Source organism: Corvus moneduloides, chromosome 3, assembly GCF_009650955.1.
Source record: "Corvus moneduloides isolate bCorMon1 chromosome 3, bCorMon1.pri, whole genome shotgun sequence".
NCBI lineage: Eukaryota > Metazoa > Chordata > Aves > Passeriformes > Corvidae > Corvus > Corvus moneduloides.
In genome coordinates, this window is record NC_045478.1 from 55,353,861 (window position 1) to 55,498,039 (window position 144,179).

A 144,179-nucleotide genomic window follows, 5' to 3' on the forward strand; every position below is an offset into this window, starting at 1 on the left:
TATGGTCACTCCACACAGTAACAGCAGGGTAAAGACCTATGTGCTGGGAAAAAATGTAATTTTTACTTAAGCTGATAAGTACACATGACAGCATACACTCTGTCATTCCTCTGGATGTATTCCCATGCTCCTGCAATAGGAGGGAGTAGAACTTGGCATCCACAGGTGCTCGGATAAGCCATGAACTCCGTCATTTCAGGCACCTGCCACTTCACTGTGTCGCTGATACACCAGGTACGCCTTTGCTCATGTGGCGAGCCTCTTCCGCCGGTGCCTTGCGGCTCCTTGCTTCCCCTCAGCGGGGGACAGCCGTGACAGCCTGCGGAGTAATGCGGGGCAGACGGCGAAGAGCAGCTGTGCAGCTGAGGAAGCCTCGGCGCTGAGGGGCTGGCCCGGGGCAGGGCCCGCGCACCGGGAGAGCGGGCACAGGGCTCGGCCGTGGGGCGGCCCGCGCTGAGCGGCGCCGCCCGGACCTGGCCGCAAGGGGGCGCGGCGCGGCGGCGGCGGCGCGGGGGCGGGGGCAGGAGCGGCGGGGGGCGGTGGCGCGGCCCGGCCCCGGCTGTCAGCGCCGCCCGAGCCGGGCTGCGAGCGGGCTCCGCGCCGCACGGACGGCTGAGCCCCGCGCTGCCATGGAGCCGCAGGCACGCGGTGAGTCTCGGCGGGAACAGAGCCCTCCGGAGCGGCGCGGGGGTCCCGTCCCTGCCGCCGGGGGCTGCGCTCACCCCTCGGGGAGGGCCGAGCCGGCGCGGGGACAGCGGGAATTGGGGCGGGGGGTGCCCGGGGCGGGGAGAGCCCGAGGGGAGCCGTGGCCCGGGGCACGGGCCGGTGAGAGGAGCGCGGTGAGCGGTGCCCGTGAGCGGCTCCCCGTGGGCGCTGCCCGGCGCCCGCCGCCTGTGGCGGCCCCGGCTCAGCTCGGGGAGAGCGGCATGACCCGACCCGGCCCGGCCCGCGGGGTATCCTCGCCCTGCCCCCTGTCCTCCATCCCGAGCCGGGATCCCGTTGGCTTTCCTTATGGCTGTGATGTTGGCGGCCGCTTTCTCCTCCTGCTGGCTTTAGACATTTCGCGGTCAGGTAGCTGGCTGACAACTCTGTGTTAAGTTAGTCCCATAGGGGTTTGTTGGTTGTTTGAGGTATTTTTGTGTGTCCTGCCCCGCTGGCCGTCCCCCACCCCGGCCGGGCTCCAGCCGCTGCCTCCCGGGGACAAGCGGGACGGTGCGAGCCGGAGCCGGCATCGCGACCCCCGTCCTGGAGGTTGCCGGAGTGTGGGAGCTGCCTCCAGCAGCAGGGACCCTGGCACTCGGCTTCCAGCAGAGCTCTGGATCCATCGAGAGCCGCTTAAAATTGGATCCGCTAAAATATTTCTGCAGCTTTGCAAACGCGGCATTCATTCACTTAAAGTGAGCATTTTCTATTGCACCAGTTATGGCTTACTTAGTTGTTCATACCTCTCTCTGGATAAAATTAATTGGCCTCCAAAGAACAGAAGAAACTTTTCACGCGAGTTATAAATGATGTTTGGGTCAACTGAAGAGATTTAGCATAGACAGGTCTTACTCACTTTTATAATCTTGCTCTTGTTTTCTAAAGAACCTCATGGCTTCGTCACACAGGACTAAGCACGTGGTACAAACATTTCTGCAAAATCAGAATGTTTACAAAGCATTTTATGTCATCCATAAAACAGGGAGATGAAATAAGCAAGAGACATATGCTCATAGAAACTAACTGAATAAACAGGCTTCCAGGATAGTTAAAATCTGCCTTAAACAAATACACTTAAAAAAGGCAATGCTGCCTGCAAATACGTTTGTATGTAAAGGAATACAGTGGGAAATTTGAGTTCATGATGCTTGTGAATGAGAGCCTTTCTGGCAGGTGTTGTGTATGTGCTGTCGCAATGGATGCATGGCTGAAGCTGCCTGGCAAAATAATTTTTAAAAAAAAAAATTTAAATAATTAAAAAAAAAATTAAAAAACCACAAGAACTGATCTGTGGCTCAGTTCTCAGGGTATTTTTAAAGTTAGTATTAAGACTACAGCATCAGGCTGTTATTTAAACTCTGCTTTTTGGAATACATCTGTATAGGTACTATGATGGGAGCTCCTGTTCTTTAAACAGGAACTTTGCATGATACAGAATTTTGATAATTTCCTGCTTTGTAGAACTGATGGAAAACAGTATTGGATTCTGATTAGCTGGATAGTGGTATATGTACATGTGAATCTTGTACCTTCTCTGACTAGTAAGGTGAGTAAATACATTCTCAGTATGTGTTAAAAATTTAGGTCAATAAATGTGTTTTGCTAATGTGTATTTGGATCAGGAACTCTGTTACTTCCCCAGGTCTTGAATAAATTCTTCTTCTGGATGAGTATCTATTGGCTAGTGAGAGCATGTAAAATTTTACCTGTACTCAATTCTTTAGTTGCTTTTTTCTTCAGTTTTTCACCTGTGTGTTTTATTTCTACAGTCTCTCAGAACAGTGTCCCATTACTAAAAATAATAAAAAAAAAGTATTGCTTTGATAAATTAGCAGTACAATCCAGGATTTTTGTGGAAGGTATTTGCATGCCAGCACACCTTTGTTTTTACCCTCCCTTTCCTTCTAGACTTCATTTAGTGCATGCTACTGCAGTTATGGAGCCTTGCTGGCAAAAAGAATTCAACCTGTACGTGTCTAATGCTGTCAAATTCAATTAAGCACATCCAAGCACTGGCCAGAAATCTGAAGTTTTCAATCCCACTTACACGTTTTGCAGAGCACAGTTACAGCAGAGTTTACTAACAAAACAGTAACAATTTTCTTGAAAGACTACTCTACTTCCAATATCTCCTTAAGCAGCAGGAGAAATGTATATACATTTGAATGAATTTATTAATTGCTTCTAAAAAACTTTCAGATGCCCACAGAGAAAGGAATCCTGAATGGTATGTTCCAGTGTGCTCTGCTGGGATATTGTATTCCAGCTGAAAAGACGGAGTAAAAGCTATGCATTTAAAAGTGCTGTTGAATTTCTCATGTTGAACACTTTAAAAGATTTTCTTCAAAAAGACTTTTCTACATAATTGTGTTTGTGCCATTTTATATTGTCCTTAAGGCATGCTATGCCTGAGTAGTACAATTTCATGTTCAAGAAATACATGCAAGTATAAAGCACAGATTTCTTCAGAGCAGGAAAATAATTTTATTTTTTACACAGCAGCATGAGTCAACTCTATAAATCTTAATGCAACTGTGGGCAAAAGAAAAATATTATGTGTAAATGTATCAAGGTACTGGGTAGAGGTCACAGCTAAACACCACGAGTTTCTGGGTGGTTCGAGACACAATATAATATCTGACCATGCCCCAAAGACTGTGAAAATTAAATGCTCTGATATTTACTTTAAAGAAGTAGAGAGAGTTCATGGACTGAAAAGGAATTACCATTATACTTAAACATATTGAATATATCTGGCAGCATTCATGTGAATGAACTAGATGAGAGAGTCAAGCAGACAGAGGGTAATAGTAATTAATGTTAAAATTATTTTCTAAAGAAATAACCATATGTTCCATGTAAACAAATCCATATGTGTAATAAAAGTAATAAATTTTACTTTACATAAATTTTATCTTTAAGCCTGTGAGTGCTTTTCTCTTTGATTACTTTTTGCTCTTAATGGAAGAGCTGATCCAGGAACACACCAGCTATACTTGTACTAGGTGCTGAAAATTTCATAAGAGCATATTTGTTTTCCTTCCTATGGCTGTCAGTCATTTCTCAAGTGAAAAGTTTGGAAATCTGAAGAACAGTGTCTCTCTTTGAAAGAGAGGAAGATCAGAACTGTGCATTTGCCTCTCATCATACTCATTCTACTCCAGTTCCAGATTAAGTGACTATCCTGTGTAGTCCTGCTTTTCAGTTTAAAACTGTGAATGTCCTGTAATAATGACAGATGGATGTCTTACTCTGTCTCTCATCTGAGAATGCCATGTGACTTTTTAACACTGGAACTTTGCTCAAAATGCATTTCTCTCCTTTTGCAGTAATTCTTCATTTCTTCATGCATCCAGATATAATTGTACCTTCTTTCCCTCTCACATCCTCTCTTGATTCTTACTCTGATAAAAAGCTTTGATGTGCAGCTTTCTGCTCCCTTTTACCTACACAGGTAGCTCAACCAGCTGCTTGCACTCCTGGCCTCCAAAAGGGTTTTTGAGGCATTTCCCTGTCCTAGAAATTCTTCTTAGAGCTGTTGCTGATGTTCTGCATCCTCAGCCAGTTGTTCATTGTAGCCATAATAGCTTGTGGTAGCTACACTCACCCCGGTCAGGTATTGTGGTGAGAGCTGTGGTTAGTTCAGATGTTGGATGACTCCTTCTCGAGGCCTGTGTCTCACAGGCTTGCAGAACCTCACTTCCTCCTTCTGCTGCGTGCAGCTGGCACGCTCCTTCTGGGATCCTCAAGCCAGCTGCATCTGCCCTGTGATGTTACAGAGCAGAGAGGCAGCACCTTGGCATGTGCCATTAGACTGGAGCTTGCGATCAGAGGAATATCGCTGGAAGTCAGAACATTAGCCCAGTGCCCTCTCCCTGCCACGGTGGCACCTTCTATCTCCGAGTCAGGTGGTCTGAGGTCTCCATGGTGAGAGGCAGTGGTGAGGAAGACTTATGTTACCTGTGATATGGTGTACAAGACTTGCCAAAATGGCATTGGCAGCTCGGTCAGCATTCTCTGTCCTTGCTAGCTAGCTACCCATGTGGTTACTAATCCAGACAGGAATCTGGATAGAATCAATCTTGCAGTGGGAAGGTGGGGATGGAGAACACATGGTGATGTTACCTCACTGCAGCAGCAGTGCTGTGGCCATCACACCAAAGCAGTGTCTTGCTGGAGAGGGCAGCATCTTCCTTACCTTTGTGTTTGAGGCTGGTGCTTTACCAAGGAGCACTGACTGTTTTGTTCTATGTTCACCTTTTCCCTAAAGACAGAGTAAAGCTGCTGGTTTGGAGCTGATAAAGTGTAATTGTTTTATGAGAAGCGCCCGTCCACGTGTGCTTTATGAGGCATCAGGATTCACTCCAGTTATCCAGGGGTTTGTGCTGTTTCTGTACCACCTTCCAGAGCTCACCATTGCCCTGCTATGGAAAGCAGGAGAGAGGACTTTGCAAAGGGTCAGGAGGATATTGCAGTAATTGAACCAGCCAGTGATAACCTGCTTATTTCACTGCACGATGGAAGTTTCAGCTGCTGTGTTAATAAGAGCACATGAAGAGGAGGTCAAGTGAAAAAGGCAGGGTTGTAATTTATAATAGGATTCTTAAATATTTAACAAGTGCACAAAGCTCGAAATAATAGCTCTTTCATGCTTTTTATACTACAAGGAGAGAAAATGCATGCGTGGAATGAGTTATTTGGTATATCAGATTTAAGCAAGTAAATGTCTGAAATCAAAAGTAGTGCTTCTCTTTCACGCTTTTGAACCTGTACTGTTTTCAGCTTCATGACTCTTGTCACAGGTTGAAATTCAGTTTGCTGAGGCTGAGAAAATTTGAGTGGTGTCATGCTACACCTGAGAACTGAAAATAGCATACTGTGGGACTTGGAAATGAGATACAAAAGAGAGACCTCCTCTAAAATCTAGGGCCAGTCTTGCAAGGCTTTTTAACATCGACAGTTTTGCAGCCATGAGGATATAAAATGCAGAACATGCTAAAACGAAGACATCTAACCGCAAATCATGTTTTTAAATTCTTGCTCTATTTTTTTCTCCTGTATCTTCTTATTTTGACAGGGCTGGTGGTATGAGTCCTACAAAGCACTGAGTCTGTTCTCTGTTTCAAAAGTGCCCTAGTGGAAAGATGAGTTTGCTGATGCTGTCCTGATGTGCCCTCACGGACTAGTACAGTACAGAAATGTGTGGAACTTTGAGGTGCTTTGCTTAGGCCATGTGCTGCTTGAAGGATGTGACACAACCTTGGCCAAAGATTGCAGGAGGTTTGAAGGAATGTTGCCATATTTAGAAGTTTATGTATCAATTAGTAGCTTGTTTCAGTGCAATCCTGGAATTTGTATTTAGAAAGAATGTACTCAGCCTTTGATTCAGAAAGTGTTTTCAGGGTAAAATTAATTCTTTCTTTCTAATTAGAAAATACCTCTTGAGGTAATAGATAAATATGAGATCTCGGCAGGCTAGTTTTATCTGATTTTATTTGTATGTCGTAGAAATGCACAGTTGCAATGGCAAATTTTATATATTTAGCATGCTGCAGTCATATCAGTGCTGTCTAAACTGGGCCTTTTGGCTGCTCCATGCTTTTAACCCATCTTGTGTGAGAAATGGTGAGAGAGGACTGACAAATACGGATTTTAGTATCAGATGTCACAGTGACCTTCTTCGAAACCCAGAGCATATTGGTGGATTTGTTTGATTCTTTATGACAGAGGTAATTACTTGGCCATCTTTGAGGTCCGTGGATTAAAATCATACCTAACTAGGCTATCATCATTCCACTTCTACATCGATGATGTGGTTCAGTGTTGCAGGTGAGTAACTGTAAAAGACATATTTAGTGTGCTTGTTTTGTACTTTAACAGTGAATCTCCCTTTTCTTTCTCTTGTGCTGTCTCTCATTGCCTTTTTCACTTCATACAAAGAAACAGAACAGCATCAATGAGGATCTCGTTGCAAATGTTCTTATCAGAAAGTGTACAACAAGTGCAAGAATGCCACAATTATGAAGTGGTACTTCCTGAAGTGCCATCCTACCATGATGATAAAGGTCTTACAGTGTCTCCAATTTTCCCTCTCCCGCTTGGGTAAATTTTACCTTTTCTGTGCTGGTAGGATTTAAAATCTCTAGATAATAAAAAGGGCTTCTAAAATGGCTGCTCTTGCTAATTAATGACTTCTGTGTAAGATTTCTTGAACTTTTTGATTCTTTGTTACTTATTCCAGCAAAATGTTATTGTGTTTATATTAATGTCATGGGTTAACAGCATGATAAAGTGAAGGATCCACTACTGGATCCCCAAGCAGACAAGAAAGACTCCACTGCAAATAGCTTTAGAAAGTACTAGGAATTTCTTGTATTCTCTTCAAATTATCTGTCATGTTTTCTTATGTAAGCTGGTTGTTCAAAGATATCTCATGCTTGTAGCTAAAATTCCAGGCTTTTACAGCAGCCAAATAATAATACAACAGTAAAATTTATAAAGATACGTTTACAGAGAAAAGGAAAAGTCAAGGTTATGTGTGCGTATCTGATGGCCAGATAAAATAGCTTCTCCCATTTAGTCTGCTGTCCAACTAATGGGCTTTCAGATACTTAGGAGCTGTGTAGTCAGGGATCCAGTTCTTGGATAATTATTTTACATCTTTGCATTTCTAGTCACTGAAGGAGAATCCAGGGAGCTCAGAGAAGCAGGCTGGGGATATAAAGAACTGAAGGAAGTCTAATGCCTTGTGTCATTTCCAGAAATGGAAGGCAATGCTATGTCTTGAGCAGTCAGTTCCTTCTGAAGCAAGGAGGGCTGTCAGGAAGAATGCTTACTTCTGGGTTTTTTTGTTAGTCTTCTGGGGTCTGGTTTATGTAAAGTTGTCCTGCTATCCCCACTGATATACTCTAGCCTGCAATTATCCTTGCCGTCCACCAAGAACATAACAAAAGTGCACAGGAGCTCTAGTGGTGCTGTAGGCAGAGAGAGACCTAAAGCTACACTCGGAAAACATTTTTGATATTCATACAAGTGTGAAGTGCCTACAGATATGGTGTTGATTTTCCCAGTGAAACGTGTTTGCACAAAATGTTTACGTAGCAGGCAGCACAGTTTATTTTCATGTGCTTTCCTGCTGAAAGGGCTACTTTTGTTTGTTGATCAATGAAGTTGTTAGGACCAGATCCTCTCCAATCTATTTCTTTCTCTATTTTGAACTATTCTTTCTGTTTTTTCTTTGCATTTATACAGTCTGATTTCTCTCTGGGTTTTGCATTAACTTGTGAAACACCCTTCCTCTTTAGCCATCCAAATACATAAGCTGTCTCTCTTTAGTACCTGTGCCACGCTTTCAAATTTTATTTAGTAATTGCCCAATAATTAAAGTTACTAACATATAAATTGTAAGTAAAGCATGGAAAGCATATTTAAACCTACATATGGTATGAATTTAAAAGGTTGCATGATTTATATTCTGTAAATATTTATAAATGGTAGCTGAAGGGAGGTAATGCTTTCTATGTTTGCTTCTTCAGTAAGGAGTTAGATTTTTCTGTGTTTACCTGTTTGTTCAATTGTCTTTTCACTAGTTTCCTCACCAGGAAATTGCCTTGCCACCTGGGTGGGACTAAGGTGATGCAGGTTTGTGGTTACAAAAAGCTTGCTCATAACCCTGTACAAGTTTTTAAATACTTCTGCATGGTTTCCTTGGAATAACTGTTTTCATTGTGCTTTTGGTGGATTTAGTAGTAACTTGTCAAGCTGATGTTATCTTAGGCATTTTAGGTGCTTATCTAATTCCTCTTTCTATATTTCTCACTGAATTAAAATATTCTTAAATGCACAGAGTAGATTTCAGGTCACACTAAGACAGATTTTTAGAGGATGATGTGGAGCAAATGTGTCTAGTTAGAAGATCTTCTGAAGACCTTAGATGCTTTATATTCTTTCTCTGGTGCATGTTGGGCTGGTGCATGCTAAATTTTCATTAAAAAGTGATCAGAGAGAGTAGTATTTAAACACATCCAGATTTTTCTTAGAGACTAGTAAAATGTATGTACATTACAGAGCTAGAGGGGCAATTATGCCAGGAACAGAAGATTATCTTGTGCTCAAAGTATTTTAGGTAGATAACAGCTATTAACTTATTATTGTGGGAGGAAGGAATCAAAGTCATAATCAGAGAGAATGATGTTTGCCATGTAATTATCTAACCAGTGCTGTGCACTATTATGTGCATATGACGAACCAGTTACGCCATGTGCTCTTGCAAAAGAAAATCCTTCAGTCATGTAGTGGGACAGGTGGTTCAGAAGCTTTGATAGCAGAGAAAAGATGACGGTGAAGAAGGAGCAATTACTTGAATAGCCTGACTGACTTAAAAAAAAAAAAAGCTGCTGAATTATGTCATTCATACATTCTTATAAAGTGAATCACAGTGCAGACTTGAAGACTTAAGTAAGGTCTTTGCACAGCTAAATAACAGATATTATCAGGAAACTGGAAGTCAAATACTACAGATGGAGGAAAAATGCGTTCTCTTGGTTTTAAATTGCTTCAAAAACCAGAGAAGCACAGGTAATCAGCAATATAGATGAAGCCTGCAGTAAGCACAAGGAATAAAGAAGAGTATGTAATGATAATAGCTTGTACCCATTTGGGAGAGGCTCAAAGATGGGAACCAGATTTAGACCTAGAGCCAGAATTAGAAGGTTTCTCAGTTGTGCCCAGTTCTGCACAGAAATATGAAGCATGGGCATGTCCTGAAAAGGGAGCTGCAGTATTTTGGTCATAGTTATGTGCTGCATGTGAGATGGGGGATGGGTAAGAAGGATGGGGAGGGTAAAAAGAGAGAGGGATTTTAACGATTAAGTTGAGTAGGGATGAAGATGTGAATGGAAGTTATTAGCAGAGATGCAAGCATTCAAATTCTGGTTTATTTCAGAAAAGTACATTGTGTTATGTCCATCTTGCAACAAGTTCCTCAATAAAATATTCTAACTTAAGGTAGTGGAAGAGTGAAGAGAAGACAAAGACTGTCTCGTGCTCATTTTCTAGACCTTCTTAAGGTACTGAGTTAAAATAGGCATTATTTCACACTGGGTGATCTGTAAAGTTTCTAGGTTGGAGCTTTGAATTATATTCTTGCCACTTGAATGTGGTCTAATGCAACCTCAGGGGCATAGCAACTCATGCCATGTGCTTAGCTAATCCCCTTCCTTCTCTTATGCATTGGCCTGCCACTGCCTGTGCCCACAACAGCTGTCATGGAAGCTCACCCTCTTTGGTTCAGGGCTTATCTTCCCAGCTGATCTTCAAGGGGAAAAAAGCCCACACTCTGCCTGTTTTTGTGCCATTTTGTGCTGGTATTTGAGGGTGAATCAGGGACCTCAAAGATTGAGACTGTATGGTGTAGCTGGAAGTGCCAGTCTCTGTCTCCTGGTCCAATAAATAGCCTCTCTTCCTGAAGCATGGTCTTTGTGTCACTAGGATGGCTGCATGGGGCGTGCCACCTGTTTCTACAGGAAATACACAGATAGCCAGGGCCCTAAACCCCAGGTGCCCCCACTCAGAGCCCCACTAAACAAACACATTTCTTTGTAATGGCATTTTACACAACACTGAGTGGGCAAAGCCATGAAGTTAATGATGCCAAAAATTCTGAAGGCCTTAACATGGAGCTTAACATTAGGAGCAGAATAGTAAGTGCTTCATTTCACAGCTCAGGATGCTGGCAAAAAAGCTTGTTGGAAAAACAAATGAAACTTGGAGCTAGACAGGCCCAGATAGATGGTGCTGTTCTAACTGAGAAGCATTTTGTGTGGCCTGTGTGCAGAGAATTACTGTCATACTAATTCCAAATTCCAGGTTCGTCAGAGCAACCCACAGCAGCAATACTTCCTGGCTGTAAGGCAGTGCATTCGCAGGAAGTGAAGTGGCACTCACGCGAGCTGTTTGTCAATATATTTGAAGTATATATTAAAGGAAATACCTATTCTTCAAAATATATTTGCAGTATAGATATATTTCCTTTAAAAAATAGTATTTTTTTTCATCTTGAATATCAGGCCAGTGCAACAGAATACATGGCCATTGTCTCTATTAAAATGCATTGTTTTCAAACAATATTCATATAAATGAGCTTTATTTTTATTGGTTTTAAATAGGAATACCATTGTGTTGCAGGTAGATGCATCCAGGAGTAGGTCATGTTTATTTAGGGAAGACTAGTGAAGTTTCCAGTGTCATATGACACACAATTCCTGCCCCCCGCCAGAAGGCAAAAGTGCACTGGTGCAAAGTAGCTAGTCTAAATTATGAAAGGATTAAAGGGGTGAAGCAGGTGGTGGTTAAAAAATGGGGGGCTGGGAAGGAGGAAGACACAACACGTAAGACATGTCTGCTCTGAGAAGTGTGTTGATTCACTGCCTCATCTTGGCGGCCATGAGCTTTTACATCATGTAACATAAAAAATTAAGAAAAACTCTGGGCAAAGGATCTGTACCTTTCTCCCAGCTTAGGGAGTGATGTCAGCTCTGGGGCCTCCAACTTAAGAAAGACAGGGAGGGACACACAGATAATGAGAGATCTGGATCCTCTCCTATGAAAACAGTTTGAGAGATTTGTTGTTCAGCTTGGAGAAGAAAAGGCTTTGAAGAGACCTTACAGCACCCTCCAGTACCTGAAGGGGTCTACAAGAGAACTGGAGAGGGACTTGTCACAAGGGCATGTGACACTGCTGGGGCTGCCCGAGGCAGCACAGCGTCCAGCTGCAGACGTCCTTGGCTTCTGCTGCTGCAGGCAGGAGTCAGCTGCAGCAAGGAGGGAAAGCTGCCAGCTGCAGCTTGCAGGGAAAGCTGGCTCCTTCGAAAGGAGCGAGCCCCAAACAAAGGTGGTGTAAAAGCGTCGGCAGAGGCAAAGGATGAGAGACGGGTCCCTGTGTAGGTTCCAACTGGTTTACTGCCGGTGGAGGATCCAGGGACAAAGACAAAGGAGTAAAAGAGAACAGACTATTTTATATGGAGGTGGAACAAAGGGGAAACAACCAATGGGGATCGACTGAGGAGGAGGAGATAACAGAGGAATATCCAATAGGGATAACTTAAGGAAGGGAATTATATGAGTAGACCAATGGGGCGTCGAGAAGGGAGAACTTTCCAGAACTAATGCATAAGTAACTAGGGGAAAAACATAAATATGAGTTATACATAAAACTGGGTGGAGAATTCCTGAACCAATAAACTTAAAACATGTAAACTAAGAACTACTAGGAACGTGAGAACTCGCCATAACCGGGGTGGGAATCAGACCTCTGTGTTCTGGAGGCCTCTGCACTGGTTGTCTGAATGCTCTGCTGCAGTGGCCACTGCCACATGCACTGCAACAGGCATGTAGTGGCAGGACAAGGGGAAATGGCTTTAAACTGACAAAGAGTAGGTTTAGATCAAATACTGGGAAGAAACCATTTACAGTGAGGGTGCTGAGACAAAGGAACATGTTGCCCAGAGAAGTTGTGGATGCCCCATCCTTGGAAGTGCTCAAGGCCAGCTTGGATGAGGCTTTGAGCAACCTGGTCTAATGGAAGGTGTCCCTGCCCATGGCAGGGTGGTTGGAACTAGGTGATCTTTTAAGTCCTTTGCAAGTCAAACTATTCTGTGATTTATTGTTGCTAATTTATAATTATGCTGCCTACAAAGCTTAGTCACAGATTATGGATATTTTGTGCCAAACAGTATTCAAAAAGGCAGTCCTGCTCCTTTAAAACTGTGATCTTTACTCTCCCAGTATGAGAGACTGATCATAGAGGAGAAAGATAATTTGTCCCTTTTCTCCCAGCATTCCCGAATGTGTACTTCAGTATATGTAACAATGTAGAGACATTTATTCTGTATTAAAGCAATGGGAGTAATGAATTTGAACCTGAAGAGAATAAAGAATCTATCATGTACCCATTTATAATTGTTTCCTGTGTGTTTTCCCTAGTACATTTACAGGACCAAAGGTGACACATTTGCCTTACATGGTGAAATAGCTGAATGGCAGTGTGGGGAAAGCAAGCAACCTGCTGGCTGCAGCAGGCTTTTGCTCATTTTTAAATTACACTTTTAAAGATCTTGTTAGTTATGTGTTTTGTAATCTGAAGGACACATGAAGAATTTATTTTATAATTAAAAATATATAATTTTATTACTTCTTACAGTGCAGCTACATTGTTGGAAGTTAATTGAGGAGGCTTGTGAGTTTAATTATACTGCAGTTAGATTGCTATCTAATTATATTCTTTTGCACCTGGCTTTAGAAAAGTACAATAAACTGATTCATTCTTAGGAGAGAAAGGTTATTAAATCCTGCCATTAAGTTTCAGTGATTTTGATTCAGTGAAGCAGATGCGTGATCTTAATTATACAATTCACGGGATTGCCGTCACTTCTACCAGCTGAGGATGGGACCCCAGGTGCCTCTCTATTGAGAGATGAGAAAAATGTACTTTCATGTATTTTTATTATGAAAGGGTGGGTTTAAGAAATGTGACTGACAACTTCCGCCTCTGACTGCCAGCATTTCCATGTCATAGCTCTTATCTTACCCTACACTGCTTTTTCTCTAGTTTGATTATATATGCATTCTTCCTTCATTTGTTCTATGCTGTGTGTTACAGTTTCTGGAGTACCTTGTTTGTAGAGAACAAGCCCCTTTTGTGATGTAGTGTCATCTGCTTTCTCATTCCCTATTTTTCCATTGTGACTTCATCTTTTTCCTTTTTTCCCCTGTTCTTCCTAAAGAAAGAGAAAGAGATGACAACTCCTCGACTTGAGGCTTTTTTTCTTACCACTAACCTCACAGAAAGCTGTGCAGCATGATCAATAGAAGGCACAGAAAGTGGTACAGTGCTGTCATTACTTTCAGTTTGACATAATAGAAGGAACCTTCTACTGTGTTTAAGCTGTTACATTTCACAGCAATTGCTTTGTTTTTCCATAGCTACAGCTTGAAAATGTTACCCTTGTCTTATCCAGGCATTCAGGATTATTATTCTATGCAAAGAGAGCTTGCTATTGGGTAAAATGTGTAAGATCATCCCTGCATTCCTGGACATTTCAGATAATTATTTTGCTTGGAAGATCAGTTCCCAGGTTGAAATCTTAGGTTGAAGTAAGTAATATGTATTTTGGGGTTTTTTTACTGTTATTGCTATTCTCACTTTTATCCATTGTGTTTCCATCTTTGGGATGGTTATCAAACTCTTTATCAATGTGTATGGCTTCTTGGTGCAGCGGTCAAGTTGGGTCTCTTTTCTGCCAGTTTTTTGTGTGTAGATTGTCTCTTTTCACTGGTATAGATTGGCAGTTGTGTCAGGGTTTCTGGGGGAAAAATAAGGTAGAGATATCCTCAAGGTATGATTAATTTCTTCTTACTATACTAAAACAGAGAAAAGAATCACAGTACGACTGGCTGTTTATCCAGGAGCTTCAAATGAAAGCATTCCTTTGTTTGGAAACCTGCCAATCTATCTCATAACTATGGATAGATTTTTTTAGCACTTGGTTTGCAAGGGTTAAGAGATGGAAGGGAAAGCCTTAATAAAGTCAGTAATAAGCTGCTCCAGGATGACCAGTAGGGACACCTACTCCGAGATTTTAGACTACATCCTAGAGCTCTTGAACACTCAAAAGCTGTATTCCCTCCCTTTCCTTGACACTACCCCCAACCCAAAGCTCAGTAGAGAGAGGGAATGAAGACACTTGCCCATCCATCTCTCTCTTCCAAGGAGCATACTCAGAGCAAGAAGACTGAGCCCACATGGTTGCAGAAAGTAGAACCTACATTTTTCTGTAGTGCTTACATTTTTGATCTACATCATCTGTGCATCTTGAATTTTTCCTTCTCTGAACCAAGGTGAAACCAGCCTGTGAGTTTGTTTTTCAATCATAACTTCAAAATCAACCTTATATTCTGAGTCCTGTAGGAGAATGTCAGGCTGTAAAGTGATTGTTAGGCTCAAGCCTAAGCAAGTTCAAGACAAGTTTAGACTTGTCCACAGTTAGAACCAGACACAGAAGGGAAGATCTTCCTTCAGTAGTTTGTTTTCTAGGTGGATTAAATGGTAACATTTTCCTATTTTGATCTTCCCATAATAACTTTGTAGTGGAAAAAATGGTATGGAAATCCTTGCAACTTCTGATAGCTTTTTCTGATCAATTTAGTTACTTAGTACATGCTCCTAGTCTCCCTTCTCCCCCCCTAATCTCTGTATCTGGCATTAAGACTACATTATAAAGAAGATCAAAGACACTAATGCAGTGTCTGGACAGTTCCTTTGTTCTACTTACCATGTCATCCCTTTGAAGATTTAATTGCAATTTAAATTTGTAAACAAGTGTTTTCCAGATTTAAATAAGGAACTCTAATGACAAGGCAAAGGAAGTTGTAACAAGTCATTTTGCATACTAGAAGGGTTATGTAATTTGTTTTCTCACTATTTGATGTGAATGCTAGATAATAAGGTAGATATGGTATTTTTAATTGGTTGGAAAACAAAAAAGCAGAGCTGTAAAAGCACTTCAATTCTTAAATGTTTTGTTAAACAAAGGATCATCTATATATTTCCCTGAATGAATATTAGAAAATATACACAAACAGAAATTTGATGTTCTTGAATTTTGCTGTCATTAGGGTTAATATAGTGTGAGCTTTTCATTCATGTTGTTTGTCTTCTGGGGGTTTTGGAGTTGCTTTCCTTTTTTAAACAGTCAATATACAAAAATAGTCTGATACATACTACTCTAGAAGATGGGTCTGAGATAAATACAGAGCAAATACATTAAAAAGCACTAATTGAAACATCTTTGTGTAGTTAATTTTTAGATACTTGAATAAGTCTAAAAATCTGTCATGGATTTTATCATTGTATTATTTGGTTATTTTAAAATTGCAGAATAGTTACAGAACCTCTAGATTCTAAGTGGCTTGTTTAATTTGTCATCCCTACAATTCTACTGGCAAACATATGCACAGGTATTGATCAATGCTGAAACAGTTGCATTAAATCAGATTTAACAGCAGACTGTAGAATTAGGGTCACCAGTATTAGCCACAACTACCATGAACTTTGTGAGGAAACTCAAAAATGCCCATTTCAGCACACTGGAACTCCTTTTATGGTTGTTGTATTATCTTGTTGTATGAATCTTTCAGAACACAATAAATGTGTTCTCCCAGCTATCCACCTCCTACTTCTTTCTATATAAATCTCCTAATACAAAGAGTTTTCTGCCTATTTGTTTCAACTTGGATCCTTCTGTATGACTTGCAGTTCCTAATTACTGATAATCCCATATTTTTAATGTTTCATTCATATTTTATCTAATTATATGTGACAGTAAGTACTAAAACTTTCTTTAAAGCAGAAGCCAAACTGCTTTTTGCACTGATTCAAACCTAATATATTATTTCCCACACTTTATGGGGGCAGGTTTTTTTTTGTTATTTTGAAGTAACATATGTCTAGAGAATTACTAGTTTGCCTGTTTGTGGAGGATAAATGAGTTACACATGAGTATATTATTAGTGTAATTTCCTGTAGCAACAGGAGGTTGTATGAGACCACAGGACCTGCAGTCTTGTCTTCAGCAATCCCACACCACAAGAAGAGGGGCTGTCTGGAAGAGATAATGAGGGAGGTGGGCTGGGTGTTGCATCTGTCTCTGGGCAGTCCTGTGACAGCCTATCCCAGAGCTAACTGTTGATTGATTGCTTAAGCTCTGGATTGAGGGTCATTGCAAATGGAAGAAGTGGTGAGATGGGGATAGGTAATGTGGACTCCTTAGCTGACCATGGAGGAGGAAGGAGGGGAAGTTCAAGGAACAGGTTCTAAGACAGCTTCTGCTCCATTGATGCCTCTTGTGTGGTTTTTTTGTGGGTTTTTTTTTAGTGTAATAGAATTTCTGGGCAGGCAAGCAGCTGAAATTAAATTCAGGAGAAACAGAATTAACTTAATCTGTGTAAGGCACAGCAGGAGAAGAAAACAGATGTTAATAAGTGGTAGTGTCCAGGCTCTATCCTCATGCCTTACCTGTTAGTGGCCTGCTTAAATGGAACTTGGAAAGCCTGTGCTTTAGATGAATATGTGGAGGTCCTGTACTGCTGTTCCTGCATCCATGAAAAAAGAGACTGCTTTCAAGACTGTGCAGACTAAGTTTAGCTTGAGTCCCATAGCAACGCAATTAATCCTCAAACAAATACCAAATAACAATTGTGTTTAGAGATGTAGGGGTGTTAATAAAGGTGATTTGGGAGTGTTCCTACTGAATAAATATGCTTTTCTTTTGTTGTGAATTCAGCAATCTAGGTTTTCCTGGCAAGCTGCTTTTTGGGTAATAGCTAAGATATCAACTACTTCTATATGCTTTCATGTTTTTAAAAGGTTTTGTGCTTGAGGGTGGTGATCTATTTCTGCATATGGTGCCAGGCAGGGCTTCAGCACCTGTGTTGCTGCTTTTTGTCTTCCTACTCAGGGAAGATTGTAATTAACAAGGCTGAGTTCACTCCATTGTATTCTGCAGTGAAGTTGATGGGATGAATCAAATCAGTTCTGTTCTGTTAAATAGAAGGAATTCCAGGTACACTGGGGGACTCTAGGTGAAGGAAATGGCAGAAGGCTGGAGGGAATTTAGTTTTCTGCATGAAAATGTAAAGTACTTAATTTCAACAGACTTGTTCCTTGTAACCTCTGTTCTTTAATGCTGAAACTTAACTAAGTTGTATTTTAATCTCTGTATAATAGAGTATACAGGCCTCTGTGGAGCTAGGAAAGAAATTGTTCCTTTCCATATTAAGCAGTGTACGGGTGTCAGGAGTCAGCAGAGATGGCTGATTACCCTGCTAGGCAACTGAAATAAAGGGAAAAGTGCTCTCCCAGGTGTAACCTGGAGGAGATTTTTCTTCCACAACAGAAGGAGATCTAGAATTTTAAAACGAGTTCCAAAGTAACAATAATGTTTTCTGTTACCTCATGGTTTGCATTGTCTTGAGAGGCTTTTAGTGGCCAGAGCCCCAGCAATCTTCTCTTCACTGAATTACTGGGATAGGAAATATTTTGTTTCATCAGTACCTATTATGCCAGGCAGGCCCAGGTTTTGCAAACATTTATGTATGCACTTATCTTGCCTATTACACATACTCACCCTCGTTTTGGGCATGCAGAAGAAGAAAGTAACTGGAGGTCCAGTGTATTTGTCCCCTCTTCACAGGTTTAGATTGAGCAATCAAGGAATGCTTCTCACTAACATTCAGAAAATTTGAACAATAGGTGTGGCATTTGCTTCTGCAAACTGTGTGCGTCTGTAAGGTTTCAAATTGCTGCAATTGGAGGTACTTTTAGAGAAAACTTGGCTCAGTAATATACTTCCTTTATTATTCAGTGTACTATTGCTACTCTTCATATCAGTAATCCACATTAGTTAGCTTTCTTATTTAGAAGAAAAAGCTTTTTTTCTTCTGTATTGTTAGAAGGAAGAAAATGCCTTATCAGGGATTAGTAGGGTCCAAGGTGATTGATTTCTGGGAATGAGTGGTGCTTACACATATTAAACTGCTTCTGTGCAGACATTATCCTCTGATACTTCCAATGGCTTTTCAGAAGCAAAGAGGAGCAGAATGCAAATGATTGTAGAAGGAAAAGGTTGTTTTTTCTTGATTTTTTTCTTTTCCTAGTGGGTGAATATTACATCATTCTTAGATTTTAGGGGAGGCCAGTACCATAACTGAAATAATTAATAATGGTTGTCTTGACCTTTTAACTTTTTAAGGCCTGTTGGAAACTCAGTCACTGCATGAAGCAGATGAAGATGTGGTCACTGATGTTGATTTCAGCAATATGATTTCTGAAGAAGAAAAAGAAGAGTTAAAGATTGAGCTAGCCAAGGTAATGAATTTGAATTTCTGTGAGTGTTACTGTTTCTACTTCGGTAAACTGGAAGCTATTAATTGTAGAATGAAGTATACATCATAAAGGTATGCCCTTCCTTTTTTGGTAAAACTATTCTAGGCTACAATCATGTAAAGAAATTCATTTTCTTGTATCTATATTTCAAAGGTTAAATATCTTCTACTTGATGGTTGTACAGTGAAAGTCAAATGTATCTTCCCATCTTAGTCAAGACATGTCTTTATTTATAAATGTTCCTTGAAAAAGAGTGAAAGGTGTTCTCATTAGATCTGTGGTATTGTTGTTACAGTGGTTGTGCCACCTGATAGAAAAGATTCTTTTTGTGGTGGTCAGAGGAAAAGGTAGTGATGATGGTTACAGAGGAGACTGATGACAACAAGCACAGTAATTTTATCCCATTTTTGTTTCCTTTGATATGTTTTGAGAAGGTAATATTTTTTCAGGAGTTTGGAACTCAGGGCACTGTGAAGAGGCTTAAAAATAATAAGGAGATGGGAGGACAAAGGTGTGAACCATGTGATCTCTTTATTAGAAAGATTAAAGAGATTGTCTAGATTTGGTCTACAATCTAGACAATCGTTTTAATTACTGGTGCTGAATACCGCAGAAAAAGAAGTGAAATTCTGAAATGGAAAATGAGAGAATGGGGAAAACTGTGGGTTTACTTATTTTTAATATGAGTCAAATAGCAAATCACAGCTGTATGAAGTTGAAGAGTTGGTTTTGCCTTAATTGGAATACTTAAATTGATATTAAGTTGTAGTACAATGTAGTCTTAAGAAGTAACATTTTTAATGACTCTCAAGTTACTTACCTGCAGTGTGATTTACGATTTTCAAGTGAAACAGAAGACTGTTTCTTCACTTTAGTATTTTATCAGTCCTTGTGTTTCTGAGTTACTGGTTAATTTTTACTTCTTTGTTGATCCTGTCACATCTGTAAACAATCAGGAGGAAGCTGAAAAGTTTACATGTTTGGTTTATCACATCAGTTAGGAGTTGGCATATTCATCACTGGCTTTTCATCAGGACTGGGCACACACTGAAACACAGAAGGTTCCCCCTGAACATAAGGAAGCATGTTCTTAATGTGTGTGTGACTGAGCACTGTACTCCAAGACAGTTTGGAGTCTCCATCCTTAGGTAGGGCTTGAACCAGATGTCCTTCAGTGGTCCCCCTTCCAGCCTCAGGCATTCTGTGATTCTCTTCTCTGGTGAAGGGGACTTGACAGGCAGATAGAGACAAGGAAGGAAAAAAGCCAGAACTTCCTGTAATCATCTGAGAATGATATGCCTCTCTCAGCAGAATCAATCTCAGATGTTTCTGGGTGTCCTTTCTGCTTACTGATTGCCACAGCAGAAAGAGTTCTCAGTCGCTCATGCTGTGGACATGCTTTAATTAATGTACTAACATTCAAGTGAGAGATTGCCTGTCAAATATTATGATTTTGACTGACGTAGGAATTATTTTCTGACTTCCTCACAGCAGTTTACTGGCATACAGCTGATGCCTAAAAACAAAATAAAACTGATAATTATACTAAGAAAGGTTTGGAAAACTTGAATTTAGAGTGAAAAAAGTCTAAACTTAAATGAGGCTTATCTTAGAAAAGTCTGCAAAAAATGTGTGACCTTGCCTCCTTCAGAAAGAAAAATTTGATAATGTGGTAACTGGGTAATGTTTCCTTTTGAAAAGCTGTTAGTCTTTACTTACAAGCCCTTTCTGCTCCACCAATGATAGTTTTGTTTTCTTCCATGTCCTTATGTGCTACGTAATACCTGTTTGAGCCTGTAGGAACAAGCATCTCTTTTATTGTGAGAGGTAAAAATCATCCTTAATTCTGCTATCAGTAGTTGATATAATGGGGATCTCTTTGTGAGCACCTGTTATGCATTTATTTAAGCAGAAAATGTATGTTCCATCTCTGTGTGGTGTGTCTAATGTATATATTCTTTGTTTTCTTCCACCTTCCCACTCTGACATTAGGAGAGGAACAAGCACTGCTGTTTTTCTGGCAGAATTTTTTTGTATCCTCTATTCCTATTCTCCTGCTAGTAATCTCTTTTTACTGGAAGCTTCTCAGAGCATGAACTTAACTCTGTTCTTGTAGCCTAGCTAACACAGCAGGGCTCTGACTGCAATCAAGCCTTAGGATTTGTACAATGCAACTAAAATGAGTAACTCTTACAGAAACTTCTGACAGTCATTTGAATTTACAGAGGTCAGTCTGACTTTTCAGAATAATAGGAGAAAATTGTAACCCAAAAGCTTTACATAAAGCCAGAAGATTGTTAGCAGAACAGATTCCCTTTTCCTCTGCCCTGCCACCTCCCTCACTGTGAGGAGCATTTTACAGTGACTCTTGAGTCATCTTGGGGGCTGAGATTTTGAGCTACCTTGCTCACTGCTCTCAGTTGTCCTTCCATTACACTCATGAAAGTAGTCATTTACTCCTTGGTGTCTTCCCCCTCCCACACCTTCACAGAAGCAGCTATCTGGTTTGATCTAGCTGATGCACAGGTTCAGCAGTGTGTGTTACTGTTCATTGCCAGTTTGAGGAAAGATGTTAATACCTTTTGCTGCAAATTTACGGGAGCAGGGAACTTTGTCCCTGTATGATGTATCTGTATTCTTCTGACTCTGTTGCACTTTGAAAGAAGGGAAGCATGAGAACTAGAAGCTTGTATTTCTGCTGACTTAAGCTCTAGCTTTATAATGGAGTCCACATTTATAAAAGTGGACTTTTAAAAAATGCCTAAGCAGGTGATGCCTGACTTCCATGAGAGTTAGCTATGTTACATGCTTAAATGCTTTTCAAGACTGTAAGTCCCCAGTCTTTTCTACCTGCTTCAGAGTCTTCAGTCAGCGATATTTGAGTACTTGAGGGCGGCTTTGTATCTGTCATTATTTCAAAATGATGGAAGTTGAGGAGGATTTTGTCAATTCAAAACTGATTGCTATGTTATAAATAATAAATTACTTTTCTTTAGTCAAAAACGTTGCTCATACTTATGCCATTGAGCACATGGCTAATGCTTGCTTAGGCCTTCACAGCTTTAGATGTCTATTCAGTGGAACAGATGGAAAGTAATTTTATTAGAAGCCCTGAAATGGTTATGTGTCCAACTACCTAGTGATCAGCCTACTGCTGGCCCATAAGTGTCCTGGCATCAGTTTAAGTTAACTTCTTTAGCAGTGTTGAACAGGCAGTTGTGCACTAAGGGGTTTGCTGTTGGTGGGAAACAACTAAAAGGAGCTCTGAACTACTGCCTGAGGAATGCTGACTTTTGTGTTTTCTTTCTATAAGCATTTAACCAGTTATCCTCTCGGAAGACAGACTCTTGACAGCTGCCTCTTGACAGTATTCCATTTGCAGGTTAGGAATATAATGGAGCATAAAGGACATGGGGAGGAGTAAAGCCATTTGGATTGTTGTGTATTTTACTGGTGAAGTGTTGGCATCACAGGCATTGGTGAATACTGATACCTGCTTCACTCAGGTCATGGCTTTCCTTTGTCTTCGTAGTCTTGCTGCTTAATTCCTGAGTTGCTTGAATATTTAAATAGCAGGTAGTAAGAAAAGAAACTGATAGCTGGGGGATTCAAAGATGAAACTTTTTCAAGAACAATGAGCTTGCAGCCAGTTTTACAGTGAATCAGAATGCATGAATGTGTAAAATAAAAATAATGCTGATACTGATGTCCTAAATATAGCCTTAGAGGTCAGCATTGCTTCTGCTGGTTCTTGCATCATTCCCTGCAGCCTATGGAGTTAAATCACAGGGAGACTGGGGTTCCAGGGAACTTAACATATGGTAATCAGATAAGTTGCCATATGTTATCCTACTAACATATGGAGGAAGGAATACAGTTGGTAAGGGAATTTGTAAACCTGAAGTGAAAGGCAGCTGCTCTGGTGTCACTTGCCCTTGTTAGCTTCAGTATCTCTATGTGCTGCTTGTGTAGATTGGCTTGGGAGGCTTCCAGGTGAAGAATGCAAACCCCTGCTCACTTGCAGGAGTGCTGCCCAAGGAGCAGGATTCTGAGCCAATGGCAGGACAATTCTCCAGTCCCTCTTCTCACAGACTTCTTACAGTCCTGTCTTCTGGTTCTTGCCTTGGTAAAACACTGTCTTTGTTTAAATGTTTCAAAGAAATGTCTTCTGCAGGGAGAATTGCATTCCTCTGTTTGGGTTGGATGGCATCTTTACAGCTTGAAATCACAGAATTTTGTTAAATACTAGGATGTCTGGAAAGACTAATCTGCTCTGTCTTCTGACTGCTTTTATGCTTTTGGTGCTGATTGCTCATGTTAATAGTCCATCTATAAATTTTTATGTTACAATTTTGAAATATGTAGGGCCTAAAATACATAAATAAAACTCATATGACAAGGATATAATATTTGACTCTCAAGTCATATATTATCATGCAATTTTTCTAATTTTTTTTAACCTGCTCCTAGGAGTTTGCATCTGTTTTTTTCAGGACCAGAAGACTAAAAATCTGCAAATGTGACATTAAAAGCCTGTGCATTCAAAGACAGATATTTGCTTGAATTTTCCAGTCTTCTCTTGTCCTGTCCATTCCCATTTTACTATTGAATGAAAAGTTGGTGTTTGAGACTCCTAATGCCCTAAGGCAGATTTGGGTGAAGTTGCTTCCTTACTGGATAATTCTCTCTCTTATCAAATGCATGTGTGTGATGGTGCACATAGGTGACACAGTTTGAGGCGTTAATTTAATGTAGTGTCAGCTCTGTTCTGGGCATGCCTTTGTGATCTCCACAAGCACTTGACTCTGTTTCTCTAGTTACCTACGAAAAGCACAAGTTCGTGAGATTCATTTAGCCTTTTAACATCGTATGTGGTTATCATTCTGTGGGAACAGGCTAATACTTTTCTCCTTTCTCCTTGTTTCCCTCAGCTAGAGGATGAAATTTCAACTTTGCGGCAAGTGCTAGCAGCCAAAGAGAAGCACCTGGTTGAAATTAAACAAAAACTTGGCGTAAGTCTGATGAATGAACTGAAGCAGAACTTTAGCAAAAGCTGGCATGATATGCAGACAACTTCTGCGTGAGTACTGATCTTTATACTTACACATATGAACATATCATGTTTTTCTAAAACTTTTTGGGCTGAATTAATAGCAACATTGGTAGAAAGAACCACCCACCTTTCATCAAGTGCTGTCTGAAAAGTCATTTGCTTTTTATTTCCCTCTTCATTTGACAACTGAATTTGACACTTAAGGAGAAGTAAAAGTGATCTTCTCCACAACTGAGCTGAGCTGGGAGTTGACAGCAAGGAATGCAGGGGGGCAGTGGCATCAGCCATGAAGGAGAAGTCCCGCAATACGTGAACAAAGAGAGCAGACCAGGTCCAATGACAGCAAAGAGGGTCAAGCCAAGAGTTCAGATCTGCAGGTGCGTCTCTACTGATGAGCCAGGTTCTAGGTCAAGCCAGGGAGTCAAATCTGTGAGTTCAAGATCTATGAGGTACCTGGCCAGACACAGGCATACCAGTAATATGACTTGGTCTTAAATTCAGTCTAGGCTTTAGTATAGCTCCCAAGTGAAGGGAAAAGGTGCTTAACAAGGGTTGTCCCAACTCTTGCACAACACTTTCATCGCAGTCTTACCCAAGGTTTCACAGCTGTGCAGTGCCAGAACTCGCCCTGAATGGCCAAACTCGGGGGAGTCGGGGGAAAAGCGTTAGCAGTTCCTCTCAGTGCATTCAAGGTGCTGACAGAGACTTGGTAAAGTATGTTAAAATGTATATTTTTACATGAAAAGAACTATTATTTGTATTTTCATGAGAAGTCAAATAAGGAATAAACCCCTTAATAAAAAATACAATTTGTAAGTCTCCTGTCTCTCACTGTTGGACAGTTTCTCATCTAGGTCCTGTTTCTCATGAGATGTCATTAGCAGGGGTATCAGTGTTGCCTTGGTGAGGATGTCTGGTATCTGCTAGGAGAGAATAGTTTAGAGACACTGAGCTTTAGAAGAGAGGAGGGGTACAAGACATCTGAACTAGAATTACTGGGAGAGACTAGCAAAATTTTGAAACAAAAACTTTCATTTTTACTTGAAATTTGGTAGCAAGTTCCCAGATAGGTCTTACTTTTTCCTTCACATATTTTCCACAAAGATAGAGAGACTTAGGAGACTTTTTCAGTGTGGTAGTTGCTACTTTTTATTTAAGATGAGTTTCAGAAACTACAGTTCATTAGGTGATAAGTGTCCAGAAATAGTTACATGGAACTGAGAAGCAGGAGTCCCATTTGTGCGCCTAAAAATCTTCATGTTTATGGTCCAACTGCTGTATAATTCTGCTAGACACTCATGCCAGAACACCAGTGCTGGTACAAGTCATGGTAATCCAGCATTCTTAAGAATGGTTGTGTTGAGTAATAGAGATGATTCATTGTTGCTGTACCAAAATAGCAGTGGGATAGCATTATTCACCAAGATTCTCTGATTTAGGAAGGATGAAAAGCCTGTTTTAAAATAAAAAGTTCAAAATATTTACGTGCCTGTACTTTAGGTTTCTAAATCCACAATTACTCATTTTAAATTTTAAAATGACCTGGTTTTAAGAGGACAAATTTTGTTTCACTTAGCTGCTGTGCTTTCCTGTAAGTTAAAATGACTTTTCTTTAACAGGGAATTTTTCAAAGCCACAGAGCACCAAAGTTTTTGTCCACTTATTGTTATTCTTTTTAAGCTCTCCATTTAGGGATGCATTCTTGTGGTTAGAATGGACTTAAAGGAAGAGGGGTTGACTTTTCTCAGAAACAGTCCTGTGAAGTGTGTTTGACCACTAGTTAAGAGTCATGACCTAACTTACAGGATGCATGCCACCTCTACTGACTAAATTTAAACTTGGGATTTTGACAATTTTAAAGCATTTACATTTTAAATGGTTGGCCACGAGTTCCTTATTAATTTCCTGTACTGTTCAGTGCACTGATGTTTAGTATAATCTATGTGTTGGGGAATACAAAGGATTCTGCTATAGAGGACATCAGCAACTAGAGAGCAAATGATTGCCTTGAGTTTGGTTTGGTTTCTTGGTGGTAGGGCATTCAACTGGAATGACTTCCCCCACACACCTTTTTAATGATTGGGTTTTCAGTGAACAGAGGTGGGTGGATATTCAACTTCTAGCAATGCAGGTTTTTTATATTTTAAAAATAGATAATTCATTCTTATTTAGATGCTAGAAGCAGGGTCATGTTGGTGAAGTTTGAGGTTATTTATTTTAGCTTAAGAAATCATTACAAGTGTCTTTACATGGATATTTTTAAAGACCGTAATTGAGCTTTTCTAATTAACGTTTTGCTACAAAGGAAAGGTTTTACATAACCTGAAGGAATTGTATTTAGTTGAAGCTTCTTGGTGGTGCTTCTGTAAAGTTCCCACAGGTCTCCTTACCTTCCATACTTCAGATTTTCACCGTATAGTGGATTAAGGTAGAAGATAGTATTTATGAAGATTGACCTGGTTTTATACAGAATCACAGAATATTTGAGGTGTTGACAGCAAACAATATCAGGAGACTCTCTAGTCCAACTGCCTCTTTCAGGCAGGACCAGCTAAAGCAGAGTGCTCAGGACTGTGGTTAGTCAGGTTTTGAATATCTTCAAGTATGGAGATTCTACAGCCTCTCTGGGCAACCTGTTCCATGTTCAGTTGCCCTTGCTGTGAAAAACATTTTTATTTTTCTTAAATATTAAAATATTAATATATTTTAATATTTCTTGCATTTAATTTGTGCTGGTTGCCTCTTGCACCTTCACTAGATACCACTGAAAAGGGCTTGCCTCTATCTTCTTTCCCCCTTTCATTAGGTTGTTTATACACATTGATGAGATCCTTCCATGAGCCTTCTCCAAGGTGACCAGTCCCAGCTTTCCCAGCCTCCTCATATGAGAGGTGCTCCAGTCCTTTACCATCTTTATGGACCTTTGCTGGACTTGTTCCACTTTGTCCATGTCTGCCTTGTACTGAGAAGCCCAGAGCAGGACCCAGCACTCCAGGTGTGGCCATAACCAGGGCTGACAGGGGAAGTGTCACTTCACTCACCCTGTAATCACTTTTCCTAATGCACCCCAAGATACTGTTAGCCACCTTTGCTGCCAAGGCAGACTCATGTCCAATCTGTTCTCTACCAGGATTCCAGGTCTTTTTCTACAAGACTGCTTTCCAGCTGGTTGATCCCCAGCCTCTGCTGGGTTATTAATCCCAAGTTGCAGGACTCTGCATTGCTCTTTGCTGAGCTTACTGAGACTCCTGTTGCTTCATTTTTTTTCAGACGAAGTCCCAAGTAATTGTATTCTTCAATGCAATTATAGAATTGCATTTCATTATATATGGAGAAGGTTACAAGGATTACTTTATTCTTTCACTAGTCCCTCATATTAAGCACTAAAGACATAGATTCACAAGAGATCTTGCCCTTTGCTGAGCATATATATTGTAACCATGCTCAGCTTTGTCCCTCAGCTTTTCATTTGGTGCTCTTCTGTAGTTCTTTGGAAAAAAAACATAAGACATCATAGTCCTGTCCTCTTGGGATCTATTTCAGTACTACTGAGATTCTAAGGGGTAGTCGTACCTGTAAAATTACACACCAATAAATTCACTCCAGCCTAATAGTTCCTACAAACTCCTTTGTTATCCTTTCTTGAAACGTTATCAACTCTTATAAGACATGAACCTCCTCTGTTTTAAATGGTTAACCTTTCAACCCATGGATGGAATAATAACTATGGTGAGAGCTTCGGAGATGAAAATGCTTGGTTTGCTACTAAACCTTTCCAGAAGAGAAATACTCCAGACATTCAAACCACTGTAAGCAGCAGTACATGGCAAATAAATTACTAGAATAACTAAAAAATTAAAGGAAACTCTTTATATCTTCAAGGGCTGTAGTAATGAAATGATGTGAAATCAAAGCCCATATGTTTAGTGATTCCAGCTGGGGGCCTGGGAAGCCTTTGATGTGATGGAAAGTGGATCCACGCAAGACTGACATTTAGGATAGGAATCTGACAGAGTTGTTTTCAAAATGGCTTTTCATCTTTTGCCCTCAGACAAAAATTTTTACTTGCAGAAAGAGAAAAGCTCATGAATTAGAGGGCCAAATCAAGAGAACTGTATGTGCTGGCTCCAAACAGCATGTTTCCTAGACAGGGCCCTGGGCTGTTTTTTAGGTTGTAGCTGTCTTTTCAAGCCTTTTTAGGAAGGTTTCAGTGTTGCTCTGTTCTTGCATGTGATATTTAATTAAGATTTGGGACAAGAACATTCAACATGGACTTGGTCTTTTCCTCCAGAGATAGAATAAAGATCTATTCATTGACTATTGTGGAACTATGTGAGCAAGCTTAGTTCTGATAGGAAACCTGAGGACAATTGCATAGGTTTCAACAGCTATTGGGAACTTAATGTTTTATAGTTCAAATTTCTGCCAGGTGATAAGAAAATAGAAAGTAACGGTTGCGCTGCATGTGTTTTAGGCTTACAATCTGTGGTACAGGCAGTCTTTGTTCATACAACTTTAAATATATAGTAATGTGTTCCAAAGTTTCAGAAGTTTTTTCAGTAAGTCGGATATAATTCGTGGACAGCCACAGTCCTACTGTGACTTCTAGGAATTAAGTAAACTGTGTTCCCACACACATACTTCTTATGAGTGGTAGTAAAAGAAATGTGGGTGTTTCTGTTCATTGCTATGTGTAATCACCTTTTGACATTTTCTTCTCTAAATTTGCAAGTAAATGTAACAGTTGTGTAAGTGAAGAAATTGTGTTGGCTTTAGCAAGTACATTACCTGTGTGTGAGTCTGTGCTATATGGAAGTAAAAGGAGCCTCTCCCTTCCACTGACTTTGCTTTCTTGGGGTCAGATCAGGCAATCTTCATGCTGTCTTCAAAAATAATTACTTTGCTGATTTTCTGCATGTGTCTCTGGCCTTGAATTTGGAAGGGTGGAGTAGTAAGGAGAAAGGGCTTAAAGAAGTTAACTTAATCTGTTCTCTTTGTTCCTTGTCCAAAAGGTGTATGTCCATTTGTTTCCACCAGAACCTTCAGCTAATGGAAACTCCACAGTAAGCTCAGGTGATCTGTTCCAGTGTTCATTTCTCAGGAAAAAACCCACTGTAATTATCATGGGGCACCAGAAAATATATACATGTGTATTATAGTTATCTGTATGTGTGTGTATGGAATTGTAAGGATGGGAAGGGAGACCCGAATGTCAGTTAGAATCTCTGAAATGACAAGGATTAAAAATAACCAGGAAAGCGTCAGTGTAAAAATGGGAAGGGAAAAGGGAAAGGGAAAGGAAAAGGTAAAAGAAAGGGAGAAATGGAAGGAAAAAGAAAAAAAAAGCATGAAAAGGAAAGAGGAGGAAAACTACATGAAAAGGAAGAAAAGGAGAAAGGGAGGGGAAGAAAGGAAAAGAGAGGCTGGGATATGTTTAATCTGCATAATTTTGTTAACCTAGTGTACAGTACAGAGCCCACAGACAGTGTTACTGATACAGTCTAAGGTATGATGAACTGTCAGGTTTTGGCCTGTAATGTTTTAAGATCCTCTGTGCTTCAGCAAACATGTTTTGACTTTTCTACTTGGAGAGTAACTGTAGCACACTTTCCTCCCCACCCCCCCCCCCCATGCTGCATTGCACAAATAATGTGTTTCAAACAACTGTATCCCAGATTTTTTCCAAGTGCTTGAAGATTACAGGGCAGGATATCCCAGAACATCTGGCACCTTTGTCTGGCACCTTTCCTGACCTGTGACTCTCTCCAGCCTATTGAACAGTCACCTTCCATGTGCTGCCCACAGATTTCTGGCTGCAGCCTGCAGAGGTTCAGTTCCCTCAGTTCTCTCTGTGGGAGAGGAACTACCTGGGGCATACTTCCTTAGATTTAGGCATATGTACCCATCCAAATGCCAGCAGTTTCTGTTAATTCTTAGCACCCCTGGCAATGGGAAGGATGACAAAAAAAAAAAAAAAGGTCTGTTGTTTGGTTTTGAAGTTGGAATGAATTTCAGGAGAGTACTAGAAAAACCCACCGAAACAAACTACAAAAAAACATACAACAGCTTAGAGTTCATTTGTGGCAAAAATGACAACTAAGAATGCTCTTAGAGAATGTTTTATGTACATTTTCTCTGTCATTCATATATGCATTTATTTCATTTGAGTATTAGCATAATTTAGTTAATGCTGAGCCCTGTTTCTCCCAGAAAGTCAACAGAAAAATAGTTTTCTAGCTGAGAGTTTCTCAGGGATACAGATGCTTTAGATCGATTGGAGAAAAGTCATTCTTAAGCTGACTAATGGTTTGAAAACTGAAAAGAAGAAAGCTCCATAGGGCATGGCTTGTGCTACCAGGCTCAGCTCTACTGTATGGTTTTGTTGTTAATTGTTTGCATTCTGTTACATCTTCTGTGAGCCTTATCACAGGCAAGGGTTTCTCAAATGGATTCGTTTTCCCAGCAAGCATTGATGGAGAGGCACAATGCTGAATGAAGATGTACTAATTATAATGCAAATGTACTAATTTTACAGAAGCTGAATTAAAACTCCTTATAATTCACTGCAGTAGATCAAACGTGCAGCTTGACATGCAAAATATAAATATTGTATGTGTAGCCTACTTCTGTCAGCAGGCCATGTATTGCACCTGTGAAGGAAGGTTACATTTAACTCTGCCATGTGAAGTGCAATTCTGTACTGAGATGAGATGGGTATGATTGTCCTGTCTTGTCCTGCAGATGATGTTGGCCATTTAAATGTCTAGTTCTCTCTAAAAGGCTGCTGCTTGGCTGTTCTCTCTATGAAGCACTCTTTCCTTCACGTGTTGTGTTTTATGAAACAGTATATCCTTGTATTTCCTTTCACTGTCTGTAAAAATCACCTAGTGAGATCTGGTTGTCACAGGATAGCATAACCTAAATGTAGTATATGAAACTGTCAAGTGAAAATGCAGTCAAAATATGCTGCAAATCTACTTTGTCTAAATAGTATGTTATAGCGCTGGAGACATGAGTTATCTTTAAAGCTGCCTTTAATTGTGTTGGGCATGTTATCAGAATATAACTGCAATATCAGCATGTTTTGTGATAACCTCTGATAATCAGTTTTATAAATAATTGCTTCTGTTAAAGAAATACCCTATTTTGAAAACAGAATTATAATCAGAAGCTGATGGATGAAATTCTTAGGTTAATGTCATATATAAAGATAATGTTCAAGTGTTCACAGGTGAGTGTTATTTACAAGTTTACAATTGAGACAGTGGTTGATATAACTTATTTGTTTAATCCCTGTTGACTATGGAATACATTATAAATATTTACTGTTAAGTGCTAAGTGAAAGCACCGAATATGATCCTTGTTAACCATTACCAGCAATTCTTCTGTGCTACAGAGTATTTTCAGATGCCACAAAATCAGAGCAGGCATTCCTACTCTAACTGAATAAATCAAGTAGCCTGTTTCTACTTTTGCTAATGCTATTGGGTACCTGGTGTAATGTTGATGGTGCCTTTGTATGAATGTAATGATGTATTTGTGTAAAAATGCACACCATGGCTTGGATGGAAGGTACTGTTTCTTGAATCCCTGTATCCTAAATTATCTGAGTTTGTTTTTGCTGGAGCATTTCCACCTATAAATTTTGGGGTCACTGGTCTAATCTGAGCTGCTGGCTGACTGACTGCTGAGGTGCTGTCACCTGTCTCAATGAGTTGGTGGTCAGCACTCACCTAAGGATTGCTAGCAGTGGCTGCTCAAAGGATGAGAGTGCACAGGTGTTGTAGATGACTTAGCATGCAGAGCACTTGGTGATGTAAGGAGGACTTAAACCATACATAGAGCACTTTTTCCAGTTAATGTGTCTGTAGTTCTTACCTGGAATATCCAACTTTATTTCTGCTGGTAAAGGTTTCTGAAAATGAGGTAGGCTGTTCAGTGAATAAAAACAAAAGTACAAACTGCTCTGAGTTACATGAGATGATGCAAACTGCTTGGTCAGATGATTAATGCGAAATACAGCTGAGCAGATTCCCAGGTGACAGAGAGAATGTGTTGAAGAGATCATTATTACCAGAGTGCTTGGCAAGATATCAAATGGATGCTGAAAATATGACATAACTACAAGGATAAAAATATCTGAGCCAAAATACTGTGCATCATATATCAAAATACCAACACAGAGCATATCTAACTACAGTGAGGCAATGTGCTCTGTGGACAGATTATTTATGAAGAAGGCATAGTGATACATATAATGGTGGAGAGGTGGGAATGGGCAGGGGGTTGATTTTTAAGCTATCAGTGAGCTCAGATGTTATTGATTAATAACATCATAGTAATATTGATGAAATTAATGTTCTTGTCTCTGCTGACAGGTATTGTATGTTGTGCTCAATTTTCACCTTTGTTATTTTGTTATTCCTTAAAGCTTGTCTTCAGCATTGCTGAAGGGAGGAGGGGTCATGTCATAGGTCATTTTTGCTGAAGTTGGTGCTGAAAAAAGACTGGTTGTGTAACAGTTTTAGCTGGATTTACACTCTTATGTAATGCCAAAAGTATTAGGAACACAAATGCAGTCACCATGTCTTTCTTGCTAGTGGACATACTGGAGGATGTTGCGTTTATGTGATTTACAGAGAAAACATAATATTGTTGGAATGTCAAAATCAGTGTCATATCAGCCAGTTTCCAGAAGATGTGTTCTAACCAATGTAATGTTCAGAAATATGTAGGGGACTCTAATGTTTCTCAGTGAAATTTAGGTCTGTCTGCTGTATGGGACATTTAGGACTGTTCTCTTAATCATTTTACATGGTGTGAAGAACATGATAAGACATGGAGACATTTTGTCATAAAGTTAAATATGTGAATAAAATTAACTCCAAGGTGTCATTTCAAAAAATCAGTTCAATCTGAAAAGTATTTTACTATGTACATTCAACCTGTACATAAATGGGTTGTGCTACAAAGGACCTTTTAGACTTGGAAGTCAAGTCTTGGCCTTCATTTTGTCATCAGCAAAATTCCACTTGTGCTGAATGGTTTAGGAAGCTTCTCTGTTAGCAGACACTTTAAGACTTGTATGCCACAGGCAACAGAATATTTGGTTTTCTTCTTTTTCATAGGCAACTCTGACCAAAAAACTACGTGCTCATCGTTTGACTGTAGCATCCTTATTTTAGGGTCTCATCCCATTCTAGTTTATGAGAGTACATCTACTCTCAGCAAGTGAATGACAGAGCTATTAAACTAGTAAAGCTAGAGGACGAGGCCTCAGTGAAATGGATATTGCATTTTTCTATGTCCAAGGACAGACTGGCTAAGGAGAAAGGAGATCTGGTAAAAACCAATCTTCTCCATCTTCTCTGTGTTGTACTACAATAAATAAAACAGGCATGACCTTCATCCTTTCTAAGTATAATTTGTGTTCCTTCTGCCAGCATTGCAATGTTTTAGTCCTTGTTGTCATTCAACATTGTGCATGTGCTTGGTTCAGCTTATCTAACTGGAGACTCCTAGAGATTTGGTACCCTAGTCTTCAGTTACTCCCTGTGGATTGCCTTGTTAGTCAGTGAAAACAGAGACAAGCACCTTCACAGAAGGAGCCCATTCACTGGTAGTTTAAGAACTTGTTTGGTCAGTAGGATGCTGGGGTTTAGGAACATAAAATCAAAATATATTGTCTGAAAGAACAGAGCGTTATGTGGCATCTGCTGTCAAACCAGTGGTTTGTAAAACACAATCCGGAACAGAGGACTTTCAGCAATAGGTACTGCTGGGGCTAAAAGGATGTGACATAAAATGTGATGTGCCATACTGCAAATGTTAATCTTATTTCCCCTCCTTCCTCCACAAAGTTATTGCTTTCATATACATACTAATAAGGAGAAAATACTCTGTTGTAAGGACTTAGGCAGTGGGATTCTCTTTTATCGGTCACCAGTGTATTTTGGTACATGCTTGCAATCCTACAGTTCTTGTTCTAAGGAGAATGAGAATCAGTGGAATTTTATTTCTGAATTTTTCATGATCATTTCTTCAGTTCTTGTCTGCCAACGCACACCACAGGATACAAGACTGATTATAGTGTGCTCTCCTTTTGTTACTAGGTCAGTACTTCTAATTCTGAGCTTGTCTGCGTCACTGGGAGTATCAGATAAGTTACTCAGAAGGAAGCCTCTGACATGTTCAGAATTAGTTTAGTCAGCAGAAAATCATCTGTGCAGAAAAGCTTATTGATTACTCTGAGAGTGCAAGTTTACTGAAGGGTCTGTATGGGTCAGAATGTGTATTCTGTCTGGATCAGTAAATTAAGATTATTCTGTTTGCATCTGCATGCTATAAGTGAAATTAGTGACATCTTTTAAAATAATTCAGTCCTACTGAGAATATGCATTCACTATCTAGGTTTCTTCATCTTTCTTTCTCTGTCCTTCCCCAAGCCTTCTTTCTTTAAAGAAATTTTAAAAAGTGAGGAAAAAAAGGAAAATTGTGGCATATGGAGACAGATTTGATAATTTTTTTCTATTTTCAATATCACAGAATCATTTTGTATCTGTTAAATTTACCTAATATATATGTGCTTGAAAGAGCAGAGGTGTATTTGGTGTGATTCTTTTCGTGCTTCAGACAGCAGATTTTGCCACAAGGTCAGTGTCTGCTGGAAGAATACATACTTGATGTAAATATGATTTTCTGTAAACAGAAGTTGTATCAAACAGGTATTCAACAAATCACTGCATTCTTCTTTTAACCAGTGTGAATGGACCCATCTGGGGGATGTTATCTGCAAGGAGGAAAGAGAGGATGGCTTAGTGAAGGATTGCTCTCTGGAGAGCCCTGCACTTTGTAAGCTGTGCAGAAATGGGCATCCTCACCTTTTGTTTTGAGCTATGTTTCTTAACATTTCAGTGTTTGGGACTTTGAGGGAAATTAATTGCAGGGATTCTAGTCTCTCTTTTTTAATACTTAACACTATTTCTGGTCTGTTTTTTGTTTCCAGTTACAAGAAAACACACGAGACCCTGAGCCATGCGGGGCAAAAAGCAACAGCAGCTATCAGCAATGTAGGAACAGCTATCAGCAAGAAGTTTGGAGATATGAGGTATTGGCATCTGCTGCTTCTCTGGTCTTGTTTAGAGGACAAAATGTATAAATCATTTGTCAGCTCTTCTTTTCCTTCTATATTAGTGTTTTAAAGGTTCAAGTAGTTCGTAGTGAGAGTATTTACTAACATTCATATTTTAACTGAAAAGAAGGCATAATGATGACCAAAGATATAATTTATATGAGTTCTGTTTTTTTTTTAAAAAAGTACAGTCAGAAATCCTTTCGGAATAACTTTGCAAACTCAAAGAAACGTACAAGTAAAATGGAACAAAAAATTGCTGTTAGATCATTATTAACCCAATTTTATTCATATGTGGATGCTGGAGAAAAATACCATCTGAAGAAAAGAAGCCTATCTAGGACCTGCTTGTGACAAGACAGAAAATATTTCAGGCTATTTTTAATCCCTTTTTTCAAGATGTACTGCAAAGTTTTGTTCTGCAGTTGTATAAAAATAGATATGATGGAAGTAACAGGAGTTGGGGTCAGTAGAGCTGTCACTTAAAGGAAACTTCAGTGTCAGGCTTTATATGTTGATGTATCTTTTAAAGTGTTGGTCTTACAGTTCCTCAGTATGAGAACAGAAATTGTATACTGTAAACCAGCATTCCAGTTTTCATTAGGTAGTAGGATTACAGAACTTCTTGAGTGTTTGAAGGAGTTGATTTTTTGTGATGAAATAAATGGACATGGGTAACTCTACAATATACTGTTTGACCTGTGGAGTTACAGTCTCATTTATTAATACTGCATATTATCCCATTGGTATGTATTCCCTTTTTTGTTTTTTTGTAATGTATGAGGTAACCATATCCTAAGAGCTGTGTGTGCTGCAAATGGCTGAAGCTTAATTCATGGCAGCTAAAACTTTTTTCCACTTTTTATTTTTATTCTGGATCTGAAATCTTTCGAATCCCCCCTTAATACCTACTTTTTACATACAGCTTAATAAATCCTCTATAGAAGTACTAATGTTTCTCTAGGTGAAACTAAAGAAGGAAAATCTTCACTACTGTGTCATCTGCTTTACAGTGTCTTTTTCCACACTGCAGTTCAAAATGGAAATTTAGTGAGTGACTTGCAACCAGGCTATAAACATAACTAAGAATTTTTGACTTTATACAGTTAAACATTCTTGAGTAGTATATGCCTATCAAAGGATAGAAGAATAAGCAGGCATGCAATTATATTTTCCTAGTATATTTTTTTTTAGCATTCAGAAATCTGAGAGCTGAGAACTTTCTAAAACAGAAATTTGAGCCTTCATTTAGATGTTTCTTGAGGGTTTTTCTTCATGAATTTATCTTTTTCAGAATTGATTTTAACTTATATGAGCTTTTGAAATTCATAACACCTCATGTCTCCCCAGATGAATAGGAATTTATGTGGTAAAGTCTGTTGTTCATTCATTCATTCCCTATTTGGAGTCTCCCTGGTCTTTCCTTTGGTGCCTTCTGGCTCTTCCATTATGAGAAACAGTGAGTGAGTTCTTCTGACCTTCATTTCACTCATTATTTCTTGTGGTTTTATTGTATTTCACTTCCGTTCCCTCTTTACAGGCTCCAGCTGGATGAGTCACTTTCACAAGTCTTTTTGCTACCTTTGTTAATTCTTTCTGCCTTCCCTGCATTTATAGTTGTATTCTGTATTTTTGAGGAATGTATAAGATGTGTGTGATGCATGTGGCACCACATATTCCGTTTCATTTTATGTTCTTTCCTAACACTTCCTCTTGTGAAAAAGATGAGCCCACAGCTCAGCAAACAGGTCCTGTTGCTGTTTCCACCTTTTAGATCCCACAGCAGCGACAAAGAGTTTCTGTGTGAATACCTTGAGCACTGGCTCTGGATCATAGAGGGAAGGATGACTTAGCAGTTCAGGATTTCTCAGGTCCTATTACTTGTGCTTTGCACATGGTGTGAGATTAACTGCAAAGGCAGAAATGTCTTCACTGATCTAGAGTGCGGCTCGTGGAGCCGCACCCAGCTGAAATGCGCGCTGAAGCAATAGAGCATGTTTATCATTTAATATTTCTCTTAATTAATCTCTTACCAAATGCCTTTGTCTTACCTGTCAGTATCAGCCCTCATGCCATGGCAGTCATGCTTCTGACATGGCAGATGGGCGATATTTATCCCATTGGCCCTTTAGCCAAGGGCTCAGAGCAGAGGCTGAGTCCATAAGCATTTTGATTAATCAAAAATCTGGTTTCTAGTAGCTTTCTTTGATTGATATTATTACCTTGAATCTGGTTGGGAATTTTTCAGGAAAATATGAACTACCAGTGCTGCCTTTTTTGTGGATACTTGCTGTTTTCATTTAAGTTCTCAGTTAGGAGAGTTTTCTTGATGCTTAATGATGAAGCACCAAGCGGTCTAGCCAGCCTCCCATAGTTATAGAGAGCGTGGTGTGACTTGGGCCTTCTGCATCTGCTGCACATCCTAAATCTGCAGTGATGGTCAATATGCTTCCCTGAGCAATAAAGCTGGCCTAAGTTCTTGGCTCAGCTTGGGCAGGTGCAGTTCTGTGTGGGGTCACATTACAAACCTTATCACTTAAATAACCAGGTTTTTAAAATCTTCCCCCTCCCTTTCCAATCCCAGTTGTGTTTGGGGAAGTAAACTGTAAAGAGGCAAGAATTTTCTGTGTCATTGTTGGCTTGGCTTTTTTGCTAATCCAAATAATTTTATTTCAGTGATCTAGTGTATGGATTATCACCACCCCCTCCCATAATGCCCTTTTAAACAAACATTAGACTCTAGCTTAATTCTCTTGGTTAGGCATTAAGGTTTATAGTCACCAATGACATCCAGATGCAAATCCCTGTTCTGCTTTCATTCAGAGCAGAAACTTGAAGCTGATTTCTAAAATCCAGATGTCATCATAATTCCCAGTATGTTCAGCAGCCTTACTGCCTGCCTGTGGTGATGGTGATTTTGAAAGGGTTCGTTGTCAGACTGACTAAATACTGAAGGCTGCCTTCTTCATGAAACAAAATTCTGTTTTCTACTTTGCCTGTTATGTCCACTGTACAGAGCACTATGTGCAACACATTTTTCTGTTCTGAAGTTGCTGGGTCTTAATTTTCATCTTGTTTTATCTCTAAAAATATTACTAAAATATCATATAACAACAATAGGCCAGATAGACTCCCCCAAATGTGCTATTTTGCTGTGTTAGCATTCAAGAAGATAAAATCTATAAGAAAGAAAAATGACAAAATTCTGCATGTTTGAAAGAACAGAGGTGCCACCCTTTGGGGACCAAGTGCTTTTCGTGCAGCTGCTATGCTTCTCTTTCATCCCCACCCCATCCTCCCAGTGTCACAACTCTCTAATTCATTTTGTGCATGAATAATCAATAGCATTTTACATTTTCTGCATTTTGTATTAATTAATAGTGCCTGTAAGGTCTCTTTACAGTAATAATGCATCCTGTTTAATATCGTGTTTCTAGAAATACCAGAAATGCATATAAAACCAGTGTACAGATACTTCTGCTTTAGAACACAAACCAGACACTAGCAGTATAGCTAAGATAATAGATTCTTCATTAATAGGTCTTGTGATTAATTATATGCCAGCAAGATTTTTTTTTGCTCCTACATCTCCAGCTCATATTGTCTCCTTTAATATTTCTCTGGTATGGAAGGTGAAGGGCAAGGGGATAGCCCCAGGTCACTCACAGGGCAGTGATCAGAGGCTCAGATCTCTCAGTATAAGATATTGCACTGACATTTTAACCTGGCTCTTGCTAAGAAGAGCACAGAAGGGATAAAGTTGAGGATCTTTATCCCTTTTTCCTTTGCTTTCTGCTAAAGTTTGGATCTTTTCATGCTCATGCTATAGTGCTGGACTATTCTTTAGCTGCCTATATGGATCTGTTTCATCCCTGCTTCTGCAGCTGTCTATATGGATCTATGTTTCATCCCTGCTGATGACCTTTTCAGAAACAAGTTGTGATACCAAGTGAGAGACTTTCTGGGTTTTGGGTTGCTTAAAAATAAAAAAAAAGAGGAAAGAAAGAAAAAGTAAACTACTTACACTACACTCTATATACACGCTACCACATACATTGCTGCTACTGAAGTAAAGGTATATAAAGATTAAGCTAACAAAGGCATGCATGCAAATTAGGATGTCAGCAGTTACATTTTGTATAGCTCCTTCATTCAGCTGTCTGGTACGTTTTCTTTAATTACATGATCACACAGACCCCTTTCAAATTCAGTGCTTGGGATGAGCCAGCTCTCAAGATGAATGAAGGTAATATAATGCCTCATTCCTGCCAGGGATTGGAAGGCACACGTGGAAAGACACAAAAGACGGCAGCAAGAGAGAGCCTGGGGGCATGAGTGTGGCAGTTGAATGTGCCCCTCAGAGATCAGCACAGAAGGTATAGAGGAGGCACCAGAGGGGTGGAGAAAGGCAAAGTTCATCTGTCCCCAGAGGGGCAAGAGAAGTTCTGGGAACTACAAAGCAGATACTGGAGGAATGCATTAACCTGTTATTTTCTAAGCTTCTAGAAGATGGCATGATGGCAAAAACATAAAAGGGTTTGTCAAGAACAATTATCTTGAACTGACAGCACCTGTCATAGAGGATAGATGGGAGGTAGATGTGATAGAGCTTGACTTTGATAAGGCTGTCTGTACTCTTTCTGCAGAACTGGAGAAATACAGCTTAGGTGTTATATTTTAGCAGGAAGAGAGCATAGGGAACTGAAAATTATATCCAAAGAATAGGTCTCAGTAGCTGACCATAATGCAGGATTTTGCAGGCGTCTGTCCTGAGTCTGTTACTCATCAGCATTTTCATTGCTGGGTTAGATGAAGGTGTCAGGATGGTATCACTTTGAATTCCCATATGACTACAGTGGCAGGGTATGTAATCACTTTAGGCACCAAGATTAGAATTCCACATTATTTTGAATTATAAAATTCAGTGTAGGAAAGTGTAATACGCTTTACTGACAAATGAAAAAAAATTCAAAAGCAGAGATGGGGGTCACTGGCCAGGCAGCTTTGCAGAGAAGGGCTAGCAAGTCTAGCCTGGTGGCTTATGGGTGCAGCTGAACAAGGGTTATATCTGAAGGCTATGAAATCTCTCTTATTTAAAGTTTCTAGAAGCAGGTTGAGCCAAAATCTTTTGGGGGATGGTTCAGGTATGATTAATCTGCTTTACCACTTTGGGAGTTGATTTTTGGTGTGCCTTTATTGTTGTGTGTTTTGGTTTTTTGTCATTGTTTTTTGTGGTGATGATGGAGTTTTTGCACAGCCTTTTAGGATTTCTGTGATCTAGGGATGTTCTGGGCACTCAGAACTGTTGTTGGATCTGAATTCCTTCAGATGCTGTAGGTGTCATGCCTGAAACTACCCTTCTCAAACCCTTCTGTCTTTTGATACCCCTATCAAGAACATAGCAATACTACCTTGCTTCAGAACGTAATTTCATAACCATTTCTTTTGCTGATGGATGAGGCAGTTGTTGCCTCTTACTTCCACAGACATTCACCCCTTCATTTGTGCTGGTTTTTAGAGGTCTGCAGTAAGAGATTTCTTTATCATATGTCTGTGCAAGTATCTGTATTGGCATGGAGAAGGGGATGGCTGTTACTGGGAGCCAGCAGGCAGTAAAAGGAGGGCAACAGTATCCCTTAAACGGGTCTAAGCAGAAATGTGTTGTGAAGATAAACCCATGAATGTTTGAGAAGCACCTATATACACGATGATGTCTGTAACCCTGTAAATAAACCTGAAGAAATCAATGCTTTTCTTTGGAGCAAAGTTTGAACACTGCACAGTAAATAATGCATCATCCCACACATTGAGAAAGGATGTGAAAAATAAGTATTTGAAGAGATGTTCATTAAGTGTGCACCATCTATCTGGCTCGCTGCATGAGGCAGGTGTTCCCTTGAAGTGGTCTGTAATTAAAGACTACATCAGTAACACAGATGAAGGAGAGGCTTGTCTGCCTCGTCATTTCTCGACTTTGGAACATTAATGACATCCTTTGAATATTGTATATTAGTGTGTCTCTCCCAGTTCTGCCTTAATTAAGTTTCTTGTGAGCTCCAACACAGTGTCAAAGTGTTTCAAGTATTGTTTTCAACAAGGAACAGGTATTTTAGAAAATGTCATTTTAGGAATTAAAAACTCCTTATTTTTTCCATACCTTTCTTTACTGAGAGATGATTAAGGAATTCAGAGGGGAAAACAGGACATTTGCTCTTATGTACATGCACAATTCCAGTTCACCTATACTTTTTTTTAATGATACCAAGGGAGGCTATGAGGGAAGGAAACCAGTTAGCATTGTTTAAATCTGATCTAATGAAGAGAACACAAAATTTAGTAGACAGAATTTCTGTGCTTCTATGCGTACAGTATAGGTAACTGCATAGAGAAGGACTGCGTGAAAATTTTTGCTTTGGAGGGATATGAATTCATCCACATTCTACTGTGAATTCCAGCATCAAGATTTAAATGCAAATTGTTTTATTTTTCTCCTTGGGTAGTTTGACATGCTACAGATATATATGTCTAATTTTATTGCTTTTGCCTAATACTTTTAATTCTTGCTTTTCTTTCCTTGTGCATCCACCACAGATCGCATTCAATTGGGTAAGGCACATTACTCTCCTTGAATACTGCCTCTGTGTTTGACAGGATTTGTTTTATGGGCTGTAAAGCAGTAACCTCTTCCCTTTCAGCATCATTATATAGAATAAAAGCATATGGTACTTGAACTGTTATGCCTCATTTTTACAGCATGGTGAGTGTAGAAAGAGAAGGATTGGACTAAGTGTTTGCCTTGAGTAGATTAGTCTCAAATTCAAATAATGAATGCATTCAAAAGACATTGGTCTTGGGAAAACCTACTGATATGTAATCCCATTCTCTCAACCATGGTTTTTGTCAGAGGGTTGAACATGAGCAACAAAGAGTAAAAATTCTATTCAGCTGAGTTTTGTAAAGATTATATGAAGTATTTAATTACCTCGTCTTCAATTGAGCAAAAGTATCTTGGTCATGATTTTTTAAAAGCCTTGAGTCCTGGGGAAATTTCCAAGTTCTGAAGATGATAAAAGAGTTCTTTATACTTAGAGTTTGAGTTTATTAATTCTGTAAAGCAGTTGAATATATGATGAATTAGAAAACAATTTTATATGTACTCAAAGATTCCATAAGCGGTCTGGCTTTACATCAGTTCACCCTGAAGAGAGGCTGAACAGCCCTGAATGCCCTGCCAGTCCCTCTGGCCTTGTATCTTCAGTGCATGGAAAAGTTCAAGAGCATTTTTTCCATTCAGCTAAGTTATGCTAACAAGGACTCTTACTTCATTGAGTAAACTTCAAAGTACAGCACAGGTTGACCTTCTTAACTCACTCTGACATGAAACTAAAATGTAATATTTACCCACCTCTGTCATGAAGGATCTCTTCTCTGCAGTGATCACCATCACAGACATGTATGTCTTTTTTTTGGGCTTGTACTAACAGAAGATATTTGCACTGTTTCTATAACTTGCATTCTTACCTCTTTAGAGAAATTAAAATATGAACTCAAAAAATGTGCACTTAATATTTGGATTGTCTGTCATGTGCCACCTCTCAGCTGTGTGAATTTAATCTTCTGACTTAAACCTCTATATTTGGAATGTTTTGCTATTAGAAGAGGAGCAGTCTATGCTGAAATACTTCCAAACTCTATGTTTGCCTATTTGTTGTGTGCTACAAGACTAAAATGGCAAGGATGCTTGCTTAATTTAACAAGCATTGTTAAAGATTTGCTGCACTTGTGAAATGTTTGGGCTAATCTTTCATAAGTCTTAAAAATTATGTGAAAACTCGAACATGAAATATTTGCATTGTCTGCTGTCAGTTCTTGTCTATCTGATCTTAGCAGAAGCCTTAAAATATACACAACAGGAAACAGTTTGTATTAGAATTCATGTTCCACCTGCTTGCCAAATAGCTCTTCTATCCCTTCCCCACCCCATTTCTGAATCTTTAATCTGGGGAAAAAAAATCCGTATATAGACTCAGTGCTGCTCTGATTTTGTATAGTTTAAAACAAACACACGTGCTGTTTGTATGAGAGCTTTATTTTTTTAATGCTATAATCATGCTTTGCTTGCAGCCAAGTGTTGGTGGCCCTTATAGTAAAGCTCTCCCTGTTCTCAGTCAGACCAGGCTGCAGCTGTCAGTCAACACTGAAAGTAGCAGTGCAGGGATTTTTGGAAAAAGACGCACTCTTGCAGCACACACTTTACTTAAAGCGCTCAGATCTAAACGTGCTTATGGAAAGTTCTTAAACTTCAAATGAAGGTTCTTATTTGGATCAGGTTTGATGCTTCCCAGGAGCGGGGAACAGGTAATGCTCTGAAAGCAGAGTTGGTGGCTCAGGTGGGAAAATTTGGCTCATGTAAGTCAAGCAGTCAGAGTGGGTGGCATCGGTAGGGCTAAAGGTGTGCAGCGTGATTTGGGGATCTTTGAGTAATGCAGAGGCGCCATCCTCTGCTTGCAACCTTCCAGTACTTCTGCTGCTGGGAAGTCTGAGGAGGGAAGTGTTACAAGGAGAGCTGAACGAGAGCTGTGGAAAATAGCTCCCTACGTTTGAGAAAGTTGAGGAGTGAAGGAGGAGGTGAAATGTCCTGGAGAGGTGTGCATAAGTGAGTGCTGCCTTTCTGGTTAAAGAAACCTCTTGTTTACGTAGCCAGTTGTGCAGGAGCTGTTTGAGATTGGGAGTCAGCTGAACCAGCTCTGCTGATGTGCACAAACCTGAAATATCCCTCCTGCTTAACACAGAGCTCATCTTGTGTCGCTGTGGGACAGAGAGGTGGCTCTCTGTGCCCCTCTCACGTGTCTCTGTCGATAACAGGGGGCTGTACCATTTAAATAGATTTTGTCAGGAGCTGTTTTGCATCACTCTTTTGAGCCCTATTGCAGGTCAGTTGACCTGAGAATGTGGTAGTAAGATCTTTAGTACTGAGAGTAAGCTGGAGTTTGACATCCCTTGCCATCAGGAGAGGAAGAACACCAACAATCTGGAAAATATGTGTATGTATATTTAAAGCTAAGTTTAAAAAATACACTATAATCATATTGGAAATTGGATTTTACAGCTTTTTTTTCTTATGTTTTGCTTTCATCCCACAGCTACTCTATTCGCCATTCCATAAGCATGCCTGCAATGAGGTAATGTGCTACCCACATTCTATGTGCTATGGTGATGTTCAACCGAGTAATGAGGGAGGATTTGCATACTTTGATCCTGATCCTGCAGTTTTTAGTTGGATGTGTAGTCTCACTTCAATCAATTAAGGTTATTCATGTAGATGAGGGCTGCAGGACAGGCTAGCTGTGGGTTTTTTCCATTTTAATTGTATTAACTGTTTAATCTCTTGTACAAGCCTTTGAGGAAATGAAGCAGTTCTGAGATGTATTTGGATAGCTGATTGTTATCAGGTTTGTATGACTGAAGCTGAAATTCAGTTGTTTTGCTGTCTCTAGAACATCATCCAAAGCCCATTAACATCAGAGATGCTTTCCACTCCAACAGGCTTTGGATCACGCTCCTACAGAGGGATTTTACATGAGTGCTTTCATATTTTTAATGGCTATAATCACGCTTTACTTGACTGCAGCCAAATATTGATGTCTGTTCAAGTAAAGCTCTGACTGTTTTCAATAAAATTAGTATCCAGCTTTCTTTTTACTCCCTTGGCCTCTAAATACATCCCCACTCTGTGCCAAGCATGTGGGCAAAACAAACTCCCAGCTATATGATGGATGCTAATTAATTCAAATTCAGCAGGTGGGTAGTTTAAGGCAAGCATTCACCGATGTGACCTATGGGTCAAATATAAGTTATAAAACTCAGTTTCTCTCTCCTTTTGACCCTTCTTGCCCTGTGAAAAAATTTGTCATCTAAATAACAGAAACTAAATTTGCATCATTTTCCCAACTGGCTTCTGTTTGCCCTTCCCTTAAATTTGGGTAATTTTAACGGAGGAAAAATTTAATTTTAATTTAGCCTGATGAGGGATATGATATAAATGTATTTGCAGAACCAGGAACTGTGCTGGACAACAGTGCCTGAGCTTCAGAGTCTGTGCTAATTACGAAGCACAATGTATGCTGTAAATGAGCTCTCAGGTGTCAAGCAAGGAGCAGAGAACCAGAAGAAGGTCCCCTTTACTCACTGTAGACTTGTCCAAGTCTGCTTTGTGCTGGGTGAACACAGAGAAAAGCTTAGCTTAGTCAGAGAGCACCTTAGGAACACAGTCTATCTAAAGTCTTTATCTTTAAAAGCAGCAGTCACAAAATCACAGAATAGGGGGTCAGGATTCCTCAAAGGCATTTGGGACCCACTTCCCATGTAGTTCTAATCTCCTTCTTTCCAGCCTTAGGACATTAAACTTGACATCTTTTTAATAATGTAGGTTATGAACTTGCTTATCAGCTGAAAAAAATGTTTATTTTTTTACAGCAACAATACAAATGGATAAAGCCATAGAAAAGCAGCATTACAGGCAGCATTGTCTGGTTGTTCTTCTGAGAACATGACAAATGTATCATAGATTAGGCAGGCCAGTTATCATTTGGTTTCAATTACTAGGCAGGTTCTGCTTTTGAAAATTTGTAGCTAAAAAATACTCATCCGATTACCATAATTGGATTTGACTGACAGAGCACAAGTGAGTGTTCATAGCCCTGTGCTGCCAGCCAGCCTTCATTCTGCCCTGGCAGTGCTGCCTGGTAAGAACTGATCAAACAGTGGCATTATCCCATGATGTTGGCAACTGACTCGTTTTCCTCCCTTCACCTTTTTCTTTTCTCCTAGGAATTCTCCAACTTTCAAATCGTTTGAGGAGAAGGTTGAAACCACTGTCACAAGCCTTAAGGTAAAGGTTAGGGACAGACTTGCATGGCTGTGTGTGTTGAAGCGTGACAGCTTAGTTGTCCCTATCATTTGTACAGGAGACTGATTGAATTTGTTCTATCAAGAATTTCATGGTAGTGCAAGAGCTCTAATGGAAAATGAAGGCAATATGCAAAGAAATTGTCTTTCTTTGCTTTGTTGCTACGAAATTATTTCTGCTGCCTGCCAAAGTTAGCAAGTGGTCTCAGAAATACCAAAAATAGTGGTGGTAAGGAGTGTCTGTTCCCACTCACCTCAATGTGTCATTCAGAAATAGAAAAAGGTAATTCGAACTGCACAGCTCTGAAGACCATTTCCTCTCAGTGATCTCCTTGAGGAGCCTGATCTTATTTTGTTGATTAAGCAAAGGTGTTCTAGAGGAGAGTATTTGTCATGCCAGCTCAGCCTGTTGTGTTCAGAGTGCTCTTAGATCATCCTTTAAGAAATCTGTAATTAAGCAGGACAATAGAGTAAGTTTTGAGTCTGAAATAATCCTCCACCTCTCATGAAACCTTCGGTGTCCATCTTTATTGGCAAACTCACTGACATTTTCTGAAACATTTTCTTTTTGTATTCTCTTTCTTTCATTTTCTTGTGCGAACGGAGTCATGGATCCAGTGTAGACTGTGGACAAACGGGAATGTCTCAGCATTGCTCCTCTTTTTCCCTGCCTCTGTTCCAAGGCTTCCAAGATTAGGAAGACCAGGGGATGGGGGGAGAAATCATGGAGTTACCCTTCAATTCTAGGATTTTGTTGTGGTCTCAAAACATGGAGAACTACCCAGAGAGGCCCCTGAAAAAAGAACAGCAGTAGTCTTATCATCTTCCTCCCAGCCCCCATATTAGCTACAAATCTTCAGTGATCCTACAATGTTCTGCAGTCAGCCAAAACCAATGTTCAGATTTCATAACATTTAGATTTTATTTGCTCTTGGAGTTTGAACTTTAGTTGCAGCTTTCTTGGGAGAGTATACTAGTTCATTTTCCCCTGGAAATCAAACAGGACCAGGGTGCCTCATTCTTTTCAACTTTTCTGAAAATCTGAACTCTGATGAATTAAATGTTTTATTGAACTTTCAAGCTAGGTAAGCTGCTGTGCTAGCTAAAGAAACAGGATTACATAGGATTAACCCTTTGGAAACTTCGAACACAAAGTTCATTTAATTAAAATAATCTTCCTAAGCATTCAGTGGCTGAAAGGCTGAAAAAATGTCAGCTTGAGTTCTGCTGCAATTCTAGGATGGAGTAAAAAGTTTTGTCCTATTTTCAGGCTTGAATCAACTTGGAGTGGACATATCAGCAAGCAGAGCCACAAAAGAATGTTCTCTTACGAAGACAGCCTAATCACGACAGCTTTGTCTCTTCGTCACTTAGTCTTGGTCATTTCCAAATCTTTAGATGCAGCTCCATCTTGGTTAGGAAAATTCTTTTTCAGAGATTTAGTCTTACTGATTTTTAATACTTATTACAAATTCAGTGACCTGAAGCATTCTGGAAGTAGATGTGCAAGCACATTGGATATATTTCAGTAATGTATTTTGGTATCTATTCCTTGCCTTCCCCCATGAAAATGCTGCTGGCAGTTTTATATACCAGTATCTAGGTAGCTACAAATGCCTGAAGGGATTCAAGCTGCTGGGTTTGTCCTTTGGTTACTACATTCCTTCTGCTGTCCAAAATCCCAGTATGGTTTATGTATTTTGCGAGCAGCTGTGTTGCCATTGCTGGCATGTAGGCCACTTTACTCTGCAAATTAACCAGTTCATTTTAATATCCATCTCTAATCCAGCCTGCCTAGAACTGGAAAAAACAGTGAAACCAGTGTGAGCTACTCAGGTAAACAACCACATTGGGCTTACTGCTAGGGTCTAGGATCCTACCTGGCATCTACTTAGGGACTGGTTCCTTTAAGCATATGAGACATGCCACTGGCAGATTCTGTGATGGCAGCCTAGTTTAGAAATTGTGGAGTAAAGAAGCTGCTTTATTTGACTGGTTTTATAGCTGCTGTTCTTAGGAAAAACCCATCCCTATGTGTTCTCTGCCTGAACAGTTCCCTGCCCTCCATGGCCATGGGGTGGAATGGAAATGGGACTTGCTTCAATGTGAGCAGAGGAACTTTCTGTTGTGTCTTTGCCTTTTTTCAGACCAAGGTTGGTGGGACAGGCAACACAGGAGGCAGTTTCGAAGAAGTTCTCAGCTCTACAGCCCATGCCAGCGCTCAGAGCTCCCTTGCTGGCACCCGACTCCCTGAAAGTGAAGAAGAGCTTCAGTGTTAAAAAGCAGCCCCTCCTGAGCCCCACATGCCTCTCTTCAGAGACTTGCCCAGACAGTGATTTTCAGCTCTCCCTCACCACACAACTTGTGCAACAAGGTTTTGTCAGCTTTGGAAAATTGCTATCCTGTCCTTGTGTTGGAGAAATGTTTCCTCTCCCTATTTCTATTTTAGATGGGCCATTTTATCACCAGGTACTTTGTACATCATCAAAACCACATGCAAGTCACTGGCTATAATGCACTAAATTCTGTGTTAAGTGACTAAAATAGTTTTCAGCTACATATGACTTCCCTCCTAACAATCTCCCAGTCTCCGTTTCTTATTTATTTTGGTTTACTCTTTTCTATCCGTTGGTTTCTGGCTTCCCTCTCAGTGCCACATCAGACAGATGGACCTAGAGCTGTGCAAAGCATTCAACTGCCAGCAGTAGCCCATACACCAGCTGTCTACCATCCATACCAGGTGCCCCTTGCTCAGGAGTGTTGGTACATGATCTATTTCCTAACAGAATTAAAATCACTTACTGTCACAAGAAGTTGTTTCTCCTTCACTGATACAGTCTGGCATTGCCCTATGCCCATTAGGCAGCAGAGTTAAGGAGGGCAGGAAGAGCCACCTGGTTATTCATACAGAAACTGAACCTATCACAGCTGCTGATTTCATATGGTCATTTTGGCTGGAAAAGTTTGAGTTTCAAAATGTGCACCATTGCTTGCTCTCTCGGGCGTGGTAAGACGCAGCAATGAAATTAATTACAAAATCAAGTGGAGTGGAGGGAATGTCTAGTTTTCTTGCCTATCTTCCCCTCAAAACCAAGGGAAGATGTATTTGTGAGCCTCAGTCAACATACAGCCTTAAGTGAAAGAATACAAACCCAGCATTTGGCTTCAGACGTGCCATAGGTTAGAGAGCTCATGCCTTCAGAGCTGCTAGCGTAGACCCTGTTACCTGAGAATACGCAGGATAAGAACTCCACTTTTGGTGTCAAATGTTGTTGTGCTTCGCTCCAGGATGCAGTTCCACCAACCGCATTGTATCTGCTCAATCGCCAAGAGCCAGATGTCTCTCAGCTTTGGTTCAGCATGTTTTCGGAATTGCATTCCTTTAACATTTTTTCCAAGGAAAGCGTGGCACGTTTGTGACACTATCTCGCTGTGCAGTGAGCACGTGTCGGTCCGCATGGTGCGTTGCTCAGCTCACCAGACACTGAGGTGGGCGCAATGTTATCAGTAAACAGGATGGAAAAGAGCCTGGCTACTTTGAAAATGGATGCATTTTTTGAGCATACGCCAAAGCTTCAAATCAGTGTTAGTGAGTTTGACATTACCAACTGCTTAAATTTTTGTGAGAAAACGTGGCTTTAAGTGATTTTCCTTTTCTCTTGTGTGGCTTTTGTTAGTTTTTATGAAGTTGGAAGTCCTTTTGTAATGTTCTATTGGACATAAGTTAACTTTGGACATTTATATCACATGCCTCTTTAGTGTGATTTCTAGCATGGAAGCAAATCTAATTGTTTTTCTAGTATTCTTGTGACAATTTTCTAGCTTATTTTACGTGGTTTGGTGCATAAATGTGAATTTATTTAAAATGGAAGATATTAATGGACAACTTAGTTTGTGTAAATGAAGTTCTTGATATTAAAAATAAATCTCTTACTCTTTTACCCTTTGTTATGTTTTAATTCTGTGTTTACCAGTAGTACTAAGCAGCCTGGTCTAGTGGAAGGTCCCTGTCACTGCCAAGAGTTAGAACTAAATGATCTTTAAGGTCCCTTCTAACTCAAACCAGCCTATGATTACTGTGCATGGGGTTCCACCTCTGTCCCCTCGATCCCCTGCAGAATGGGGAAGCCTCTTGCTGCACTGCAGGAATGGCCTGTTCCTGCTTAGGGCAGTATTTGTGCTGGGTGTGATTCTACCAAACATCTCTTCAAGGCCACTTTTCTGGTTTGTCAAGAATGTTCTCGGTTCTGCCCTTCGATGCATCTATAGCTCTTTCACACTCATCACTCAGTGCAAGCTAATGGAGACTATGATTTGAGTGCATCTAGGTGGAATAAAAATGCTGATGAAAGCTCAGTGGGCCCCACTCCATCCCTCTTTGCAGTGTGGCAATCTTTTGCCAAGAACCACTAATCAGCTCAGCAAAGTCCAGCCTGTTCTTCCAGGGTTTGCACAGGGCTCAAGTGCTGCCTTGGGCGTTTCCTGAGCAGAGTGGGCATCTCACATCTCCTCTGAACCAGACCAATACACCGCAGATTTTGTGCACTGTGCCAGCCATTGAGGCAAGAAGCTCCCAGCATCTCTGCACAGCACTCTGTGCTCTAGGAAAGGCACCAGCTGCAGAGCGCTTTGTGAGCTTCAGTCAAAGCATCTCCTGAGTCACGGTGCCTGAAAAGGTGTGTTCAGCTACATTACCTACCTTTAAAGGGTATGACAATTGAATTTCGTTTTATGCTGCTTCATTTGACACGAGGCAGAAGACAGAGAACTCCAGGTCTCTACCACGTAACTTTTCCACGTGCAGATTTTGCTTATTTGGTAATCATGGCATTGCCCTTATCTCCAGCTGTGCACAACTCAACAGTTGGGTGTGCAGACACTGGCCCCACTGTGCCATTCAGCACCACCACAGTGTTACTTCACTATCATTCTGTACTTCTACATTAGCATTACTACCTCTGCTAGAAACTCATTTACAGCAGAACTGGTACCAGTGTGTGACAGCTTGAAGAAGGGAGAAAGCTTTATGTGACTGTACAGGCTTCTGCATTAGATTGCACAAACTCCAAAGGTCCCTTTCAACCTCAGGGATTCTGTGATTATCAATTGCCTGTGAAGGTGAGGGGGAGTGAGGAATACAGACCTTATGGAAATACTGGCACCATTCCCCGATACAACACATGAACAGGGGAAAAGCTGTATGAAACAAGGAAGATACAGAGAAAATATAATTAATGGGATTACCGGTTTTATCCACCATCACTTAAGGCTTATGCACTCCAAAGAAATCTCATCTCTAAGCTTAGTCGAGAGCTTCTACAGACACCTGTTCACTGGTCTCGCTTCTGTGTAGCACTGAGTGGATATTAACCCATTTTGAAGGTACTTAAGTCCATACATATTTAGAAATCACGGAACAAGACCACCTGCCCCACACAGTGCATTACATGAACAGATTAGATTGCAATCAACTGATTTTTAAATGTACCTGAATTTCCCCAGTGGAGAATCTATTTGTAACTGAGACTGCATTAATCAGAGGCTGATTAAAAAGAAGGAAAAACCCAAATATACTAATTAATTCTAAGTATTTGTTCCCTGACACAACCGCTGATCTGGGAGGCAGCTACACTACCTGCTCCTCTCTAAGTGGTCCTGGGATTCTCACAGTGAATGCACAGGAAAAAAAATCTGCCAGCAGAATCAGTGACATTATAGGAGGAAAAATAATGACCAGAATATAAACCAAAGTATTTATTATGGCTACAGCATTTAGGAACACCTCAGGAATGTGGATGAGATGTGGCAGCTATTCTTTTTTTCCTTTCTGTATTAATCAGAGATACAAGCTGGAGTATTTCTGGGTGAACAAACTTTCCTGCAAAACAAAAGAAAGGGAAGGTTAATGAAAAATGCTCTCATTTTGCCACGTGTGAAAGGCTGGCATTGGAACGAAAGCAGCAGTGTCACTTTAGGCTCAGAATAAATGTCAAATTATTCTTTTAAGAAAGTGAATGCTCTCAGTTCAATCTAACTATGGAATAAGAGTAGTTACATCCCTTCTCCCCAGAAAACTTGTATTTTGTGCTCTATTAAGACACTTAAGAGCTGAAAAAGGGATGCACCCTGACCAAGATAATCTGATATTACACATTGTGCTACAGGAAACCATTCCTATTACAGGTGCAGTTAGGGTATATGCTGTAGAATCTACTCAGACACCAGCTCAATTTAAGTTGTTGAGTTCTGGTAGGGGAGCAAAGATGTCAGTTAGAAAATAAAGCAGCCCAGCTTCGTCATGTTGTCCTTTTTTTCCTTCACTAATCAAAGTATTAAAATTTTCCACAGAGATTATTATTCCCCTGAGGAGTTACCAAAGTATAAACGGGACTTGTCAGAGACTCTGTTTGGTGACTGCTGGTCCTCTTATCCCTAGAATTTGTCCATCCCTAGTTTTTTTACCAGGACAGGATGAGTTAGTTACGGTCCTCCTCTGGTGTTCAACTCCCTTGCCAAAATTATAAAGATGATTATTTTACCTATCTCTGCTTTCAACTACCAGTTTATTTTGCAAAGGATGAAAAGCAGTGGATGGAATAAAAAGTAACACAGTTGCACCTTAACCATTTCCCTGAGGTGGTTCTCACAGGAACCCTGGGCTGGTCACACAGCTCATGTGGGGATAACAAATTCTACTTCACTGGTCCCTGAAACATTGACAGAGTAGGAACAAGCTGCTGTCAGAGCATCGGTGAACACTGAAGACTCCTTTATGAACCAACCCTCTGATGTTTCAGGGAGATCCTTATACACATGCAAGTGTAATGAAAGCTGAGCCTCTCTCTAGGTAAAAAGTGACGTAAAAGGAATTTGGCATAAATGAAATTCATGTTTAATACCTACAGATAAATGTCAGGTATGTTCACACTCCATTAAGTTTCCCCAGAAATATTAGGGGACTTGAGCAATGAGTAAAATAACCAGTTGCTCTGAATGTCTGTCAGAAAAAAAAAATCAATTTATATATTTCATTTATGAAAGAGGAAAAAAAGATGTCCAAATGTCATACCAGCAGTTGAATCAAAAAAATCCTGCAGTCTGCCAGGTGTGTTTTCCAACTCTTCGTACTCAAATGCTTGCAGTACCATCTCACACTGATCCAACTCCTTTACAAACCTGGCCTCTGCAGTAGACTGGTTTTCATATTCCTGAAAAGACGTGCAGTTGTAAGAAAATAATTTTGCTACTCTGAAACAGAACATTAAAATCTCTTTTTAGATCTAGAATTTTCTTCAGTAGTACAAGCCACTCCAGAAATATTCAGCGCAGTTACGTCTTTGACTTTGTTTTTACAAACACACTGGTCAGCAAAACCCTTGAAGTATGTGCCAATTTTATATTAAATGCAGTGGGACTAAGAACACAATTCTTTTGCATAATCTAACTCTAAACATACCAATTGTTTCAGCTGAATCAGGGATGATATGGAGGCAACTCTGCATGACACACAAGTTAAATAACAGGTTCCACTTAAAAATATTTTACATATAAAGATTATTTCAGGCCTGGCTAAGGCTATGAATTACCACAGTGTGTGCTTACGCATTGTCACCACCTATTTTTAAGACCTATTTTACACTTTTCTCACCACTTGCTGTTTCTATATGCAGTTGTTCTTTATATTTCTCCTGTGATTCCTGCCTAATCTTTTTGGTCTAATCTGTCTGAGCTGCTTATGTCCTTATGTCTCTCCTAGGAGATAGGAAGGGGAGTGGTTAAAGGGTGTCCTCCCCTTCAGACTTTCAGTCCTTATCTCTCTGCTATCTTTTCCCTCTCTACAGTATCTATTAATCATTGGTATATATTTATGAGTGATTCACATTTCTAGTCAACTTGAACAATTTTGCTGTCATTTGCTTCCATTGATGTCTGCAGACAGGTTTGGCATTTCATTTTCTCTTTTCCAAATCTATTGCACTGTATGTGATGTCTCATCAGCAAGTCTTCCTGACTACTGACTTCCAAAACCAACCCCATAAAGATGTTTTTTCTGTGCAGATTACCATCACCTTGATACCATTGGCAGGTCTGACCCCATTCATCATCATCACCACCACCATTAATCACACCAAAGTCTTAAGTACACACTGGGCCTATCTGTGCTCCCAGATCCACAGAACCTGTGGACCACAGCACTTCTGCAGAGAAGAGCAGCACAAGAAGAGGTTTTCCTACTGACCACAGAACATGGCATTCCTTTCTGCATCTTAAGACAGCAACTGTGGTGTGAGTGTCATTCACAGTAGTAATATCCTGGCTTTGTAATTCCAGCACAGTGATGCTCAGATAAACGTGACAGTCATTTCCTTGTCTTCCATACTATTAGGAGCTTGTTCTTAGGCTTATTACTTTACCTTTGAAGTCAAAAATCCAGATTTCGATACCATGTTGATTCATTTACTATTCTATTGGGATTTCAATGTACTTTGAATTTTCAGTTACATTTTCATAATTATTTTAGTAATAAATTTCATTTCAGTGTTTTCATCTTATTTTTCTCTTTTCAACCTGAGCTTTGTCTCATTTTTAAATTGCTTAAATTCTACATATTTTCTTAAGTCTATTTATTTCTACTCTATTTTTTTATAATCTATTTTGCCGGGGGGAAGAGTCCACCAAAGACAACAAACTCTTGGCAGCACAAAGGAAAACTTCAGGAAAAGAAGCAGGGCTGTTCACCTGTAAAAGTAGGTCCCACCTCCAACAATTAAGTAGGAGTACCAATCTGTTGCCAACCTCTTTGTGCTATACAACCCACCAGATGTTATTCACACCTCAGCTCACATTGCCCTTAAGAAACATCAGCTATTACATGTGCAACTGTGCACAGTGCTGAAACAACCACTGTTTCCTCTCCACAGGTGGTTAAGGCTCTGAAATAACACTATACTTTGGAAAAACACTAGCTGGTCTCTCCAACACCACAGGCCATCTTTTAAAAATCATTCCCATGCTTTTGCACTTGAGAATAAAAAAAGCAGGACAGAGCTGAAATGTGCTGACTCATTTACTTTAATGTTTTTTCAGAAGTATTTGAGATTAAGTTACAAAGTGAAAATGTATCTGAGGGATCTTCCTGCTGCCTCTCTCCCCTACACACAACACTGTCCAAAGCAGCAGTCCTTGTAAAGCTGAAAGGCAAAGAGAGACAGAGACACAGGCAGAGCAATGCAGGAAGGACTTGCTAAGAGTGTCAAGAGATCAGCACTATTCAGCTCTGGTCCATAAGCACCTTCACTCACAAAATCATAGGGAAATGCTTCTGGCTAGCTGAGAGCAGAGTAGCACACCAAGTTATCACAAGCTTCTCATTTTCCATAGCTCTTTTCTCCTTAAGAAACAACTAGTTGTTCCATGTTGGAACCCTGGATTCAGAAAATTTAGGTTTATGGGATACGGTAATTAATATACATGTAACAAGATGGAGTTCTTCTCCTTTCTTCCTTCTTCTTCACAAGCCTGGGTGATCTAGTATTGGTTCAAAAAACCCGCAGTGCAGAACATGAATGATTAGTTACTGGATTTTAAGTAAAAATAAATTAGCTGGCATTCCATAATTGGGTAGTATGGGCTTTAAAAGGCCTTGGAAGGTAGAACTTGGGGGCCATTTCCACCTTGTTAACTTAGAGGCACATTCTGTGCAGCTGTGCCATAGATAAGAAACAATAAACATCTGAGTCAGAAGAAAAGCTCAGCATCTCCTGTGTTTTAATCCAAACTCTGAGTAAAAGAACTTGTAAAGCAAAGGCAAAGAAAAAAGGAACAGAAATGGAAAATTTAATAGTTCCACTTCAAACAACACTAGAGGAACTCCATGTGAATGGTAGATTTTTAGGTTACCCCCTCTGCTATGTGGGTTGCACTCATGCTAATGTATTGCAGACTCAGTGCCAATAAATAATCCTGAAGGTAGAAACAAAGGCCAAATTATCAAAAGTGTGCATGTATTAAATTATGGTTACTGAGAATGATGAAAAGCTAACATGCTGAAGAACTGACTCCATACTGAACCAGCTCTTACACAGTCACAGGAGAAGACTGAGACCAGCAAAGAAAAAAAAGTAGTTATACAGCACTAACCTTATCTATCAAAACCTCATTTTCCTCAATTATAACAGTTTCTCAAGGGAGAAGGAACCAGTGCTCCCTAAAAAAATGCACATACATTAATTGCCAGATCCGATGATGTTGATTTACCCTCTTTACCTTAAAATATAGCTCTGAAAGACCATTCCCACTGCCTGTTTCACCACACAACAACAACAGGAAAAAACAAACAAACAAACCGCTAAACCCAAAACAAAACCACAAACAGGGTGTTGCAGCAAAAGGCAGAAATTGGATGCAAATATCTGGAATTTAAATACACTCTAAATGGAAAACAATATGAATACAATATACAGAGTCAGGTCACGGAGTCCAAGAAACATAGAATCCATTGTTTGCAGCAGTATGTGAACGAGAGGTTGTGGATACACTTCCCCTCATGCAACCGTATGTCAGGAGGAGATAAAGCACAGTAATTATAATCTCTAATTGTTTGGAAATAATCTAATCATCCCTCATTTGCAATTATAAAAGTTCTTATCAGTTAACATCATGGGTTCACATAAAAATGGTTAAATCACCTTCAAACACAAAAGATACTTCCTAATACAAACTTTTAAGGAACCCAAGACCAGAAATCTCTGGTGTTTGTAGAAAAGCGCTGGTTTCTGTCACATTTAAGTTTAAACTTTAGTTAACTTAATCATTTTAATTTACAACTAAGTATCTTGGTCTAATGGGCTTCATTATAAAGAAATGAAAGACACAGAAATTACTTGCATAAAAAGCAGAAAATAATCCACAGCACCCTCACCTCCCATTACTTTTTTTCCTGTATTAAAAGCTGCAAATGGCCAGATATGAACAAAAGTGATAATGTAATAAAAAAACCAGATTTATATCCAGAGTAGAAGATAAACCCTTCCTTCAGCTGTACAAACCAAGCCCTGGACAGGTTCATCTGGAACTCTGAGAGGCCAGGGCAGAAGCTGGTTATATGGTCCAGGGTTTCTGTTTGAAAAGGATTCTGAAATGACCGTGACTCATACTGGTTATCTTCTAAGCAAGTAAATCGCACTTTCTTGAGGTCAAAATAAGAGATGGCACAGTTTCACAGGTACATGGGAAGAAGAGAATGGGACACCCTGAATTTTAACATGGGATTAAAAAAATGCAAGCTTACTTCCCAGAGTTCATAGATTTCTTTTCCGAGGTCCTCAGATAGAAGCTGGGTCAGTTGTTGCATAGCTGTCTGAAAAAAAAAAAAAAAAAGCCATTTACATTTATCTATTTTCTGGGCAACATTTTTATCATTATCTTTTCTGAATCATTATCTAATTGTTACCAAGTTAGCAGAAACATCTACTACACAACATATTATTGTATTGTTTAGGCATGGCAGGAGATGGCTACAGCTCTGGCCAACGCCAAGGTGGTGGCACCTCTGGGATAACATATTTAAGGAGGGGAAAATCCCTGTGCAACTGCACCCAGAGGGAGAAGCGAGAAGTGAAAGAAGATCTCTGCAGATAGCAGGGTTAGTGAAGAAGGAGAAGGTGCTTCAGATACCAGAGCAGAGATTCTCCTGCACCCCGTGAGGAAGAGCCCCTGCAGCCCTACAGAGGAGCAGAGATCCACCTGCAGCCCCTGGAGGTCCATGGTGGAGCAGACATCCACCTGGAGCCCATGGAGGATTCGAAGCAGGGGGATGCCCAAAGGAGGCTGTGACCCTGTAGGAAGCCTGCACTGGAGCAGGCTCCTGGCAGAACTTGTGACTCCAGAAATTGTTATGCACATTCTTTGAGTTCTCCCAGCTGATCAGCGTCATTTCTGTGCCATCTCTACTGTTCTCCCAGTAACAGGAAGGGCTGCTTCTGAAACAACCAACATCACAGGCGAGACAAAGATTTTGTGCCATGATTGTTTCTCCACTTCAAATTCAGGATGATAGAGTGTCACAATATGGTTCCCCATTGCTTGCTACCACTGAAGCATCAAGGTCTCATTCCTTACACCTCTTTCCAGCTCTGGCACTCCTCAGATTTCAAGGTTAGGTGGCCAAAATGACTTACCTGGCAAAAACCTCTACTCCAAACAACACCCTACCTCCTCCAAAAAAAAATCCGAAACTTTTTTTAATCAGGTTTATTTTCTGCTGCCGTAGTGTTGGTGAGACTCACTGGTTAAAGTTACTGCACAAGCAGCAAACTTCAGAGCCAGCCCAACGTCAGCTGTAGAGCAAACAGAAAAAGGGAGAACTCTGCAGTGCAAGCAGAGTGTTGATAACTCACCTCAAGCCACCTCCTGAAGTGGCTACCCATAGTCTATTTTTACTACGAAGTATTTCAGAGTCATCCCAAATGTTTAATGCTTCACTCTCCTTCCCACAAAGTCAACAGCGAAGTCCTCACTGACTGAAATGGGAGCAGAAGGAGCTGCAAATACTTAAGAAAGCTTCTTAAACATACCTAGACATCAAAATATCTTTTTCCTTGCCTAAATTAAAGTAAGAATTATCTCTAGACTGAAGCTGAAGGCTGATCCTCAGTGACACAACCACCTTTACAGGCTCCCAGGAAAGAGTTTTCTTCTGTTCAGTGTTTTGAACCTCTTTGAAGAGGGTAACAAAACACTTCAGTGATTATTCCCCCGCCTTTTATGCTTATCTGTTTAAAACTAGGGGCTGGGGGGCCATAACTAAGTCTAGGAGTAAGCTGTTAGCTAAGAAACTGGAAATTAAAGATCTAAGGTGCATTTGGCATTCCTGAAGTACTATCTTTACTGTCTGTAATTTTGGTGTTTTTTTCAATATACTTCCTAGTGTGTTCTTACACTGAACAAAAAAAGCCTCTGAAGAGTTTCTGAGGCATGACATTGCCCTCTAGCTGTGGCTACAGAAGTGGTTTATATTTTCTTCAAATAATGCCACAAACCAAAAACACCAACTGAACAGTTTGGATAAGTGCAAGACCAAAAATAAAGTGTCTCTAGGCATGTGGCACTCAAAGAATCACAACAACAACGAAGACACCTGCATCTGGGGTTCTGTGCAAAAGGTTTAAATAAAGTCTCTGTCAACCTCATGATGTGGCACCACACAAACGATCTGACATGAACTGTCATCCATCCTACTCAGTGCACCTACTCCCTGCTCCTCACCTCTTGGTAAGGCTGCTGAACATGACTAATTCAGGCTACCAAAACTGCAGCTAGTTGGGGAATAAATGGCCAAGGTGAAGATTACTTCAAAGATTCTTCCGTAACCTTGTACTTGGTGACGTTACAGATGCGAAAACCACAATGAGATGGGAAGTCTACTTGGTTGTGGCAGGCTTGTCCAATGCCAATGGCAGTATTAGTATTGCCTAAAATGTTCCTTCACCACCACCAGAACATGAAAACACATAGAATGCTCTGCAGCTGTGGCTTCACACCTTATGTTCATACCTCTTCTCGCCTGTGTTTCTCCTCTTTTGGGATATTATCTGCAGGAGCAATATCTCCAACAATGCATTCAGCCATATCATGAACCAAAGCTAATCGTATGCATCTGACAAGAAACAGAGACAGAATAATTAGTTTTTCAGCATTCTAAGTCTAAAACTTATTCAAAATGCTAAGAGACTGCAGAATTTATCCCCCTTCATATACTCTAAAGGTTGGTTGGAGCTTTTCTTAAACTTAATGTAACATTTTTCACTTTTTTGTTAGGGTTGTAGTTTCCACCTAGACATGATTTTGATTTCTGATTTCTAGTCCCTACTGCTTGTAAATGTACATTTAAGTATAAATACACTGTGTACCAGAGCATAACATTCAAAAGTAATGTACTTAGCTCTTGTACACTTGGCTTTTGGAGATGTTGTGGTAATTAACTACATTATACACTTCATGTTTTTCCTGCAACAGGTAGAAGGTAATCTGATTGGAGCCATCCCAAATTCAGTATACAATTTGTCACTCACAGCTCTGTAGCTATACCAGTCTATGGCAGAATACTCAGAAAGCCTTCCTTGAGCTTTCTCTGCTATACCAGAGGAGTTCTGTGGCTCCTTACTGTTGCTGAGTGCTCATTCAGTCTGTCAAAATTCACATGGTCTATCGCTCTGACGTGGCTGTCTATTGCTTCACACTGTTTTTTAACAAGGGTCTTCAGGTTGTTTATTTACTGCCTGAAAGAAGAGCAGCTTCGACCCACTGCACTAAGGACTTGCCTCAGCACTCTCAGTTTAGCAATTAAAGTTTTTAGCCCCTTTCAGTTCTCCAGGTAAACAGGACCCTGCCCACAGGATGCAGGGAAGAGGCAAAAGGCTTTCAAATTCCTTCAGTGTGATTTAAAAGCTCTTACTCGGGACGACAGCTTCTTTTAGCATTTTGTTTGCAGCTCTCCCACAATATTAACACATGGTTGTGATAACCAGAGGCAGTCTCACCTGTCCTTGTTAAGGTTTTTATCTTCAGTCACCAAAGCCATCATCGCCATCCTGTACATATGATCGGAGACGCTCTCTGGGTTTGCCACGTTCCTGTACACCCATCCTGTCCGCGGTACTCTCTGTGCCAGTGTCACAGAACCACACAATCAATTAGGTCGGAAAAGGCCGCAGAGATCATCAGGTCCAACCTCTGACCGGATACCACCGTATCCACCAGACCATGGCACTGGAAAGGTTAAACCCCCTGCTTTTGCAGGCCCTCCTTTCAGAGACACCGGTGGAAATTCCGCCGCACCGTGACCTCCACGCTCCGGAGAACTTTGATGCTCCCGGCGAGCCCCTGCCCCGAGGCCCAGCCCGGGTCCCCCAAGGCAGGAGCACGGCCCAGCCGCAGCCCCGGCCCCGCCGGCCGCGCCGCGCTGGCACAACCGAGCGGAAGCCGCGGCTGACGCCGGCCTCTGCCCGCCGCGGCCACGCTGCCAGCCCGGGGACAGCGGGGGAACCCGGCCCAGCGCCCCGGCCCGGCCCCAGCCCCCGCGGCCGCCCCGCCGCGCCGGGCCCTTGCCCCGCGCCCACCTTGAGCTGGCCCAGCAGCCGCAGGAAGGGCAGCAGCCCGGCCCCGCCGCCCGCCGCCATCGGCCGCCGGCAGCACGGCCTCCGCCGCGGCTCCTCCTCCCCCGGCCGGGGCGGGAGGCGGCGGTTCCCACCCCGTGCCCGCGGGAACCCGTCCGCAGCCAGGCCCTGGTGCTGGGCGGGGAAAGTGGCAGTGCGGGGCGGGACCGCGTCCCCAAAGCTCTGGCGCTGGGAGGATTCCTTACCCACGAAAAAGAGCAGCACAGACTGTGACTGCAACGAGAAAAGCAGCAAAGAAGCCGGGCTGCTCACGGGCATGAGCGCTGTGGAGTAGAGAGGGGAAGGGAAAGTGGCAAGCGTGTCCTCTGCTCTCTTCCGGGGGGTTCAGCAGGGAGGAGGCAAAAGCAGCCTCGAAGGCAGGAATAGTTCATACTGCAGTCAAAACTGAGCATCTCGGTGACTTTACCATGACAAGAAAACCGCAGTGCAAACTCATGTTACTGCTCAGAGAGGAGCGGATAGTTATCAGGGTTGCTGATGAGTTTTAAATTATTCTGTGGAGCCTCCCAGCATCTTGCTACAAACACATCCATCACTTGTATGAGTTGAATAAATAACACAAGTGACATACCTGGCAACTGGTGGGTTTTCAAAATACATTGCATTTCTTTGCTACTTCTATGTTGCCAACTGAAATAGTGGGTAATGGTTTAAATGTGGCGATGGAATAGTCTGTTTTCAGGAGAGAATATCTGCAGTTTTGCCAGCTATCAACAGATGGCAGAGTATTTTTATTTATTTTTGTGCATATATTTAAGCTCCTAAATTAATAATGAAGCCCAGACAACATTTTAGTGACCATTTTAAGGCTGTCTTCTCACAATAAACAAGAATCCTAGACCAGGAAAGTCATCACCTTTACACCTGTGTACACAGTCATAAACGCACTGGCTGTTGCAGTACAGCTTTCCTGGTTGAAGTGAATCACATCTGTTGCAGATTGTCTTGACAGCTCTTGAAAACATCCACAATAAAAATTTCATACTTTGTCCAGGCTGCCTGCCTTCCACATAAATAGTCTGTTTCCTAATGTCCTCTTTGGACCTCCTTGTGCCCATAGTTTCATGTTGTATTGTGTGCCACGACCACAGGAAATTGAGCTCTGCCAGATTTGTAATCCCCCTTAGAGCAGCTGCAGGGTGCTGTTTTATGGGCCCTTGTGCTCGTCAACAGGCAGGTGTCACGGGTTCGGTTTGTAACCGGGCGGAAACACCAATCTAGTGTAGTGGTTTGGTCCAAAATACTCATTACTGTTTATCTTCTGTGAGACAAGAATTAGGAGAAATGCAAAACAGGCACCAAACTTGAAAGAATATAAAGAAGTTTATTAACAGACCTAAAAGAAGAAAAAAAAAATTATACCACCTTCAGAACTCTCCTCCTCCCCCCACCTTCCTCCCTTCTCCCACTGACAATGTTCAAAGACAACCCTTAAGATGTTCAGTCTGTTTACCACTTCCATAATAACCTTGTTCAGTCCATTTAGAAAGAGAAGTCTCTTCTTGCTCATGCTATGAAAACATTATCACAACGAGACAGCCACCCACTTCCAAATATGGTTCAGTCCATTTAGGAAGAGGAGTCTCTCTGTCTCGATGTACTCATGTCTTTCTGGTCCTTAGGCTTCATTGAGGTACTAGTGCTTTTTTGGTCCCTAGGGTTGTTTGCCTATCCATAACTTGCTCCAATCTTGTCCCTGGTATGTAAATTTTACAGAGAAGGTGGATCAAGCCAACTCGCTGAACTCAAAGCTGTTCAACTAGCCCTGGACATTGCTGAAAGGGAGAAGTGGCCAAAGCTCTACCTCTACACTGATTCATGGATGGTAGCCAATGCTCTGTGGGGATGGTTAGAAAAGTGGGAAAAAGCTAATTGGCAGCGTAGGGGAAAACCAATCTGGGCTGCTGAAGAGTGGAAAGACATCGCTGCCCGAGTAAGAAAGCTGGTTGTGAAAGTCCGCCACGTAGATGCCCATGTCCCCAAGAGTAGGGCTAATGAAGAACACCAAAACAACAAGCAGGTAGATCAGGCTGCAAAGATAGAAGTGTCACAGGTAGACTTGGACTGGAAACACAAGGGAGAGTTGTTCCTAGCTCTATGGGCCCATGATGCCTCAGGCCATCAGGGCAGAGATGCCACCTATAAGTGGGCACGAGACCGAGGGGTGGATCTGACCATGGACAGTATCTCCCAGGTTATCCATGACTGTGAGACATGCGCTGCGATCAAGCAGGCCAAGCGGGTGAAGCCTCTGTGGTATGGTGGGCGATGGTCCAAATACAAGTATGGGGAGGCCTGGCAGATTGATTACATCACACTGCCTCAAACCCGCCAAGGCAAGCGCTATGTGCTCACAATGGTAGAAGCCACCACAGGATGGCTGGAGACCTACCCTGTGCCTCACGCTACTGCCCGGAACACCATCCTGGGCCTGGAAAAGCAAGTCCTTTGGAGGCATGGCACCCCTGAGAGAATCGAGTCTGACAATGGGACTCATTTCAAGAACAGCCTTATAAACACCTGGGCTAGAGAACATGGCATTGAGTGGGTGTACCACATCCCTTACCATGCACCAGCTGCAGGCAAAGTGGAACAGTGCAATGGATTGTTGAAAACCACTTTGAAGGCACTAGGTGGGGGAACTTTCAAAAATTGGGAACAGAATCTAGCAAAAGCCACCTGGTTAGTTAACACCCGAGGTTCCACCAATAGAGCTGGTCCAGCCCAATCTGAATCCCTGCATACAACAGATGGAGATAAGGTCCCAGTAGTGCATGTCAGAGGTCTGTTAGGAAAGACTGTTTGGATTAATTCTGCCTCGAGTACAGACAAACCCATCCGTGGGGTTGTCTTTGCTCAGGGACCTGGTTGCACATGGTGGGTAATGCAGAAAGATGGCACAACACGTTGTGTACCACAGGGAGATCTGATTGTTGTGTGAAAACCACCTGTAGTGTGAAATGCCAGTATACCCCTGCTTGCTGATTGTCACTGTCACTGTTTGTATATAGCTGTGTATATATATATATATATATATATATGTATTAATGTGTGTGTAAAATTGGAATATCTTAGTTTGGGCATTGAGCCAACAATATGGGATAAGGGGTGGAATGTCTTGGGGTGACCTTATGATGTGTATCCCATATTGTTGCCTATGCCCAGAAATTAATTTTTGTGCCTTTCTATGCCTCTAAACTGAGCCTGAAAGGGGGAAGGAAAAAACTGAGCAAAACTTTCTCAAAGCAGTTTGCAGCTCATTCAAGGTTACAAAAAGATAGCAGGTTTTTTTTTCCCTAGCTGGGGCAGGGGAGGGAGGAAGCACCCGGCTTGTTTTTTTCCAGTCAGTTTTTGGCCAGTTTTTTTTCTTCTTGTTCTCCGGAGAGAGACTGAGAGTTGGACTTTGGATTTCCTTCTCTGGAATTCCGGATTTTTCCCCTTTTCTACTGGACTGCTTGATTGCTGTAACATCAGAGCACATCGGGAGGACTTTCCACCGGGCACAGAGGGCCTGGCCCCGGCCCAAGCCCCAGCTCCGAGGAGACCAAAGGGAGGACTCGAACACTTTCCCAGGTTTTTTCCTCTACCGCGAAAGATTTTACCATCTAACATTATTTTCCTTCCCATGTGTTTGTTAAATAAATAGTTTTATCTTCTTCACTTTCCTTCGAGGAAAATTTATTTTTTCCCGAACCTGGTATGGGAGGGGTGGTTTTGCCTTCTCTCAGAGGATATATTTCTAAATTTGCCCAAACTGGAACAGCAGGGCAGGCCTGGCATACCTCAACACCTCCTTCAATGTGATGTGGTTTAAATCCCATTTGTCTTGGTAGCCTTCACTGGAGGTACCCTGTCTTGGTCTGAGAAAGCACCAAAGTGGGCCCTGTGTCCAGCCAGTGCCTCACCAACACTAAGCAAAGGGGGATAGGAACTTTCCTCAGCATGCTGGCTGTACTCCTGATGTAGGCTACTGTGTGATTTCCCCCTCTTTGGGATGAGAGCACACTTTGTGCTTATGTTGGACTTGGCTTTCACATAACCCCAGGTCCTTTCTGACAAAGCTGCTATACAGCCTGTTTCTTAACAGCCTGTTTCTTCACAGTTGGTACTAACCCTTTTTAGGTCCAGAACTGAGCATTTATCCTTGTGGTTCTCTGTGTTAAACATGTTGAAACTTCTGCCAGCCCAGTCCAGAAGCTTCCTAAAGTCCCTTACAGCTTAAGCTCTACCATTTAGTGTGTCAGCCATCCCTTCTAACTTAGTGTTACCTTAAAATAGCCCAAGAGTGCATCCTGTCCCATGGTCCAGGTTTTTAATAAGACAATGCTCCATATGGACTCTAGTATCAAACCCTAGAGTACTCAACTTGTTTTGGGCCTTCAGACGCATAGCCAAGCCACCAGTGCCACTCACTGAGCCTGTCAGCCTTGGCAGTTTTCAATGCACCTATTAGACAGCTTGTTCATGCCATAGTTCATCAGTTTTTGAGTGAAAGTGCTGCAGGAAATAATTTCAACCACTGTAATGAAGTGAAGATTGTGTCCTCTGCTCCATCCTTGTCCACGGTAGCAATCAGATTGGCCAAGTGTGATTTGTTCTTCATAAATCAATGCCAGCTGTTCTTGACTGCCTTCTTATCCTTTACAGGTCTCTTTCTAATAGAGCTTCATCCACATTTTTTGTGTATCTTGCAGCCTCTTTCTGGTTTCCTGAATGGTTGAGAAAAAAGCCTTCAGAACGCAATCATAGAAATAACGTGGAGTAATTTAATAATTTGCATTTTAAATAAGATGCTGTATCTAGTTCAGAAATGCTATTCTTAAGGCTAGATGATAATAGGTACATTGTCTTTTAACCCTTCCTGAATGTATCTATTCAGTGCACATGTTTAGTATTTATAACACTTTGAATCCAGTAATCGATTTGCTCTTGCAAATCCATTAATAATTCTTTAATATGGGTAAGTCGTATACACACCACATGTATGGAGGAGGTATGATTTTTCAATTTTATTGTCTGACAAATTCTTTGCCACTGATGTCCTTAAGGTATGTTTTTAGAATGAACTCTTGAATGATATTAATGAGCCTGGACTCACAGGCACTGGCGTCAGTGTAATTTTTGTAATATTTGTCAAATTTGTAGCATTTATATGTATATAATTCTTCTGCATGCACTTGGTGTGCTGTTTTTGCATATTGCTTATTTACACTGGTTTTCACCCAGTCATTCTGTGACAGTATTTAGAGGTATCATTTATGTGCTTTTCCAAGTACCTATCAAATGCGTCATGTGTAGTATTAAATGCATGGACTCTCTGTAGCCTGGAGGATCCTAACATAGTACAAATATTAGCTCTGTCATGATTTTATTCTTGAGTAAGTAGACTGAAAACAGAAACAAATTTGGGATGCTCATCTCCATGCAATTTTAAGCAGCTTTTTTTATGTAATTCAGAAACTTCAGCAAGGATTATCAGAGTCTCCCTACAGGATATTAAGGTAGTGCTAAGGCTTAAGTCTCAATCTTTCATCAGTCTCAGCTGGCTTTTTTCTCCATCTTTTGCCAGAACAGTTGGCAATTCCAAAAAAGAAATCCAAATAAGCTAGTTACCGCAGAGTAATTATGATTTGGTAGCTGGAGATGGCGCTCTCTGCCCACAGATTTTTGCTTCCACCGCATTTGCTGCTGCCCAATGCCAGACTGGAGTTGTGCTTCCATTTCTTTAAGAAATAGCGCTGGGGGAGAGGGGATGCTGTGCACACTCGGTGCAGTAATGTGAAAATCATCTCCCCAGATGCCAGGTGGCTGGGAGCAGACCCGGTAACTACTCCTAGAGTGGACCACAATCAGTCTGTGGTTTATATAATGCAGCACCAATGATAACACATCAGGTTTTGAAAACCCTTATGTGTTCTGCCAGCATGGGCATAGTAAACCTTGTATTGGCAAAATATCTTCAGGAAAAGTAACTGATTGTTGGGATTCATTTGTTATCATCTGGCAGGAAAAGAAAAACAAAATAAAGAGTTGCATAGTTCAGTGGACATGGCAAAATGATTGTGTATCACAGACCCATCAGGAAAGAATAGCAGCCTTGATGCCCTCCTTAATAGCAAAAAGATTGATGAGCACCTGCCAGACACTGTAAATGGTCATTTTAGTTTTCCAGACTATAATATCTTCCTTTGTCTGAGGCAATCTTAGCAACTATGTAGAGTTAGCTAGTGCAACTCTCTTGCAAGAATTCTTCAGTAAGGGTCCCAAAGAGCAAACCTTTGGAGTGACAGGTACACATGTGCCGTGTGGCTCCCTTCACTCTGCCATGCAATTCGCAGTGCTGGACTGTATGTTCTTGTGCCCAGGGAGCCCACACTGCCCTACGTGGGCTGTCAAAGCAGGGGAGAGGCACCTGAGAGAGGCACTGTGCACTGATGTCTGTGCCGAGGGCTGGACATCTTCTGCTGAGACTTCAGAGTCACAGAATGGTTTGGGTTGGAAAAGACCTTAAAGATCATCTAGTTCCACCTCTCCACAACAAGCAGGGACACCTTCCATTAGACCAGGTTGCTCAAAGCCCCATCCAACCTGGCCTTGCACACTTGCAGGGATAGGGCATCTACAACTTCTCTGGGCAATCTGTACCAGTGTCTCACCACACTCACAGGAAAGCATTTTTTTCCTAATACCTAATCTAAACCTACTCTCTTCCACTTTAAAGCCATTCCATCTTGTCCTGTCACTACATGCCCTCATGTATTTTCTAATATGCCCTCCATATTAGAAAGCTGAGGAGAATGTACACTTATGGTAGCCTTCCAGTAGTCAGCAATAACTGTCCAGAGTGTCCCTGTCCTGTGTAACTAACCTGTGGCATCACTACTGGAAAGAAAAACGTTCTTCTTGCTGCTGTTGCATAACATCTTGGGCTTTCTGTGATTAACAAGGTATTTTCTATCAGAATCGTTAGGATTAACCTATCTAAACATTCAAAATGAAGAAAAAGTGGGTTTCCCTTATATGTGTAACACATCTGCAGAGCCAAGAGTAGACGTTAGAATAGCACATTTGGGGGGAAAAAAAAGTCAATTTAAGAGCAAATCAATCTTACATGAGCAGAACATTTCTAATGTAAAAAGGCAGCTGAATTAGAGGATTAGGTCACACTGCCTGATTAACATCATTTGATCTTCTGCTGTTGAAAAGCCACTGGCCTGCTCAGAGAATGGAAGCATTCAAACTTTCAATGACACCACAAGCCTGGCTTAGAAAAAAACCTGCTAAACTGAAAACAACTTGCCTTGCTTCAGTAATTGTTGGTTTGTCTCTGCTGTAGGGGGATGCATCCAAATCAGGATTTAGAAATCCCTCACATTTTGCTATAACAAAGACGGACTGCAAAACTGAACGGGGACATCTTGGGCACTGTGTGGGAGAGGCTTACAGCATGCGAATCTTGCCTTGCTTTGCCATATCATATTTATGTCTTGTTTAATGGTGGAAGGCAGATACTCAAATATCTGTTTGATGGTTGGTTTTGCCTTTTAAACTTTTGCAGGGTAGAAGGTAACAAAAAAAGAAAAAAAAACCCCTCACCTTGGACCACAGAGCCCACTCAGGATCTGAGACATAACCACTGATGATATTTGATAAGAGAGCAAGAGAGGGAGTTCTAGTTACAGTTTTGGTTTGGTTTGGTTTTTTTTTTAAACTGAATTTATTTTAACTAAGGAGCATGTTTAAGCAAAGAAACTTTTCCTAAAATTTTAACTCTTGCTTGTGAGCCTCAAAGTAAAATTGTAACAGATCAGCCTTGGTTTTCTGAAATTTTCTAAGGGAAAGCGAGAATGAGAATGAACCATTCTATGACATAATTAAGCCTTCTGTCACTGGAAACACCAAGAACAAGAATAAATCCCATGTTAAAAAATCCTCTGGCTACCTCTTGTATCTTTTCTGTTAAAAATCCTGTACTGTTTTCACTTAATTGTACTTAAATGAATTTTGAAGGGATTTTAAGTCCCCTGACACTGTCAGCACTTAGTAAAGTAAATAGCAAGCAGACAGAAATCAAAGAATTTATTTCCTACCTCTAATGATCTGATGATCAGTTTGCTCAAAGGATTTTTCTGTGCTTTTTGTAAAGTACTAACCAGCATTCACAAGCAGTCCTTTTTATTATTTAAAAAAATGCTCATTTAATATTCATGACATTATTTTCAGTCATAGTGTTATTTCAGTTGCTAGAGATGGAGAAAAGCAGAATTTTAAGATATCGAAAAGCTGTGAATATTCTTGTCATTCCCCCAGTCACGCTTTTAGGCACTGCACATTCATATAATGAGCACACAGATCTTGCTCAGACTCCTGCTTTTCAGCAGTCTCCCAAATGTCAGCCAAGTCAGACCCTGCTTAGCTTCCAAAATCAGATGTGATCGGGCATGTAACAATGTAAAGAAAAATAAACCCTGAAAGGCATTCTGAATTATAATGTACATTTTTTTACGTGACATGCAAGAAAGAACAAAATGGAAGTTTTATCACAACTCTGCTTCCTTTTGGGTGCCCCCACCCACCCTTATTACTGTGAGCAACGTTTCCTCAAAATAAAGGCGCGCTGATTTGTTTGTTATTTTAGGCTCTGAGAAGCAGGTCAGACTGGAACCCTGTCCAAATATATGCCTCTAGTCGCATTAAGGACCTATAAACGTACTTATCTCCATCCGTTGCAAAGCAGTGCATTGTCTTGCAGAGAGAGCTCCTGATACTACGTAACTCTGTCTATCACTTTATGGCTGTACGTGCTCTTGCATCCTGGCGGGATCTGAAGCTGCTTCGCTCCTGTCGGTTCTCACACAGGGAGAGATGCACGTAATTAGCCGCATTAGCCCCCTGCCCCCCCAGTGCTCGGCTATTATTTTGACGGCTGGTGACAGGGCTCTGGAGCCTCCCTTCCCCTCTGTCACCCTGCCTGGCAGCCGCAGCTGGGCGGCCTGATTTGTGCCCTGGCAGCCTCGGAGCGAGGGGGAAGCAGGGGGGAACACCCTGAGGCCACAGCGCTTCACTGCAGGGGCTTTAAGGGGTCTCCTAAGGGCAGGGTCGCTGGCCACAGCTGGGGGCTGCACTCCCTCCTCTCTCATGCGGCCGATACGGCTCCTACACCAATAAAAAAATTCTGCTTTGCTATTTTTGTCCAAATATTTGAGCCCTTCAGACATCCCTGAACAAAACACACCAGCCATAGGCATGCTCTTTGCTAATCCAAGGGAACCTTTTGCATGGGCCTGTGCTTTCTAACCTGAGATTGACTTTAATTATCCATTATTTTGCCTTCCTCCCTGGGAGCCTCTTGCTGAATGCAATGTGCCACCCAGCACATTAGTCAATCAGCGCAGCTTACAGAGCACTATACTTTACATCTTGGCTTCGGTGTCATTCATGTGCACTGAGTGCAGACAGCAACCACTTTTAAGACGCTGGGTAGATTTAAGCATGCTAGGGCCTGTCTGTCCCTATAGTAAATAGCTTTGCTGACATTTAAGCTGCACATGGCTTGATGTTAGGTCAAACAAAAATGTCACACTATAATCACTTTTTAAATAGCTGTTTCCGGCTCAGTTAGTACTGTATAGTTCCAGAAGAGAAAGCACTTACAAGCTGACAGACAGAAAGGGGAACCGTCTGTGTAGGACGTTTGCCTAATCCCATCCCTGCCCTTGCCTGTCAGGCTTGGAGGCTTTGTTTGTTTGAAAAAAAAGTAATTGCACATACAATTTAATGCCACTGTACTTTTCAGCTGGGCAGACTCTAAAGAAAACTCACGAATAAGTTCTGGGGAGAACTCACAGCTTTGATGTAGCTGTGAGGGGGTTGGGTGGCCCAGGGGGCACCCAGCCCTCAGCAGTTTTTGGGGGTGATACTGTGTCTTGAGGCACTATGCTGCTGAGATGCTATTGCTGCAAGTAGGCTTGTTGGTAAAATCCTAATGAGCTCTGACAGCAGAAAATGTGAGGGTTTTCATATTCCCTGACACCACTCCTTAAATTTGTCCCTGCCTCTGAACCAGCCTGTGAAGGACGTGGCGCATGGGGAAGCCATGCCAGATTTGCTTCCTCTCTCAGATGGCTCAGTTTGTGTTTGACTGTCTCCATATAGAATCACAGAATCATTTGGGTTGGAAAAGACCTTGATATGGTTTCACTGAGGCTCTGGCATCCTGCCCTACCCTAAGGAGGAACTAGCATCCCCATGGGGCACAGCAATGGCTTGCCAGAGAGCACAGCAGTATTCCCCAGGTCCTGGTCCCCCATTTACACGGACAGGCGGTGGATCAGAGTGCCCTGTGATGAGGCTAAAGTGTGTGTGTCTTTACTCTCCACCCCAAATACGGATGAAGGGAATACTTGCATCCCAGCACTCAGACCCACCTTCCCAAAATTTGCTATGTGTGCAATGCTGCCCACTTGCAGTTTTGTCTTTGCCCCACAAGCTCTCCTGGGGATTATCAGCAGTTTCTTTTGTGGCAAGAGACAGCTGTAATCAGAAAGTGGATCGGTGGATCATGAAGGACTTGTAGAAGGCAACACATGAGAGATCTACAAAGACGAATGAGAGTGCATGATCTTTTGTTGAGGAAGAACAGAAACCCGTGAGGGAATAAAGCAGTTTGTCATCAGCAGTTTAGCAGGAAGGAGGAAACCAGCCTTTCTTGGCTTCCACTGTAACCTTTTTCATCCTAATTTGATCTCTGGCTCTATTATTTCTAACAAGCTGGCAGTCTGAGAAGGTGCTATAGATGTGACTAAATGCCACCATGAGAACTGAGCCCAAGCCTTGAACACCCCTGGCTGCTAATTCACAGAGGCTGCTGACCCCTGCTTGTAGGTCTGTTGTAAGTCATTTCCTTTTCTGATTAGATCAGAACAGTGGCACCAACCTGAGTGTGTCAACACGGGGATTTTCTGCTATGTTGATTTTCCTCTATCCCGAAGCAAGCTGTATGCTATACTTTTTAAGTTGAAAAGCAAATTTATTCCTGTAGGAGATACATTTCCAAGCTGCATTTAGACAACAAGCAGTAAATCTTCACACATTCCTCATTTCACATCATAGTTACAGCAGGTGGTCTCTACGGTCTAATCCCATAATAATGAACATAATAAACAAATCTCTTCCACATTCAGACTGTGGAAGATAAGCTTTTGCCAAATACAGTTGCAAACTACGGGCGCTATGAAGGGGGTAAAATATTACAGTCACCAAGAGGTAGGACAAGTTAACCTTTTATTTACAGCCACCCAACATTTCTTAACCCAGAAGCGCCTCTTGTTACACCTCAAATTTGTATCAGCAACCCTTTTCCTTTTAGGCACAGTTTGCTGGGAATGACTGTGCCTTTGCTCAACCACTGATGTGAAGGTGAGTGGTTGCCATTGCATACAAGCTGTGGGGAGCCACTTTGGGGCTGTTGGAGAGAACCAACCTCTTGGCCAGGAGATGGGCAAGGAAGAAACAGAGGGATGGAGTATATGGAGTGCACAGTAAATTTGGTAAGAATGACCATGCATTCGAAACCCTGCCACTTCTCCCTGCTTTATGCTCTTTGCCAGTACAAAGAATGTAACTGGACTAGAGGAGCAAAGACTGGATGAGCATTCTTGAGGAAGCACAAAAAAAGGCATGCACTGAAAAACAAATGCTGTGGTTTTGATCTTACACAGATTCACTAGCCAGGAAAAAGGAAAAGCCCCATTGATGATTGAGATAGAAACTTTCTAAAGACAAGTTCAGTTCCTTTTGTTGTGGATTCCTTCCTCGTAAAACGCACAGAGAAGAGTAGGGGTGAGCAGTGGCTGTTTTGTTGCCTGTTACATGTGAGATCATGTATGCCATGATGGACCATCAATTTGTTTTGTCTACTTGTCATCAAATAAAGACTTAGAGAACTTAGGCAAGAAAAAATTTTCTTTAGTCTTACAGCATTTAAAATACATTCAGGCCTTCAACTGAAAGACACTTCTTAGGAAATCAGAATTTAATAAGTAAGTATTGCTTAAACTATCCCAGTTATCTCTTTGGGGATGTGGGGGGGGGAGGTTCTTGTTAAAAATACTTAGCTTCCTTTTTATTGCACATCACATGCACAATATTCAGTTGTAAGTGATTAGTAGCACATTCTTGCAACATCACATATCATTCTTGTTAGTGAAGATCACGGAATCACAGAATGGCTGAGGTTGGAAGGGACCTCTGGAGATCATCTGGTCTGACTGCCCGGCCCAAGCAGGGTCAGAGAGGACAGGTGATCCAGGACCATGTCTATACTATCTCCAAGGATGAAGACTCTGCAACCCTTAAAAGGAGAGGAACTTCCCAATAGCAGCTGTTTAAGTGAAAAAAAAAAAGGATACACTAAAATGAGGATGTTAACATTTCCAGTTTTTGCTTTGCTGACTCCACATTCTTCAGTTATATGTAAAAATTTACACAAGGATTTTACTAAGTGATCCTTTACACCCACAACTTTACTGTTTCTTTGCAAGTGGATCATAAATCCCCAAAAATTTTTAAAGCTAAAACCTTCAGCCATGTACCATTGAAGTTCCCAGGAATTTTTCAGTATTACAAATTGTCTTCTGAGGTACCACAGCTTTTCATGTCCTGTATTTTTCATATGGGAAATCTAATACTGCAATATCAACCTGAATTTCTTCTGTGCAGAAAAATACTGATTTTAACTTACCTGCCTTACCTGCCTTTTAAACCATGGTTCTTTAGATGAGGCAAACATTTAGAGAGTTTCTGGGTTTTTTTGGTTTTTTTTTTAAGAAAGACTTAATTTGGACACTTGATCTTGAATATATTTTATGTTTTAATGCAAGTTTTTAATGAATTTGTGGGTTGTGTGAGCATATCTAAACAGAAGACACACTTTTTAATGAAGTGTGTATCTCAGTTTGGCTTTTTGGCCAAGAGCATTGGCAGACGTCATCCATATATGCCTTCCCAGGTGGAGTTGTGTATCTGCTCTGTGAGAATTATGTATTTAGTTTTTAATTGTTTTGCTAAGTGTAAAATTACTGAATGTTTTCACAAGCAGAGGAGTGGGATCCCTGCCAGAGAGCTCTCTGTGTGTGAAAGCAGCACAGCACAGCACACATATGAAGACTGAAGAAAGCAATTCATTATTGCTGGAAGTTGCAATTACCCCTGTGCAAGGCACCCTGACAGACTGCTGTGCAAAAGTGTTCCAGTGCAGGGCACTGACAGGTAGGTCAGTGCAGTGACTTTAGGAGGATGACAGTGATGCTGGCACGATGATTCCACATGAAAAATATTCACTGCTTTTTGACTGTTAGGAGGGTCATTCAAATTAATTACGCAAAAGAAGCATGTAATAAAATCATTGGGGCGAAATCTGTGATTGTCTTGGATAACGTAGCTGGGTGACCTTTGTAAACTGGTAAACCTGTAAACTGAGCAATCCACAATTCACAACAAAAGCTACCCCAATAAAATGTTTGTCTACTGGCTTCTTTGTCTAGATGCTTTTTTTTTTTTGTTAGAAGGTTTGATTTTTACAAAGTTTGTCAGTAAGATTCTTGATCTCTCACAGTTCTGTATTTTCTTTTTCTGTGTGAGCATTTCAATCAAACCAAATATGACAACTTAAAGACATGCAGATGGCTTTTGAGCTAGAGAGAACTGGTTGTCTAAACTAACTGGTAGAAAGGGGAGTCTTCTACTTGGTTGACTGAAATTTGGCTCTGTTAATTTAGTAACAACTTTTTCCTCAGCCTTTGTTCACAGCTGGAAGCTTTTTACCTTGCCTGATATGGATGATGACTCTAGTAATGGTGAGTTTTGGGTATTTTTTGAAAGTCCAAGGGATAAATATAAATCCCCCCCCCCAATACTCAATTTCATAAATATTTTGGGGTTTTTTTTTACACTGAAGTATGTCCATTATTCATTAGTGTTACTTGACTTTCTCTTGTGAACATTTTGATATAAAAATTTTAAAAATAATAAGCATGTGCAGAAAGATGAAAGAGAAATTATTCCTTTGTCAAAAAGCCAGAAAGCTTATTTCCCATGATCGAATATTTATTTGAATTTTTTTTTTATTTCAGTTTTCTTTTTTCTTCAATTTTTTTTTCTTTTCAATTTTTTTTTTTTTTTCAATTTCCTGTTCCCTCATAACTTAACTCCTGGCAGCTATGTTATAAGGTAAGTGGTCTAAGTAGATATTAATCTGAAATTAAAAAAGTGTTTTGCTCAACAAAAGCTGCAAAACTCAGTTTGTTGGCAAAGGAAAAAGTGTTGGTCTCGCCCTTCCCTGTTCTTACTAAGGAATGTTTTAATGTCCAAATTAGAAGACTAAAGTACTACCAAGCAATAATATTTCAGGTAATTGAATTTGGGTTTTGGGGGGGGGTTTTGTGGTCATTGCTTGGTAATTAAGGGCTGCTCTCTTGGATTTTAACTTTTCATTTTTGAAATATGAACTCTTTTTTTTTTAGACAGATTAGTTGGACGTTTGGTGGCTGATGGCCAAGATGCTCAATTACAGGTTTAGCTATAAAATTACAGCTCCATTTCGTGCAACTTTTTGCTTTGAATTTGTGACTTACCACATGCACATTAAAAGGGGAGACCAACACTGAGCAGCTGCCATCTGATCCTGTATTTCACTTGTGACCAGTGAAGTGCTTGTGCGGCACTGTGCATCATCCCTGCAGGGAGCCCATTCCTGTGCAGGGAGTCCTTGGACCCAGCAAAATGTTTTCTTCCCTGCTGAATGCAGCTGTGAGCAACAGGCTGTACTGTACCAAATACAGTTTGTTGGCGTCGGCTTGCACTTTATTCTGCTGGGGTTTTTTTCTCTTTTCTGCATGTAAACACTTCAGCAAAGCTTTCTGTTGGCTTCTTGGCTGCAGTATCCCTGGAAAAAAAAAAAAAAAAGGATCTTTTGTGACCTACAAAACATGGAAATGGGAGTTTCAATGAAGGGTTGGAAATGGTGTCTCCAAAATCTTGTTTACAGGTGTTTTTTGGCCACTCAGCAGAGCACAGAAAATGCCACAGTCACTGTCTGTGAGGAACACAGCTGAGACAGACTGGACAACACTCAAACTTTGTCTTAAACAGGCTCCTGGACAAAAATTATTCTGCTAAAGCAGTCATGAGTAATTTTTAATACTAAATATTTTCATGACTTGAACTTCTCGCAACAAGAAAATACAAATGTGCCACTTTTAAAATACACTCTTTGGAAATAATTTTCAATTAAGCGAACTTGTCAAAAATAGCCTACCAAAATAATTATGAAAAGCACTTTTATTAAGGAAATGATATTCACTGCTCCAGTATCAGATAGTCTCAAAAACACATTGTAAAAAAAGGATCCCATGTCAAAATCTTCAGGATGCTTCCAATACCACTGGAATTGTGTGAGTTTAATTCAGTGCTGTTCTATTATCATAATCAAAGTATTTTTGACAAGTGAAATAAAATAGTTAAATTCTTTATCCAAAGCATTTTCATGCATTTTTGTTTGCTCATAGGATGCCTCTGTTTAAATTTCTCCTTTATTTGGTCTTTAAAAGCTTTTTATGTTCAGGAGAGGATGGACACTGGGAGCATGTGCTATCAATCACCGTTATACTGAGTGTGAGAACTGGAAAAAAATACTCTTCAAATCAACAGAGTAATCTGGACAAATCAGTCTTTTGTTTTCATTTTTAAAATTAAAATAGGAATACCAGGTCACAAACTATCATTCAAAATTTAAATAAATCTTTCTGAAAATATTTTCTTCTCAATTTTAGTTCTATTTTTTCATCCAAAACTCTTTCCAAATTTGACATAAATTCTTGCATAGTTTCAACCTATGTCTCCTTCTACTGACAGATAAGCTACATAGGTAAAAAATAATTACTTACTCCAAAGGTACCACTTGCATATTGGATATATATCTGTTGCTTAAACAATAGCAATGATTAAAATTACAATAAATTTATCATCCCATCCTATGAGACAAAACCACATTATTTTTTTAAAGAAGAATATGTATGTACATGTTCTGCTGTTTGCTTTTGAATCACCCATTGCTGCTGCTTGATCACAAATTTGAGTTATGGAGACAATCTTCCAGGCCCTGCTGGTAATTAATCGCTGTAACTTGTGTGTGCCTTTGTGAATCCAGCAGTGTGCCTGCAGATAAACAACTAATTAGCACTTTTATACAAGTGAAATAGATTTCCAATTACTGCTATTTCCCCCCTCCCCCCTCTTCTTCACATGCATTTTTCTTAGGCATTAGGGATGCCTCACGGCTTACCAAACCAGATAGTCTTGTCTTTCTCTCTTTCTCTCTACACCATTCAGCAAGGGTTTAATCCAAGCCAGGCTGCTGAGCTCCTGTTCCTGCCCTCATGCTGCTGTGCTGGTGGAAGAAGCCTTTTGAAGAAAATAATTAACTTTTCAGGTGAAACAAGAAAATGTAAAAAATATTTGGGCAAGAACTGTGGTAATAGTTTATAATCTGATGTAGCACTGCCAGAGAGCTGTATACTGGGAAGAGACTCTAGAATTATCCCAGGTCCCTAGATTAGCTCAGGACTAAAGAAAAAAAAATGTGACCAGCAGTATGTAGCATATATGGGCACAAACTAGGAAATCCAGAGGAATCTGTAACATGGTGTATTACAAGCAGCATAGAGGTGCGAACTAGTCCTGTGACCTGCTTATCTGCAGAAAGCTGGGACTGGATCCAGCTACTTTGATCCTCCGAGAAAGGAGGGAATGCAGCATCATGTACAGCTAATTTGGTAGAGTTCAGCTGGAGTACAGCTCCAGCCCTAACAGGGGCCAGATGGCGTGACCCCGTGCTGTGCTGCCCGCCTGCCCACAGCACAGCACTTCCTTTTGGCACACAGCTGCCTTTCCACCATGTGGGATTTCTGTCTTCAGAGCTGCCTTAAGAAAAAAATAAATGCCTTGCACTTCTTTTGCTCCAAAGAGGGACCCACCTCTTCAGCACAGTAGTCCTCTATTTCCACCAATGTGTTTGGAAACCTTTACAGCATTCCACCAGAGCCAAAGCAACTTTGATGCTTTATTTCTCAGAGGCAGAGCAAGTATGGAACATATTACCTTGCTGGGAAAATTCTGACTTGGATTACTGCTTTGGCACTTTCCAAGTGGCCTTCTCACTCTGTATCCCAAAGTGTCTCACAGGGTAATAAATTACATTATCCACAACCAGTATGACTGCAGTAAGATCCACCTATGGCCAAGAATAGCTCCACATTACTGTCAGTTAATTAGTGGTGTCATTCATCAACTGAGGAAGTGAGAGCCAGGAAGCAACCCTTTACCCATTATGGCTGGTGCGACAGCATGGCACAAAAGCCATCTAACCAGTCACCATCAGCTGGCTGAAGGGAGGTTAGATACCGACAAGGAGTTTGTTCCTGTGGCCCGTGGGAGAGGCGTGGCACACACAGAGTCACCCTTCCGTGCACACACACCCTTGCATGCATGGTCACATTTGGGGTTGTCATCTCACCTTCCTTCAAACAAGGCCTGAGCTGCTATTGCCTTAAACTGTGCACTGCTCTGACCTTAAACCTTAATCCTGTGTAATCTGATGGGGATGGTTTCCCAATCCTGCAGACTGGCACCCTCTAAATTCAGGGTAAAATTTGTTCCTCTGATGTACAGAGGCTGGTGTATCTCATCACACCCAGCACACTGATATAGCATATGGGGAACCCAGTTAGGCTGCTTGCTGCTTCTCTGTGGCCATCCAGGGAGCCTTTCTAGGAATAAGGATCAGAGAGCCCATATTTTGATGTGGAGTGAAAAAGGCATCTCTATTTCTGCACCCTGATGTGGTTAGTGCCCAGCTTGGATTCTTGCAAGCCCAAGTGTTAAACTGAGGCACAAGCCAATGGAGAGCTGGAGGAGCAGAATGCAGCTTCTTGTGCTCCAGAGGCAAAAGTCCACACTGCCCACACTGGTGTGGATGCTGCTGGCAGCATGCAGAGAGGCTGATGCTGCTCACAGTCCCTGACAAGGGCACAACCAGTGCCCAGCCCTGCCCTTCTCACTGAAGCATTTTTCCCTTGCAAACAGAGCTGGAGGTGAGGCATTAGGAGGATTTTGATCCATGTGAAAGGCAGGCAGAGAGCACTGCAGAGATGTGTATGAGCCTGAATACATCTGTAGTCTCAAGATCTCACAGATATGCAGATGTGCTATGATGGGCTTCTCCCTGGATGCTGGCATTCTTGGTTATTCTGCTCCTTAACAGACACCTCTCTGACAGCCTACAGGGCTCTTTGGTATCACTCCTTATTCCATTCAGAGTTTATCCACCTCTCTTAACCCCCTTTACTCTGTCAGCAACCTTCCTCACCCTCCCACAGACAGCAGACACCCAGCTCCCCACCAGAGCTTTTTTTTTAACATATGAAAAATGCCTTCTTGCTTTTCCCTCTCCTTCCCTGCTTTGCTCCACACCACATATTCTGGAAGTCACCTTCAGACCACACTGGAGTGTTACCTCTATTGCCCAGGGCTAGGATCATGTTACAGCTTTCCTCTTCTCACTAAAGATGTGTGCTCTGATTTGAACTTCACTAAAGTTCAGGGATGTTTGGAATCTGGACTTCTGGCTTGGACCCCTCTCAGTGCCTCGTGTCAGCATCTAGGAGTTGACAGAAGTTGTTTGCAGCTGAGGCAGCCAGGTCTACAAGATGCACGTGACCAGGAATAAAAGAAAGAAACCCTAGCCCTCAAATTAAAACTGGCCCCGTGAGGAATTGCCTGGCCTCTGGAGACATACCAACATATCTTTCTTCCCACACAAGCCACAGGTCAGGCAGTGCTCACCTGGCCACTGGAAATCTCAACAAGCAAGGAGATTCCAGGAGTCTAGGGTCACACACCCTGGCCTGGATGGCACACACCATCATATTCCTGGTTTCCCTTCAAGGGACTGGGCTAGAAGAAGGTGATGGAGAAGATTCTTGCAGATAGATAACCCCGTTTGGCACATGGCTGCTTTCCCTTTGCAATGGCTTTGGAGGAGAAGAGGTGATGGGCAGAACAAGTGTTTGTTGCTTTTTATTTATTTTACTGGAGTAGGCTTGACCAGCTTAGCTTTGCCTCCATAACAAGACTCAATGCGCAAAGGGTGGTGGGTGGAAGATGAGACTTGTTTCAAAGCCCTTATCAAGGTGCAGGCTGTGTTCCTCTCCTGGCACCTCATCTCAGCAGCGTGGCACCCGTGGGGTTATGCCTGCTGCTGCTGGGGGATGTGAGAGAGGCATTCCAAGCCTGTGCTCTCCACATGCCCTCAGCCTGCCCCTCAGGAAGGGGATCTTCCAGCACTGGCCAGGTGTCTGTGCAAGCCCAGAGGAGCCTGTCCACTGTCAAAACAAACAGGGCTGTCATTTTCTCTTCTTCTGCCTACAAGAACAGAAAATTTCCTTCCTGCCCTTTCCTCCTGGCAGAGAATAGGCAGCTGAGAGACAGGCCAGAGAGGCCAGGGAGGACCAGTGGCCCCCACACTCCCGGGATAGGAGGGAGCTGTTGCAGCCCAGGCTATTTTTAACCTGTTTTTGTTGCACGCTGGCAGTCGTGTCTCTCATTGCTTTCTTCCTTCTCTGTGTCTCTGTGTGTCTTTGCAGCTCCTTCCTGCTACCGTGAGATGTGTGAACTATATATGGCCTGGGAAATCTGCACCAGGCAGTATTTTTAAACCAGGCCTCCTCTTTGCAGGCTGCTGTGACGCAGTTCATCCGACTTTGCGAGTTTCTCATGGGAGTGCAGGGTGCCCGGCGGCAGCCTGCGATACTTGGCTGTTTAGTTTTCGGCCTGCATGAGGCAACCCTTGGGGCCCAGGCTAACAAGCCTTCCCAAGAGCTGGGAGGCAGCAGACCTTGTGTGTGTGCTGGGGAGGGCTCGAGCCTGGCTGTCACCACAGTGCAGCTTTCTGGATGTCAGCTGCAGGTCTCTGAAGTGAGGTGACTTTTCCAGCTGGCCAAGTGTTGCCATCGAATCTAGGGGCGTGGGCACAGAGATGATCTCCCTAGGTACCTGCCGTCCTGCAGAGCACGTGTCTCTCTTCAAAGTCCCTGCTCGTACTCTCTGTGGAAATGGTATGGATTTTGTAATATTTGGAACAGGTTTACAGTAATGAAACCCTGGAAAATAGACATCCAGTGTAGAAAAGACTGAATAAAAATACATGAAGAAATATTTGGGAGCAAATCATTTGACCTGCTTCACATGCCCAATAAACCTTTGTTCTTGCCTCTTCTTCCGCAGCTAAAATTCTGAGTGAAAAGGTGCTGCTGAGGACAAAAAGTTTCCTTATGAGGTTTTTTTTTCTCATTGCTACTTTTAATTTCTGTTTTATATTCAACAGAGGAAAAGTAAAAAGTTAGTTTGAAGCTCTGTGCTGGAAACATTCTGTCCAAAAACATTCTTTCAGTGTTTTTACTGTGAGAAAAGGCAGGAGCCATTTGTATTGTCTACAGCATGAACACCCATTTTTCTCATGGTGCTAATTTTTTACTGAAAATCTTGCAGAAGATAAAAAATATATTTTAGTCACTCAGAACCTTGTAGATTAAAGATTTGCTTAATCAGATTTTCTTCCATGAGAAAGTGGTTTGTTTCTTCTTTTTTAATATTTATGATGCATACAGACTTACATTAAATAACCACTATCTGAAGATTCTTGTATGTGACTCTACTGCTGTTGAAGAATGAATCATAGACCTCTATAGGTTGTAAAAGATCTTTGAGATCATTGAGTCCAACCCTTAACCCAGCACTGCCAAGTCCACCACTAAATCATGTCCCTAAGTGCCACATCTACACATCTTTAAAATACCTCCTGGGATGGTGACTCCACCTTTCCCTGGGCAGCCTGTCCCAATGCTTGACAACTCCTTTGATGGAGAAATTTCTTCTCATATCCAATATAAACCTCCCCTGGTGCAACTTGAGGCCATTTCGTCTTGTTGTATTGCTCATTACCTGGGAGAAGAGGCTGACCCCTACCTGGCTACAGCCTCCTTTCAGGCAGTGGTAGAGAGTGGTAAGGTCTCCCCTGAGCCTCCTTTTCTCCAGACTAAACACCCACAGCTCCCTTAGCCACTCCTCACAGGACTTGTGCTCCAGACCCTTCACCAGCTTCATTGCCCTTCTCTGGACTCACTTCAGTGCCTCAATGTCTTTCTAGTAATGATGGGTTGAAAACTGAACACAGGATTCAAGGTGCAGCCTCACCAGAGCTGAGGAACAGGGGTCACTGCCCTGGTCCTTCTGGCCACAGGATTTCTGATCCAAGCCAACCTTTCCTGCATCAGCTCACTGGGCTGCTTTGTCATAGAAGGAGATCAGGTTGGTCAAGTAGTCCGTACTGACTGGGCCTGATCCCCTAGCTGGCTTGCACATGCCGCAGGAGGGCACTCAATCTGATCTGCTCCACGAACTTCCCTGGCACTCAGTTCAGGCTGACAGACCTGTAGTTCCCCAGATCTTCCTTCTGGCCCTTCTTAGAGATGGGCATCATTGATGAACTTGCCTGCAAGTGTACAAGATATTTGCAAATATATTTGTGTTCCTATATAAATACATACTTTTATCTACTGTTGTTGTTTATATTCTTTTTCCGCAGTAAGAATCTGAACTCTAGCTGTGAGGAAGTTATGTCTTTGAGATGCAGTTGACTTTTATAGATTTCACTGTGCTTTGGACCACACCCATGTAATTTTTTTTTAAATGCTTGATTCTAGGTACATGAAAATACCTGTAATTTGTGAAGATTATCCTTTCAGACTTTAAGGATTTACACAATTTAGGAAATGCTGATCAGTGTTTATACAGTAATAATTTGACCTCTGCACCACTCTATTCAATTTATTTTAACTGCTAATAAGGCACAGTATTTCAGTTTGCCAAAAAAGTGAATGATCGCAGATAGTATCAGAAAACCACAGGGTTTGGTACCATGACACTAGGCAGTATTATGGAGAAGACTAATTTCTCAGGCCCAACTGGAGCAGTGTTCCAGTTCCTCTGTGCCAGGAAACTGTTTTTCATGCATTGTTAACTTTTTGGATTTATAAAAATTTAGGTAGAACAAGACCGATGATGTGAGTTTAGCAGGATTAAAAGAAAGCATGAGATATGTTTATCACTAATAGGTAAGGCAAAGGAGACAGATAAATCCTCATTACTCCACTGGTGATAACCATCCCCAGGAATGATTTAGGAGCCCAGTGGTATTTGTAAAGATGTGCTCCCATTTAGTAAAGAAAATCTGGGATAAAATTCTGACAATGTGGAATATTAGATTAGGTGAAACAAGGACTTTATCTTGCTTCGTGAGCTTTATTTTCCAAGTAGACGATTGCTTATGAAAACAGGGTTTATCTTAACATGCTATCATATCAAAACTTGGCTTTAATTGTCTTCTTTCTATCAGAAAAGGTCTTAGTTTAAGCACACACATTATTTTGGGATCAAAATGGTTTTATCATTCCAGAGATGTTTTCCAAAATGTTCCCATGACATGAAGTGGTCAGTGGACTTTGAGTTCTGCAGATGCCAATTAGAATTCAAGGTCTAAGAGGAAGTTCATTTCTGGGCAGTGAGAGCACATTGTGGGTGGCCATAGACGCCACAAAGCCTATGACTTCAGCCACCTGAGAAATTAAATAATGAACCCTGACTGAGGAAGCTTGCGGGCATTACATCATTTACACTTAAAAACAAGAAATAGATTTATAGGGCACATGGGTGGCTGTGAGCCACTCTAGAAGTCTCAGCTATATCCAACGGACTAATGCCTTATAACCATTCTTTGTAGAACGGGATCCCACAAACCTACTCCTCTACTTTGGGTTTCTGTTTCTCAGCTGTTGCTACAGATTGACTGTGACTCTCAGATGTGTTGCCTAAGCTGCAGCTGTACAGGGTGTGCTTTGCACTGAAGGAATAGGATGTGTGCCAGGTGTTTTTCCAAACCCGTGTAGCCATGGAGAGATGAACTGCTGCTGCAATTTTAATGGGGATTGGGAATCAATTTAAGGGGTTTCTAGAAATCTGATGTGTTTGAAATATTTTATTATGGTGCTACTGACTACTCAGAAGTGGGAATATGGTTATTATCCTAAAGGGTTACTAACTGTCTGAAAAACAGTGATTTGGGAAAAAAAAAATTATTGCCTAATACAAAAGCTGGAAAACTAATAGGTTACAGTAGTAGCTGAGCAGCAACAGAGCTGCAGCCAGTGGTGTCAGACGGCATAGCTCTGGTGGTCTTTGTTGGGAATGAAGAGATGAGGTCCTAAGAGTGGCTTTAAAGGAAGGAGGAACCAGAGGAAGGATTGAATGACTTTGCAAAGGGAAGGGCAGTGAGGCTGATCAGCCATGAGAATAGCTGCTGGCAAAATGAGAAGGTACGCAGGAGGCAATGGTAATTCCTTGGAGTCTGGGCCTCCATGTACACAAAGGCAACTATAGGGTCTTTCTGAGTGTCATCAATCCCTATTGCTTGAGGCTCTGAAACTCCTCCCTCACCCCAAAACACACCCGTCACCTCAGGGAGCGAGTTGGACCGCGACCAGCTCACATCCCTGAAAAAGCACCCTCTGTACACTGACCCTGGGCAGTCTTGCTGAAAGCATCTCTGAGATTTCTTTAATTAAAACTTTGATTCATGCTCAAGCAAGAGAAAACAAACATTGTCCAGTTCCAGCATTCAGATTCCTCAATGGAAGCCAGATGTCACAGCTGGTTCCTACAACTGCTCTCGGCGTGGCAGTGTGACCTCCTGCTGCATGCCACACAAGGGCAGCAGGCAGGGACGAGCCCAGTAGCTGCCCCAAGGTGTCTTGCTTTCATATTTAGTCTCAAAATATGTGTCCTGCACTTTATGTGCTCACTTTTCTCTCTCCTTTCTTTTCTCTTTTCTCCTCGTTCTTCCCTGCCACCTGGAGGCTTGGCACACAGGGCACTATCTGAGTAGCAAAATTAAAGAAAAAGAAGAAAGAAAAAGAAAGGAGGAAAGAACACAGGCCTACGTCTCTTTGTTCGTTTCTAAGGCAACAGGTAGGAGCTGCAGAGCACTGGCGCTCTCCCAGCTGCACGCCCGCGGTCACAGGGCTGCTCAGTGCCCCACAGGGACTGGTGGGAGGCTGTCTGTCTGTCTGTCTGTCTGTCAGCACGGGCGCTGGGGAAGTGGTGTGAAACAAACAAGCCTCGGTTGTGCTCCCACGTCAGCTCTTCGTGCAGGGCCGCCGCTGTGGCTGCCCCGTCCTCGGCTCCTCTTGCCAGGTGACTGGAGACCGATGAGCACGCAGGCAGGTGAAAAACATGATCTCAGGTGGCCTCAGATGACAGCCTAAAAGCTGAGACACATTTAAAACAACAGGGCTAGAAATAAATTGCTTCCTCCTCCCAGGGTTACGGCCAGGTCATACGGGAAGGAGGACAGGATTATCACTTCAGGAAAGACAAGATGCATTTGGCAGTTACAAATTTTACTGAAATAGATAAAAGGGAAGGCTTTTTCATCTGTTTTCTTTCATTTGGTCTCTGGACTTCCTTCACCTGCCTCCATCCATCGTAAGCAATCATCATGGGATGACACATGAAGCTGGGGTCACAGTCCAGAAAGGGCAGGAGGACACTCAGGTCAAAATGAGTCGAAGATGAGCAATGCTGAACCCAGCTGAGCTGTGTGGGCACTGCTGAAAGCCATCCTGGAGACCCTCCAGAGCCTTGTGGGTGCGGTTAGGGACATGGGCTAAAGCAGAAGGAGTCTTGTGGAGCGGTGGGATGATAGCAGCCTGCAGGAGTAACATGGACAAAAAATCAGTGGCTAGCAGTAATGCTTTTCCTGCCTTTGCACCAGGTTAGGGCTAGGAAGCATTTTCATACCGATTGGTTACTTCGAGCTAGACTACTGGAAAATACAGAAACATGGCAGAGGAAGACAGAAGTTGTGATCAAAATGTGACAGGTGTGTCTTGAAGCAAGAGGAGATTTACCAGAGGCAGGCTATGAGGGCTTGGCTCCTTCCCCGTCTTTCCTTCTTTTTCTGGTGGGGGGACATGCTCCTGCACCATGTGATGTGGGCACCAGCCCTATAGACTGAGGATGGCGTTGTGGTCTGTCTCACTGCCTACGACTTTGAAGCTCCAACCCTGAGTTTCCCTGAATGTTTTTGAAGGTTACATTTAACTTACTTGGAAATGTTACATTGAGCTGACATGTCTCCACTTGCACAAAAATATCAAGCATTCAAGTTTCCATTGCCTTCGAAACTAACAAGACTTGCAGAAAGCTCTGCAGAATTTATTTCTGAGGTTTTCTGAAATATCTAGCAGCTGACCTGTCTTTTTAGCTGTTGCACTAAATTTCAGAAAAAACCCAGGGAGTATTCTGGATACTTTTTAACAATAAATTTAACTTCATCTGACTTCAGTTAATGTTAGCTGAACCACTGGTGCCTAAAAAACCCTTGTGTTGTTTGTAGGATCCACAGAGAGTGAAGGAATAATATGCCCAGCAATAAATAGTTGCAATTGCTGGGTGATCTATGACAAAAAAAATTATGCCAGAGTTCAAGATGCCAGTCTCTGTACTTTCACAAGTGACAATAGGAGTTTCTCTGCAGGCAGGTATGTTGCAAAGCTAAAATTGTTGTCAGAGAAATCCAGAGTAACCCTGTTGAAAAGAATGACAGTATTTCTTTCCTAGATTACAATGATTAAATTTTAATATGGGAGTAATAAATCAACTCTTGCTCAGTCTAGTTGAGCCTTCCATATGTAGTAATGGCTTTTCCAGGCAAAATGCATTGGGCATTGGCAATGAACAGTGGGCTGTACACTCCCTACATCTGTATCTGTGTGTGGCTATGGCTGTGTGTCTGGAAGGTGTGAAGCATGTGTGTGAATGCAGCAGAGGGTGTTCAGTGAAAGCAGTGGCCATAGCAGCAAGAAACAGAAATTGCTTCTCTGAGTTGGTGGCAGAGATCCACCAGCGTAGCTGCATGTACCTCCTGTTCTAAGAATTGTCTGTCATGGACATCACATCCAGCCAAGACTAAAAAGATGGCCTTGCAGCTGTATACCCAAATAACCTCAAGTGAATAGACAAAACCCACAGGATTTCTCACGACACCTACTTACCATTTTTGATTCCTGTAGGATGGAATAAGTAATTTTTGGAGCAGTAAAATTTTGCTTGCTTTATAAAATTTTTCTTGTCTTAGAAAATAATGCCTCTGTTTCTAAATTAACACTAAAAAGACATTTTGAAAAGGCTTAAAATGCTTAAAAAGGCATTTTGAAGCCCTCTTAGTTACCTGGATTAAAAAATTCCAAGCAAGTACACATAGTGACTTAATTTGAGCTCCAGGCAGGGTTTAGGAAGCATCTTGAAAAAAATCAGTCTAGAACTTCCATTTTTTGGTATGTTAACATAAAATGTTTTGAATTGGTTTTTTTGTGGTTGTTTCTTTTTAACATTTGGACGTTAATGTGTCCCAGATCTGTTGTACCTCATTTTTATTTATATCCAAGTCTTTTTTTTCTGTGCATCTTTTGTATTGTGGCTCCTTTTGAAAGAAGAATGATAAAAGGGAAAATTGAATCATACCAAAACGTGTCTTTCAGCTTGTCAGAGGTAAAGAACTGTAGCTTTTCTTTTACTATAGAGAGAATGATTACCTCAAAAACTACTTTATTTTACAACACCAAGCTTTCTTATATTCTTTATCTCTCTGTTTTTTGCTGTTATAGAATTTTTTCAAGATTTCCCATTCTATCAAAAACCTGCAGATTGCAGACATGAAACTGCCTGCTAATGAAAAAGATATCAAGATTATATTTTCACTTACAAATATTTTTGGGACAGATGTGATGAGTTATTATAGCATCGTAACAGTGGGGAGATGTGATGTTTCACATGGTAAGAGATAACCAAAACCATGCTATTTGCCCTAAACAATGCACACTCATGACACATGGAGAATCCCTGTGATTACAGTTCACTTACAGTTCAGGCAAAGAGGAATTCAGATCTGTGCCATCCCACACATGAGAGACTCCAGCCTGACCTGAGCAGCATGGAGTTTGTATTTTCCATGGCAGGAGGGGATGTAGTAACAGCCTGTATGACACCAAACTCAGGAAAATGATGAAACGTGTCCCAGCTGAAGCACTTGAATAATCACATTGCATGTCAAACGTTCATATGGAACTGGCTGGCTCATAAGAATTGGTGTTTGGCCAAATGCATACATTAAAAATAACTTCTCCTGGCTCTCCTAAAGGCACCAGGACTTTTCTATCAAAGGAAATATCATTTGTATATCACATAGGCTTTGATTGCCCAAAAGGCCTGTACCCAGGCATGCTGGTTAAAAATGCAGCTTCTTTTTCACAAACATGGAGATAACTGGAGAGCTGCTTATGCATTTACTGTGCAAGCACCACTGCATTTAGGTCAGTGCCTTCACAATGATTGTAATGGAAAAGGACTATTCCCCAAGGTTTGGGGAGAACAATTGCTTTCTAACACAATTCCCCTGCAAAGGCAGTTGGAGTGAAAACCTGTCTGCTGGTCTTTTTACACCAGCTAGGGGTGCTCAAAATTCTGCAAGAGCAGCCCAGGAGGGGTTTGCAGCATCTGCTGCTTTGAGGGTTGGCATCAGGGTTAGCGATGAGGACCTTTTGGCAATACACAGCTTAAGCACCATTACTGATAGTGCTAGTTGTGATTCTGTGGAGACCCTATGGTCAACATGAAGGTTACGCCCCTAGGGATCCTTCAGCTAAGGCAGGGAGCCCTGAGCAAACATGCCCAGAGGACTAATTCTTTTTTTTCCTAGAGAAGACGAGGCCTCAGAGGCACAGTGCAGGCTAGCACATGGTGAAATGCACCCCAAGAACATAATTCACCTGAAAACTGAGTGGCCTTTAGAGCAAAATGAGTGCCTCTGACAGGAAACTCACTGGCAAATGACTGGCGAGCAGTCTGCTCCCATGCCAGTTGCTGGCAGAAGGACAGCCCTTTCCTCCTGCCCCCTGCACGTCCTGCTTTACATAAAATAACTGTAGACATTAAACTCTTGTAAGAGTTAAAAAGAATTCCAGATCCTGAAAGATGTGTCATTATCTGATGCTGGCACCACAGAATTGTAACTATGACTAATGCAGCAGCAGTATTTCCTTTTTTCCTCTTTCTTGCCCTTGGGGTTCCACCTGAAATGAAGGGAACACCTCTGTGAACTAAAGCCCACTTCTGTTTATTACCAGCTGAGCTTTCTCTGAAGAGACAGGAGGAAGGCAAAACGTCAGCTAGAATTGTACTCGTTACAGGGATTTTCAGAAACTTGAATGGCAGTTGCTTGATTTATAAACTACATCCCATTGCCAGCTTATAAATTATCAACATTATTGTACCTCTCCTTTCAACATTGCCCATACTCTTTGCCTACTGAAGAAGAAGACAGAAAAATAGGCGGAGGCACAAACACCACTTTCCCGGATCGGTTCTTATGTTCTTAGGATTTTGTGCCCAATAGCTTTCTAGTCAGTGAGGCATTGAAATGCTGAGCTTTCAAGCCGGTAAATGGCAAAAATAATCTGCTGGTCCCCTCAGCATGGAAAGAAATATGTTCAGCTGGACTGTTTCTACATATGGTGTCAGGCAGAGAAAGATGTCCACCAATTGTCACCTCCTCAATTGGCTTCTGAGGTGACTCCACATAATTCACTGAGTGTGCATGGATGTTGCTGGCACGCACAGCAGCGCGGGCAGCGGGGAAGAAGGCAGCCACTACCAGAGGAACCAGAGCATAAGGAGAGCACAGTTTAGCACCCTCCCACATATGTGTATGCACACACACATATACACTCACATCGTGAAATATGAGAAAGAAGGGAAAAACTGGGGAGCAGTGAAGTGTAGCGGGTGTCCAGGGAGAAGGGGCTCGATTGTTGTGGCTTCTTTTCAACCACAAGGATTTAATGCAACATTAATCTCTGGTGGTCTTGACATCCCTGATCACAGTCTTCTGATTTCATCGGAGTTGGCATTTCCAGCACAAATGTCTATTTTTTGTGGGAGCCTTGATTCCACGGGAAAAAAGAGACCCTACATCTCAGCTGGATACTGATTTTTATTCTCCAATTAATTAAAATAGAAAACTCTTTCCACCCTTGAATGATGTGAAAGCAAAGAAGCTCAGGGATGGCTGAGGTTGTTTTTAATTCACTTAATTTCTAGCATTTAAGGGGAAACATGAAAGTCACCAACTTTAGTATATTTGAAAAGAGACATTATTTGAAAACAACTCAAAGATTTCAAGTGAATTATCAACCAAGTGCCTGAGAATCAAATTCTTTGCTATTGATACCAGTGGCAAAGCTAATTTGGCTCAACAGCAGTGGGCAGCAGTCTCTGCACATGGCTATAACCTGATACCTGGCACTGTGATTACATCTCATTCCCCCAGTTTACCCTGAGCTGAATAGAGCCAACCTTTAACAAAAACCACCGATGACCCCTTGGGCTCCCCTTTCACCTTGCCACAGAGCCTGTCTCCACCAGCAGTCAGCTCGAGCTGTCAGGGGTGTGTGTCAATGGAATTTGCACAAAGCATAAGAGCTCCAACTTCAGAAGAGAAATTGGGACACTTCTATGCTTGAAAACCTGGGACAACTGTGGCAGCATCTTTGCAGTTGCAAGGACACCAACCCAAAGTGTGACCAAAAAAGAGGCTTTTTGAATTGTTCTCCAAAGCAACAGTGTAGTTCTGTAAGGTTGTCATTGCCATTGAAATAAACAGATCACTGGGGTCTAGTTTAGGAGTGGGCAATGTGTGGATATGCTGAGCTCCCAGAGGAAGTGAGGGAGAATTGACCATTGTGATTTTGTCTACCCACAACAGTTTTATCTGATGACTTTTCAGATGGCTGTAAGGCAAGGGGGGCTGAGCTCATGGAAATGATTTTGGAGCTCACATCTTTACCAAGGGATATAATGGTCTTCTACCCTGTTGTTTTGGGATTTTTTTCATGTGACATGGCTGCATACTCTTCTGCAACCAAATATTTCTGCTGCATATGAGAACTAATGAGCAAAGTGACGCTTCTTGTCATCTCTGATCAAAAATACCAATCAGGGGGAAAATTATTTGGAATATTATATGCTAATAACAAAATACTTCTGCTCGTCTAAACTGTAATGTCCTTCTTTTGTCCAAAACCTGTCAAATAAAGATAGTCCATCTGTCAATATGCTTGTCATGCATGGTTGACTGTGGGATTCCAACTGGTGGAAAATGTGCTCTGTGCATGCTAAGTGGCAGCTCTGTATATGGTGAAAGTTTAGCTAAAAAGAGTCGGGAAAAAAAATGCCCAAATACATATTTATTATCCAAAAAACTGTATTTACTGTACAGCTTAAAGTCATTTTGGCATGGCTCTGTGAATGGGGTTCAAATCCACATGGAAAAAAGTTCAAGCAAGACAAAAAATGGTGACTTTAGAGAATACATTTGGAGTGTAAAGTCATTATTCCTCCCTTCAAGCTGTGGTTTCTCATGGCCTTCTGGAGCAAACTAGTAACCTGAAAGCTGAAAAAAAATAATACGCATACTTGAAACATGTATCTGAACACTTGGGGTAAGTTGTCCTTTGTGCCAAGATTTTTTTTTCACATGTGCTGTATGAGAATTGATTGCCTTTGTGATTTTTATCCTAGCTGAAACAAATGCACATGTTGTTCTTATTTGTATGAATAGATAATCCATTTTAATATGCTGTTTTGACACATGTACATGACTTTTGCAAGTTAACAGAGGTGATTCACATCTGTCATGCCTTCCCTTCTGTACATTTTCTTCTATACTGGCTTATATTAAATATGATGGGGAAATACATCCTTGTGCAAATGATATTGACATGAATTATTTTAAGGCCTGATAGGCATCAACTTGGTACAGTACCAGTAACCCCAACCAGCTTCCCTTTTGGAATGACCCTCTACAAAATCACCAGTGTATGAAATTCCTTTAGGCATTTTGTCTCTCTTCCTCAGCTTGCCCCAAAATGCCTTCTTGCTGGAACACTGTGTAGGGGTTAGGATGAGGACAACCTTTTGGTACAAGGAATAGTTAGGGAGATTTGTGGTGGCTCCTTGGTATTTTTTCTTGCCAAGAGGCAGGGGTCAATCCGGCATAAAGTAGCAATGAGGAACAGTACTTTCCTGCTTTATTTGTACATGTCTAAACCATTTATCTGGATATTAACTGCTATCTCTGAAAACAAACAGATGCCTCAGCAAATCTCTCATAAGTGGCCCATTAGTCATCAGAAAGAACCAAAGGAAAGAATTCATTTGGCCTCACCTTACACACCTAATTTTGGTGTCATTGCCAGATTCTAAGTAGGAGCCTGAAGTGGCAGCTGTGAATCATTGGCTGGAGGAGCAACTTTCATTCCACTGATTGCAAGTGGAAGTCTATGGAGAGTCACTTTGGGCAAGACATGGGTTTCCTCTCTAAGGAAGTCACCAGTTCTATTGAATTTAAACCCAAACTCCAAAACTTGTAATCAAGGTGTTCTTAGGAGAAGAGCATAATCTTTTGCTTTAACATATTGGAGAACATCAAAATAAGAGTAATCAAACTCCAAGCTTTGAGGAAGAAAAGTAAATCTCCTATGGAAACTGAATATTTTCCTGATTATTTCCATCTGCACTACACCCTGGCTATCCCATGAGATTTTAACCGATTAGCACGGAGGAAGAAAATAATTTTCCAGAAATATTTTGCTGCACTCATGCAATAAGTACATTCCAGTTCACAATCACTTTGTATGTAAGAGCCAGGTCCTTTTACAGTATGTGTACGAAAAGAATTAGCTAAACAGGGGCTGTGTACATTGTAGCTGCCAAGGTGCTGACCACATGAATACCTTGTGACATAGATTTGGCAAGAATGAGATTAACCTTGTTAACTTGGCCAAATTCCAGAATAAGTAAAGAAAGTTGGATAACCTCATTTTCTCTCAATTTTAGCAGGAGATACTGAGTGTGATGCTGCTGCTTTGTATTTTAGGTGGTTGTTCTCTTTATACAGGGGGGATATAGACTTGCCCTCTTGACATCACGCTTACCCTGGCACTCCAGAAGTAGAAATGATAATTAATCATACCAGGCAATCACACCTTTACTTGGCTCTTCTAACTCTTTCCTGGTGCTGCTTAATAGCTGCTTCCCCTCAGTCAGATGAGGGGAATATCCCCATACCCTCAGCAGGTTTCAATCTGTATTACTTTCTTTTTACTTCAGTGAATTGTCTGCTGAAAGGGTCTCAGGAAAAGTTTGTCCCAGGACCATTAAGTCAGAGAAGTAAAGTGGAGTGTACTGAAACTCACAATTTTATAATACACACTACTCAATCAGGGGTCTCTGTTTAAATTTTCCTTGGTTCTGTTGGGAGCCCTCAGCAGGTTTCAATCTGTATTATTTTCTTTTTACTTCAGTGAATTGTCTGCTAAAAGGGTCTCAGGAAAAGTTTGTCCCAGGACCATTAAGTCAGAGAAGTAAAGTGGAGTGTACTGAAACTCACAATTTTATAATACACACTACTCAATCAGGGGTCTCTGTTTAAATTTTCCTTGGTTCTGTTGGGAAGCACATGGCATCCTATCTTCTCATGGCAAGGTGAGTCCTGAAGCAAAGAAATAATGTCATAAAGAGCTAAGTAGCTGTGACTGACAATAAGGGACTGCTATTGTCATGGTAGAAAGCCCTAGATGTCCACGAGAGAGATCTGGGGTCCTTTAGGCAAAACGTCTGTTCCCCATGTACGCCCTACCCATGGCCTTTGTGCAGGCAAAGACTTCATGCTAACAGCACATGCTACTGACACTGTTAGCTGCTTTAAGAGAGCTGCTGGATAAAGGGCACTGGGCGTGAACAAGGGAGACTCTGCGTTGGTCTCTGATTAGAATCAGTGCTTGAGACAATGCTGGTCTTGCAGAGAAGGCATTGGCATGGAGTTAGGATTCCTGGGAGATGGAAATGACTTTTTCTCCCAGGGCTAACACTCCCATTAACTGGAGACATGAGACCCCCCCACCCCCCCTTGCTACAAATTTAACTTGGTATCAGACTCTTTACTCAAGTTTTCTTCATTCAGGTAGTGCGACAGGCAGCAGAACACTGGCCAAACATCAAGCAGTGGGTATAGCGCCCTGCAGCTAAGATCCAGAACTCGCTAGTCAATGTCTCTATACAAAAATACTTCTAAGATATAGTATCATGTGTTTGCTGAAAAGCTATGTAAATGCCTGTACACGTTTTAGATGTGTATGTAGTAACCACTACGCTGCAAAAATAGCTGACTACCAAAAAATCCCTGTCATTGCTGTTGAAGCTCTTCCTGCTTGCAGGCATTTCCAGGTAAAGCTACAGGTCTCTTTGGGCTAGCTAGGTTGTAGACCACTTGCTTTCGTTGACCTGTCAACATCGACAGTACTTACATTATTCAGCATCTTTGCTTAATCCAGTGTTGATAGCAGCTGTTGGGTTCCCTGCTGGAAGCCACGTACCATTTTCCTGAGCAGGAAAGCCCCATGTTATGTCCCAACTGGCGTTGTAATGAGCTGGGGGTTGTGTGTAAACAAACCCTAGATTAAAACCCAAGTTGCCATTTCATGCAGAGTTAGAGCATAGCACGGGACAGCCTCATGGTGCCTGGCATCCGCTGCTGCTCTCTGTAGATCCCTCTGCCCTGGGGGAAGTGCACTCATCTCGGCGCAGATCAGCAGTGGTTCTGCTGCCTCCTCCTGCTAAACCCTCCCGAAGAGAAGCGCCGTGCTCCCGCCAAGCCTCCCACACAAACCTTGCACCCGAACCTGCGCGCGCTGGCGGTGAGCCCGCACCTGAAGGGAGCTCTACAGCACGGCTGCTTTGTGCTGATGGATGCTCTGGGATCAGCAACTGGGAAAGCTGAGGAAAACTCAGTAAGCTGGAATCATGCAAGAGTCACTGCTCTGAATGTTTCAGTTAAGCTTCACATTGACAGGGAACTTTTTTTAATATTATGACTAAGAAGTACAGTGGTACAAGTTTACATAACAAAGTCAAAGAAGAAAAAGGGGATCAGTTTTAGCATTAATGGTCACAATTTAGCATGAAACTTTCCTAAACTCCCTCTGACATGAAACTAGGTATTGCAATATAATCTCTATTTTAAATGTAGGTTTTAAAAACTTGGAAATGTCTCTAAACCAGTATGTTATAGAGTATGTTATAGGCTTGCAGTAAAAAGCTTCTGGCATTACTGTAGGCATTTATTAATATTACTTCAGTCTACAATCAGTCAAGGCTTTCATTTATATCAGTGGGAATTTTCCTGAAAAATAATTTTGCAAAGCTTGTAAAGGCTGTTTTATGTGATTCATTTTTAATTATACCCTCCCCCCAAAAAATCTGTTAATTTCATCTTTGCTTCCATAAACCCTTAGTACTTCTCAAGGCTGCTTGAACAGGGATCTAGATGAAAGTGCTTTGTGGAATATGGCTTTTGTTAGAGTTATTTGAGCTGTTAAAATTCCATTCTTTCAGTTTTAAAAATGACATTTCTTTGCAGGCTGATACAAAGTACCGATACACTCATGCAAGTGCATGGGAAAAAAAAATGAAACAAAGCCCCAAAACTCAAACCAAAACACAAGGCAGATTTGAAAAATGGGATTTTTCAGGATTTCAGGATTACAGATTTGAAAAATGCCATAGAGGCCTGTCAGTTAATGTCCATTTAATTTCCCATCTATTTCCATTCATGTATTTTATTTGTTGTTCAGGCTCTATCCACTTATTCTATTTAATTAAATAGAATATTTTCTTCCAAAATTTTCCATGTGCTAAAAACTAACGAAAGCCAAAGTTTTCTCAGCTATGGACAAAAAGACCCCACTTTCAATAGAACAAGTTCACCTTCTGCTGGAAAGCCATTATAGCAGACTTCCAGTACTTAAGGGGAGCCTACAGGAAAGATGGGAAGAGACTCTTTAGCAGGGTGTGTAGTGGTGAGATGAGGGGCAGTGTCTTTAATCTGAAGGAGGATAGATTTAGATTAGATATTAGGAAGAAATTCCTTCCTGTGAGGGTGGTGAGACACTGGCATAGGGTGCCCAGAGAAGCTGTGGTTGCCCCATCCCTGAAGGGTTCAAGGCCAGGTTGGTCATGGGGCTTTGAACAACCTGGTCTGATGGAAGGGGTCTGTGCCCGTGGCAGGAGAGGTGGAACATGATGATCTTTCAAGCCAAACCATTCTATGATTCCTTTAAATTGCACTGCACATAAATGGTGTGCTGCATTTATTGATGAAACAAATACCACACTTTCCCCAGATTTAGATACTCACTTTGTTACTCTTCAATTCACACAATTCTTGCAGCCATTGAAAAACTCAGCAGACTGCTGTGATGTATCTGCTGCCTTATTTTCTTCTTAACTATGAAATTATGTTCATTTTTAATGCATAGTTTCTTGATGTGAAAAGGCAACTCCAAGTGTTGAGGATCCCACTGAGGCTTCTCCTCTTAATACTGAGCTGTCAAACCTCCCTCAGCCTCTCTTCCGAAGTCCTATACTACAGCCCATGGCCAGTTTGGTGCCCTTTGCTGGACCAGCTGCAGGATGTTCCTGTCTTTCACGTAGAGGGGAGCCTGGAACTGGACCCAGCACTCATCAGTGCTGAGCAGAGGTGAAGGATCACCTCCCTTGACCTGCTGGTGATGCTGCCAAAAGCAGTTCTGCATGAGGACAATACCCACATGGGCAAATATAGGAGGCAAAGAATCTTTTGTATTGTTTGCAACACAGGTGAAATAACTCAGGAAGGGCAGAAAAGATAAAGATGAAAGATGACTTCAACAAGACAGGACAGGATTTCTGGAAAAAGATGCAAAAATGAATTTTCATAAAAAATGAATGTGGAATCCAGCCACTTCAGAAAAAGAGTAGTGATATATAAGAGGGATGCTGTGACAAGACTGAGGCATACTGATTTTATTCTGATTCAACATGATATTACTAGGAAATGGAGGAGTGATACTGTAAGAAAACTGAGATCACAGTCACTACAGCTGCAAAATTTGCCAATGTTTACATGGAAAATAAAGGCCAGTGTCTGAGGGAGCAAATTCAAAGCAATAGTGTATAAGGCAAACCTGACAAATCAAGAAACAAGAAATATATATTTTCTACATGCAAACAAGAAACATGCACATCTTTCCTTGTGAATTTTACATGGATGTATCAGAATTTTTTTCTGCTTCTTTCTTGCTTTCAGATAAAAACATCTTCTGCGTCATCCCATTCAACTATTTATGGAGTGATTACACTAAATAGATGTTCATAATAATTAAATAGACACAGTTAATTAAAATAATCTTTCTCAAACTGCTGAGACTTTACTTAGAGAAACCTTACAATATTTATCCTCCATTCATGCAGGAGAATCTTCAAATCTTCATGAATAAAAATATAGTAATGTGAAAAATGGGCATATGCAAGCAAATGTATTTAACAAACTTTTTAATGTTGACTTATTTTCTCTCTTTGCCTCAGACTACACAGAGTAAAAGAAGATGAAAAACCTCTTCATCTCACTACACACTTCCACAGCTATTTCTCTGATGTCCTCCAAAAGAAGGCCAGATCCTGTTTAGGCTTACCTAAGTGCAAATCAATTAGAAGTGTATTGGAGTTATTGAAATTGCTGGTAGAATCACCACACAAATTACAGAAGCTGAGAGTCTTCCTAGCTTGCCTACTTTCCATGAGATTTAACACTTTAACCCACTGTCCATGTCCATTATTTGCCATTGCACCAGTATAAAAGCCTGTGGGAACACTGTGCATGTGTAAGGCCACTGAGAGAAGTAAGGGTACAAATTTTATAGCAAATGTCCCTTATGAGGACAAAGCTTCTGTAAAGGGAAGTGACTTGCCTGGGGTTAGGTAAAAAAAAATGGGCAGCCCAGCTTCACTGCTTCAGCCCAGCTTCACAGGTTGGGCCTCAGACACATATTTCTTGCTGAAGCAGCTCCTCAGCATTGGTCTAGAGACTCTCTCAGACTTTCTGATTCAACCAGTATGGTTACCCATAACAATTTCATTAAACTATTTCTGTACAGTGTTTTGCTTGTTAGTCTTTCCCCTGGTAGAAGTCTGTATGTTCTGTGCTCCACTCCTAAAACAAACAACATGCAGATAAATATGGTGCAAAGCACTTACCACAACTGAAAAATAAACTTCTAACCACAGTGAGGGAGAGGAAAAGAGCTGGGTATTTTGTGGTCCCTGAAGGAAATTGAAATCTGCTTTTTGGTGGAGACATGCTTCAAAAGATGAAACCAACCAAATGGGGAAAATGTCTCTTTTTCTCGGGTATGTGCACAGCACATATTAATGGTTGCCAAAAGTTAAATGGGAAGCATTATTGATATTATTGTCTGTTTGTTGTTAAATAAAAATCATTCAAGCTTTGTTCTCTTCTCCAGTGCATTAAAGAAAGACATCACCCGGAATCAAATCTGATCAAATTTCCTTTTAGCATAACATGCCTTGCTGCAATACGCTTCAGACAGTGGCTGCTGCAAAACATTTTGTTTAGTGCTTTGTTTATTATTGTTTTTCTAGTAGAAAAATGGTCCCAAACATATTTTTTCCTAAAATTCCAATGGTCTCCTATACTTTAAAAGAAAACAGATGAAAAAAGCTTCCTTTAAAATTTTATGTCTTCTTTAAATGACTTTGTAAGTAAATTGAAATTATTCTTTAAAAGGAAAGAAAGACAGAAGGCAGGAGGAAAGAGAGAAATAGAGAAAGAATGAGCAAATGAAAGAATGACAGAATGTGAGAAAGGGGGAAGGGAAGGGAAGGGAAGGGAAGGGAAGGGAAGGGAAGGGAAGGGAAGGGAAGGGAAGGGAAGGGAAGGGAAGGCAAGGCAAGGCAAGGCAAGGCAAGGCAAGGCAAGGCAAGGCAAGGCAAGGCAAGGCAAGGGAAGGGAAGGCAAGGGAAGGCAAGGGAAGGCAAGGGATGGGAAGGGAAGGCAAGGGAAGGCAAGGGATGGGAAGGGAAGGCAAGGGAAGGCAAGGCAAGGGAAGGCAAGGGAAGGCAAGGGAAGGCAAGGCAAGGGAAGGCAAGGGAAGGCAAGGGAAGGCAAGGGAAGGCAAGAGAAGGCAAGGGAAGGCAAGAGAAGGCAAGGGAAGGCAAGGGATGGGAAGGGAAGGCAAGGGAAGGCAAGGGAAGGCAAGGGAAGGCAAGGGAAGGCAAGGGAAGGGAAGACTTATGAATAGTTTGTGTAGTTAATAAGTTTATTTTTTAAATAAAAATGACTAGTATTTTCTAGTCTAGTATTTGTATAAACATTCAGAAAGTCACAGAATCACTGAATACGCTGAGTTGGAACGCACAAGGATCATCAGGTCCAAATCCTGGCCCTGCTTGTGCATCCCCAGAAGCATTCTAAGAAAATAATTTATATATGTTATTGAACCAGACATTTTCATGTCTCCACAGACTCTGGAATGATTCATGTCCTTTCCTAATGACAATAATACAGTAGGCTTTTGACCACTAGTGAGCAGAGCTGGCTTGAGCTGGTGACCTGGAGATGAAATGTTTACTGCCAGTCTCCCGGGCAACCACCTCCCCCTACAGGCACCTTTCAATAAATCTGCCCTTCCTTATTTTCAAAAGACACATTGGAAACATGCCATTTGAATCTATTGAGAATACTTCCAAAAATCCTTTTGTTTAAGGCTTGTTTTTTTAAGTGTTTTGTGTAAGACAAGCAAACTTTTCTTTCCTTAAATTTTAAGCAACTTGCAGATTTTACATGGTTTTATTCCTTTCATTTCTCAATGTCTTATGCTGTAGCCTGTGGCATGGCACTTTGCTGGCAAGCATTCCTGTATTAGACACTGCTTAGGCACACAAATCCCAGCTGTCATCTCTGCTCCTGGGAGGAACCAAAAACTCTACATGCTCCCTTCCAGCTTCCTCTCCCACATTGCCTTACACGCCCCAGGTACCTCCACCTCTGCAAACTCCTTATTAAAACTGAATTCTAAAGTAAAAAATATTGATGGCATTATAAAATGGGTCCATATCTAAACTACTAAGTACCACTTTAGATAAGGGAGTATGAGACTAAATTACTCCACCATAGCCCAGCACACATATGCAGTATTACATGTGAAAACAGAAAATAGTACCTGACACATAGCTGTGTTCTTGGAGATCAGCTTAAAATCTCCATGTTAAATATTCCCAGAAGGCAATGCTTGTTATTCCCATTAGTTTCGTTCAAAGATGTGTCCATCTGTTTGCAAAACTATCATATAAAAACAATGGTTCCCATTCTCTATGCCTTACTCAGGCCTTTGTGAAACCAGTTACTGGAATTTTTATCTGGGTCAAGGAATTCAAAACAGAGAAAAATAAATTCAAATTTAATATGATGAAACACTCAGAATGGAAGTTAATCTAGGGGGTTTTTCATTATTTTTGTTAATTTAAGTGCTAATAGGATATGCCCACCACACTGGTAAATGCTGTATTGTAACCCTCACAGTGGACAGTTTCTCTCTTTACATTTCCATATGTGCAGAGTAAATTATGTCACTTTGCCATCAGATTTTACTAGTTTGCATCTTTTAAAGGCATGGATAAAATACTTAACTGGGCTGCAGACTCAGATACCTTGTGTTTTGAATTTCAGCTACAATTTTAGTAAGTTTGTATTCTGTAGCAAATGTAACAAATTTATTCTATATGAGTGATCCACTCACAGCTTTGTCTCTTGAATCGTCTGTTCCACAGATGTCTAAAACAGACCACTGTAACTCAGCGTGTCTATGCCGACAGCAGCAATGCTGCTTCTGCCATGTGCAATGAGCTCATTCCTTGGTGAGGGCGAGAAGACACTTCCCCATTATGCTACAAACTTTGACTCCCATTGCATTTCCTTTGCCAATTCAGGACCTGTGGTCTGGTCTCATCATATCTCTGCATCAGACTTACCCACAGACACATCTCTATATCGTAGTCAAGCTTGTCTGGGCCAATGCAGCTCATCAGCCACTCGTACATGCCAGCTCCACACTTAGAGGATTTGGGCTTGGCTGATGCCTGAAAATCCAAAAAATTTGTTTGATTTTCATTGCTAACAAACACCAGAATGGGCTGTACAACCCTCCTCTCTGAGGAAGGCAGTGTCTCATTCTACTAGAGGGAAAGGAGAGAAAAGATTTCACTTTTCCCTCACATTCCTGATGAGATGGATGCAGCCTCCCATGGGGGAGAGCAGAGAGGTTCTGTTCTCCTAAGCATCTTGGTAACCTGGTGCTCCTTCCTTGCAGCTGGAGGCAAAAATTGCTACCCAAGGACAACCAAACTCAATGATTTACCAACCAAAGTTGTGAGCATTGTTGCTGTAACAGGCAAGGGTTTGTACCCCATGGTGAGTTAGGAACTCAGAGGGACCAAGGAGCAAGGGAACCAGGATGACTGAGGAGAAGGGAAAGGATGAGCTAGAGCAAATGGTACTTGTTTTGTTGCCAGCAAGCAGAAACCAGGGAGAGCATTTGGTAAATGGGAAGTAATTCTGATGATCTGATCTTCCTGGAAAACTCCATTTCCCTCTTTAGAAAGTGAGCAGTGATCTCCACCAGCATTATTATATGCCAAGAACACATGGTATGATAGCTACCTTTGTGGCTTCTTTCTGGCTCTCTTTGCGACTTTCTTCCCCTGTAAGGGAAGCCATCAGCACAATAGGGGATCTACTACAATTTGGGTGCTGCACTTGAGAGGTTACAAGAGCCAGCAGTGCTCTGGAGCAGGTGCTTCTTAGAATATGAATTGGATTTTTTGTTTTTGGAATAAGCAAATTTGTGTGTTGAGTACCTAAGGCCTTTGATAATAAAGAATATTGAAATGGAGATGTGTGGAATACAAGCAAACAAAAATAGATAATAATTTTTATCATTAACTGCATAAGGATCATTTCCATAGTTCCAGGTGACCAATTAATGAGCCAGCTGCAACTCTTGGTCAAGGTCCCATTTTGAATGAGATGTGTCAAACTTGGAGAAGAGGACTTTTGCTGATACAGTAAACTGTGAATGCTGCTAAAGGAGAGAGTAGGGGACAGAGCACAAGGAGGCAATGAAGAGCCCTGAACAGTGCTAAAGTGAAGAAGATTTACAAGTTGTTGATCAAAAAGAGTAATATGGGAAGAAACTTCCATAGGGAAAGTGTACAGAAATCTGAAACACTAAAGATGAATGGGTGGATTACAGGCAGTTTTTCAGCTTGACATGCCCATTTTCATATATGGCAACACACCCTGAGGAAAAAAAGCAAAGAAAGAAAATCAAAGAGAACATGACTTGCAGTTACTGGAAGCAATTTTTTAGCTACAGTGAGATGGCAGTAAAACAGCAACACAATAAGGATTTTTAAAAATGAAATGTCTTAAGCATAGCATGCCATGACAAAGAGCAGCAAAATGTGCTGGGATGCCAGCCTTGAAGAAAAGCAGTGAATTTTGCATTTGAGAGGAGAAGCAGGTATTTCATGGAACTGCCTTTGTATATCATGGTCAGATGAGGAGTTGTGCAATGTAAAGAACTTGCTCCAAGCCAGATTTAAGAGGCTGGGACAATGGCTGGTGTCTGGGGTTGTTAGAAATCACCTACTTGATTGCTCAACAATGCAGTTGTAATTAGAAGAGTAAAGACAACTCAATGGAACAAGAAAAAATTAAAGAGTTTTATTCTCCCCAGTGGGATGGTGAAAACTGATGAAGCAGAGCTTGCATTCCTTCTCACAGGGCATTCATATATGTTCTGTTACTGTGTGGGACCGCTGAGACTTTTGAGGCATCCTCACACACCCACCTGTGGTGTGTCTCAAAGATGGTGATGGAAAGGGGGGAGATGATTTAATTTTGAATAAGAGAGTTGAAATCAGTCATACTCACAAGGAATATTAGGAACTCCTCTGATCAGGCAACTCAGTAGGGATGTCTAAGCATGGAAGGCAGCTGAAGGATTTTAAGTGAGCTGAACTAGTGACAAACCATTTCTTTTCCACTTTTGCCTTTCTCTCTTTGAGCAGTATTACAATTGCTTCAGATTTTTCTAAGTACAGAACAGGTCTGATTTGCAAGGCTATTAGAAGAAATGAACTCCTAGCAAGAAAATGCACAATTTTTAAGAACTGTCTTTGTGTTCAACCCTCAGAATTTAATAGACAATTTCCTTGGCTCCCAATTTAGTTGTTTCTAGCTGTGCAGTAAGAAGAGACACATAAGATTCCTCCTTTATACAGGGTACTTTTGATATTTTTTGGCAATAAGACAAAGGATTGATAAGACAGAAGAAAATAGAATCTGTAAGTTTAGGCAGAAGCTTGGGGAAAAAATGGCAGGTAAATCTTTCTGTCCTAGATGGACAAATCTGGTCAGGACCTCAAGAGTAATTGCTAAGAATATTTCCAAACAGGAGGAATAACTTTGTTCTTACCTTGTGTCCAGCCATGACCTTTGTATATTAAAACTATACATATATATATATATTTATATATATAAAACTATATATATATTAAACTGGCTGATTGTCTTGCTCTTCTATCCCCAAGCATTCTATAAGATGTCTGTGGATTTTTGTATGTAGCCTTTTGTGGGTGTTTGAACATAAGACAATACCAGGCTCTTCCAGGGTGAAGTAGAGTCTACTGGTTACCTATTAGCACTTTCTCTCTGCAACCAGTAGATACAGGAAGGTTCTGGGGGGTGGCCAAGATGGAAAAGGGTCTTTGATCCAGCACCGCACGTGCCACGTGTTTGCCAGAGAGGTGAGAAGGCTGCTGAGCAGCTTTGGAAAGAGCAGGCTGCTTCTAGAAACTTTATGTGTTTCCAGAAATGGATCCTAGAATCACAGAAGTATAACGCTGCAAAGTACCACAGGGGATCATCTATGCCCTCCTTTTACTCAGAGGAAGGATGACATTTGCCAAGATAGTCTGAATGGGAGGTTTATCTTACCTTCTTTCAAAAATCTCCAGTGAAGGAAGACTTCTACTCACCCTAGGCTGCCTGTACCCCTGTTTCAATGTTTCTTTAATAAGAATTGTTTTTTCCTAATACATAACTTAAATGCCCTTTACTTAATCTGATTATTTCTTGTCCTAGGACTAGTGAACATAATGAACAATAAATTAATCTTTTCTATAACTGTTTACATATTAGAAAACTGCCACCATGTCCTCCCTCATTTTCATCCCTTCCAGACTAAACAAACTCACTTCCTCTGACCCTTCTCATCGGTCAAATTTCCCTACCCTCAGCTCCTTCTTCCTTCTATTCTCCTTAGTACATTCTTCACATGGGGTAGTGTCCTGGGGTCCCAAGGTCACTTAATTTCCCTAGGTAAGGTTTGGACTACTTCTCTTCAGAGGAAGAGGAGACAATAACCTCCTACATTTTACAAATGAAAGTTCTGAAGCTGCACTCCAGATGTCTTCCTTTTTTTCTGTTACACTGTTCATCTACAAGAACTAAAAATAAAATGTAGGTGGGAATTCCAAGGTCCTCCTTCACTTTGCTGGTGGATGTAAGGATCTTAGTGAACTCTCCTCAAATCGGGCTGTAACTTCATAATATATTAGTCAAATTAATTTTTTTATGACTAATCTTCAGTTTTGGTTGAGGAACAGAACTGTACTGTAAAAGTATTTTTGCCTCCAGATGGGACTAGGTGGTAGAGTGACAGAGATAGACTTGTAATACTTTGACAAAGTCAGTCAATCTTGTACCACTTAGAATCATAGAATCATTAAGGTTGGAAAAGATCTCCAAGATCATCAGATCTAATCTTTGAACAAATACCACCATGCCCGCTGAACCATATCGCAAAGTGCCACATCTCTTGGTTTTTTAACACGTCCTGAGAAGCTGACTCCACCACTTCTAGGGAAGCCTGTTTCCATGCCTATTATGATACTGTCCTGTTCTGTACACCACCGTTATAAACATACTGCCTGGATTTGCAGTGATTTTGATTTTTTTCGTATTCTTTCCAACACTAAATTTAACAAAGGAAAATACAATCTGTCTATCAATTAAGACAGGAATGACATGCAGTGTGGACTTTAATTTTCAGAAAGCTCATGTGTCAAAGAGTAAGAAATGGCCACTGATCTTTCAGAGTAACTAAGTAGCACCATAAAAAAAGAAAACATATTTCCACAAAGAAAAGCCCATACAAAGTTTGTTGTCTTTATGAAGTTCACCAGGCTACTTTTACAGGACTTATTTTTTGTTAAAGGTTTCTCTATTGGAAAAATTCAGGCAATTATACTCTACCACAGGAAGCAAGTTCAAGATACAGCTACACAGAAAGATCCGCAATGAATATTTTTCAGAACATCATCAGGCAGTCTTATATTGATTACATGGCTGTCTCAGCGGGGTATTTTATGCATTCAGAACAAAAGCATTCCCTGTAAGTGCAGGGATAATAATGACAGACATTTTTAAGGCAAACTGTTTACCAGAAACAGCCTATGAGAAAAGCACATAATAGACAAAACTGCCCCTCAGGCAGTTGCTGTGGATTGAAAGACACTCAGAAGTTTTGGGTGGGTTATTTTTGCACTATTCTGTTCCTTTATTATCCAGGATGAAACTTAGAGAGCCAAGACAGAAGTTGTAAATTTTGGACTCTTTGAGACCTCACAGGACACCTTGTCTTCCCATTTAATGAAAGATATTTTTGCCAAGTAATTTGTTTCAGATCATCATAAATATTACAGAAGTTATCTTGCCTGTGGCCATGCTGTTAGAGTTCAAGTTGGTTGTTCAGATATTGGCTGTCAAAGTCTAGCAAAATGACAACTCTGAAGTGGTTGGTAGACACAGAAGCAGAGGAAGAGAGAAGAAAGTCTTTTTAAATCTTGGTGTAAAAACAGGAAGTGTTTGACATTCTGCCCTGGCATCTGTGTAGTGTCCATATCCGTTAGTTTAATTTTGGACATTTTGGTTCAATGAATATGAAAAAGAGGGAGGGAGAGGAGAGAAATACTCAAAGCAGATTATCTTAAAGTAGTAGCAAAGTACCCCAGAAATGCCAGGAAAACCTGTTTCCAAAGCAACATATTCAAATCCAGAGGATGATGCCCACTTACTGCAGTCAATACTGGGTCTTGGCCTGAGAACACAGATACAGGTTATAATTCAGGTGTGACCTACAAAACTTCAAACAACATGAACTAACTAACCCCAGCAATACATTGATGGAGGAAGAGGGGGTTTTATCTGTTGTTCATTATTAGCTGCTTTGAGAACCTTTGGTAATTTTTGGTTTAAGTCTACAGCATTGAAACCAGTAACAGTTTTGTCATTGCCATCAGTAATAAGAGAGGGGGAGAATGATTATTCCATCATTCTGAACTTGGGCAAAGCCGATGTGTAACAGGTACATTAAACAGGAAAGAGGATGATCTGAAAGCCGTAAATTATTGAGTGCTATCTAATCCTTCACAATTGCTTTTTATTAGAAGCACTTCCTGGAAACTCGGGCATTTGTGACCTACTACATAAAGGCCTCCATTTAAAAGACATGAGGGTTAAGAGACTAAAGATGAGGCATTCAAAGGAGGTTGTATAGTTTTGTCTTCTGTATAAGTTGCTCTGGGAAAGCAAATCTCACACAGTGTCATGAGCTGAGTCTTCATTTCAAAGTTGAAGATCTGAAAAATGTGTATTTCCCACATTTTTCTATGTTAGCCTTTTATGTGTGTTATCATGATGTTTCTCATAAATGTCATTTATTAGTATACAATTTGCCTCCTGATGTTCTCCTAAAGAGGCCAGCACACTCAGTAGGAGCCCAGTAACTGAAAGTCAGCTGCTTTTTGCTAGAACCCCACATGTACATCATCACTGTCTTATCAGAAATTCACATTTGCGTGTAGAATAGCAAAGGTGTGAACCTGAGTTTCAATGCTATGCTCAGGTTTCCTTCCACACTCATTAAATCTGCACTCAGGAAACACTGGTGTTCAGACTTAGACAATTCTGCTTTAGCCACAAACTAAGATTCAGGGTAATGTTATTGAGAGATATTTAACACCAACTGATTTAAAATAGGGTATGAAGGGACTACTAGGGTTTCATGCATTTTTAAGATGCAGTTCTTAATCTTTTCTCTATGAAGAAACACAATGAAAATATAAATTATTCCCCCAGGGAGAGATATAAACAAAGAAATTGGAGTAGAGTATTAATTGCAATGGTAACATTAAAAGATAATTAGTGTTTATAAATCAAGTGTGAGGTTTCACTGCCTTAGCCCAGTCTGTGAGCAAACCTGTGCCAAAGCCATGATCCCTCCATCACTACCTTCTGTTGGGCTGTTCTGGGGCTGTTCAGCCTGGAGAAGGTTGCATGGAGACCTCATAGCAACATTCCAGTATCTGAAGGGGGCCTACAGGGAAGGCAGATGGTGACTCTTCATTGGGAACTGTAGAGATAGGACAAGGAGTAATGCATACAAACTGAAAGAGGGGAAATTTAAGTTAGAAATTAGGAAGAAATTTTTTACTGTGAGGATGGTGATGCACTGGAATAGGTTGCCGAGGGAGGTTGTGGGTGCCCCAAATGTCGCAGTGTTCAAAGACAGGTTGGATAAGGCCTTGAGGAACCTGGTCTAGTGGGAAGTGTCCCTGCCCAGGGCAAGGGGGCTGGGTCTTGATGAGCTTTAAGGTCCATTCCAACACATTAACTTTCTATGATTCTATGAAATCCCTTTGGGGCAGCCAATCTTCTTCATGCATCATGATTCTAACGTGCTTATACTGGATGTCTTTCAGAACATTAAGATCATAAAATCCAAAACATTATGTTTGGCTTCCAAAGGATAACTGTGGGTTTCTGGGGTTTGTTTTTTGGTTTTTTTTTTTTTTTTTTTTGGTGTTTTTTAAGGATATTTGGAGTTTTTCGATCAATTTGTTGGTTTTGTGGCTTTGATTTTAGGTGCTGGTTTGTTTTTTTTTAAAGAAACTTGTTAAAAAAAAGCCAGAAGATGCTGCTAACAATGTGATAGAGGTAATAGTGCAGAACTGGGTGCTGAAATCTTGCTCTTTGTTCCTTATTTGTCATCTGTTAGGTAAGCCTTGAAAAAGGTTAAAGGGAAGCTGATGTGATTAAATAGCAAAATTGGGCTCTTTATTATAGACACAAGATATTCTTCCAAAAAGATGAAGTTGTATCCAGGCAGGGAACATACATTGTAATACGCATTTTAGCAAATTGAATACAAAAATATAAGTAAGTCAAAAGAGCAACAAGAAGCAAATGCTGAAGGACTCAAAACCAATTATTCTAGCCCATCAGGAAGGCACAATATGCCCTCTAGACAGTCCAGAAGCTAAATGGTGTATCAGTGTGTGATGTACTGGTCTCCTTCTTTTGAAAGTGCAATAAAGATGAGAATGATGTGAAACATCTTCTCCAAGAGGAACAGCTGAGTAGCAGTAGTAGCCTTCAGTAGCCTCAACTTGGGTGAGATATGATAGTTGTCTACAAAATCATGAGTGGTCTAAAGGAGGATTTAACTTTTAATTGTCTACTCCCATATATGAGGTAGGAACCATCATACAAAGGCTGTAGAGATCCAGGACTGGAGTAAACAAGAGGGAATGGTTCTTCATGGGAAAAAGATCTACAGCTGTTCTTGTCCAAGGAAAGAGTTCATATGGGCACAAAGACAGACTAGAGAAGTAATAGGAGCAAGGATTCATTGAAGGCTGTTGAACAAACAAACTGCATCCGGTCCCCAAATATCCTACTCACTCAACAAAAGTTGGACATGGCAGAGGACTTAAAGAGAGAAGAATCATACATTCTTGTCCTGTCCTTGTTTACCCTTTATCATCCACTTATGGACACCTATGGAGAAGGAAGACCAGGTAAAAGGGACATTTGCTCGCAACTAGTACAGGCATTCCTGTGGCCACTCCTGCATCCCATGCTGATAAAATCAGCTGAAAGTACTCCAGATAGACAAAGAATTTTTATTCAACTAAACTAGGTAAAGTGAAGCCCTCTTCTTGGATATGTAAGATGCAGAGACCTGCTTATCATTTATCTTGTGATTCTTTCTTGAAAAATGAGTTGACCCTTCTTCCATTTTCAAGCAGTTCACAGAGTCACAGGGTCTTGGACAAATACTAGTCCCTAGTTCTTCCTAAGTATTTTCGTCATGTTTTCTTGTCAGGCTTTTGGAGGGATTTGGGTGGGGGGTTGGGTGTATTGCATTGTTTTTGGATTTCTCAGGAGAACAATTTTCTGTTTCCAAATTTTCCACTTCCAATTGACAAATGATATTTCATCCAGTCATTTTAACACATAAGCCAGTCTACTGCTGTTAGTTTCCCAGCAGTTAAGCCCTAAATATTCTAACAGCATAGTTCAAGAGGTGTACTTACTTGTTTGAATGTGTTCTTCCTCTGAATGAGGGTTTGAGTGTGTGCACGCATGGCTGCATAGCTCCTCAGGAAAATATACACATCAGCTCTTGCAGTAGCAGCTGGTTAATTCAGAACCATCTGTACAAAATGTCAAGGTTCTAGATTGTAATATAGCTCTTTGCCATTATATATTTTTAAAATAATTTATACTCAAAATTCTGTATATTAAAGACACTTTTTTCCCAGATTGTCTGAACAGAAAATACCAGCTACTCAAGCAGTGTCAGTCAGGACACATGCTTTTTAGGCTAGATTTGTCAACAACTCATAAAATCTAATCCCTAACCCTGATGAACTATACCATGGAAAAGCACCGATGAGTTATCCTTGTACACATGTGTAGGCAGATTACTGTCAGTGTACTTTAGGGAACACTGCAGATGCATCATGAAGAATACAACATGACTATAGTGGCAAACAAACGAAAAGGGCTTTTTAGACATTTAAAAAGAATTCCAACTTCACATAATGGTTCAGGTGTTTTTCTTTCACTTTCTCTTGTGTGTGTGCATGTATGCATATTTTATCAGTGCTGGAGGAATTATTTTCGAAAATAGAAGACTGTAAGTCCTCAATAAAAGAACATATATTCTCCAGGAAAAGGGAAAATATGTAAAGCATTAAATTAGGATGTCCTGCCTTTTCTAGCCCTAAACCCCTCCACCTTGCTAAGAATGTCAGAGTTTTGCTACTGAGGCAATGGCACTATAAACTAGGTAGAGTCAGTAAAAGCCTATTTATGCAGTTAGTTGACATCAGCAAGAGGTATCATGCTCAAAATATGTACAAATAACGTGTGTAAGATTGCATAGACATCTGGTAGAGAGAAAATTTTTACTTAAATCCAGTACTGAGACAGACACTAAGATTGCTGTCTTCAGAGCTATAAAAATGAATTCATATGGTTATGCTGAGCATGTGGTTGCTCAAGGAAGATGTTTCTCAAAGACTGTCAGGAAAGGGAAAACACAACCAGGCCTGCTTTCGTATTTCCATGTTTAGTGGTTTACATCAGTGGGATTCAAGGCCTGTGATCTATTATAATGGGAGGGAGTATGTAAGTCATGGCATCATCTGGTTTAAAGGCCCATAGCTGTTGTTCTTTTCCATCTAGGATCAGACAAAGCGGCATGAGGCTCCACATAATTAAGAGCAACTATCCCACAGCGGCAAGGAAAGCAGAAAAGATTTCATTGGGAAGGAGGACTGACTACAGTACTTTAAAGACATGATTATAAACAGAAGAAGCAAACCAGAGAATGTTTAACAGGAAAATAGCACCCTGACCCTCCCTGGATTAAATGCTATCAATCAAGTTTAAATTTAGCTCCTACACGGTCCCACGTGAAAAGAAGGCAGTAGGGGCAAGGAAAGCTTAACGCCTGAGAATATTTGTATTGCATGGCAAGGAAAACAAGCCTAAAGTCAACAAAGGGCAGCCTGTAAAAACTAATAGTCCTGATGAGAACAGCACTGCCACCCAAAAGCTCATTAGCAGCCAGAAACAGAAGAACTCTGCTCTTTCTTTGCTGACTGCCCCCAGTGCAGTGCTACCGCAGTACTTCTGACTCAGCTGCTGCCTCCCTCCTGGCGTAACTTCTGAGCACTTGCCAGCACCCACACAATGCATGCCCTCAGCATGAAGAGTGTTTCCCCAGGGTGGGCTGGGCTGGTCTATGGTGGGAGGCAGGAGTGGAAAAAGAGCAGGAAATATCTGAGATTTTTTTCAAATAATAGTAATGTATACATACACGTATAGCAATTGTCTTAATCTGTTCTAAGATAAACCAGCAGAGGGGAATTTTGGGTGTAAAACGATGAGAAGAAATGCTGCCATGCCCACCAGCAAGCACATGGGATTTCAGAAATCGTGTGAATTCCAAACCCAACGTCCCATCTGTCATCGCCTATTCACTGCTGGTGGAGTCACAGCTGTAGGGCAATGAGACGCTCCATTTCCTCCTGGTGCATGGGAAAACACAGCCATGCTTTTGGACAGAGCTGAGATGTCTGGTGATCTGTAAGGAACACCAAATGCATTTTTTATCCTTGAGAGCCAAGATGTCATTTTCACAAACTTGCATTTAGGTACCTGAAAAAGAGCAGTTGGATAATGTCAGAGCCAATTTAAACAGCACTTCCAGATTTTTGTGCCTGTAGGTTTTACACTGGTCACAAGATTCAGTTCTGTAGATCAAGTTATCTTAATATGTGGCAGAATTTAAGGTCTCCAAGGAGACAAAGTTATATCTGCAAGCATTATAAAGGATGTTCAATATTGGGATTTTATTTGCAAGTGCTCTTTTTCCCTTTTCTGTTCTCTGTTCAGACCACCAAACTGCAGATAAATGGACAGAAAGGAAAAAAACCTTAAGGAAGTTCCTCAAATGTAGCAAGTTGAAAGAGAACACCTGTTCTGCACAACAATCTGAATACTTTCCTGCATCACTGTAGCACCTTTCATCTTCCCCATCCTACTGCACTACTTGACTCCTTTCCTCTTCCAAACCTGCAGATGCACATCAAGCAGCCAACACCTAGGCAGTGCCCTGGTGCCCTGACTACTGGTACATATTTGTGTACCAAAATATAAGACCATATACAACCACACACAGTCTGTTTATGAGCTTTATGGGTTTGTCTGTCTTCTTGTTGGTTTTGTATTTGTCCGTATATTAGTGGTTACTGAAGTTAGTAGATGCACTGCCTACATCAAATGCATTAGCCTAGCCACCATCTCTTCCCCCATGATGGAAACCACTGGGTTGTGTATAACTTGGAATATGTGGCAGAGCTAGACCCTGTGCAGTGGAGGGTTCAGACATGTCACTTGCAAAATCAGTGTCAAAGTTCCAGTCAATTCAGCAGAGAAATCCTGGCTCGAAGGCTGACTCTTCAGACCTGTTACCATTCTCTCAGGGTGCAGTGGGAAGATGAAGCTCAAGACTAAAAATACTACATTTAAAGTACCTGTATTTGTATAACACACTAATACACAGCTTTCAGTTGGCTTCATTTTCTGATGTCTGTATCATTTTTTGTCCAATTACAGGCATGCAAAGTAGAAAGGATATCCATCAAAGTAGAGGACCCATTCACCATATACATGAATTTAGAAAAAAATTTAAACATCAATATAAGAAAAAAGCAGCTCAGAGTAGAATCTAACCTCTTGGAAAACTCATTTAGAATGAAATAGCAAGAGCATGCATCAGTCTTCTATATGCAGTTTTCATTTTTAAAAAGACATTGAGCTACAGCAGTAAAATTAAAATTATGCAGGTGAAGTATCTAGCGTTTCTGACAAAAAATAAGAATGATTTTCAAGAATTTTCAATTATAGTCATTAATCTATCACTTCAGGTCTTCGATTTCATAAATCTGTCATCTCAAACTGGATTTTCTTAAGAGTAACTTTACCCTATAGATTTTTCAGTTAAACAAGTTTCATCCTCACTCTTTTTATGTTCTTTTCGGGTTTTGGTATTGCCCTCCCTTGCAATCGGAACTGTAACAGAATTGCATTTTCTTTTGCAAATAGAATGGGGAAATTAAAAAACTGGGAAAGGTACCTATTATGTTGCTTATATTGAGATGACTTTTAATACATAAGAAATACCTAAATCTACAATATTAATTTGTTCATAAAACAACCTGCCTCAGAATATTTTCATGCTCTTGCATCTGGTTTGGAACAACATTTCTGTGAAAATGAGTTTGAGACTCTTCCACTAGAAAATGTTCAGATAATAAACATAAAATATGAAACTAACAGGGAAGAAAGGCTGAAATTTCCCTATGTTGCTGTGAAGAATGTGGGAAAATCATGGACACTTTTAGACTGACATATTATTTTCCAGAGGTATTTAAAATAAAGTTCCCTTTGAATCCCATGAGAAACACCCTTGTCCTTGTATGTCTAGTTGAAAGAATTCTGGCAAAAGTCTTTGAAAAGTCGCACAAGTGGTAAAATGTCCATAGGTAAAAAAATTAAGTGAGTCTATACCCTCCTTTCCAGCTCTATGGCATGACAGGTATTTACCTTCAGGAAAGTATTCTTCTGACTTGGCAAATATGATCATGAGGAGGAAAGAAAAAAAATTCCAGCTTTTGGTTGAGTTTACTTCCACTTCTGCTGAATCCTTGATTGCTCAACAGAGAATGTGAACAAGTGTGCTGGCTCATCTCAATGCTGGTGGCAAAAAAGGTGACAAATGCAGAAAAACATCTCCATTTTTTCAGGGCGGTAACCAATCTCTGACTGTCCCGGTTTGGTAGCAGGCACTGTAAGATATGGTATGGAACTGCAGGAAGCATCCCCCATGTCTCTGGTTGCATGACATTGCAGGGGCCCCAAGACAGCTTTACTTGCCTCTCTGCCTGAAGACCGGAATGGGAATGGAGAAAAAAAAAAGGGGCAGAAATCGCAGAAAACTGGTGGCAGGCATTCAGGATCTCACACAGTTTTACTGATGTAAACCAGCCTTCAGACCGGCCTGCCAACAGAAGCGTTTGAAGATCTGTTTGGGTGGAGGTATGCTTCCATGGGGAGCCTGAGACCAGCTGCAGGAGCTGAGCTGGTGGGTCTTGGCCTCCCTCTCCATCCTTCTCCCAGGGGCCTGACCAAGGCTGCCTGACTGCCCTCAGGAGCTGGGTGTCTTCGGGAGTGTTTCTTGTATTAAACCCTTGTCACAGGTCAGTTGCTTCCCCCAGCTGGACTTCCTCTAAAAATACCCGTGTCTTGTGGCTTCTGTAGTCACATAACTTCATGTCTCCCTTACTCCTTCCCCAGAGGAATGAAGAATGTTGAGCTGCTGGCAGCTAAACTGTATTTAAAGACATTTTTATTTTCTGAATCATATTCAGTGTGATGCTTGATTTAATTATATTTTATGCCAAGTGCTGTAAGATGCATGCGTGAAAGCCTGTCCATAAATAAACGTGTCTTTAAAAGTCCTTACTTATTTTTCTTGAGTCAATTCCTGCTCCTTTGCTGAGGTGCACAAAAGCTGGGATATATGGTCTCCAAAGCCCAGCCACAAAACCCAGACACCACACGATGCCAAAGAGCCTCTTTGCACCACTGCTGTGTGGGCTCGCCTGTGCTGTGGCACCGGGGGGACACCTGCCTCCCTGATGGCCACTCTGGGGGCCCAAAATGGCCAAGATTGCCTGAGGAAATCAGCTACTGTGCCTTCTGGAGGGGCAGGCATTCTCCAAAAGCCTTTCTTAGGGCAGTTGTGGGGTGAAAGACGAAAGACTCGCCAGGTGAACATATTGTGAACACCAGGCAAGCACCCACAAGCTGCTCCTGTGCGGGAGGCAGGGCTCAGCCCTGAGCACAGGTCCCAGTGGAGGTGCTGTGACCTGGCTGTGCCCTTTCTCGGGGCTCAGGCCCCCTCAGGGCACCTGTGGGAGGAGAGAATGTCACCTGCCACTGATGGCATGACCCCCAGCAGCGGGGGATCAAACAGAGATAGCAGGCGTGGGCCTGCCCATCAAAGGAGTCCTTTGAGGCCAATAAAAAAGGGATTCACGTTCTGTTCCTGGCTGGATTCTGTGGACGAGGCAAGGCTGAGAACAGGCCTGTGAACAGCGTGGGTTGGAGGGCGGCCAGGGGAGTCTGTCCCGCCAGCTTTCACAGGACCTCTCGCTGCCGCCGGTCACCCACACGTGGCCTCAAGCGCAGCTCCTGCTGCCTGGCCATGGCAGCCCTCCCCAGCCCCGCACCCCAGCTCTGCCTGCAGAGCCAGCCCTTGCTCGGCTCTGCCAAACCAGCTGTCTCCTGACAGGAGAAAATAACCTGGGATCAAGGACAGGAAACTGAATCCGCAGGCGAGATGAAAAACTCATGTTTTGTGGCCACCCCCCTCAAACTGCTCCACCTCCCTCTTCCACCTTCAAGCAATGAGAAATGGAAATAAAAGGAATGGAATAAAGCAGGTACACCTCACTTTATTTTTTTTAACCTTTGTGTGGAAAAGAAAAGAAGAGAAAGGAAAGCATCTGGCTGCTTTTTTTTTCTGGTGTCAGCTTGCTCTCCTGCTCCCATTCCCATGACAGCTCTTGTGCCCTCACCACAGACACGAGACTGTTCAGATACCTAGGGTTTTATGGAGAGGCGTGCCTTCTGGAAGGCCACTGGCAAAGGCCAAGGAGGGTAGGGCAGCAGCCCTTTATGTCTGCAAGCCCCAGCCACTGTCTGCCTCTTGCTCCTGCCCCTTGCACATCTGTGTTTCAACACCGCTGTGATCCCTCACACTGCTGCTGCAGCCTGCACTGCCTGGAAATGTTTCAAGTGACTGAATGTGTTGCTTAGAAGAAGAAAATGGCCTTTGATATGTTTCTCGAAAAGAGGTAATTAAAGAAAAGAAGCCCACAAGCCTTCTGAACTGGCTGTCCAGCTGGAAAGCAGCTCCCAGTCAGCCCTGCACAGAGCAGTGGCCAGCTGCCGGGAATGAGTGGAACCATCTGGTTCTGCTGCCCTCTGTCCCTATTGCCCTCGGGGGGTGTTTAACAGGGATGTGTTTGCTACACCAGCACCATTGCCTTAGCAACACAACCAAAGTGTTTGTCAACATGAGAGCAACATGAATGATGGCACCTTGTCCAAAGAGTCTGGGTTGCATGTGTGGTTCTTCACAAAAGCCAGTTTCATCACTCGCCTCACAAAAGAGCCTGAGCGGGAAACTGGGAGCTGGGAGGGAAACTTTCCTGGGAGTTAAAAGCATATTTTTCTTCTAATTGTGTAGGAACTGCCTTGGCCTTTTGGAATCAGTGGCGTCTAAACTAATAAATAGTACCAGTCTAAAGTTGATGAGAAATAGCTACATTTTTACAAGTGTCTGCTATTTTTAAGTAGTAACAGATCTTCTGTAGAAGTGCTGGAAGCCCGCTATGACCTGCCACCAGACTGCATCAGCCCTCTGAGGGCCTTTCTACTTCCTTAAACCTTTCCTGAATTAGGTCTAAGGAAGCTGCTTATATCTCCCTATTGTCTTGCTGTCACTAGGTTTAAATGGAAAACTATTCACTGAAATCCTTTTTCTCATCAACCATTTTTTTTCCCAGATCGGATCAGATGTCAATACAGTCTTGACTGGGAAGGAGCAGGGTCATGCCTGAACAACGTTGTGTTCTTTAATGAACAACACAGCTTACTTTTCATGCCCTCGTGTTCTCAGAAACATAAAATCAAAAAATCAAATTCCTTAGTGCTAACCCTTATGATACTTTCTTCTTCTTCTCTCCTTTTCATGCCCGGGTTCATATAGAAGCACGTGTTCTCCCATGACCAATTCCTCTTGATTCACGTCTCTGTCAACTAACAGAACAGTTTCTCTCCATAAAAAAGATTGCAGCAAAGCTCTTCATAAAAAAAGCACAAATACCATAAAACCTTTCCATTACCTGGAAGAAAAATGGCACAATGGATGAACTTTGTGAGAATTCATTCCTTCTGCAAGGCATATCCCAGTCCTTCCTCATTCCATGAACAAATCTAAAGTGAGCAGATCTAGAGGAAGAAAACAGAAGTTGAGAGAAGACTGATCAACTAGGTGGAAAGATAAAATCCTAAAAGTCCTTTTCCATTTTCAACCTCATCCAGGTGGCACCTAAATTTATAGAAACTTTATATCCTAAAAACAGGCAGCCAAGTTCCAATTGACTTCTAAGAGTGATCAAGGTCTAAACAAGTGTCTTTCCTTCATTTAGGTCCTCAGAGATGCTTAATCAAAAAGTGTTCTTGGAGCGGTCTCAAATATCTGCTGTGAATGAGCTTTAAGACTTTAAGACAGCATCACTGATTTTTGGGGTTTGTTTGCCTTGGTTTGGTTTTTATCAGTCCCTTTAAATAATAACTTCACAATTAGATTATGCAGCTAGACTGTGGAGGACCTGAGCTTGGCTTTTTCCTTTCTAATCCCCACATCCTATGAGGCTGTGCTGAGTGCCAGACTATATCTTAGTGTGAAAGGGACTCGCTCTGCCTTTTATGTCGGTGCTGGGTTCAGAAGGCAGGAACAAAACAACAAGCAATTGGGGAACAGCTGCTTGTTGCTGCTTCAAAAATTATGTTTTGTGGAATGGATTTTCCAAGGCAGAGAGCATGCTCTCTCTCCTCTAGTTGTAGTGCAGGCAAGGTTAGCATGTTAACTTTAGGTTGATCCTTGCTTTGGGTGCCATAGCGTGGGGAAGCCAAGGTGCTACTCAAAAGTGTCTTGCACTAAGGCTAATGCTGAGATAAGACTTAATCTACAGTACATGGAGTCTGAGGGGCCACACAGAGATTCTGAAATTCCTCTGTGGGGTAGGAAATATAGGCATTGTGAGGCTCAGATTTTTATGTACATAAGGACAGGACTTGGTTACAATGACCTAACCCCAAGGGCAGTTTAATATCTCCTGTGAGGATGGGTGACCCACCAGCCTTGTCTGGTGTACTCTGTGGTTGTATCACTCATCCACAGAGCCTTCTTCCCCCACCTTCCAGATTCATACAGCCCTGTGGCTCCCAGTGAAGTCACTGAGAGCCAGGAATTATGTGCATAAACACCTCCTTGTCTGCAAAGAGCCCTGAGTCTCTGTGGGTCCTCTAAACACTCCTCCAGAAGTTTCTATTGTCCCTGTAATGTATACTGTAAACTCCCTGCAGTGCAACAGAGATCTGAGCTGAATGCAGAGGGAGAGACACCAGGAGAAGAGACTCTCAGTAGTATTTCTCAGTAGTCATCAGAGAGCAACATGAGATGTTCCCCATACTGTCCACACTAACATCTGTATACATGAAACAGAAAGAGTTGTAGCTGCAGAGGGAGCATGTTTTATGTGGTGTACTTCTGTTTGGAGTATGCTGTTCTGGATGACTTCAGTGCATTTTCACAAGTAAACGATGCTCTTGTGTTTGTATTAAAATGCTAATTCTTCTTTTTTAAGTTTTAAGCCGCAGTTTTAAAGATGTATGAGAAAGACCTTGCCCCCTGCAGATGTGTATCAATCTACAAAAGATGTAATATGACTTGCAATGCCAGTAGGGCTGGTGTAGGTTCTTTGATGCTTAAGCATGGGAATTTATGAAGTGTAATTAGTGTTCTCCCATGTCATCTGGTAGAAATAATGTCAAAAGAGGGATTGAAAATGGGATTTTGGTAAACATGAGTAAGAAAGGAGAGTCAGGTTTTTAGGACCACCAAATTATATAAACACATCTCAAAAACAGGGACCTGCTACAGTCAAAAAGTACTGTAGAAATTTTGAAGGGAACTGTTGAAGGAAGGAAGAGCTGTGTATCATGAAGTGATGAGATTGACACAGGATGAAACAGGAAGAGTAACACAAAGTCTTTTGATGTGTCCAATTTATTTAGGCTGAAAAATAAAGTGTTGTCAAGGTGTGGAGAAAGAGTACAGTTTTTAAAATATTTTACCCTTCATATGAGTGGGCAATCTAGAGGTGATTGAGCAACTGGAAATTTTCCATCATTATCTTTAAATTGAAAACTAGAATTATAAATACATAATTGCACGTAATAATTGTATTATCCTAAAAATGTGGACATTTTGTAAAACAAAACTGAGGAAAAAACCACAAGCATTGTTATGGTTGGGACAAAAATATTTGCTAATCAATACTTCAATACTTTTAGGACAAAAGTGCTATTTCAGAGAAAGAATATTTTCTTTAAATTTTAAAGTTTTAAAACTTGGTGAATGTACTGCAAAGCTGCCACTAGATTTTATTAGACCTTGTATAAAATTCTAGGCTGTATAGAAGGAAAATGCCATCATGTTCTATTTGTCAGCCTTGCTTTTAGTGGTATTTGTCAGCAGTGTGTGTAAACTGAGTACATCTGCATTTCTTGCTTTGTCCCAAGGTTTTTCCACAGACAAGGTGCAACTGAAAATCATACGTTCGGGTGAGTTGCCATGTGTTTTAGGAGTTTGCTTCTGTGAGTTAAGCACTGTAAGAAAAGAACCAGATGATTAAATTTTCTTTTCTGTGTGCAAAGGAAGACTGGGGCTGACACTGGCCATGACTCACCATGAGGAAGATAAAGAAGCACCTTGCATACTCAAGGTAAAGACAAGGAGAAGTAAAGCCTTAACTAGGAATGCAGGTGCTGCTAGAGAGATATGAGTCAAACCAAGAACGAGATGTTCTCACTGTGTGCTCAAGAAATGAATTTATTATGGGTGCTCATGAACAACAGCTGAAGATCTCTCTTTGATCAGAGAAGTACCTCTCCGCTACCTCCATTCCCTACTTTTTTTTGCCCAGATTTTCAGCTTCTCTGTGTACTATATTTTTCTGAATGAAGCTATTTTCTCAGTGAAATGTTCCATCACTGAGGCACCAATTCTACTCTCTGTAGCTCAAATTTTAACTTCTGAAACTACAAATATGTGATTATTTTTTGACTAAAAAAAAAAAAATCCTTATCTGAATTTCTACTACTTTTTCTGAAATGTTACCAGGTTCCATCTCTGTAAAAATCCTTCTTGGTCACACCATAATTATTTCCTGCATCAGCTACTGTAATTCTCATTTTAATGGACTCCTGAAGCCATATTCACTGGACTTCAAAGTGCCTAGAAAACTGCAGTCAGACCACATGTTATTTGCTAAGGAGCTTTCTCTCTCTTAACGTTACTCACTTATTATCCCTCTGCCCACAGAATTCAAATCGACTGCTAATTTTTTTAATTCACTTTTGCCTCACTCTGTATTCAGCCCTTGGCCTAAGTATAATTCAGTTCTTCTCTCCCAAATTATGCCTTTATTATCATTCACACAGATCAATTTGCATGGAATACCTACAAGCTAAAATTAGGAAAGTGGAATTTTCAAGAGTTTTCTGTGAATTTTCCCAGCCAAACAGGAAGAAGACACTGTTTAGCCTTTGAAGAAAGATTTCCATTTTGAAAAGGAGGCTATCAAAATAATCTACCTTTTTAAATTCTTTCCTGAATTTTCTGTAAGTCCCAGGAGTAGAAAAAAAATCAAATAAACATATCTGTTTGGACTCAAACACTCCTATGCCTATGTCCTTCCCTTCCTTTTACTGGGCTAGTAGCCTGTAGAATTATAGGACTTAGATCTTATTTCCATCTTCCTTTTATTTTAACACTCCCAAGCTTCTTAGACATCAGTGTGCCTAGTTCAGGGCTGTCCTCAAAAGTGCTGTTCACTTTTTTCTGCTTCCAGGAGCAAGTCCTATCTTAACAAAATTTTATTTCTGTTTTTCCAGGTGGTAGCAAACCTGTATACAATAAAATTTGTCTTTTGTATTTCCATATGCTCTTTTAACTCTCTCCTTTGTACCATACCTATTCTTGCACAATAATTACTATCTCAGCTTCTAATCCATGGCATAATGAAGGCTGCTGTAATCAATCAGATCATATTCTTTTTAACTCGTAAGCATCTATAATCAAGAGATTGATTTCTGGGTGAACCAGTTAACAGTGGGCTCTCACGTCTGCTAATGTTCATGAAATTATAGCGCTAAATTCTTATTCTTGGTTTCATTGCTCCAGCACATCAACCATATGCGGTTGGAAAACTTTAAAATTAAACATCAGAAGAGTAGGGGAAAGAAAGTTTCCTTTTGCCTCTCAAAAAAACCCATTGTTAAGTCATTCAAATACAAATGGAATGCACATACTAAGCCACTAGGATGTGCTTAATTTCTTAAAGATGTTTTTTCATGTGATGAAGTATCATCTGACCCAATAAACCAACTCTAGCCTGGGTTTGTAGGTTCGCAAAACACAAGCATTGCCCAGCAAACTTCCCACTTCCTTTTCTTTTGGTTTTGTCTATGAAAGAATCCCTTTTAGGGGAAATGTTAGAATGATATTTTCAGATATCCAGAAGATATAGGACCAGACCACAGAATTAAAGTATTTTATTTGTCTTAAGATAGCTTTCTCCTCTAGGTATGAATAAATGTTTGGACCAGATCAATTGTTTCCTTTGAATTATAGTAAAAGAGAATTAAGTGGTTAAGCATACAGTTTACTGGTATTATTTTAAGAGACAAACGTTTTCATCTGATCACTTTTTAAGTTTTACTTTGATTAAAACATATTCTAAAAATTACTGCTTATAAGGAAGGCTGCAATGTGCTTGGAGTTTTATGTAAAATGTCAAGTGAACTAATGAAATGTCCTTTTATGTAGGCAGTGCAAATGCTGTAATTTAAAAAAAACCCCTAAAGTTACACATTGCCTTAGATTTTATGTAGAAAACAGAAAATCCTTCAAGTGACAAGAAGAAAAGGTTAAAAGACACTTCTCACTACTCTCTCCTGGCTGGTTCCACTCTCTCAGCTGCAGTTAGGGATAGCTGTGATTTGAAACAATAACATGTACATTTTAATGTACTGGGACTAGACAAACAGTGCTTTCCTAACAGTGTGGGCAAGTTAAATTGCTTTGCTGCTTCCATTGTCATGGAGCCTTTGTGTTATCGACCATGGAAATAATGAATGCTCAAATGCATCTCACCACTTGTGTAGATTTTTTTTAGTAGGAAAAAGATGCATCACTGAGGAAAATGCCCAGGAGGTACTGGCTTTGGGAGACAAAAAGGATCCCAAAATTTTTGAATTTTTTATTTATAGAAAAACTTATTTAATATAACTCACTCTCAAAATACAGGCCCTAATTTCTAATATCATCACACTTGTGTTTCAATGAGTCTGTGCCTGATTTAAGTAGATAACAAGAAGGCAAGTGAGTCCCCCAAATCAAGGTAACTGAACTAAACAAATATTTTTGACATCTAAATGCTGAGGCAACCTTTCAAACTAATTTGTGCTACTCTACATCATCAAACCAATGTGTCCTCTTGTGTACATCAAACATGATTTTATGTTGCCATCAATTTAAAAATCATATAATGTTAAAAATTACCTACAGAACTATATATTAGATCTCATTACTTATTAATCATGACCCATATTGCTAAGTTTTCTATTAAAAAATAAACTGCTAGTGCCTAACTTTTAACATAAGGAGCTTGGCCTCTGCCTGGAAGCCTGTCTTTGAGCATGGTACTATGCAAAACCCCACAAAAAATATAAGAACCACCCCAGTGACAGGAACTGGGGTTACTTTTCTTCTTATCACAGTACTCCATACCCAAGAAAATATGGGGCTTTCAATAAAGCAGGAACTCCAGAACAAGGACAAATCTTCTACTTCTGTGCCTTGGCGGACCAAAAAAGGATCAAAAAAATCTCAATGCAGCCAGAGTTTGGGGGGATTTAGCCTTTATTTCACCTCCTTCCTCACCAGCCCTGGGAAGGAGAGGTCTGTCGCTGGGTGGCACCCCCAAATATCTCTCCTCCTCCCATCCTTACCCATGCAAGTAAAAAAGACAACTTGAATGGACAGAAGCATAATGGCTACAGTTGCATCCCCTCAGGAAAAGCTTTCTGTCGTCTTCTGCCTCTCTGCCTATGCCTGGTTTGTTCTTCCTCTGGAGGCAGAAATAAAGGAGATGAACCATATGAAAGGGCTCTTCTTGGCCATCTTAGAACTCTTTGAGGTCTAAATTGAGAGCAAGTCACCTCACTTCCTCAGGAAAAATGGTAAAACTTGCACCAGTGTGCATGGGGTTCTGGCAAAAGCTTCCATATGAGTAAGAGGTGCCTACTCCAGCAGGGCTGACTGGGTCACATGCTATTGGTTTTCTGTGTTCATGAGGACCAAATGTTGCTTTAAAAGTGGCAGAGGAACGAACAGCCTTTAAAACAAGCCAATTTAAAGCCTGGGCTTTTGCTGAGCTTTTATAATCTGCCATTTACTGAAAATATCTCTGTGTGTGAGATCTTTTCCCCTAAGAACATATGTCCTTCCTGCTTGTTCAGACTCTGATCCTAATCTCAATTGTTTGATGTCATAATCTGTAGTATGGGAATGCAGAGAAATGCCTTCAAAAAAACCCCACTGCTAATTGGGAGAAGGGGCCTTCTGGGGGTTTTCTGTGTGCAATAGTTTCAGGAATGATTGGAAGAAAGCATATTAATCAATTTTGCAGATGATTTGCAGTGGGAAAAGATCATAAACCACTTAAAGGCTGGGGATAATACAGAACACAGTTTTCACAAAACAAAGGAAGAATCTAACATCACTTGGAGCATACTGGACATTCAGATCACTTCCCACAGCTATTCAGCAAACATTTTTGAAAACATTTTGAAAACCAGTATAGATGGGAGAGTGAATCAATGACAACGTAAGAATGTAAGAAATACATTCATGCCTTAACCTTCGGAAGTACCAGGAAGAAATAGAAGTGTTTTCTGTATCCAATCTTACTCTCTTAAACTGCAGAAAAGATAATATTAGCCTTTAGCAAAATTAGTGCTGTAGTACTGTGTTGTTATTCTAGCAAATAGGATGAGACAATAGCAATCTTATATCCTGTTCAAGTGCATTGTATTGTAAGTGCCATTTTCTTTATGCCGATGGTAACAATGAACATCTGTAGAGCGCCTTTTGAAATTCAACCCCATAGCAAGATTTCGTTTTCACCCTCAGAGAAGATGATTTTTTTCTAATGAACTCAAACCAGTTTTTCCTTATATTCTCTAGCAATTCCAGCCATGTATACACATCTCTGTGTGTCTGCAGAAATGCAATTGCCCTGTGTATGTTGCAAAGGTCAGTAATTTGAAGCTTCCAGCAAGTTACATCAAACATCATGGATTTGCATCAACATGACAATGTTAAATACGCTTGCTAATTTTGCTTGTAATCCGTGAATTGCTTTGGATATTATTAGCACCATTTTGTCAGGATGCTTAGAGTTGGAAGAGTCCAGGTTTCAGTAAGCACAGCAACAGGATTGGTAAAGTATGCTTTGAGAAACCATCTCAGGCCCCCAGACAAATCCATATGTTTTCACATTGCCTTTTATTTACAAAATATGTGATCTTTAATATAACTTTTTCAGACTTTTAAAATATTTTTATACCATTATCTCATTATCTTATGTTTTTTTCTGATAGCTCACATTTCAGAAATTCATAAAGAATGACCCCTGTAATTGCTGTGATTTGACTGTGGAAAATAGAAAATGTGCATTATATAGTATGCTTTAGACAGGTTTTCTGATTAGTAGTCTTTTATCATCTGGGGGAAGAATGAGACTGATGTGGGCTCATCCTATTATGGGGTCCCTCATCAAGCTATTTTACATTTTTACTTTAGTGTCCTGATTTGTAAAAAGAGAATTAAAAATGCCTTAAACAGATATTATATGGGAGTTAATTGTTAATGACTGCACACTGCCTTGAACACCTAAAGAACAACATGTGAATGGTAAGTGCTGCTTTCTCTTTCATTTTTTAGTCTATGTCTCACACTCAGTTTGAATCTCTCTTCTCTAAAATCTACCTACAGTAATTTTGTATTTCTAATATTGATTAATCCAAATTCAGCTTCTTGATCCAGTCTTACTGAACCTGGAAAAGTTCTTCTCTGGGACAATGTTGCTTTTTTATTTTATATTCCTTGTGTTATACTGACTGTCCTTTGTTAATTTTATATTTCTTCACTTATTAAAAGTCAGATAAAACTTTTGCCTTATAACACTTATTCCCTTTTCTCCAGATTTCTTCTCTTTTCTCTGAATTGCTTATTCTTATTTCTTTTCTGACTGTACATATGCAAGAGTTTTCTGAATATACAGTATGTGGGACCATTCAAAATAATCCAGTCAGTTCTAGCTTATGCATTTACAAGACTCAGTGAATTTGGTATTCCTAATGTGTAAGATGATTTTCTCACAACTTAATTATGGTAAACAAGAAGGATCATGCCAAATGAAGAAAGACGGAATGTTTTGTTTTCTAATGAATTTCACACAGACGTAGCAGTTGCTCTCGTGCTGGCTTAAAACAAGGAGCATGCAAGTGGTATGAACAACACTGTCAGCAGCAACTTCATTTGCTTAACCTCAGTGCATAAAAAAAAGAGATGAAGTTTTTTGGAATGCAAATATTATTGTGAAATGGGGCAGGGAAAGAGGAAAGGAAAAAATATAGGTTACACATGGCTGCTTTTAATGGAAATAGTATGATGTTGTTTCTCCCTTTCTTCATGGTTTGAAGTCAGCAATCCCCAGAGAGAAAAATTCTGAAGTTGTAATGAAAAGGGATCATTTCAGAACACATAACAGGCAGTTCCCTCTTCTTTTATGTTCTAGGGAGAGAGAATGTTTCCATTGTATGTGGCTTTTTGATATATGACTTTGAAAAGAATACTCAATCCTTCCATGAAAAGGTTGAATATTCTTCTTTGCTTAGTTCTCATTCCTGAATTACAGTGAAATCCCACTCCCTGGTTATTCATAACTTGCTAAAGTTTCCCTGTGAGGCTTAAAATTCTAGCAGTCTAGTCTACTGAAGACATTTTAAAAAGAAATACCAAGCTAAAATAAATAATGCATTGCAGAATAAACAATATCTGAGACATAGCACAAGGAGAATCAACACCATCCTTCCCTTTTTCTTTCCCTCATGGTGACTACAGAAAAATTTATGCCAGTAAAAGGTTTTGCTTACATTAAATTGTGAGGCCATTTATTGATGCAATGCATTCAAGCTCAGAAAATACTGGAAGGCTGAACTTGAGACATTAGCACTATGTAATAATTGCTCTGCTTAACAATTAAATCTTAAGCAGTTCTGTTACTGGATTACTCTTTTGAAGCCTGGCTTGAAAACCAACCAGTAGTCCTATAGCAGTGTCTAAAAGAAAACTGGAGCTTCAAGAAATATGTTGACGATTTTTCACTGTTGCTCTTCCTGAGCTGCCAGAGCAGTTTAACGTTCCACAGTGTGAAGAGTTTCTGAGAGCAATTGGATTACAAATAGATCTCAAACAACATGAGGTGAAGCAAGCAGAGGTGTATGTGGGTAGAAGTAGGGCAATATGGTAACATCTGTAAATATCAGCTGAAATTTTTAATCCTCTGTATTAATTAGACAGCTTAGAAATAATTTCACATGTTAAAACTGGAAGTAAGGAGTTGGACATGGTACTGCTGCACAATTTCCAGCAGACTGATTAGATGTCTGCTTTGCAAATGCTGTGTTCTACTAACCTGAAGAGTGTTCTGTTCATCTTCCCTGATGTTAGACCAACCAAAATTGTATTAACCTAAATACGTACCCTCATATCCTTTGTAGAAAAGGCTTGCCAGTTGTTTATGTGCCTTTTTCAGGATAAGATGACTCTCCCTCTGAATTTTTCTTTCTGTTGACCTGGAAAGTAAGTTAGGTGATCAGTCCAGACATACCTACTATTTCAATGTTAATTCATGGAAGAATTGTATCTCATCAGATCTCATGGGACTTTGAATACTGCTTAAAAAGTATTCTAAAGTATTGTTGAAGGAGTACAGACCTCACAAAAAAATCTGGGTATGGTGTGAACTCAGTGTTTCATGGCAGGGATATGCATTTCATTCAACAGCACCAGAGAGCACAAGGAGTCACTGCTGACAAAAGTTCTAGTCCACAGGCTAGATTACTTTCATGAGTACACATCTTTTTTAATGGATCTTATAGTTTTGTGAGATTTAGCTTGTCTTTTAAATAAAGTATGCAGGATTTAAAGTTTTAACTGGCATGCCCAGGCAACGTACATCTGCATTAATTATTTTGGGATTTTCCAGCAGTGTCTTGTGGTATTCATTTTCCATTTCTGTAATAAAAAAAGGCAGTGACTTTTACTAAGTAAGGCACATAGGTTTAACACAGCCAGTAGGACTTCAATCAGGGTGACTTCCTAACTTTTTATTGTATGTGTTGAAAATATTTATCTCATAGTAAATAGTTTTCCAAATTCCTGCTTAGAAATGCAACCCTCTCCTGTCCAACACACTCTGTAAGAGCTTCTGCTCTTTTGTGCAGGATTCAGCTGACTTAACTCAAGATATAAAAGATTAGCACCTTGCCTAAGTTAACTCTGTACAACTTCTAGAGACACAGATAATCCCATTTTAAAGCAGATGTTTCAGATAGGTGTACTGAATTACTTTCCTCAGGTGTGGGTATCCTCCCTTCCAAAGGAGCAGAGACGGTGAATGAGAACAAGACACCTAACTTGAAGAGAGATCAAATGAATTCCAATACAATGAAGTCTGTATTCTATATTTTCTTGGAACAGAATCTTGTTCAAAGAAGTTTCATGGAAGATGGTAACTAATGCTAGGCTTTTTTGAGAAGAGCCCTTTCTACTGGAACAACAGTGTTTCACAGAATAGAGATGATCTTTTCCCTTTACTCTTCATTTTGTTTCCATCATATAAACCCCTCTGAATGCATTCTGATGGTTTCCAAAGCACCCAAAAGAGTTGAGGAAGGGTGATATAGGCCCAGACAGCCTGAGCAGAGGGAGTAGCTCAGAGAGAAGAGACTGGGATTCAGGTGAGGCTCACATGCTGTTGTGCAGCAAGGGCAACAGTGGGATGATGGCATTTCACAACTGAGACTGAGAATGACTGGGCACCAGAATGACGCTGAGTCATGGGGAGTGACAAGACCATAGTGAGAACAGCTTGGATTATCAGCTTAGAAGGAAAGGACTTGTGTAGGACTACTGTTTCCCTATATCCCTTTACACTTTGGCCACAAACACATGAAATTCACCAATAGCACAGGTTTAGCTCAACCCCAGACAGTAAAATGGGATATTTTGGCAAGATTTCACTTAGCCTCACATATTTCAGGGCTAGATTTGTACTTTACATAATGTATTTCCTTGCATGGTTTCTACAACCAGTTCATTTTGGTCACTGTGGTTTGAGGATAGACTTGACCAAATCCAAATCTGTGTCACAGCCATTTTAATCACAGTGTAATTATAGATTACAGCATTTTAAAATGGTCCACATTCATGACTAAAATCCAAAAGGCCCACACATGAAAATCTGCAGCAATTAAGTGCTTAAGCACCATTCAACAAATTCAGCTTGCAGTTGGGTAGTGAAAATTTGAATCAACACGCTCTGGTAACCAGTAACCATACATTGTATGCCAGCTGAATATTTAAACTGAAAATGCAAAGCAGAAGAGCACAACAACTCGATTACCAACTTCCTTTCTATAAAGTAAATATTGTTTTAAGTGAGCTGTTCTAATGATCAAGTATACCACAGGAATGTGTCAGCAATTACAGCACTCAACACAGCACGCTTTTTTCAACTTCTCCTTATCTAGCATCTCCTAAACACTAAGGAGAGATATGTCTTTTGGCCCCAGACTATACGCACAAAAAAATGCTGGAAGCCAACTTTAAATAATTAGTCTTTGAGGAATGCATGTACTCACTGTGTGACCTCCCATCTCGAGCAATACTCGGTTATGAAAGGATGGTGAACTAAGGGACAGTGCTATCTGCTGAGGAAGATGCAGAGAGAACTGAAATAAATCATACTTTTTGAGCTAAAACTTGAAGCTCATGACTAAGTAACAAGAATCAGTTCAAAACTCACCTGTAATGTAGGCAAAATTGATGTCTGCTTCCCCAAACATGAGAGCTTGTGCTAAGCAGGGTCTGATTATTCCACCCGTGGTCAGAGATAGAACGGAGCTGCAGGAAGAAACCAGGAGGAGCAAGACAGGTACAGCTTCCAGAGAATGTTAGAAGTGAAAGCAGAAGCTGCCTTGCTCTTCAGCACCATCTTCCATCCTGGCTTTCCAAGGCTCTGACACTGGCAAGGTTTTGCTGCCCTGTTGCAAGCAAGGTTTGTGTCAACTATTTTAAGGTGTGTGGTGGAGCTGGGTTTAGCAGGGTGATGTGAAGAGAGAAGAAAGGAAAGGGGAAGAAGCGCAGTGCCTGATAAATGGTGCAACTTTGTGCCAGGCTAAATACTGAGCACCTGCACATCCTGGAGGTGGTTCGCTTTTGTAAGCCCAGTTGGAGTGCTAGAGAACATCACTGTTCTAAGTCCAGTGACGGCACCTTCAGCAGCTGCAGAGCAGAAATTGCCATCGATAGCAATTATTTAGTGCATTTATGACACATTGAATTGGAAATTTAGAATGATTCACTTGCAACCTAGTTAGGCTTGGAAGCCAGTCTCAGTCTGGGGTTCTTGTGTCTTCTACCATATCTATTCTATGCAATCACTTAGGTATTTTCACAGCACATCTGTCTTCATAATTTACTGAATAGCCTAGCACCGACCATGCTCCTGAATTCTTATAATATAACACAACTTTAACATAAGATTGCCCAGCTATCAAAAGTCTGTGACACTTTAAAATGATAATCAGGATACTTGAACAGCACTGACTTCAGATTCAATAATTTTTCCCTGAAGATGGAGATACAAAAGCAAATACTTGAACTCCACCTAAGGCAACAAGAAAATCCTAGTGCAAATGCTGTTATATAAGTAGGTTGCTATTATTTGTGTCTCACGTTTCATGCCTTTATGAAGCTTAACAGTGTGCATGATTTTAGACATGAGAGAATTTTAATATGTGAACAGGCTTGCAGGTGAGAGAACAAACAGATGGCAGGTATGCCGTTGTAGCAACTGTGAACTGTGGGTATTTCAGATTTTTACCACAACACTGCTGGAGTGCTGGGAGATTGTTGTGGTGTATTTCCCACTGATTCATTTATTAAATGCCACATTGTTTCCCCCCCCCCCGCCCCTCCCCTTCCCCTGCCCCTAGTCCTGGCCACTCCCTTGAGTTCTCCCTCTTGGTTCCTGTACCCCAACTCCGCCCACGTGCCGCCCCTGAGCCCCCGAGAAAACCCCCCTGCACCCGGATCATGAGGTCTCTCTGCCTCTGGGGATCGCTGGAACAAGATGTAACTATTAAAAGTCCTCTTAAATTCTCATGGGGAGACCCTTCTTGCCTCCTTTGCCATCACTGGTTGTAACGCTGATAGCTAGCTGGAGCAAAATTGCGGAGCCGTCCGATATGGACTACGGGAGGGCAAAAATGGTCACACTGCCCTAAGCAGCTCCGCTGAGCTCTCAGGGAAAGCTGCAGCTTGCTAAAGTAAACCTAGCACGACAACAGGAGATGTTCCTAATTACCTCACTGGCTCATCACAATCACATTTTTAAAAAGTTGGGGAACATGACATGAGCCTGGGGCAGTAGGCAAGAAAGAGGGGAAAGAGACAGATGGAAGGGGGCGTGGAGACAGCAGGAGAGAGACTGAAAGAAAGAAAGAAAAAGAAAGAAGCCTCAGAACTGTTCTTTCAGTGTTCAGACGTTTTTCAAAAAGTATCAAGATGTATTGAGCCCTAAGGCAACAGCCTAAAAGCTCATCTAAGTTGTACGTGGAGAAAACAGAAATAATACCGCAGGTTTCAACCATGATTTACAATAACAAGAATGAAAGCTGATTCTGGCAGAGCTCCATCTACTTAATGAAAAACTTGTTGAAGAGGAAAAAAAATGTCTAAAAAAAATACTGATAGAAGCTTAGCAAGAACTAGCATGAACATGATTACAGCATTTGTATAGCTATCATTGAACACCATCTGATTAGTAACAAATATTTTGTATCCAGTTTTTTAAATTGCACTATTCCCATTTTGAATCTGCAAAGCCATGATTATCTGCCAGTTCCTTGTAGATGTCACAGCACATAAAAGGCTTGAACATGGATTCAAAAACTTCCAGTGTTTTTCAAGGAAAGCATCTGTGCATAGTGGTGTAGCAGAAAATATGAAGGTGGCAATATGGAAAGCAGACCCAAAGGCACACCAATAAACACTTTGCTTCTCAGCTCCTTGTAACTCTATCAGTGTTTGCCTCTAGCCCAGCATCTCACCTTTGAACACTTCTTGAATACAAAGAAAGCATGCAAGGAAATCAGTTACTTGATTATCTCCTCTTTTGTATCATTCCTTCTGAAGCTCAGGCCTCTGCATATAAAAAGGCAAACAGCAACACTATATCCTCAAAGGCATAGAAATAAGAGCTGAAAAGCCATCTCTTACATCACTTAACAGACTCTGCCAAGAGGAATTGCTCCCTACAGTACATTCAGAAGTGTTTCCTACTATGCAGCTCTAAATGACTGAAGTGATCGGGCTTCCGTTGTGTCCCTGGGGAGGTTTCACCACAGCCTACTCAGGCACACTGTTTGGAGAGCAAGAGACAGTGATTTCATTGTGTATCACATCTTGGGGTTTCTACAGAGACGTTGGCTCCATGCTGCACCTGGAGCAATCTGAAACATTCTGATGACGCAGTGGTGAAATTTCCTGTTCACTTGTCATCATGAGCCTGATGGGCAACACCACCATCAGCCAAAGTGCAAGTGAGCCAAATTCCTAGTCAGCTCAGCTTGAAATAGATTCCACGCTAGGATATGACCCTCAAGTGAAAACATCTTGCAACTCTCCTTGGCTTCAACTCATGTCCCTTGGAAGTCCATGGACAAGGCACAAAGCTCTCTAGGTAAGCTCTTTGGGACAGTGACTAGCAGACCGTGTTTGCTGATTATCATAAGCAAATAACAACAACAAAAGTTTTCAGAAGTCAATCAGTGCAGTTCTTCCAATAAATCGACATGATATATATCTGAGGCTAGGGCCAGGAAATGCCTATGCCCCTGATTATGAAAGAGATGGAATTACGGTACTAATTATTTTCAAGAAATGAATGAATTACATTTTGGGATAAAAGGCCTGACTCTGATCTAACTCTTCTCATCTGCTGGGGTAACTCATCTGGCTCCTGTGGGGCTCTTCTTGACTAACATCAGTGCAGTGAAGCAAGAGTACCTTAATTTGTAAGCTGTGAATATTTGGTAGCATATACAGTGCCTGTAGCATTCCTTTCTGAGAAACAGCACAGATGTTTGTAGGATGCTGGCACCAGAAATTACCACAGTGGTATAAAATATTTGAAACCACTAAGTAGCTCATCTTTCTTCCATTGGATTAAATATGGTCTAAAAAATTCTGTTTGTAATTTATTTAAGCTGCTACTTTTTCCCAGGAAGATAAAAAGTATCTTAGATTAATAATATATTTTGTTATCATATTGGGATTTTTTCGAGAAGTACCTTTAAGGAACATGACACAGGAAAAAGACATTATTTAGAGGTTATTTATTTGCCTTTTTTCTGGAATCAACCTCCCTGAACTCCTGATAATGGTTTCTAAAACATTGCTATAGTTCCAAGGATGAAATGCTTAGCATTTTCAGATGCTGCTTCCAGGTGCTGAAGAAACACTGGAGTCAAATTAGCTGCAGCCTTCTGCATTTGTTAGAAGTACATATTTTCAGAAGAGCTTAGTGTTAACATGATTCTGTTTCCTGTGATGTAAATGAAGATTTCATTCAAACTTCTACAGCAGCAGATAGAGGAAAACACTGAGCACAAAGTCTCACCCTTGGTGACTTGCCCCTACTGCGGCTAACTTTTAGGAAAGCCAACATCATAACATGTGCATTGGCTGTTTTTAAGCTACTTTGCTCCTTTCATTTGTACATAAGATCTATAAATAAATTCAGGCATTTTTGTTCCAATAAGCTCTATTCATAATGACATTATCCTTAAATAGCAGGAATTCACTATAGTAATACAATGAATTCTTTTCTGTGTTTTGTTTGCAAGTTGATTAAGTGCAATCACAGTGGCTTAGTTCAGAATTTTTCCTTTATGGAATACATTTAAAAATAAAACAAAACACGGTCACCCATGAAGGACTTCATAAAATGTCCAGGCTGTGAACAGCAGTCAGCAATCTGTGCAAGTCACGTTCAAAACCTTTGTTTGACAAACTTTCCCAGAAGACTGGCAAAATGTTAAATAGCAACTGTACATGGAATTAGAAAATGAACAGAATCAGCTGACCTGAGAAAGATCTGAACTTGTAGTTCTTCCCACAGCCAACTGTATCATACAATTTTTTTCAGAAACATTATGCCTGATAAAATCTCCCAGGCTCTGAATATTTACTGCTCAGTCATTTATTGTCCTTTTTAATAAACAGGTCAGGGGAGGTATTTGTGAACATGGCATATTTTTTTCCGAAATCATCAGGCAGCCAATATTTTTCAGTACAATAGCCTACTTGTCTTGGGCAACTTTTTCGTTCTGAACAAGGGCATGAATGTTTCAAGATTAGCAGGACAAATGACTTATTTATGTTTATCCCTCTTTTTGTTGTACCATTTCTTTAAATACTCTTTCATTCCATTCAGCTATCCTTACCTTCACTGGCTGGATAGTCTGGTTTGTGCATGAATTATTTTAGTTTCATTAAAGAATATTAGACTCTGAGGGTCCCACTACAGTAATAAGACCACCTTAATGAACAGCTGTTGCATCTCTTTGAAGGGTAATGCAGTGCAAAGACATGGATACAGTCCCTTGGGTGATACATTCAAAGCTGCCTACAAATTAGCTACTTACATCAGTCAAGACCCTCATAGGTATTTGGACTTCTTTAGCGTTAGTTCAAACACGAGCTCAATATTTCTATACTCATCAAAGTCTGCCTGTTTCAAGCCTTGAAATTTCATTGACTTTTCTAAGCAAATTAGCAATATTTTTGTCCCCTTGTCATTTGCATTACTTTTGGCAATGCTCAGTGTGCCTGCCCTTCCTCTGTCCCCCATACGATACCCATATGACCCCGTGATCCACCAGAATGCAGCGGTGCCTGTGATGGAGGTGGAGATGAGAATGCCAGAACAGGAAACGTGGCTGTGGCAGGACACTGCAAACACTCCTGGGTGCATTGGCTAATGTTGTGCTGGGATGGGACGTCAGAGTTAAGCATTTAGTTATTCTTAATTACTTCCTCCCAGAGCAAGGACTCAGGCAACCTCAGATGGAATGATCAGCACTTTACTTTGCCCTGAGCAACACTGGACTTGATTCATAAATGCTGTTGTAGAACAGGCACTCCATAACAAGGACCAAATTAGGTCCTTGGCTCACATCCAACATCCTAACAGAACCAATAAAACCACTCGATATCTGTGCCATTGTGCCTAATTTCAAAAGGTAATCATGTAAAAATGTGTTTAAAAACATGTAGGGTTACATAAAGAAGGAAAACTCCGACTTTTGAAGAGTAAAGTCTTTGCAGATGGCATGCAGATAATTCAAAGATAGTTGTCCTGGTTTTGGCTGGGATAGAGTTGATTTTCTCCCTAATAGCTGGTACAGTGCTGTGTTTTGGATTTAGGATGACAATAATGTTGATAACACACTGATGTTTTAGTTGTAGCTGAGCAGTGCTTACACAGAGTCAAGGAAATTTCAGCTTCTCATACTGACAGTGAGGAGCCTGGAGTTGCACAAGAAGCTAGGAGGGGACACAAAAAGGACAGCTGACCCTTACTGGCCGAAGGGCCACATATTCCATACTGTCTGGAATCATGCTCAGCATATAGAGCTTGGGGGTGCTGTCCAGGGAGTGCCTGCTCTTGCTCAGGGACCAGCTGGGCATCGATCAGCTGGTGAACAGCAATAGTGTTGTGAAACTTTGCACTTGTTCTGCATATTGTTCTACCATTGTTTTCCATTCCTTTTCTGTCATATTAAACTGTCTTTATGTCAACCCATGAGTTTTACCTTTTTTTCCAATTCTGTCCCCCACCCCACTGGAGGGAGTGAGTGAATGGCTGTGTGGTTCCTAGCTGCCTGCTGGGTTATACCACAGTAACTGTGTATTGAAGCACAGAGCAAATACATGCCACATCCTTAAAAAAATCATAAAAGATCAGAAGAAAGCGGGTATGATGGCAACTGATTGAGGAAGATCTCAAAGATCAGAAGATCTCTCTAAGAAAAGATCATTAGATCTGGAAGGTTAAACAGAATTTACCCAAAGGCAGGAATTTTGAGAAATTGCTTGCAAAAGACACGGACCTGCACAAAAAATCATTTTTCTAACATATTAGGAAGAGGCATCTTGCCAGAGAATCTGTAGGGCAAGAGAGTATCTGGTCACAAAGACCAAACAACATCCTCTTTAAGAAGACAAGTGCAAAATTACATTTCCACTGCAGCCGCTTGGGATCCTTCTTTGCACAGGATGCAGCACATGATTTGCTTCAAATTGGTGCTAAAAATTATGTGAAACTTCAGGAAGACCTTGTCACAGTAACTGGCAGGTGGAATTCAACACAGATCAATGAGAACTCCATTCCTTACACCTACTAGGATAGGTTCCAAGTTGCTGCTAACACTGAGGGATAAAGTATTTGTCTTGTAGTAAATAGATATGTGAAATGACCATCTTGGTGCTCAGTACTGTTCTGCTGAGGCCTTTTTCTTTGTTCCGGCCTTTTTATTATCAGAAAAGACACAGAGGGGAGGAACAAAGATGATTAGCAGTGCAGAGTGGTTTCAACACAAGACCCAAATAGTCTAGAAGCAGTCTCATACCTGAAAAAAGAATGAGTGATGGCCTTAAAACAGACATCGCAAAGGACACAGAGCTCACGATGATGGTTGGAAAGGCTCTTCCACTGCAGGAACTGGAAGGTGTCAAGTAAAGTCAGATCTTCCAAAACAAAAAAAAAGGAATATTGTTCCACATTCCACATAGCTGAGCTTTGGCTTTCCTTGACACAGGATGCTGTGGGCAGTCGAAGTTTATATAGGTTCAAAAACAATAAGGTAAAGTTAAGAAAATTCTCCCAGGTTTATTATTCTCCTTTGAGAATAAGAAATCCCTGGAAGCTAGGAGAACATCAGGGGATGTAACACTACATACTTATTTTGCTCTTATACTTTTTCTACATACCTTCTACTGATGGCTGTCAAAGGCAAGACCCTGGGCAAGGCAAGCCTTTGATTTGGCTTTATTTGATTTGATCCTTACTTTCTTAGTGCTTTTTGAGACAGTCTGTGTGCATAGGACATCTACGGCTGTTATACTAAACCAAAACATCAGACCCGTTTTAAAATACCAGAACGAAATGTTGGAAGCATCCAGACTCTCCTTGCAAGCCCCAGGAATCAGAAGGTGGAAAGCAGAGTCTGTGCACAAGCATAAGCCCTTGCTCTCCTGTGGGGTCCTGAGGTCAGCTCCTGACACAGACACCCATGTGCCAGAACCTGGGCTAGGGAAAGCATGAGGGAAGAAAGTGCTACAAGTTTGTGCAATCTGTCAGGTCAGAGAGGCAAGACACAGAGAAAGGATGACCTTGAGTAGAGTGGCCAGATGCAAATTTCTAACCAAACAAAGAATGTCTTTATTTGTATTGCTTTTCTCACAAAGTGTATTTTCACTTACAGCTGTAAAAGAGATCTGCCACAGGTGGGGACCTCTGGAAACCTGTCTGAACTGGTGCATGCATGGACAGGAGGGTGGATAGAAGAAACCCACTGTGGGAAAACCTCCAATGACTGATGTATTTCCTAACAGTCAGCAGGCTTGAATCAGGTAGGAAATACTGAATGTAGATACGTGATGACATCACAGCTGTCTAAACCACATAGCCAACAAAACAACTGTCCACAACTAAAGAGCAGAGAAAAAGGGCAGTTTTCTGCTGTGTTTTGTGCACTAACATCCCACAGACCAAATGGTAGGCTGACATTATGGATTATTGTATAAAATTTGTAATCTTTTCTTCTATTCCTTCTGCAACGTGTACCTTTCAATTACTGTGTCTCACCTCTATTCAAGGCTAAACTCCTTTCACCAGATTATTGGTACTTGAGTGCAGATTTTTTGTTACATGCATATACATCTTCTGCATTGTGAGGTCTGTTCATGAAGGAAACAGCAGCACAAATAATAATACAACTATAGGTAGAAAAATTAATTATAAAATACTTTGCTAATGAAATAAGTCTCTCAATGCATTCTGTAGTGATGAATGTGATTTTATGAGAAAATGCTATCTTGGAAATACAGTACTGTATGTTAAATGAGGTAATGATAGTAAGGGACTGTGATGCAAAGAGACTGAATATCTTATATTGAACACTTACAGGGCCTGATTCCAGACTTGAAAAGTAATTGCATGTTAGAAGGAAAATACCTACTACGTTTTCATTCAAGGAATTCACAAGAGGGATAGGCAGCCAATGAAGGCATTTCAACATGAATAGAGTGTTTACAGGAAAAAGTAATATTCCCTTACGTGATTTGCAAATACCCTCACTTAAAATTCTCTGACATTCGGTGTTAACAGATTGGCCTTGATCACAGTAATCAGCTCAGTTAGAAAAGGCTTCTGCTATATGTAACATCCATAGTACAGAAGGTGCTGTTCTCAGCAGGCAAACATAAAAACCAGATTAAACAAGAATCATACAGAAGTACAGCTTGGATGATCACAGCTAATAATGGAAGCATTTGACTCCAACCAAAGTTTTAAGGGAAGAAACTTTCTACTAGTACAGGGAGCAGTGATGCAGGTGGACCATACCCAATAGTTCTAACTGCAGAAACTTATTTCCGTGCATCCATGCACACCTGCCAGTTTGGACATGGAAATTCTTAGATATATGTGTGAGAAACAGAGCATGGCTCCTCTGCAGCAATACAGTGAAATAAACACAGATCAGACTTGAGACCTGCTTAGGTCTAAAGCAAGTAGGAAGCTGATTCTGTGATGGAGAAAGCACTTCCATTTACAAACCTTTTCCTTTTTTGATAATTTGTAGTGAGCACTACAGAGCACACTGAGCATGCATGTTGACAGCATGGTAGCACTGGAACAGACAAACACAACCCAAATTATTTCATTTGCCTTGGCTCTGCCACTGTGTGCACCCAGAGCTCTGCAAGAAGCAAGGCTTTCTGCTGCATTGACAAATACCAGCTTTACTGAAGTTCTCATGCTGTCGAAAGAGTACCAGCTAAGGCTTTGGGGATAGATTTCTCTCTTCTTTTGAGGGGAGCTTGGGGACATAACATATTGAACAGGCTTAAAAATGAAAATAAAGTGTTGCAAACATTTTCCATGGCATGTCAGTGGAAGGTTGCTGAGCTGGTTTTAATCTGCAAAAATTATTCTGATTTTTCTAAAAGAAGGAGAAAAGCGTGTTCCTGTTGAGGAGAGCTGTGACTGTTTTACAGCATACCTTCAAAGGCCTATCTACTCATTTACAGTGCAGGCCAGGTCACCTCCTACACATCATGGGAGAACAGACAAGTATTTATTCTTCTTGCACTTGCTTAAAATAGAGGAAATGGTACAATTTCATAAGCCTTTTTTTTTTAATATGTATCAGATCAAAAAATAGACCCAGATCTTACTTTAAGTGGGTTTGTGTGTCAGCTTCTAACTTCCAGCAGTGACGTTACTGGCAAAGCAGATCAGAAAATTGAAAAAGCAGTAGGTGAACAGAAGTTCATACAAAGAAGGATGGAAAACATCCTGGCAAGCAGCACCAGCAAGAGAGTTTATAATTCAATTAAATTATGAAAAGAGTAAAGGGTCAAGTGATGAAAACAACAATACAGCCTTTCAAGGCAATAAGGATTAGGAAGCCATCTTCCAACTCACAAAAAATCAGTCCTTCATTCCAGTAACACAAGCGCAATTGTAAATTCTGTTGATTAAGTTTGCATGCAGTGAGATGTTAGATTTGCTCTAAGCTCTGCAATGCCTACTTTAGCAACTGTGCCACTAGTGCACAGTGAATATTCTGAATCATTTTATGGCCATAGAATGCCTATGGACCACAAGTGTGAGTTGAGGTCATCATACAAAAAATGAGCTATGAAAATGTTAGGATTGTCCAAAAGTTTCATTTTTGTTGATCTTTTTGCAGCATTAAGATACACTGTCAAATTTAACACAGAGGCAAATATTTTGCAATAGAAGTAAAACCATCCCTGATTTCTAATGGCATCTCAGACTGAGCCCATTCTGTGGCTCTTTCTTCCTTGCCTCTTACCTTTTTTTCCCCTTCATTCCCCACGAGCAGAAGGATCCAGCTCCATACAGAGTTTTAGGAGTACATTTTCCTTCAGTACTCAAAATATTTTTCCTTTTTCCTTAAACGTTGCTTTATATCTGTTGTTTGATTTGCCTTATACAGCTAAATTTCTTCACATCATGACATCTTTGGAGAAAGTATGCAAGAAGAAACATGTGAACGTTTAGTATACATGCAAGAGCGTTGCCTGATCTGAGGTTTTAAACTGGCTTAAGTGTCATAGCCCTCTTCTGATGCCTTTTTAAAAAGCTGCCAGCAGTCCAGAGCTTATTGGAGCTTTGTAATATCATACTGCTCATAGTAATGATCCTATTACTGCAATTTATGATTAATAGAATTACTCAGATATTTAGTCAATAAGCCTTTAGTCACTTACTTTGCCTCTTAGCAAGATGGAGTTGACTGTCCAGATCCCCAAGCTATTTGTGTTGCTTCTTGTTTCATTTCTTCATCTCTTTGGCACCACTTGCTTTTCTCAGGAGTTCAAAATCACTCATAAAACATAAGCAATTGCCAGTAGTTTGTATATGGGTAGTAATAATAATACTGTAGAACGGGGATTTTGAGCTTGGAAACTATTTTTATTTTATTTTTAGAAGAAAGCAGCAGGATAGATATAATTAGACTGTGCCAAAGAGGAAAGTGATAGAGATACTAGCAGCAAATGTCTTCTCCTAGACCACACTGACATGAAATCTGGAATGCAATTAAGGAAACTAACACGCCGTTGAATGAAGCAAATGAACCTCCAACAGAAAACAAACTGATTTAGTGTGTAACAGTTATGGGAGATGTTTTGTCCTTTGTCCACATGGTAATCCTGGACCAAAAGCGTTCTTAAACCTCCTTTGGGTTTTCAGTGCTATTGCAGAGATATGATAAAGGATCTTTCTGTGCACTGATCTTACAACTGCAACTCTATAAGCTTTGTGGCTGTCTTTGGCAGCCCTTGATTAGTGACTACTTCACTGGTGATGAAAAGACTTGGGAGAATAGTTGTCTAGCCACCTAATCAAACCATCTTATTTAGATCTACAGCTAAAATATAATAATAATAAATCAGCAGTAGTGGTTTAATTTATATAATTATTTTGTTACATTTTAGCTACAGACCAAAATAGGATATTTTGTTCATGTAACACAAGAGGCTGCATTATGCTCTTCCAGTGTTGTAATAAGCTGAATTGTTAAAATCCTTCACATTTTTTCCTATATCTGGACTGCAGCGGTTGATAGAGAAAGCTGCTAAGGCAGAAGAACAAGACATTCCCACATGAAAAAATATGAACAACAAGTAGCAGAGGACTGTGTTTGATGCATGAAAGAGCTACAAATACTGAACAGATAAAGTGAGGCTAATTATCTCTTACCTCGTGCTTCAGGAGTTTGAATATGCTAAGAGACTCAAGAGTTGAAGTGCTGTTGCAGGAGTAATCTGGAGAGCAAGAAACATTGCTTAAGTGCCAGGACTGCCAGGCTGTCACATTCCTACCTGGGCTGGCTCTCAGACAGAAGCGTGGCCGGAGGTCTGCAAGTGTCTTGAATGCTGTGCATACCACTAACAAACTCTGAAATGTTAACACTCCAAGGGTTGGGATTTTTTATTTTTTTGCAGTCATTATAGTTAATATTCAAGGTTTAGGATGGCTTCTTTTGCCTGTAATTATAAGATATCCAGGCTGGGAATGTATTACTTGAGGAATGGGGGTTGGGCAGGGTATCTGTTTTTTCCTCTAAATTCTTAATCAAGTTTCCTGTTGCTTAGAGCTAAATACTGAGCAAGGTGGGAGTCAGTATCATCTGTAGTTTGAGAACAAGTAACTTTTCTCATGGTAAGAGTCTCCACAGCTTTCCCATGAAAGCAAGCAAGCTTCTTCCTGTGGGTAAATGGGTGCAGTTTCTCTCAAGTCAATGAAAATCTGGCTTTTAGAAATTATTTAGCAACTCTTTCTTGTTTTGAGTATTTTCCTTTTTTTAGACCATTTGTCACTACTGGTCAGTCAAACACTTCCAGCAAGCCAGGAACACTCTGTTACGGAGCCACTGATACAAATACCCTTGTCCCAGCTAATGCAGTATTAAATGCAAAAGAACTTTACAGTTCTGTGATATGTTTTCGAGTCTGAAAGAAGCTCATTTTTGTTAAGGAACATGACAGGGGTCTGGAAACTGTTGTCATATGAGACTTAAAAATATGTTGTACAACAAAGATCTTGACTTTTCAGAGTTTGGGATGTTTTGGAGAGTGGCCTGGTACGTTTCTGGTTTTATGTTTTGGGATCAACTACCCTTTGTTTGGTGGGCTGTCTTTCATTTCTAAAGCTACTTCCAGTTCCATAATTTTTTCTTCAAACATTCCCACTTTTCTAAGACCCCAAGATACATTATGTACTTCTGACTAAATTCAGGATATATGTGTGGAGCCAAGCCTGTTCTCTTACATGTTGCTGTAAAAAAGGTCAGCTTTTTGTCATTCACTTATCCTCTTACTTTTCTATTTCTACATTAATCACTTCATTGGCAGGCTATAATTTATAGTTTCCTCTCTGTAATATAAGTGCAAATGGTTAATTTTACTGACATAAATTATATGCAAAGGACATGCTTAAAGTTGATCAGGCTTAAGAGCCTGCTCTTACAGCCTTAATTTGAACCTTATACAAGAAGAAAAATAATACATGAAAAAAAGAACGGCATAAGGGAGTGTGACAATTAAAATAGGTGGGAAGAGAGGAGGGAGATCTTTTCATTGGAAACATTCTCCTTGGCAACTTAATTAACTCTAGATGAATCCCACAAAAAATTAAATAATTTGCAATTTTTCTCTGAGTGTGTTAACTCTATATTTTTTGTGAAATAAAAGAGAAATAAGTATATAGCTCTTAATAATTATATAACCACCCTTCTGGACATGAAATTAAAGAAGAGAAAAGAAAACAAATCAAAAGACTCTAAACAACAAGAAGTGAAGTTGAAATCTGGGATAGGGATGCAGCAGCAGTGCAGCAACATGTCTGGATAAAGCAGGAAACCCCAAACCCAGTGAGATGCTTTGTAATTTAAGATGCTGATCTCAGTGCCTGTAACACTAGTAATGTGTAATTTCTGGAAGCTAGGATGACACAAAACCTGTGTGGGAAGGAGTGAAAGCAACCTGCAATGTGGGATTGTTTGGCTTTTAATGAAGGATAGCTGAGAAGTTAATTGTACCTACGGGTTTTTTAATGAATGCAGGTAACCTGATCCTGTGAAATCTATGGACGAAGTTCACTCTTCATCTTCCTGTGGAGCTTGGTATGGGGGCTGCTATTGTGCACAGAATCACATGAGACACCGGTGCCTGGGAGGCAGCAGTCAGCCCTTGTTTGCTTTCATCAGTCAGCTCCAGAGCTGTGATTAGGGTTCTCTCCAGATCATTCATGCTTTCCCTAGGAATAACCAGCATCAGCATATGATACATCTTTCTGTTAGTAGAGGAGCTACTGCAAAAATTGAAATTCAATCCTCTTATTTTAGATATTGCTAGGAAGCTTCAACTCACGTGCTTTAAGGAAAAGCAGCCACTGCATTCCCCTACCAAATTGAATGTACTGGTGTTAGATTTTACCATCTTCTTCAGTGCCAATGTAAGTAACATCAGTCCTGTTAGGGCAAGGATCTTGGAGATCTGTGTGAGAATCATCACAGAGGGAAACTAAAATCCTCACACTAGGAAACATAATTTGCTTTGCAACATCATCTGGATTTTTTTTAACCCAGTTGAATCCTTAATTAACTTAAAAATACCTTTGGCAACTCCTTCCCAGGTATTTTAAAATAGCAGGGAGAAAAATATAAACTGTCTTGCGTGGTATGCTTTCATAACACCAAATTAGAAAGTGGTGGGTCATTTAACAAATAACCACCCTGACAATAAGAAAGAAATCAGTGCTAATTATAAGCATTCTATACACTAATTTTCTCTGAAATAATGCCCCCAAATATCTACTGGAAATCTAGCAGACATAATGGACTCCATTTGCTCCCTGGTGCTCATACCCTTCTGTTCAGGTTGGTGGCCATGAGATTTATGACATGAACGTACTCTGGCTTTTCCCATTATACCTCAGAACTAGGAAACTGCAGCAATGGAGAATATATTCAAAAATGCACCCACTTAAGAGCCTGCCTGCTTAGTTGCCAGTCAGAAAAACACTGCCAAGGTAGACAGGCCATCAGTTAGCACAGCATGTCTTGCAGCAGCCTGCATTTGAAAAACTCCTATTAAGCAGAGGAATCTGAAGAAGTTGACTTAAAGCTGTGGAAAACAAATAAAGTCCTCTTCTGCTCTTCAAGAATATTCCTGTTGGACTACAGAAGCCAAATGGTGCTGCTTGTGAGAAGTTCCTTCACCACAAGTGACCCCAACCTGCTGGTTGCACCTGTTTTGCCCTAGAGCATGATGATGAGCCACAGTTTCTCTTTTCTGAAGAAACTCATAAAAATCCCTCCTACTAATGCTGTTTAAACATGAAAACTGGACAGTTATTTTTCTGCAATTTCTAAAATTTCACAGTCCCAGCAACAGGCTCAACACATCCAGATTTCCAAAGGCTGACATTGGTGTGTTGCATCTATAAAGTAGAGATATAACTCTTGCTTAAAGGAGTAACTACTATAATAGTAGGAATCTTCATCTGGT

At 40.8% G+C, this 144,179-nt stretch overlaps 2 protein-coding genes across 4 annotated transcripts; one reads left to right on the top strand and one right to left on the bottom strand.

Annotated features, from left to right (window-relative positions):
- The first annotated feature begins 541 nt into the window (after positions 1-541).
- Positions 542-49,680, top strand: TPD52L1 (TPD52 like 1). Of its 3 annotated transcripts, none has more exons than XM_032101603.1 (8): positions 542-648; positions 18,510-18,625; positions 23,575-23,723; positions 34,703-34,804; positions 41,420-41,434; positions 43,972-44,010; positions 45,659-45,719; positions 47,884-49,680. In XM_032101603.1, exons 1-8 carry the CDS (start codon positions 630-632, stop codon positions 48,013-48,015), a joined length of 633 nt encoding a protein of 210 aa, XP_031957494.1. In that variant the 5' UTR covers positions 542-629; the 3' UTR covers positions 48,016-49,680. The 3 variants fall into 3 exon arrangements, with proteins under 3 accessions (XP_031957494.1, XP_031957496.1, XP_031957495.1); XM_032101605.1 differs by lacking the exon at positions 47,884-49,680 and adding an exon at positions 47,007-47,877; XM_032101604.1 differs by lacking the exon at positions 41,420-41,434.
- A 1,788-nt stretch (positions 49,681-51,468) lies between these two features.
- On the bottom strand, positions 51,469-60,962 carry HDDC2 (HD domain containing 2). The gene is made up of 6 exons (XM_032101607.1): positions 60,856-60,962; positions 60,277-60,398; positions 59,291-59,393; positions 57,027-57,095; positions 52,806-52,944; positions 51,469-51,614 (listed from the first exon to the last, which is right to left on the bottom strand). Exons 1-6 carry the CDS (start codon positions 60,913-60,915, stop codon positions 51,520-51,522), a joined length of 588 nt encoding a protein of 195 aa, XP_031957498.1. The 5' UTR covers positions 60,916-60,962; the 3' UTR covers positions 51,469-51,519.
- Positions 60,963-144,179: the final 83,217 nt, after the last annotated feature.

Bases quoted from the DNA above. Each gene is read 5' to 3' on its own strand.
- TPD52L1 (XM_032101603.1), top strand. The intron at 18,626-23,574 runs GTAATGAATTTG...TGTTTCCCTCAG, and splicing joins TAAAGATTGAGCTAGCCAAG to CTAGAGGATGAAATTTCAAC. The intron at 23,724-34,702 runs GTGAGTACTGAT...TTTTGTTTCCAG, and splicing joins GATATGCAGACAACTTCTGC to TTACAAGAAAACACACGAGA.
- HDDC2 (XM_032101607.1), bottom strand. From the start codon at position 60,915: ATGGCGGCGGGCGGCGGGGCCGGGCTGCTGCCCTTCCTGCGGCTGCTG. The intron at 60,399-60,855 runs GTGGGCGCGGGG...ACACTGGCACAG, and splicing joins GGCTGCTGGGCCAGCTCAAG to AGAGTACCGCGGACAGGATG. The intron at 51,615-52,805 runs GTATGACATTTG...TTTGTTTTGCAG, and splicing joins TTTTTTTGATTCAACTGCTG to GAAAGTTTGTTCACCCAGAA.